The sequence below is a fragment of the Hibiscus syriacus genome, unplaced genomic scaffold (assembly GCF_006381635.1).
Source record: "Hibiscus syriacus cultivar Baekdansim isolate YM2019G1 unplaced genomic scaffold, ASM638163v2 tig00111008_pilon, whole genome shotgun sequence".
In the NCBI taxonomy this organism is placed as follows: domain Eukaryota; kingdom Viridiplantae; phylum Streptophyta; class Magnoliopsida; order Malvales; family Malvaceae; genus Hibiscus; species Hibiscus syriacus.
In genome coordinates this window covers 1951585-2095763 of record NW_024062951.1, presented here as the reverse complement: position 1 = coordinate 2095763, position 144179 = coordinate 1951585, and the positions used below count along the sequence as shown (strand labels likewise).

At 33.6% G+C, this 144179-nt stretch overlaps 15 protein-coding genes and 6 pseudogenes across 20 annotated transcripts in view; 11 read left to right on the top strand and 10 right to left on the bottom strand.

Annotated features, from left to right (window-relative positions):
• LOC120149593 (transcription factor HY5-like) overlaps positions 1–1376 on the top strand; it is a 3208-nt gene extending 1832 nt beyond the window's left edge. Inside the window, exon 4 of the mRNA XM_039162324.1 lies at positions 1282–1376. Coding sequence (XP_039018255.1) covers positions 1282–1353 — 72 coding nt within the window. The 3' untranslated portion in view covers positions 1354–1376. The remainder of the gene's footprint in view (positions 1–1281) is intronic.
• A 2327-nt stretch (positions 1377–3703) lies between these two features.
• On the bottom strand, positions 3704–11343 carry LOC120149803 (AUGMIN subunit 8-like). 3 transcript variants are annotated; one of them, XM_039162510.1, is made up of 8 exons: positions 11000–11343; positions 10046–10171; positions 7897–9384; positions 7472–7591; positions 6002–6118; positions 5834–5923; positions 5234–5341; positions 3704–4065 (listed from the first exon to the last, which is right to left on the bottom strand). In XM_039162510.1, exons 3-8 carry the CDS (start codon positions 9235–9237, stop codon positions 3961–3963), a joined length of 1881 nt encoding a protein of 626 aa, XP_039018441.1. In that variant the 5' UTR covers positions 9238–9384; positions 10046–10171; positions 11000–11343; the 3' UTR covers positions 3704–3960. The 3 variants fall into 3 exon arrangements, with proteins under 3 accessions (XP_039018441.1, XP_039018440.1, XP_039018442.1); XM_039162509.1 differs by lacking the exons at positions 10046–10171; positions 11000–11343 and adding exons at positions 9529–9706; positions 9745–9934 and having other exon boundaries at positions 7897–9373; XM_039162511.1 differs by lacking the exons at positions 10046–10171; positions 11000–11343 and adding exons at positions 9540–9706; positions 9745–9934 and having other exon boundaries at positions 7897–9373.
• On the top strand, positions 8673–24720 carry LOC120149804. Its single transcript, XM_039162512.1, has 3 exons — positions 8673–8683; positions 23036–24468; positions 24629–24720. The coding sequence occupies exons 2-3, from the start codon at positions 23050–23052 to the stop codon at positions 24650–24652; spliced, it is 1443 nt and encodes a 480-aa protein (XP_039018443.1). The 5' UTR covers positions 8673–8683; positions 23036–23049; the 3' UTR covers positions 24653–24720.
• On the bottom strand, positions 16541–19933 carry LOC120149805 (annotated as a pseudogene).
• A 2132-nt stretch (positions 24721–26852) lies between the features above and the next one.
• On the bottom strand, positions 26853–29138 carry LOC120149749 (annotated as a pseudogene).
• Positions 29139–31722: 2584 nt separating this feature from the next.
• Positions 31723–32744, bottom strand: LOC120149601 (tetraspanin-15-like). Its single transcript, XM_039162330.1, has 2 exons — positions 32118–32744; positions 31723–32036 (listed from the first exon to the last, which is right to left on the bottom strand). The coding sequence occupies exons 1-2, from the start codon at positions 32673–32675 to the stop codon at positions 31743–31745; spliced, it is 852 nt and encodes a 283-aa protein (XP_039018261.1). The 5' UTR covers positions 32676–32744; the 3' UTR covers positions 31723–31742.
• A 2791-nt stretch (positions 32745–35535) lies between these two features.
• On the top strand, positions 35536–36660 carry LOC120149646 (transcription factor IBH1-like 1). Of its 2 annotated transcripts, none has more exons than XM_039162378.1 (2): positions 35536–35697; positions 35954–36660. In XM_039162378.1, the coding sequence occupies exon 2, from the start codon at positions 35955–35957 to the stop codon at positions 36504–36506; it is 552 nt and encodes a 183-aa protein (XP_039018309.1). In that variant the 5' UTR covers positions 35536–35697; position 35954; the 3' UTR covers positions 36507–36660. The 2 variants fall into 2 exon arrangements, with proteins under 2 accessions (XP_039018309.1, XP_039018308.1); XM_039162377.1 differs by lacking the exon at positions 35536–35697 and adding an exon at positions 35744–35855.
• Positions 36661–59358: 22698 nt separating this feature from the next.
• On the top strand, positions 59359–59945 carry LOC120149566 (RING-H2 finger protein ATL56-like). The gene has a single exon (XM_039162303.1). It carries the CDS (start codon positions 59398–59400, stop codon positions 59917–59919), a length of 522 nt encoding a protein of 173 aa, XP_039018234.1. The 5' UTR covers positions 59359–59397; the 3' UTR covers positions 59920–59945.
• Positions 59946–64748: 4803 nt separating this feature from the next.
• Positions 64749–69858, top strand: LOC120149675 (diacylglycerol kinase 4-like). 2 transcript variants are annotated; one of them, XM_039162406.1, is made up of 12 exons: positions 64750–65204; positions 65304–65426; positions 65774–65911; positions 66003–66088; positions 66250–66337; positions 66818–66893; positions 67160–67242; positions 68048–68118; positions 68913–68990; positions 69127–69214; positions 69349–69465; positions 69574–69857. In XM_039162406.1, exons 1-12 carry the CDS (start codon positions 64845–64847, stop codon positions 69730–69732), a joined length of 1467 nt encoding a protein of 488 aa, XP_039018337.1. In that variant the 5' UTR covers positions 64750–64844; the 3' UTR covers positions 69733–69857. The 2 variants fall into 2 exon arrangements, with proteins under 2 accessions (XP_039018338.1, XP_039018337.1); XM_039162407.1 differs by lacking the exon at positions 68913–68990 and having other exon boundaries at positions 64749–65204; positions 69574–69858.
• A 1309-nt stretch (positions 69859–71167) lies between these two features.
• On the top strand, positions 71168–72280 carry LOC120149605 (small nuclear ribonucleoprotein E-like). The gene is made up of 6 exons (XM_039162333.1): positions 71168–71306; positions 71403–71429; positions 71533–71595; positions 71926–72004; positions 72087–72132; positions 72216–72280. The coding sequence occupies exons 1-6, from the start codon at positions 71265–71267 to the stop codon at positions 72223–72225; spliced, it is 267 nt and encodes an 88-aa protein (XP_039018264.1). The 5' UTR covers positions 71168–71264; the 3' UTR covers positions 72226–72280.
• A 1843-nt stretch (positions 72281–74123) lies between these two features.
• Positions 74124–74718, bottom strand: LOC120149615 (anther-specific protein LAT52-like). The gene is made up of 2 exons (XM_039162345.1): positions 74556–74718; positions 74124–74482 (listed from the first exon to the last, which is right to left on the bottom strand). Exons 1-2 carry the CDS (start codon positions 74713–74715, stop codon positions 74139–74141), a joined length of 504 nt encoding a protein of 167 aa, XP_039018276.1. The 5' UTR covers positions 74716–74718; the 3' UTR covers positions 74124–74138.
• Positions 74719–75690: 972 nt separating this feature from the next.
• On the bottom strand, positions 75691–81263 carry LOC120149762 (phosphoenolpyruvate carboxylase 2-like). The gene is made up of 11 exons (XM_039162469.1): positions 81184–81263; positions 80668–80899; positions 79793–80184; positions 79562–79646; positions 79227–79449; positions 78988–79091; positions 78819–78906; positions 78280–78434; positions 76907–77905; positions 76429–76815; positions 75691–76180 (listed from the first exon to the last, which is right to left on the bottom strand). The coding sequence occupies exons 2-11, from the start codon at positions 80845–80847 to the stop codon at positions 75896–75898; spliced, it is 2898 nt and encodes a 965-aa protein (XP_039018400.1). The 5' UTR covers positions 80848–80899; positions 81184–81263; the 3' UTR covers positions 75691–75895.
• Positions 77974–101270, bottom strand: LOC120149763 (ribokinase-like). 2 transcript variants are annotated; one of them, XM_039162471.1, is made up of 6 exons: positions 100580–101270; positions 97919–98104; positions 97150–97345; positions 96939–97025; positions 90157–90165; positions 77974–77985 (listed from the first exon to the last, which is right to left on the bottom strand). In XM_039162471.1, the coding sequence occupies exons 1-5, from the start codon at positions 101234–101236 to the stop codon at positions 90161–90163; spliced, it is 1131 nt and encodes a 376-aa protein (XP_039018402.1). In that variant the 5' UTR covers positions 101237–101270; the 3' UTR covers positions 77974–77985; positions 90157–90160. The 2 variants fall into 2 exon arrangements, with proteins under 2 accessions (XP_039018402.1, XP_039018401.1); XM_039162470.1 differs by lacking the exons at positions 77974–77985; positions 90157–90165 and having other exon boundaries at positions 96788–97025.
• Positions 84579–86846, top strand: LOC120149748 (annotated as a pseudogene).
• LOC120149747 (probable pectate lyase P59) lies at positions 86849–87998 on the top strand (the record flags this gene model as incomplete). Its single annotated transcript, XM_039162461.1, is given in 2 exon segments — positions 86849–87424; positions 87426–87998. Coding segments are annotated over 2 exon segments (1134 nt in total), but the record flags the coding sequence as incomplete, so codon positions are not given.
• On the bottom strand, positions 91014–93205 carry LOC120149766 (annotated as a pseudogene).
• On the top strand, positions 94657–95295 carry LOC120149765. The gene is made up of 2 exons (XM_039162473.1): positions 94657–94880; positions 94985–95295. Exons 1-2 carry the CDS (start codon positions 94672–94674, stop codon positions 95187–95189), a joined length of 414 nt encoding a protein of 137 aa, XP_039018404.1. The 5' UTR covers positions 94657–94671; the 3' UTR covers positions 95190–95295.
• A 1346-nt stretch (positions 101271–102616) lies between the features above and the next one.
• On the top strand, positions 102617–104483 carry LOC120149764 (peptide methionine sulfoxide reductase B1, chloroplastic-like). The gene is made up of 5 exons (XM_039162472.1): positions 102617–102791; positions 103634–103769; positions 104017–104082; positions 104161–104358; positions 104454–104483. The coding sequence occupies exons 1-5, from the start codon at positions 102749–102751 to the stop codon at positions 104479–104481; spliced, it is 471 nt and encodes a 156-aa protein (XP_039018403.1). The 5' UTR covers positions 102617–102748; the 3' UTR covers positions 104482–104483.
• Positions 104484–107556: 3073 nt separating this feature from the next.
• On the bottom strand, positions 107557–108627 carry LOC120149600 (annotated as a pseudogene).
• Positions 108628–113239: 4612 nt separating this feature from the next.
• On the bottom strand, positions 113240–114350 carry LOC120149659 (annotated as a pseudogene).
• Positions 114351–144142: 29792 nt separating this feature from the next.
• The window catches only part of LOC120149652 (auxin-responsive protein SAUR71-like), a 695-nt gene continuing 658 nt past the window's right edge, over positions 144143–144179 (top strand). Inside the window, exon 1 of the mRNA XM_039162382.1 lies at positions 144143–144179. This exon is cut by the window's right edge and continues 658 nt beyond it. The gene's annotated coding sequence lies outside the window, so the exon portion shown is untranslated.

Here is a 144179-nt window from a genome sequence, read left to right as displayed (position 1 = left end):
ATTGAAAAGCGGGAGCATACGTCGAAATATTTTTGCAGTGCATGTAATAATATAAAATTATATTATTTAAATTATTTACGTTTATGTGTAAAAAATTTATTGTGTTATATTTTCGTTCATATAATTCGAACGCATTTGAATAAACTTTGCATAAATCTCAATATCGCCGTCTGAATAATTACTTTAAGAATCAACCATCATTTGAACATCATCATTGTTCGATAGTTCGAACGTTGTATAAGTTAATGGCAACAATGATGTTGGAAATCTATACTGCAACGACGACATTCTTCTATTACTTCCAACATGAACATTCCTCGAAATATTCGTTATCAGTTCCTCAAGAGTTATGTTTCTCTTGAATGATATTTTAACACGCTCATTTGATACAAAAACGTCTGTTTCATCTTCTCGAATTTCTTTATAATAATAAACAATAGTTGAAAGTCGCATCATTTTTAGAGTTAGAAAGTGCGATAATATTATATCTGCAAAAAAACAACTGAAACAAACCTAATTAAATAAATAATATATAAACGAAAATATAACACAATAAATTTTTTACACATAAACGTAAATAATTTAAATAATATAATTTTATATTATTACCTGCACTGCAAAAATATTTTCGACGTATGCTCTCGCTTTCCAATCTTACAAACACAGAAATTAATTAAAAACAATTAGTATAATATTTTTTTCAAATAATCAAATATAATTATAAAAAAATATTATAACAAAATTACCTTATAACGAAAGATCAAACTAACTTCTGAATCAAATATATGAGGATTGTCGGGTGTTATTTACTGGTTGAAAGAATTGTTGTATTAATTTCTCGGTTGAGAGGGAGTTGTGAGAGAATTTACGGGGAGAGGGTTATTTATAGACGAGAGAGGATGTTTAAAAACCGAGAAGTTCGAGTAAATTATGCAAGGCGCGGTCCCTGCACCGCGCCTTGTATTATGCATGTCTGATAATTGAAAAGCGCGGCCCTGCACCGCTCTATAGCCTTACGTTGCGTAAGGCGCGTCCCAGGGGTCGCGCTTTAGCCACGTATGTCCAACTCAGCATAAGGCGTGCGTCTTACCCCACGTGGTGACAGATCAGCCTAAAGCGTGCTGTAGGGGGCGCGTCTTTCTGCAAAGGGTGTTAGATCAGGAAATATAGTCTGAACGGTATCTGTCAGAGAATTAAAGATGAAAAATGTGATTTATCGGGAAAATCGTCCTGGTTTAAAGCCGTTTTTTTTCTTTCTCAATATTGTAAATGTGGGTGCAGATAGTGAAGAACACAACGGGCAGCAGGAGAGGAGGAAATGGCAGTTCAAATGCAGCAGATGGAACGCTTTAAGGCGTATAGAATTTATTAGGGGATTGAAAAAAAAAATACTAAAATTTATGCATTAAAAAACCTCTATTAGCATTGCAAGCGTGACAATCAAACTTTGGCTCTAATTGTAATCATAAACTATTATCCAAAAACTCAAGGTATAAAATATCATGAGGTAAAAGGTCATTTGAAAAACTTTCAAGAGTCCACAATATCGTAAAGATTTAAAAATCTTATGAATTTTGCATCAATATGCTTGTTAGTATCATGTTTTTTTATAAGATTCATTACACTTATCCAAATAAATAAAGAAAATTCTTTTTGACATAATCTCATGTATACAATTTATTAATTCGGATCAAATAATGTAGAAGTGATGATGATTCTTATAATTAATTTGTTCTATTTGTAAACGTGAATCCATAACCTCATGCTTAGGGGATATAGTGCAATACGAAGGTAAACCAATTCTCAAACCTACAAATCTATCTCACTGTTTGTCTAGAAAGTACCATACAGTCTCTTGTTCCTTTCTTGCCGTTCTAGATATACATTATAAGTTTATTTTTAGGTATTGTCTCCTTTTTTCCCCCCTTCAGTTGCTCCTTTCTTAGTTTTCTTATATTATTTCTTTTATCGTTAGCAATGACATTAGTTTTGAATTTATCGTTAACGGTTGAGCTTTTTTTTTTCCTTTCTTCATTCACATTTCATTTATATTTTTTCCTCATAATGTCATATCCTTTACCATAATTTTGTTTTACATATATGAATTATATTATTTTATTTGTTGAAACAATGCTCTCCTTCTCGTACGAGAGTGATGGATGGTTTTTTATGTTCATGTAACATGTTCTTTATCTATTCCTGTAACACGTCTTTTATTTGATTAGAGTTGGATTTAACGTCATCTCTCTAGTTGACATTTGTTTGATTATATAGATCAGTCATCTCTCTAGTTGACATTTGTTTGATTATATGGATGATCTATTATAATTTTGGATCCCTTAGATTGGTTCTATTTTATTGATAGGCATTCGTAATCACCAAAGATGCATTGCGGTTGAGTTATAATAAAGTCACTTTGTCAAAATGTTGTTATTATTATATGTACTTTATGGTAGTCTTGATTATGCTTATTTTTTATTATTGACAATGAAGTTTATTTTTATCTATTATTTTTTTGAGTTGTTTAGTTGAATTTTTAATCATTTATGTATATAATTTTATTCTTTAATGTCTAGCTTGTGTATTTTAGTGATTTTAGAAGAAATAATTGGTTAATGTTATTTAATTTATCTAACTTTATAATTTTTTGATATTTTAATATCTAATTTTTCTCTCAACCCTCTTCCAATTGAGAGGGGTTTAAATCGTGGCTATTGTTAGGTTTGGAGTCCGATGCAAGATGCAAGTACACATTTTGAGTGGGTGACATTGAGGTCTGGGATGTTTGGTGTGCCCCTCCTATATGAAGAAGTGGTCTCATTTATATGATTGGGTTGTGTTATTATAGGGGCACTATTTTTTCAATGGTTAGTATATTTCTTTCTTTGGTGTGGATGATACGTGTATTGTTAGGGTTTTTCTGCTACGATAAAGGTTTGGATGGTGCAACTTAGTATGGTCAATGTCATGAATTAGACCGATATCGAACATATTATTTTGGGTTTTAGCTTACTAGGACTGAGATAGGGCCGTCAATGGATCTATGAAGGTGCTGTCATGTTTTATTTAGTGTTGCATGTGAGTTAGATGTTCGTATGATTGGTTTTAGGGTCTATTGGTCGTATTAGTCGATGTCGTCACTGTTGGGATTTTGTGTGTGTGTGTGTGTATGATAGTAATAGTTTTCGTGGGACTGATGGTATATGATGGATTGGGATGGCCCAAATTCTTTGCATAGGAGTTGGGGTGTACTAGATGAAACACGAAGCCCACCTGCTGACATATTATTTGAAATGCAGGGTCGGGCTTACGTTATTACATGCACATTGGTTTTCTGGTTTTTCCTTATGTTTCTTAATTATTTTTATCACGAGCCCAAGTTATTTACATCACGTGTGACAAACTATTATTTAAGCCATAGAGGTTGTGAATATAATATCTCATCTTCATGTTTGATGTATTTATTAGATATTGTATTAAACATAATAAAAATAATAATTTACAAGTAAGTTTATTTATTTTTTATTTTTCTTATAATTTATTTATTTTTATTATTAGTGACCTAATTTCTATATTCGTAACATACCACTAAAATCTCGGACATGCAATTATGGAAATACGAGTCCCAACTAATTATCATCTTTCGAAGGTAAGGGCGTTAATCGACTAGGTTAAATCCAATTAAGTTTGGCCTCTACATTGGATATCAAATATTTCGTTTCCTCTGCATTTTTTTTCTTTTCATATGCGTAATACAAAAATTACACGTAGACAAAAGATCAGAGTCAAAAACCCCAATCTTTGGAAAGGGTAAAAAAATGAAAGAAAAAATAACATTCAAGTTAAAAGGGAAAAGGGGGAAATTTACATTTACTGGGGCTGGCAGAGCAGATTTTGTAATAAATTTATCTCACTTTAAAGGATCATATATTGGCAGAATACTATCAGCTTACCAGCTCGTTATGGCCATGGAAATAGTGTTTTGGTTGCCATTGTTGGCTGCTTATTCCTCTCCAAAACTTGTTTTGTTTGTATGAGATGAGACCTAACACTGTACTCTTCTAACTGTTCAATATCATCACCAAAAACCTTGTCAAATGTGTCTAACACACACACACACACACACACACACACATATGAAAAAAGACAGAAACTATATTCATTAGAGCATAGAAACAAAAGTTTGCAAATTGCAGAAACCTATTCTAGCCAGCTCAGTTGGCACATGCATAGGTTGAGCTGACATTAGCCAGCCGGTTTGATAGTGATGGCATATAAGGGATGGATTGGCCACATTTACAGCGGTAGAGTCAGTTTCGAGTTATTGTTGCTTTGACTCTTCAGTGTTTTTTTTTCCAGTACCCATATCCGATCGGTGTGTGGACATGTTCTAAGAATCCTCCAAATACATAGAAAAGCTTAGAAATAATCAAACCAATGTCACATATACACATTCTAGCACTTGTGTCTAAGTAATATAGGTTTAAGGCAGATTAGCATGCATGTCAGATCATTCCAAACAGGGATGGACTGGGGGTTGGTGGGGGCTGTGCCTCCCCGAAAAATCAAAATTCTCATATAATTCGAATATTTTCTTTGTATTTTCTATTGATAATCTTTTTTCATCCCTCTAAAATTTTATAAGTTAGTCTTCCCTCAAAATTTTATAAGTTAATCCCTAAGCATTAAATTCTGCATTAGTCCCTGACTCCAACTACTACACACATAAGCTTCATACTGAAAGTTCTCACCTGTCTCCATCAACACATGAAAGATATTTCCACTTCAGCGTAATCAACTAAACTGACTTAATACCGAGTTAAAGCCTTAGCCACTCTCCTAGAAAAAGGTTGCCTTTGGCTAAACGAGTGGACTATGTCATGTTCCATGTGGCTAATGATAAGCATCACTTGAAAATCAAATTCAAGTTCAACCCTCCCTAACTTCTCTCTCTAATGAGGAAAATAGCTTTAAATCCTATCCTCATGCTTTGTCTGATTTTTCGTTGCATACACAATATTTACCAGTCATTGCAAAGAGTCTTAGAGGAGTTGGTCGAGTCAAGATAGTCATATTTAATCCAAGAACTTGAAGTTCAGCAAGCATTTAATGTGTCCTTACCTGCATACACAATATTTACCATTGCAAAGAGTCTTAGAGGAGTTGGTCGAGTCAAGTTAGTCATATTTAATCCAAGAACTTGAAGTTCAGCAAGCATTTAATGTGTCCTTACCTGCATAGCCGCTGTTGAAGCCATGAGAGCTTCACATTGATCCAGCATGTTCTTCTCTAGCATAGCTATTGCAGCAAGCTCAGAAACCAAATTATTTATTCCTTCCACCTAAAGGATATATAATATTGAAATACAGTTAAGCTTCCAGAATGAAATCAAGATATATCAGCAAGAAAACTGCAAGCTAATATCAGAATCAACCATCTGTCACACATTGGACCAGCATGGGACAAAATCCAAGTGGTCGATGTGGATTTAGAGTCATTACTCATTAGCAAAGATATAAGCTCTCACCATAGAATTAGGCAAAAAAGGGTAAGAAGAAAATTCCTTTTAAATTTACATACATCATCAAAGCTGAAATTTTGAGAAACACTTGTCTCGACACCTTAATTAAAATAAACAGAGATAAAACTTCTACTTGAACCAAAATTAAAATTTACTTGGAAAATATACTGGCTGTTGGCATCTTAAATTTAAATATCAGATAACTACAACGGTAAGTAAAGACAACAGCATTGACTTTTGTTCTTTCTGCTTATAATGTCAGGCATTTATGTTCAGAAACAAGGGAAATAACTGATTAGGAAGGAAAGACACCTTTGAGAGTAAATAACAAATGGAGGATCCCATAGCCTGCATCACATCAACAGCAGAGGAAATAGCAGCTTTCAATGATTCAATGTCCGCCTGATGAGTACAAAATCCAGCAAAGATGTCAATATTTCTCTTTTCCGATATCAATCCAAAGTATTTTATTGAAATTACCCTTGCCCCTCCAGTTACGCGAAGACGTAGAGTGCTTGCCTCCAGATCTTCTACGGCTTCAGCTAAAGAACTTACATGATCTCTTTCAAGTAATGTCCAATTGTTAAGATATCCCATCTGCATGAACCATATACACATGCATTTAGATAAAGGAAATTCAGTGGAAAGAATTTATACTGATATGCCGACCATTAAAAATGTTCTTGAAATGAGAAACAGAATATTTAATTTTTCCAATTTTCAGACGAGTAGTTTCCACAGGATTAAAGATAACACCTTCAATCAAACTTTTGAAGACAAGCAGTTGATCATAAGCAATTACTCGAATTGTGAGACATGAAATATATCACTCATGTAGATAATAAATTTGTTTCTCTTCAATCTATTTAATATTAATAAACATAGAAAGTACAATCTAAAAATTGCAACAGTGTTGTACTAGTAAAAGGAATAATTAGAGCAACATAATAGTTATCAAGTGAAGGCCACTTCGGAAAAGAGGTATCATGGGTCTGTCCAGACCATGTTGGCAAGGTTAAGTCCTTGCCAAAGGTACTGATATGCATTTGACACCTGGTCTTCTGTTATATATTTCATGTTTATGCAACAAGGAGTCAGTTATGATATTTTATCACATTTAATGGAAACTTGTTCTACCAAGCCTCCATCCAATCTTTTTAGGCATTAATTTTAAAGGTTGCCTTATCCACCGAAATATATTTGAATCTAAAAAGGTTCCTAAAACCAAGATGGAAAAGTTCAAACTTGAAATATTTTGTGTTGATCAACGTAGAGTTACATGTCAGGAGTAAATTACTAGTTCCTGTATATAGCACCAAAATATGGATTTCATCCAGAAGTAGAAAACCTTCTAAATCCTCAAATGCAGAATTTGGGGGAAAACACGCTGCAGAATGAGCCTCCTGTTAAGGCTTGTCCAAGTGTCAATAAGATTTGACTTTTTTTGTCCCATTAGAAGGCTACCACAACTAGAAGTTTGGCATTTAAAATTCCACAAGAACTACTGCCAAATTTAAGAAGCTTGGAGGTCCACAACAATGCCATATATTATTTCTTATAACCATTTAACTATAAAATAAACCTCTTATTCATCTAAAAGATGCTTCAAAATGCCATGCTGATATGACTAAATATTCTATTACTATAAAAATTTAGAGCTATAGAATGGACCAAGGCGTAGTTTAGTGACTTCCACCTTTCCTCCAAAAGGCGGACTCAAGTTTGAATCCTCAATTCCCTAAAACATAAAAATTTGGACCTGAAGGTGTAAGAAGATAAGCAAGTATTCGCTGACTACCTCCGTGTATCTTCACCAGTAGTAGCACAATTGAAAATGCACGTCAACTAATAATATAATCTCAAACTTAAATATAAAAGCACTTCTAACATTGAAGCTGTATGAGGGGAATAAAAATTTTCTATGAAAGGAGAAATAGAGGCAACTGTTACTTGATCATGCAAAACCGAGTTCAACTTGAGCTCTAACTTCAATTGTTGGAGATCGATCTTTTTCTTGATCATGGCATCCCACAGACCCAAAGTAGCATTCCAGACATTGTATAAAGTTTCCTGCAACAACAGATCGAATTTCTTTGATAAAAAATTTAACACACTATAGAAGAGCCAATCCACTATCTATGCCATTTTAAAGCTCTGTGTGCATACATGGATACTAACTGTTGAAAAATTCATCACAGTAGGAAACCAATAATAATGGACAGTGATTCAAAGAATCAAACGATCAATTTTTTTTCAATTATCGCATGAATGCATAGAAAGGTCAATTTTTCTATTATAACCATCAAAGGTCTCCTTATTAAAACGTAGACTAATATTTGTTGATGTAAAGTTTATCATTTTGAGAAGAAATATACCTCCACAGTAATTTTCTGAATATACAGTACAGCTTCTGCCCTGGCATTAGCAAATCGCCACTGCAAATGGCGATTGTAAAGAAGCCGGAGTTGATGAGCATCCTCTATGTAGCTTGCACCTTTTCTCCCCCTCTTAAAGTCTGCAATAAAACTAAGAACTGAAGTTAAGCTATGGGATTGACTAGTTATGGTGGATGTCCTCATACGAGATGGACTGACTCCCCTTGGAGTTGCACTGTCTCCTCTTGGAGGTGGAGTGAAAGGTCTTGCCCGAGAAGGACTGGCACCCCTCGAAACAGAAGTTCTATTTGGTGTCTGAGGTCGTGATCCAGGAGCAGACAAAGACTGAGATTTGTGTGCATAAGTTGTCAGTGTCATTTTGTCCAATGAACTTGCAGAAAGGAGCCTTGCAGGTCCAGATACCCGCAGAGACTTATCATCAATTGGAATTACCTCAGGCCCTACCTGACCGATTTCATCGAGTGATAACAAATTGGCTGAGTCATTAGCAGATTTCTTTAGAGATATACTCAAACTATCGGAAATTGCCATTCTCTTCAGTGAAGATAACCCGATTTCTGGAACTGGTGTAGATAAACTTTTAACAATCTTAATATCACCCAGATCTACACTTCTATTCAATGAATTGGAAGATAGTTTCCCATGATTTCTACTAGGCCATCGAGGCTGATCTCTTATACGGCCAGGCAAACCTTCAACTGGTTTAGCGTTTTCAGATTGATCAGGCGCATTCTTCCCTTTAAGAGGACTTTTCTTTCTCTCTGGAGTAGGCTTACGCGATAACGCAGATTTTTCGGACTGTTGTCTATGAGCCACATTTGAAGAAGGTCTCAAAGTACGATCCAATGAAACATTACTAACCGGTTTTTGTTTTTGCTTTTTGCTAACAGGAATTGAAATTGTATCAGACTGAAATGAAACACTAAGACTTCTCATGGTAGATGGCCATAAACTTTCAGGTGTGCGGCCAGTTGATAGCCTTCTAGGTGATATCTGCACACCTACTGATGAATCTTGAACTGGCGTAGATAGACTTCGAGGTGAAGATGGTGTTGAGGGGCGTTTCCGCTCAGCCGAAACAGCTCTATTTTTCACCAACTGGGAAGGAGTAGAGGTTGTTCTAGTAATTGGAGATGGGCAACGCCTCGAACCAAAAGGTGTTGCAGGACTGGGTGATTTATACCTCGAACTAACTTCCCTGGTTCGAGGTTGACGAGTTGTGAGTGATGCATTGTTTTTTTCAGCAGGAACAAGGGGTGACCTCGCGGTATCAACAGCAGCAAGCTTCTTCAATCTTCGCTCTGATTCACATATATCCATCCAAACTTTCCAAACTAGACCACATTGATGGGATTTTCCATAAAGAACACTAAACTACATTTAACAGCCTATCCATTACATGAACCCCACAGATAATCGGAATAACGCCAGCTGCTCAAAAAGAAGATACATTCCCCTGCAATAAATCTGCCACAAATGCATAAACCAAAAGTTAGATGCTTACAGAATGGCATAAAGCAAAGATATTATTATCAACACCAAAGGAGAAAAAGAAACAAGAAACATCGTTATAGATGCCCAGATCTGATTGATGAAGAATTAGAGATTTACAAGAAATTAACTGAAATGGGCATAGCTTATCAATCAAGAAAGCCCAAATCCAAGCAGATCAAGCCATCAGAATGAGACTGAGAAGTGATAAAACAGCATCAGGAGGGGGGGGGGGACCCGGGGCTGTCCTTTAGAAAGTAGAATTCTATCCAATATAAATTAACGGTCATCACTAAGCCTTTTGGTTAAATTAACCTAAAATTGCAAACGCAATACACTAAGAGGTCCCCTATGTGAGGCTTTGAGAAAACTATACTGTCAATGTCTCCACTGGTTTTTGTTTCCTGGTGGTGGGTTGTAGGATAAAAAAACAGCTAGAAGAAAGGTGCGTAGGAGAGAGAGAGTGAAAGAAGACATACACACCTATATATATACATACATATATGTATGTATAAGTTCTTCAAATGCATAAAAAAACCTTTTTCAAAATGTTTATGTCAAAACTATAATTGTACAACACTAGGGTAATAAGAGAACATTCTCGCTGTAATGGTTCTAATTCTGAAATGGTAATTACCTGAACTTGGTCACAGGAATGCATGGTCAGTTCGGCTGGAAAAACCAAAACCACAATGAGATTCACCGATTTTCACTCACAGAAATAAATAAACAGCCAACTGTGGCCTCTTCCCTTCCTTCTCACCTGCTTTTCCATGAATAGGAATTCAATGGAAATGACCAACAAAAAATTGCATCAGTTTTCATTTTAAAAATATATCATCTTTCCTATCTTCCCATAAAAATACATAAATTGATCACACGGGATTTTTACCTGGGATCACATATGTGAATAATGACAGTAAAATTAGCATAACAATTAAAAAAAATGCAGTTAAACAAATTAGGTAATCATGTAAGATTGTTTGTTTGTATCCGTGTTGGTTTGAGAAATTGAATAATTGGGATGAGAAGAGAACAAGGTTGAAGTTTTTGCAGTGCTAATGTTGGTGAAGATACGGGAAAAGAGATGGAGCACCACGTGCAAGGAAGACCAGTGTCCATCCCCATGAATTCACAGTGAAAACTTTAAATAATAGTTTAAATTATTTTATGTTGCTATCTGCGTACTTTTTCTGTTTTGTATTCCCAGATTGAGGAACTGAAATCGATGGAAATACCAGGAAAGATTAAAGGTTTAAATTTAAGATTACAATAATTTCACTGGTATTTAATTTTTTTAATGAAAAAAAATCCAAAACCATGTAGTCTCTGGCTTTGACAGGGCTATGTCTCTAAAATTGAAGACAAAAATACAGAGATAAAAAAAATGTTTTATGCATATCTCTCAGTTACGGAGTTGCAGAAATTATTCTTTTAAAACAAACTACTAAAAATAACAACAAAAAAGAGAATAAATTAAAACTAAATTTATTTGATTACTGTTCTTTTATGCTAAAACGAGTGACCTACAAAGCAAGAAACAAATCAAAACAGAAAGCTGCAAAAGACTAACGACACGCACAAATCTCACCTTTTTTTTATCGATCTAAAAAAAATCTTCCAAAGCGATTTAATCACAGAAAAATCAACCCTGAGAAATTCGAGAATTCGTTGAAATATCAGATCAAAAGAAACCGAAAGAGTGACCGCCGGAGAGGAGAGGTCCGGTATCCGGGAGATGATTGGAGAAGGAATATTCCGGTGTGAGATGCAAAAGCCTATTGAGATGGTCAGTTTCTTGGTGGAGGGAAGAGAGATTTAACAAGGAAAAATGAAGAAAATAATAGCGATAAATTCGAGGAATTAAAAGAAAAGTTTTGAAAAAAAGATGAGGGAAAGGGGAACTGTATTTCAGTTGAATGAGAAGAAAGAGTAAGGAAGCTGTTTTCGCGCCACCTACTTTATCGAGATTCAGAAATGGGAGTTTTCTTTTGCTACCTTATCGTACGTAAATGTATTAAAAAATATAATATCTTATCTCTTTAGATAAATTAATCATTAGTAAATTAATTTATAATTAAATAGATATATTAAATTTTTAATAACATATGTATTAGAGTAAATAGATATTTTTGATAATATAATGAATTTTCTCAACATAGTATAATTTTGAAGGGTTAAAAGATTCAATCACATAAAATCCTTTCCTATAAACAAATTAAAATATTTTTATATTTTTTAGCTCCTATCAGAATTATTTTCTTTTGTGGATTTGAACTTTGAAGAATATATACGGAGGTAGGATCTAGTTACACAATGTAAAATTTAAAAAATATATTTAATTTAAGATAGTTGGATAAGTAAAAATAAACAGTTGAATTTTACTGTAATAAATTAAAAGATCTTTACTGGAAAAAATCAAGATGATAATTTCAGTCGTCTATTTTTACTCATTCAACTATCCTAAATCAATGTAATACTAAAAAAAAATTACATCGTGTAAGTGAATCCCAATCCCATGTACGAGGTAGGGATCTACTTATATTTAATGTAAAATTTTTAGTTTTATACCTTTTTACAATCTTTGGATGAATGTGAATAGATGATTACAATTATATTCTTGTTTTTTTATAAATATCTTTTTATTTTTTATTGTTAATTTTAATAATTATTTTTTAGAGTGATTTACCGAAATCATTAGGTTATTTAAATATCCAAAATGTATAGGATTTACCCACACATCAAAATCAGTACCAACAAAATTTGAAATCATTGCTAATTAAAAGCATTACTTAAATGAGCAGAGCAGCTAATAGCATTGAAAATTGCATCAATCTCCCACCTATCTATCTTTTGTTTCCACTTGCAACCCCTCTCTCAAACACGGTTGTTTTTATAGATATAATTTAAATATTGAAAAACGATTTCAAAACCCATTAGATTTGGACTTTCAAACAAATATATCAACTAATCCATTATGATTAACTTGGATATTAGTATGTAATTTTGGAGGATGTGACATACGGTTCAAAGGGATGATCCACTCACTCAATGTGTCCTTTTGGTCTCATCATGTGAGGTGGATGTTGAGTTTTTCTCCTTTTTATTTTAATTAATAATATGTAAGAGTAAGAATGAATGTATGCTTTTATGTTATAATTTTGTATATTATTTGAAAGATGCATTGACTTATAAAATTTGATAAGTGAAAAATAAATTATCAATAAAAAATGATATAAACAATAATTAAAATATATAAGAAATTTAAATTTTTAAAAAATGATTTTTCTAATCACTCCCTACTTGATTTATCAATTTGTAGGGTCCACATTAGTAAACCCATGGCATAGACTTTTATAAACTCCTTTCGGTAGATGAGATGGTAGTATTAAAATAAGATACTTCTGTTGTACGATAGTCTAATATATTATTAAAGAAATATATTATTAAAAATATTAATATTTTTTTAATATTTTTTGGTAGAACAATGCTACTTAAAATGTTATTTTTTCTATCGAAAATATTTATATCGAAAATATTTATTTTAGGTAGCGAAATTAATATTTTCGGTAAAAAATAACATTTTAAGTAGCGTTCTATCGAAAATATTAAAAAAATATTAACATTTCCGATAGCGCTTTTTATTAGCCTTATATTAGGTTATCTTTCCTTAAACATCCCCATTGAAATAAGATCCCGAATACTTAGGATTTAAACTTTGAAATTATTTTAAGATGGATATATATGCTTATTTTTAAATTCTAGATTTAGTAAAAAAAATAGATATAAAAGAGTGATTTAGATATTTATATTTTTTTTTAATTTTTTCGTTAAAGTTTTTATCAATTACGGGTGTGAATAAATATATATGGACACAAATTATTTAAATATGTATTATTCGTGCCGTTATGAATTTTATATTAGAATATTATAATATAAAAAATTTAATATTCTAATCTGAAATTCACATTGGCATGAGCGATGGAATTTCTTGAAAATCAAAATAAACAATATATTTGTTTTTAAACGGATTCGAATTAGGTCATTTAAAATTATTTTAACATATTCAAATTTTAATATTTTAATAATAATTTAAAATTTATTTTTTATACATTTAAATATCTTAAGAATAATAACATTTAATTTAAATTCAAATAATAGTATTATACAGATCATGTTACCTCGTTGTTAGATGGATGATTGTTATCTTTAGTGGTATTGGGTTTAAGCACATTGTATGTCAATAATATTTGAGCATTCATTGTCAAATGGATTAAGTGTCTTTAGAACATAACCTTGTAATCACTTTTAGATTAATATTTTTTAAGTAGTAGTAGATAAAATATGAATAATAATATATTCAATTTTTAGATAATTTTATGTATTTAGATTATTCAAAAAAAATATAAATATTTAACTCGGATTTGAATTTGTGGGTTTTTGAATTAATCTGAATTTTATTTTTATTTAATTTATCATGAATTTAAATTTATTTATAATGTAAAAATAAAGTTCTTATATATTCATCTTAAGAAGTTTTCAAGGAGAAAACTATCGAGTAAATCAGGCTAAGAGATGCAGGTGAACCCTTGATGAAATTGAAATTAATGATGGATGAAGTTAGGTGCCAAAGATGTTTCATAATAAGCTAACTACGACGTGGCAAGCCATATTATCATGCTTGACACCAAAGGTTCAATTTACACTGGGACTTTCTTCACTTCCTACTCTTTATAATTGCATCAAAGTGTGTCCTACCAATTCATTCATTTGCTTCAAGTATATCCTTTTCTACCTTTACTATAAAAAATACAAATAAAATACCTAAAATACATATAAAAAATTAAAACTTTTAGGTAAGACGGCTGTGTCCGCTCGCCCACTTTAAGCACATTCCTGCCCATAGTGTCTACTACCAACAAGCAATTAGCAAATATTAATGAGAAAAATCATTTTCCATTGCCAAATGCATAATTTTGCCGTTTCATTTCCCCCCTCATTTAATGTTTTATTTTGCTTTTGGAACTTTTTAATCAATGTAAAGTGATTTCACGATTTATTATAAATACTTGTAGATTAGATTTGGAATAAATTAAGTATATGGTTGGTAAGTATTACTAAAATTGATAATCAAGACTTCTATAATTGTACCTTATTCAATTAAAAAGGAACAAAATATCCTAAATCCAAGTCTCTTGCTAATTATGATTCATAATGACCTGTTATCAACAATCTACACCTATAATATATATTATAGCATTTAAGAGTGAAGGTGTAATTGATAAATCGTAGTCACTTGCTAATTATGATTCATAATTATGATCCAATATGTGTCGATTGTTTTATCTTTATATTTGATCAGTATATCTAATAAAATTGATCTTATTTTATCAATGATATTATTTAATTATTTAAATAATAAACTTATTGATATTTTTCGAAAATTTGGGGATCTATCTGATTGCTACTGTTTTAGGATGATTGGATTGTGTTTATATGCTGATTTTAGTTATTCTTGACCAAAGCAAATTGTTTAAGGACCTTTTGTCAATATCTTCAAGTGATCCTCTTCACATTTAAATTTGACAATAAAGTAGTTGTTTTCTAGATCTATCAGGTTGAAACTCTCTTGTGTATGCCACATATATTGAATTCTCGATTCTAGGGTTTTGAAACTTATTGTCTCGCTGAGCATTCTTTCTGTTATCGATTTCTACAAGTTTTTGTCGATTAAGTTATGAACTCACTCTGAGAATAAGTGTCAAAGCTCTAGAATTGAGAACTCAATCTCTATGACATACACAAGGGAGTTTCAAATTCATAGATTTAGAAAACAACTATTTCATTGTCAAATTTGAATGTGAAAAGGATTGCTTGAAAGTATTGACAGAAAGTCCTTAGACAATTTATGGTAGCTACCTCACGGTACAACTATGGAGTTTTATTCTCTCTTCAAGACCCAACGATTTCGTTAAAGATGTCTTAAGTTCTCTCCTTAGGGTTTTTCATAATCCTTCTCATGCATTTCTTATATACTTAAAAACAGTCTAATTAAGAAATTATTTGTATACTTTACAACTTTTTATTTTAGTTGTTGTCAATGAAAAGCCCGTGTCACGTAGAGGACCCGTGTTTTGTTTATGCAGTGGATCTCGTCAAAATTATTGGTTCCAAATTTAAAAGACATAACATTTTTGGTGAGAAATTTGACCTATTGGCATTACTTATCATTAAAATTAGAGGCACAAGTTATTGGCCAAGTTTTTGTGCATGCGATTCAATGACATCCTGTCTCCATGACATGTAACTTTCAGCTTCTCGTTGTCGGCATTTTCCCCAATTTGTTTTTTTTGTAATAGTATATTCATACATAATCATTAATTTTTTTTCTATACCAATTATTAAATTTACTATATTGGTAAGCAATTTGATATCGTTTAAGTAGATCTCAAATTTGAGGGTACAAAAAAATATCTATTAGGAGATTCACCCACAAAAAACATATATACAAATGCAACGCGTATCGGTCCAGATTAATCAATACAAAACTTTAGAACCGAGAAAACATCCAAAAACTTTTTTTTGCCATAGTCGGTGCATATAATAATTTCTCAATTGATGATATTTTCAATAAATTATTGAGAATAATTTATGATGAGAATATAATTTGTTAAAATCGTGATAATTTGAAGACGAAGGATATGCTATTTTAACTTACCATGGTTAATTACTAGGATAATGATCCGATGAAGTGAATGTTATTATTATAAGCTTGAATTCAACATTTTGAAATGTCAACGCAGAACTCGGACCATTTGTTTTTTTAGAATGTTGAAATTCAAGTGTGATAAATTATAATTGAATTTGGACCACTTGTTCGTTCATCTACTATTCCAAATCTTTATCAGACATTGTTTTTTGAAATATATGAAAATTTTAAATATAATTTATATTGTAGGAGAAAAATAATGACGAAAATTTCATGTAAGAATGACTATGGGAAATGGAAATTTCATGGAGGTTATTTGTTTCATAAGCTCAAATTCTAAAATATTTGAAGGCAATGTAAATTATTCAAGTTTCAATATCTTTTTCTACCACCATTGATTTAAACCTCAAAAAGTAAATAAATATTTCAATTATATATCAGGGATTTCACCAACAAGAGTGCAGCACAACATTATTTACCAGAAAGTTTGCTAGCTTCATTGTCAATTTTAAGAGTTAATACATGAAATTGCTCTGTTAATTTTGTTTCATGGCACAAAGATCATGGAACAATGAAAACATCAAGACTTACGATAGACAATTTCTGTGCATCAGCTTCAAATCCATCAGTGGCTTCACCAATTTCCGTTGTCTTCATCACGGGATGGGTAGAAATCGTTTGGTTTCACTATGTTGACATCCTCAAACTCATTGTCATCTGCATGCAAAAAATACGAACACTTACCAAAATGCCGGTTGGGTTTGGGTGGGATGAAAAAACATATGGTGACTGGATGGTACAGTATAGGATATGCTTCTTATTCCTCATTCTCTTAGCATGATTAACAATACCAGACTTTCTATTCTTGACTAAACAATATTGACAGAGCAACGCGTAAACAACGGCCATGGCCGGTCAATCACTTATTTCAAGTCAAGACTACAATGATAGTGTAAAGCTTCGAAGAGAGAGACTAAGTTAGCCGAGACTTGACACTTGATCATTTGAAATACATTGCGATACGGACACTTAAGATGGATGAAGGAAAGAACACGTTCAACTGCTTCAGCAATGGTCATTGGGAGTTAGCACTTGTCACTTTAAATATAGAGTATAAACATAAGTGTAAGCAATGGACAATATCATAATGCATAACACAATTCTAAGTTTCAGGAAAACAAACACACACAGACCAGGAGGATGCAGACTAAAAGATATGAAAGCACATTACAACGGAGTGAATGATCAGTAATCACCTGGGGGAAACAGTTGATATCTTTTTAACAAGATACTGCCCCGAGCATTCCCATGCATGCATAAATGCGCATTGTTAAAAAGATGTTATTGTTAAAAAGATGTTATTATTGATCATGTTGAATATGACAAAATATATGATGATCCTCCTATTATTAGAGAGGATAAGGTAAACGTTGTTTTTACATTTACTGTTGTTGGAAATTTGGAAAGATTTTGACTTCCGATTCAAGAGCTACATTTTCCTATAAAAAAAAGAGCTACAGTTTGAATGGATTATCGGATACACTGTATGAAGTGTATAGTATCCATAAGATTGCTAAAGAATTTTGAATGACATTTGGTCATATTCTAAATTATCATAGAACATGTGACTAAAGCAATGAGTTTAATCAAGATCAAGTTGATAAACATCAAAAGGAATGTGACTAAAGCCTGTTGCTATGTGAAGGAAAACCCAACCTAGTTGACTGGAGATCCCAAGATCTATATAGACCTTGTGATGTCACTATGGGGATTCTTATCCCAAGTCTATTCCTATGATGAAAACAGTGACTAAAATGTGAAAAAGGTTAAGCAATGCTTTTAATAACCACTGTGTTTCGGTGAGTCAAACAACATAAGTCACATATGTAAGAGTGAAGTGGAGTCGCTTTAAATAGACTATAGGGGCATAGTTCTCTAAACTCTTATTAGAACCAGGAGATGACCACAACTATATAGACATACCCATGAGAACCAAATTCTTATCAGTGAAATATTTGTGTGAGGTATGTTCGCTTACACCAATGGCAGGACGGTTTAAGAACATCGCGTCTATTGGACAGCAATAAGGTAAACATATTTTCACAAGGGAAGGTTCAAAGGGGATGCCTACCTATCCTATGCAAATATCGATCACCATATCGAGTCAGTGTTTGAATCATCAAGTTCATTCATGTGGGGGATTGTTGGAAAAATTATTGAATGAATTGATGCTTTTATAACTAATTAATAATAAGTCATGTCACTTAGTGAATAAACTTAATTTTTGGTTTAGAGTTGCATCCATTCAATTATATCTATTCAACAATTCTCTTCATGAAAAGATTAAATCTTTTCATTAAAAGGTTAAGCCCTTTCATCAAAATGATAAGTCCTTTAGTCGAAAGGTTTCATCGAAAGGTCTTAGCCATTCAATCTATTTTCTCTCCCTATATATAGGCTACTTGAGGTACAATTCTAAGACGTAATTCACAATGCTGAAATTGGAAAACATTTAGAAAGTTCCTTTCAAATTCGTTATTTCCGGTGATAGAGAAAGGCAATATTGTGTTTGACTGATCACTACGGTTTTACTTACTGTTGTGATCGTTTGTTGTTGTGTCCTGGGAGACTGACGTCCAACGTTACTCAAAACACCTAGGAGAAGACGAATTTGTCTTAAGGAAACTGTTCATACAAGGCTTAACAAAAATCCTTCTTCTATTTATCTTACTCTACTCATCCGATTCAGTGTCTACATACGAATAAACAAATCACGTTCCTCTGTTTTAATTCTTTATTTATTTGTTTCGTTCGATTATATAATAATATTTATTATTGGATTAATACTTTTCTAACACAAGCATCTAAGGGAATAAAAGAAGGGACTCGACCAATTTTCAAAAAAGTTAATACAATTCCTAAGGCTAGATAAAATAAATTCCACTTTATTCATGATTTTGACAATTTAAATGGAGGAAAAGACATCACAGCTTAAGGTTTGTACCGTACTAATAGAGACAATACTTCTAAGTTGGCTCCAAGTGATAACAAAAAGGGTCAAATTTACCACTTTATTCAGATAATTGCCTATATTTTTTTTGGTTGAAACGGGGGTATCCACCGCCGGTAGCAGTATCTAATCTCCCTCGCCACGGGTGCTTTCTGGAAAGGTAAATGACTGACCATGAAATGTACTCCATTCCTATGGTGGGTATATACCATAAATGGTATTTCATTATAAAAACACAAATCAATCTATCTTCCAAGACTCGAAGTGAAAAAAGTGTGTGTACATATATACACATATTTTATGGCTTATCCCGAGGCACCAAAATTTGATCTACTTTGATGCAAATCACTTCAGCCAAGAAATGAGAATTATAATACATGGATGACGTGCAACAATAAACTTTTAAAAGAAATGAAAGCTGAAAAAGAAGAAAACTACTAATAAGAAACAACCTTTTCTCAAGGTCAGTGCCACAACATCATTTTCAACCTGAAAGCACAGAGCACGTCAAATGTTGCAAATAATTCAAAGACACGTACAAAAAAATCAAGAGTAAGATATCAATCAAACAGCTGCCAAATAGATTTTCCGGGAAAAGAGACAATGGAACTTATTAGTTATTACCTTCTGGTTCGCCAAAGATTTTGAATCCTCTAATATTTCCCCAGTATTCATTAGGATCAAACGCTGGTCCTTAACAGGTTGATCAATGAGGGTATGCAACTTGTGCTTAATGTCTAGGTAGTCTCAGTAGGATCACATTGGATAATGTATGTGGTCTTGCTATGCTTCACACGGATGTACATAGCATATAAAAGTTGTTGAGATCAATCTAAATTTCGCAGGCTATACATGAATATAGCAGAAACGTGCTTCAAGTAGCCTACTAAATAGAAAAATAAGCTAAATAGAAATAACTAATGACAATATATTCACTTCATTCCTTACAAAAAATCTTTGGCCTGAGAAAACAAATTATACTATACTATTTTGCTTTTCTGTCTTATTTGATTGCATTACATTTACTCCAATGCTTACTTCCTCACTCCTGATTCTTTGATTATAAATGATGGATATATAAAAATGTTGGTATGTAAGTTTTTAAATAAAGCTACTCTACTTCAAAGCAAAACTGTAGATAGAGATATGTTCAACAACATGAACAAAACTCATTATCTAATAATATGCTTATTGTGTCTGCACCGTGATCAAGCTCACAGCACTTATCTGCAGTCACCACCAATCACAAGAAATTTTCTGTCGGACATATTCAGCGTTTGACAAGATGATACAGAAGAATTACTCTTTGAACAAACCGGAATAAACCACCAGGTGGATCCAAGCAAACCAAGGCTCAATTTAGTTAATACGACTCCAATTAGACAACGAACTTTCACATAACAAAACCAGCCAGCTTCGAATGGATCTTTCTTTAGAATGAACACCAGGACAAGTGACAGAACATTGGGATGGGCTCTACATAGTCCAGTAACTGTCCTTGTCCCAACAAGGCGCAATAAAACCAGTTTTACTTTATACTATGTTGTTCCGACTCTTCATTGTTCTTTTAAATTCTAATGTCTGACACTTATGAATATAGGGATATGACCCTCCAAGAGTCCTCCAAATACATTGGAAAAACATTTTAAAATTGAACATACCAGTGTCAGACGCAGTGTCGTATCTGATACCCATGTCTGACATAGATATGGAGAACCCTCTAAGAATCCAATTTAGTAGACTCAAATTACACAAAGAACTTTCACATAACAAAATCAGCCAGCTTGGAACTAGATCTTTCTTTAAAATGAACACCCGAACAAGTGACAAAGCATTGGGATGGGCTCTAAATAGTCCAGAAACTGTCGTTGTCCTAACAAGGAGTAATGAATTAAGCCCATTTGTTTAGTACTTCAATCTTAACTGTCCATTGTATGAGGATTCTACTATAAATAGAGACATCCCCACTTTATTTGTAATCATTTCTGTTTTGAAGAATACACGGAGCATTCACACAATGTTCTTTTCTTATCTTTGCGAGTTCCTTTCTAAGTTCTTTTTGGTTCCGTATTGAATTAAGCCCATTTGCTTAGTATTTTTAGGCTTATTTAGGCACCGAACCGTCTAAGAAATGTTCTTAAGCATCTAAGGTCCCATGTCCTAATAAATCAAAACTTTAGAGACGTGAGAATTGTTACCATTTGCTTTTCTATTTATATTTATTTATTTAATTAAAAGTAATGAATTATTATAAAATTAACAGGAAGCAGATCGAAGCACTTTGTTATGTTAAAATATTGAAGTCAACTCCTGATCCATGTTGTACTATCTTGTTACAGGGCCAATTTGTTGGTGGGTCACGAGTTTTACGACTTTTTATAATGTGGGTCCATCAACATAATTCATCTCAAAATATATACTTACTTAATTAAACGTTGTCTCTTTCAGAATAAAAAAAACAAAAACTTTGTTATGCAATTGTCCAATGACACGAATTACCGCGTGGGACTGTGGCGACGGTAAACAAATGAAATGGTCGGCGGCAAGGCAATACATGTGGGACCCGCTTCTAAATTCTCGTAGCCGTTAATATACACTTAGTTCTTTGTTAAGCTTTTAACCTTTAACGGACCATTTTAGATTAATTATGAGCCAGCGTTTGAACAAGTGTAGTGACTAATCACTACCTTCCAGTGAGTTCTACCACCAAATAAAACCATTCTTTATTTACAAAAATTATAAAACCATAATTTTAACACAACAAAATAAATACTACCAAATAAATTTTATTTATTTATTTTTTGAAAATTTTAACAGTATTTTATGTTTTAAGCGTTTTCATAATTTTATATTTATAATATTTTAAATTTTAAATTCCTAATGGAAACTCCCACTCTTCATTTAAAGAAATAAATAAAATCTTATGGGTTTAATTTCATATGGATTACATGCATGTCTAAATTTACTAAACAAATCTGTTAACTTTAAAACTTAAGGTCCCATATCCATAAAAATAATAACAACATCGTTAGATATTTGGTTGTTGATGTTTCCTAAATTTATACATGCGTTTAACCTCCACCTCCAAAGCAGTTTGCATTTTCTTTTCCTTTTTAAATGCAAACCTTTCTTCTCCGCTTTCTTGTTTATTAAGATTTTGAACGCAAACTGGGTTTTCATGGACAAAAAAGCTGAATGTTTATAGAAATATGGGCGCTGTTTGAACTCGGGAATCAGAGGACCAAATTTGCTTCTTTTTCTGCAAAATACTACCAGGTTTTTCTTAAACTTTACATTCGTTATTTGAATTTTGTTTCGCTTTTGGTTTTCTGAATCTTGTCAGTATGATGCTTTATGGTTGTTTCAAATTATCTTGGTGAAGTTAAGAACTATGATCATCCATTTTCAATACCCAGATCTTTTTCACTTGATTTTCTATATAACTTTTATATAGGGAAATATAACTTATTTCATTTAAAAAGATTCTTAATTCCAACCAAAATTTTACTTAATACAATGATGAAAGCTTTATAAAATAATTAAAATTGATTTATAATAATAAATGTCTGAAAGTGAATTTTCTGGAAATAGCTAAAATTACTTCCAAATGGTAATATCATTAATTCACAACTCTTTCCAATGAAAAAACGTATGAGTATGGTAATTTAGTTTTACTTGGTAATTAAGTATAGGTTTGTTTATGGACAAAAAAAAAATTCATAAGAAAAAACTGCATCTTGGGTTGCATTTTTATCTCTTTCTTGAAAAAGTATTTTCCATGCCTTTCAGATGAATATGCATAAGAGCAATCATAGTTTTCTGAGTGCTTAATATTCGGGAGAACAACAAGAAGTGGTGAATTAATCTTTCAGAATTCTGAAACAACTCTGCTTAACATTGTATCTGAGTTGCATAATCCTCCATGGCTGGGAGCTCTGTAACTTTGCCGATACAAGAAACGGATGTTACAGTTCTTAAAGAAACGCTTCGCTCTCAACAGCAACTTCTTCAGAAGCTATATTCCGAGCTCGAGTTCGAAAGAGAATCCTCTGCCACCGCCACGAATGAATCTCTTTCAATGATACTGCGGCTGCAAAGCGAGAAGGCGGCGGTGAAGATGGAAGCAAGTCAATACAAGAGATTGGCTGAAGAAAAGATTGGTCATGCCGAGGAAGCTCTTGCAATTCTTGAAGAACTTATATATCAGAAAGAAATGGAGATCTCTTCCCTTGAGTTCCAAGTTCAGGCTTATAGGTATAAGCTTCTAAGCTTGGGGTGTCATGATGATTTGAATGATTTTGAAAAGCAGTTTACACCGAACCGGTTTACGGAAAGAAATGATGCATTCGATGGGGAAAAGGGTATTAAATCTACTGTTAGAAGACTCAGTTCTTTGCCCGCAAGTTTACCAATAGATTTCTATTCAAAGAAGAGTACTAATGATGGAGAAAACAATCTGGCACCGGTGCAGGAGAGCAAAGATGCTGGAAATTCCGACACGGTAGTTCGTGATCAAGGCTTGAGTTCAAGGAGAAGTTCGTTAAATTCAGGAGCTGGTGAATTCATTTCTTACTTGGAACAAATCAGATTGTTGGATGAAAAGGTGAAACAGATTGCAGACTGTAAAGAAGTTGATCTAAAGAAAATTTCAAATGGTAAGGTTGAATCAGTGTCCCTAAAGTCTAGCTTATTGAATGAATGTCATGAGATAAGATCTCATGAAGATTCAACAGAATTGCGCATTTCAAGTTCTGCTCTTTCCTCTAGTGTTGTTCATGATATATTTGAAGTTCCAGTTATACATGAAATTCCTGAAACCAGTGCAAAAAGCAAAAGTTGCTTTGATGGGGAAAAATGTAACGGTAAGTCGGTTTTGGGAAGCGATGATCGGCTTAGAAAGCCGGATTTGATACTGGAAGATAACTTGGGATTACCTGCTAAAGATGAAGTTGACTGGATAAAGATGAATAACTTTCTGAGTGCAAAGCCTGAGGGAAAATTATGTAGTGGTAATGACTTGCCTGCTGAATATAGAACTGAATGCGTAAAGGTAAATAAGTTACTTACTACAGATGCTGACTGCAAGTCGACTCTTCGTCACTTAGCGGCTGGCGTTACCGACTATCAATCTGAGTTGAAACAACTTAGCCGGAGAATTGAGAAGCTTGAGAGTGGAAGAAACAATACAAGGCATGAAATTGTAGAAGGAAGGGAGGAAGAACTTAATTTACTGAAGGATCTAAGAGAACAACTGAATTCAATACAAGCTGAGATGCGAAGTCGGAAACCGAAGAAACCACCCTCTCCTTCGGATGAGGTGTCTCTGGTTCCTCTCACAGAGGTATGACTTGTGATTACCTTTTCGCTTTTATCAGTCTCTAGCATCCACAATCATTGTCTTTCTTTGATCTGCTTCGAAACATCAACGGGCTCAGGGTTTCATTATGTTTTGTTATATCTTTTCTTCAAAGCTTGATAATGTGACCATTTTATGTGCACAGGCAATGATGTACTTTTGGTTGTAATTAATCATTTGATGTTGGAATCAAACTCAAACAAGCTCCAGTGACATCAATGTATGATGGGCTGAAATTTGTGCACATGTACCCTACAATGCTATCTTTTTATTTTCTAGCGAGTGTTGTGATAAAACATATATTTTTTTCCTTTTTCTTTTAAATGAGATTGTTTTGCATATAAAGTGAACATGATTTAGAGGTTTGTTTGAGCTTTTCCATGTATGTATTTTCCTTCTTTGTTGTTGTTAATAATATGCTCATATGTACATCTTTCATTACTTCTCATGCCATTGTTGAGTTGATTTTCTCGTTACTTTTAAGAGGTGTTATTTAGGTTCGAATTTGATTTATTTTTTTAGAGTAAATGTGGCTTTTTATTGTACTTAGATACTAGTTGATTTTTTTATTTAACACTGATGTCCAATTTATTGATCCACTAATTTGGATTAGGTAATATAGAGGTTCGTTATGGGGTGATCTTTTCAGTCTAATTGTTTTGTTCATAACATTAGGATTCAAATCACTCGTTTTACTTAATAGATTTACTATCTTACCCTACTAGACCAACTAGTTGTTAGTTGATTTAGTTTTCAACATTATTTATAAAAATTTTAAAAATTCATCTATGTGCCATTAAATATTCATATTTTTATATATTATTCTCTTAGTTCTATTAAAATTATCTTTTATTGGTTTATTAAAAGTGAATTTTTTTAAACTTTGACTATAAATATATATTTAAAATTTAATTGATCAAAGATTTTTAATATATATATATATATATATATATATATTTTTATTAATAATAATTTAAATAATAAAAAGTAAAATTAAAAAATGATGAAAAATTAATAAGGAATAATTTTAGTAGGATAGAAGAATGATATAACATATACCATATTAAAAACAAAACAAGCATATTGTAATATAAATAATTAAAAAGTATTTCAAATTAGTTAAAAAAGTCAAATATATATTTTTAAACTTACTTTAAAAGTTTTAATTTAATATAAAAACTAAAGGGTAAACTACCTATTTGGTCACCGATTTATTATTTAGTTTTTGTTTTGGCCATCCAACTATTATTTCTTTCAAAATCATACATAATGTTACGTTTGAGTTTTGTTTTAGTCGTCTGTCGTTAAAAAAGTAACGATGATGATGATGTAGCATTTTTTTAATTTTTAAATGTTGACGTGATATTATTTCATGGTGATATGTCAACATTATTGTTAATGAATCAAAATATAATGTTAGATATAATTATGAAAAAAAATAGTTGATGACCAAAATAGAAAGTAAGTGATAGATGGGTGACCAAATAAAGTAGTTTACGCAAAACTAAATGAAAAAGAACATTTGTTGAGAAAAAATGAAAGGAAATTATGAGCTAAAACGCCCTAACTATCGGTTGGGCCTATTGGGAAAGAGATTGTTTGGTTATGGATCATAAATATGTATTTAGATTTTAAAATTTTGTTTACTTCTTTTAACTTACTACTTTTGTTCCGACCTAAAATATAAACTTGAAGTAATTGCGCAAAATTACGATGCTATTCTAAACTGCTTAAGTTTTACTATTTTATATCATCTTCTAAACTATGATTTTATTTTAAATTGTCTCTAAACTCTAAAACATTCTATGAGTCCTCAAATTATCAATACCATTTCATTATTTATTTGACAAGCGGATTTTTTTAGACTTCTGTTAATGAGTTAACGGGAGAGACTAAAACCGAACATATTATGCAATGTACAAAATTTCTTTTAAAGCATTTACTTAGTTTTGTTTGTCGGATATATATTGAAATTACACACGGGATAAAATTCTTTGAACATATAAAAATGGTTTATAAAATATAAATAGTGTTTAGGAAATCATTGAATAAGAATCCATCAAGTGACTTGGGGTTAAATGAAGTGTTGTTCTTCTTTAAGTTTTTGGGCTCGAGCAACTGTGTCTACAATGTATGTGTACGTTGTCAATGATTAAGAAAAATTATGAACAAATACTATCTTATAGTCACTTTAATGAAATATTAAGCATAGCATATTAATAAACATGGATAAGGAAAATGTAAGGTTTTAAAGATCAATATATACTCATTGCTTCCCTAAAAAATGTGCAATCCTCATTTCTTTTTTGTTTCCATTGCATTTTATGGGAAAAAAAGAAGCTCCTAAATTACAAAAATATGAAAAGAAATTATTGTACATGTTTTGGGTGATAACCATAGTAAGATAAATATCTATTTTTTCAATCCCGTTTGCAAATCGGTTGTCGGCTTATACCCGAGTTCTCTTCGGGCTAAACTAATGTTGGCATGAGTAAACGGAACGTCGCCGTTTACAGGGATATCTACAATCTTCTTTTTGGCTTCCACCTTCAAATGTTTCTCCAAAATACTCACCAGCGTCGGAACCTTAACCGGCGATGTATTCCCCAAGTTAAAATTTCTATACGGTGCCGGGCCCCGTTTCTTCCCACCCGACCCGGTACTTTCACCGGATGTATCCAACGATCTCAAACAACCTTTCACGATATCATCAACGTAAGTAAAATCTCATGCCAAATCTGCCTTATTCTTTCCTCTATATACTGTGATTGTCTTCCCTTGCAGAATGTTTCTCGTGAACGAGAAATACGCCATATCGGGTCTTCCCCATGGTCCATAAACCGTAAAAAATATTAACAATGTGATGGATTTTGAAAACCGGACCGGACCGGCCGGTTCAACCGGGAACCGTTGTCTAGTCCGGTTGAATCTACACCGGTTGAACCGCTACTAGTGAACCGGCCAGAACCGCTGAACCGTTCGAACCGGACCGATTGAAAACTAGAAAAACCGCCAATTTTGTTTTTTTTTAAATAAAAAAAAACTCAAACGACGTCGTTTGTTAAACGAGCCAAGTCGAACTAGAGTATTGCTGAGCTCGATTCGAACTTGAAAACTTTAAAATAAAGCTCAACTCGACTCAAACTCACGAGTTAAAAATTATCAAGTTCAACTTAAACTCGAAATATAATATTGAAACTTGAACTCAAAAAGGCTTGAACTCAAAAAAAATTAGAAGCTCGATTGAAGCCTAAAATTCGAGCTTGATTGAAGTGAAAGAATAGTTCACTCAATGCTCACCAAAAGGTTCTATGATTTTGAATGTCAAATTACCTCTATTATTTATAGAAGTTAGTTGTGATGTTCTTTTATGTTTCTTAGTCATGTGAGATTGTTTTGTTCTCATATTTTTACTCTTTAGACTTTTGGGACGCTCTTCTATGTTTCTTAACCATGTGGGATTGTTTTTAAAAAAAATTAAACCAAACAATATCATTTTGTTATGATTTTTTTAGCCCTAAATTTATTTTTTAATTATAGTTATATAATTATATTTATTATTTAATATGTTTTACCTTAAATATTATGTTGTAGTTAATTTTAATAATTTTGTTTCACTTGATTTTATGGTTTTTAACTTATATATGTTATGACTTGCTTTGAATATGACTTGTGATATAAAAAATTATTTTTTATTAAATATTTTTGGTATTTTTATTTAATTTTTTAAATAATTATGATGTCGTCCGATTCTTCCGACCGGTCGGACCGATTCGACCGGTTGAACCAGTGAACCGGTAGCATGACCGGTCCGGTCTGAAAACCATGGTCATGTGATTATAACTGTGGATAATTTCTCCGCCTGCCTTTTTCGTTGCGGCGTATAAGCTAGCCGGCCGGTCAGTTCGGTCTGATTCCGAGAAAGGGACATGTTCGTTTAACCCGTAAACTGAACTTGAAGATGCCCATACAACAGCCGGCTGGGGATCAGCCGATTTGCAAATTTCAAGAAGTGTAACGAGGGCACCTATGTTGCTGTGAACGTAAGAGTTAGGGTTTTCCATGGCGTATCTGACTTCGGCTTGAGCCGCCAAATGCAAGACGTGAGTAAAAGCTACCACGTCGAAAAGCTTAGCCAATACACCGACGTCATTCAAATCGCCTTCCACGAAGAAAATGCCTTGTCTGTTGAGCAGCGATTGCCGGGCTTTTTTCAACGAAGGATCGTAATAGTTATTGAAGTTGTCGAGCCCTACGACGCCGTCTCCACGTTTCTTGAGGGCAAGGGAAACGTGGGAGCCGATAAAGCCCGCAGCTCCGGTCAGCAGAACGGACATTCCACCGGGGCGTTGGATCTGAGCGGAGTTACGGATTTGTTTCTCCCATTGGATTCCACCCCAGGAAGCGGTGAAATAATGGTTACCGGAGTCAACTAAACTCTGTAAGCTCGAATACGACGCCGTCAATGCGATCAAGAAAAGCGCCCATAAAAACATGGTGCTGGTGGAAGCGAAGCAGCGTTGGAATTGACGGTTCATATTATGGACTCTCTCGATCTTGAACTTCCCAGGTGTCGATGGGAACAACGCATCTTCCAAGGATGGCATATTTTGCTATAATTCTCTAATTCCCAACTTTATTTTTTTTAAATGATTTTCTCAGAAAATGGATATTCTTTCTGGGAATTACGGGATGTGCAGAGAAGGAGAAAAATGGTTAATCATAATTGGGAAATGAGGGAAAATAAATAAGAAAATCAGAAGAAAATGCGAGGAGCTAGCTTTAATTGTTCCTGGACCTGTCAATAGAGGAGACAAAAGGTTATATATAGAGGGTTATTGGTTACCCTCAAATCAAACATGTAGGTGTCGACGCTTTTGGTTTTGGTTCCCTTCCTTTTAACCATCACCTCCATTAGGTTAAAATTTGCTCACAAATAATATTAATAAAGTATACAAATGGTCCCCAATTATAGGATGATGTTTTATTGAGTCTTGCGACTATTAAAAGTTATAAAATGGTTATTCTACTATAAGATGTTGTTTTGTTTAGTCTCCGATTATTAAAAGTTACAAAATTGTCATTTGACTATTCATATGTTCCAAACCCGTCATTTTCTGTTAAAAAATTGAGGACAATCTAAGTTAGATGTTAACATACTGGCTGAGATACAATAAAAATTATCTCATAATCTCAAACGACTAACATATCTCAGTCAACATGTTAACGTCTAACTCAGATGACCGTTAATCTTTTAACGGAGAATGAGGAGTTTGGAAAATAATGAATAGTCAGATGACCATTGAGTAATTTTTTAATAGTCGAAGGATTCAACAAAGCAACTCCCTGTAGCGGAGGGACCATTTTGTAACTTTTAATAGTCATGGAATTCAACAAAGCAATATGCTGTCGAGAGACCATTTGTGTACTTTACCCTATAATTTATTTGATATAATTAAAATTTTATTATATACGTCAGTAATAATATTACACTTATATTATAAATAAATACTTAAAATATATTATTTTTATTTAAACACCTAAAGTATTTTTTTTATCAAAGTAAGTATTTAAAGTTATCATTTTAATCAAAATATTTACCTAAAGTATTCAATATATTTAGCTAAATTCTAAAAAGTTAACACATGACGTTGATGAAAGAATGCATTTGATACTTAAACTAAAAGGATAGTATACTTTAGGTACCTATTGTAATTGAAAAATACTCTATATATCTATTTTGATTATAATAATTATTTCAGATACTTATTTTAACAAAATAAATACTTTATGTAATTAGATAAAAAAAAAGATTATTTTCTTTTAAGTATTTATTTGTATTATAAACAATAATATTATTTGAATATTATTCGTTGATACTACCTTAATTTAATTCTTGTACGTGTAAATAAGAGAATTTTGCATTATATTTGTAATTGAGATATGGTTCAAGATTTAGGATTAATAAAGAGTTTTACAAAGTTTAAGACGTTTATACTATTAACCCTACAAGTTACTATGACTTATGAGATATCTAATGACCCATTACCTTTATATTTTATTAATTTTAATCTTTACTATATGTCACACACTTACAGTTTTGGCTAGTGCAATGTACGTCCTTAAACACTTCAGAAAGATTCTTGGTCGATTGTACACCTTAGTAAACTTAAAATTACTAAACGAAAGGGTTTAATTTAATGTAGTAGCGAAAAGAACTTTGAAAGGAAATGACTCACAAAGACAAGACAAGACAAGTGAATTGAGTGAATGCTCTGTGTATTCCTCAAAACATAAGTGATTACAAATGATGTGGGGATGTCTTTATTTATAGTTGAATTTACATACAATAGACGGTTAAGATGAAATTACATCAACGACTAAGATGAGCTCAAATCTCTTAATCTAAGGAAAGTCAATCAATCATCGTCTAATTATATCAATTCAGTCAATTATTTCCTTTAATTGAAGATCACCTTGGATATGGAAAGATTCTTCCACAATCCTCTTATATATATAATAATTGGTTTCTGATTTATCAATCATTAATCCAGATCGAGTACTACATTTGCCCTCCCCACCTAATTTGCTCTCTTTGATATGATGTTTCTTGCCTTTTCTACAAAGTTAATGTGAACGGGCTCACTAGAATTTTTCAAGGATCGAGTTAAATCTGATGGTTTGGACAAGTTCAATATAACGTGCAAAACCTCTGATACAGATTTTAGCATATATGTATGAGATCCTAAATTGCAGGTGTGACGTATAAATGACATATCAATATATTCTTCCTTGGAGATATATATTTAAATGAATTAAATTTATTATTTTTCTTATTTTACCTATAATGTAAACTAGATTCTTGTAATCATTTTTATTTTTTTAATTCCTATCATATTCTAGAAGGACGCTAAAACTAATGTAATATGGTTGATTATTAATATTTTAAAGTGAAAAATTTTAAAAATGACTTAAGAAAAATCAGATCATATGTCATTTTTTTGAAAATGTGAAAGAAATTTTGTTGACCAAGAAAATAAATTACAAAGACTAATCTATTTTCCACTAACTAAATATTAGAAAATAAAAAAAATGCAATCGTACCCTAAAAATAAGATATTGAAAAGAAAGCAAGGCGTTGACTACATTGCTCTGGAAACTTAAGAGAAGGCTAGCAATTAAAACAAAATTATTTGACCAAAATAAAACCCTAAGGATCAAAAGAAAATGAATAAATTTTTGGTGCATCTCTCTCTGCTCTAAGATGTACAGTGGAGTTCCCACATTGTTGCAAGGAATAAAGCCATATGACAAGCCATAAGAAACACCGCCATGGAAACTAAAAATATCCCAAGTTTCGACCATTTGCTTTGCAATGCCTTGATGTAACCTTCTTTACAGCTTCGGCAATTGTAGCATAAAACGTCCCTTTCGTTATTCCATGCATCACAATCGCCATTGCCCCATGAATCCGTATCATTGTCATTTTTCTGCCAGAAAGTAGCATTCACATATTGCATGTGGCACTCTTCCGGTGGTATGCAACATCCCGACTTTACAAGAAAAAGAACACGTTAATACATGATAATTAGCGTTAATTATGTTAGCTAAATTAAGTGAAATTGATTATGTACCTCGACAGATGATAATTTCTTCTTATCGAAATCGTATGAATTGACCGGCACCGACGAGGCGGCTAAATCTTGGCAGACATGAACGCCATAAATGCAACCTTTGATGTTGTTCCAAATACTTTCGTCGTCGACTTTCATCTCGAACCACAATGGCGTCGCTGGGATCTTCCGTGATTCCAAGCTGTTAGCTCCGATGAGGGCGAGGCCGACGGTGAACATCAAAGTCAATGGTACGATGACGACGATGATCCCCACCATGGGCAACCGGGTTCTCAAGAAGAGAGCGGCGTTGCAAATCAAGAACACGAAGATCAACCCGATGCTGATCGCGATCTGCAAACGGGGCAACTTGAAAAGCCACTCGCAGTCGTAGCTTTTCATGTACAGCAACCAGGTGACGGAGGCAAGAATCGGAAGAGACAAAATGAAGGACCCCAAAGATAAGATGCTGGTCACGTGTTTCACTCGTAAAAGCTTGAAGATGTTCTTCTTGGAACCCTGAGCAGGTTTGTTGTCTTCAGTATCCGCCATTGGTGTAGGGTTAGCTTCATCCGCCATTGAAGACTAGAAAGGAAAGATAGAGACTGGGGTTAAATATTGTTTCACACACACTAGAGCTAAGCTAGTACAGTAGTGTTTAGTGCATGACAAAGTATCTAGCCCTGATATGTTTTTTATGGGGATAGTCCAGTTTTTACCAAGTCTCCTCCTTTTTTACGCTTAACCAACGGATTTCGTTGGAGAGAAAACAGAAAGGATTTGAGATATTGTAGGGAAAAGTTAAAGAATCTGTTTTCTTTGACATTCATATTCACACACTAATACATGTAATATTTACATTTACTTTTTTATTTACCTAAATAATACTACTACATGTCGAGTTTTGAATAATTTAAAGAGGTTCAATATACACTTTCTTCCACAAATTAAATTTGTATCACTAATGTACGAATATCATATTAATTAAAATTTTAATACAATATATTTTCAAAATCCAATGAGCTAATAGTATCTTCGAGGATGGATCGAGGGACAGGTGGGTAGTCACCTCCTGAAATCTTTAAATTTTTCTAAATTTTATATATACTTTTAATGTATTTTTTTTGTTGATAGTTTAATCTCGTCCTTTTAAAATTTTATAACTTTGCTTCCCAATATCATTTTATAAATCTACCGTGCGTCCGTACCATATAATGTTTAATTGGAGTGTTATTCATTTATTTATATATACGTATAATAGTTAGTAATGAATTAATTTTTTTGAGAATATTTAACTATTTATATGACCTGGATCAAACAAAAAGAATATATAAATATAACTTATTTTAAATAAATATTATTTTTTAATTAAAATTTTATTTATTTTTTTAACTTCTAGTTTTGTACTAACTTTTTTGCAAACTATTTAAAACTCACGTTATAATTAATGTAATAATTAATTTTTTTCGTATATTATTACTATTGTATTAAAATACATGACATGTGTTGAAATGTTAGTGCTTTAAATAATATTAAAGTATAGCGAAGTCTATTGTTAAATTACGAAAGCATATGAAATGAAAGATATGAACCTTATTAAATATAAAATTTCAAATATTTGAAGTCATTTAAAAAAGTTGCAAGTACCCGATTTAAAATTTTCGCCTTTTGTACGTGTTATATCTGTGGAGAAGATCTATCAGAAGCTATCAAGTCTCCATTAACAAAGATTCTTAAAAGGCTTTATCCACTCTATAGAGCTTTCAGAAGTTTATCGAAGACATCACACCACCTCCGGGACTATCTCTGCAGGATCGCTCTATGAATCTCATACTTCTCTGTTATTGGTGTGACATTTGACAGAGCCAAATTTGACATTAATAAACCTAAGACTATGAAGCCCATACTTCGACACTACTGCTTGCATTTACCAATGGCTAGCGAAATTGTTTATAAGGCAAAATCTAAAACTATTAAAGCCTCGGAATTGAAAACAGAGAACAAAATAATAATACTCAAATAGTCTCTTATCATAAGAGAAGAATAGACCAACAAAGAAAATAATGGAACTTTGGTTCGTTCGGGTTAATGACAAAAATTGGAGAGAAATGGGAGGTGGAGGAGGAAGGAAAAGAGAGAAAATGAAGAAAAGAAACATAGTTTTTATTTAGATCAAAACATCGGTTGGTCTAAATTTGATTTTTTTAAAGATCTAAAACTATATTGTTCTGGTATAAGTTGCCACGTAATAACACCATTAATTATTTAATGGTGGAGTGACGAAAAAATTCTAATGTATAAAGTTCAATGATTAAATAAAAATAAATAAAAATATAGTGAGTGAAATCAGAGAAAAAATAAAATTCAGTGAGTAAATTTATAATTTACCCTTTATATTTTTTCTTCTAATAAATCATTTGTATTTCCCAATGTTCAATATTTAATGAAGTCGGAATCTTTTATTCAAAGAAAAATATTATTGAAAACTTAAATGGTGGAGTGTTGCATGGAAAAGGGTAGGGAGAAGGCAGGCATGCATGTAAGCAAGCATGCGCCACTCTTTAATAACCCTCGCATTTTCTCCTGAACTCAACATCCATCTCTTCAAGTAACGATTTATTCAACATGGTACTACAACCCAGATTCCTTGTCTCTATGAAAAAATATTTCTAAGATAATCAATACACCCAAGGTGATAATTTTAATATTATATTTATAGTAATCTTTTTATACGAAAGCAAAAGCTAAATACCCGAAGATCTTAAGAGTGTATATGAAGGGGATATCATGTATGTATGTATAGATGTAATGATTGAAAGGAAAGACTCGCATGTGGAGACCATGTGGGAGGGAGAAGAGATGGGTAGGGGGCTTAAGTGCTTAGTTTCTTTTCTTCATTGCCTTTTCCTTTTAAAACTTTTGTTTGATAATGTGTGTGTATAAATATAGCTAGAAGAGAGGGAGGAGTTCATGAAATGATGAGTCCAATTTTGGTTTTTTCTGTTTTTATTCATAGTGAGTTACAAATGTCTGATCTAGATTACATACAATTAAGATTTAAGGGATCTACCAACGACCGATTAGTTTAGTAGGATGAGACATTAAATTCTTTAAGTAAAATCATGTGTTTGAATTCTAATATTATAACCGTAACAAATTGGATTGAAAGTGTCGCTCTTATAATCGGCATTTGCAGTATTCGATCTAAATTAGTCATCATAGATCGAATATTAGTGGTTAGACGAAAATAATTAAGGGATCTTTTTATAGTTTTCATTATGCAGTAAAATTTCCAATAATAATAACCAAAAAAAGGGTTTAAATAAATATATCCCCTAGGTTTATGGGGTGGGCCATGAATGCCATGTGCTTGCATGTGCTTTGTCTTTCCCTCATAGGCCCACCACTTGTTTTCCTTTGAGCAAATAAATGAAAGTTTATGTACATCCCTCCCTCCATCTCTTGGATTCTGATTCACTTTCTTGGATCTGATTTCACTCTCTGAAACTCAGTTTCTGATGCTTCTCTCAGCTCAAGAGTAATTTTATTTTTAAACTACTTTCTCTTTTTTTTCTATTTCCATAGAAGAAACTCAAGCAAGGTAAGTTCTGGCTTTAGTTTACAACTGGTATTTTAGTAGTTTTAACATTATGTAACACCTAAACTAAAGCTTAAGTAGTACTTTATGCTAACAATCTTGGTCCCTTGCACTTAGTTTTTATGGTGCCTGCAAATGCCACTGTCTTCTTTGAAACCCAAGCTCCACTTTATTTTACCCTTAATGGGATTTGTTTTCCATTTTAGTTCGATATACAAGCACCTAGAGAAACTGGATAATTTCTTTTGTTTCTTTGCAGGATGCGTCCTCATAGCTCACTGAAGCAAGAGTTTCTCAAGAAATGGATAATGGGTCTCCAAAGATGTAGCTTTTCAAAGAAGAACATGAGCATCTTGGAGAGAAAAAAGGCCATAAAGTTTTCAGCTGATATAGCCATGGCGTCTGCTAGGAACGGCACCACTTGTTGGAGTCGTTCCCTCATTTCCAACGCTTCCAAAGAAGGTTCCGACATTCACGTAGTGGAACAAATATTGGGTTCGGAATCTGACAGGCCAGCCGTGGAGAACAAGGTGCCGACGAGACGGGCATCGGTGTGCAAGAAGATCGTGAAAAGGAGTTGCCGAATACGAAGAAGAAGAAGAAGAAGAAAATGTGTAGCGTCAGCCCCAAGCTCCATTGCGAAACATCTGGTGAGGAAAAGAAGAGAGGTTTTGAAAAGTCTAATACCAGGAGGGGAATTTATGAATGAAATCTGTTTGATTGAGGAAACTCTAGACTATATTACATCTCTCAGAGTTCAAGTTGATGTAATGCGAAGTCTTGCCAGTGCTTCAGTAAGAGCTAGTGAGTGAACCATAATTATAAGAGCATCAATGGTGAACTGTCATTTGCTTTTCTTTTTCAGTACATCTTTATTTCCCTTCTTCTTTTGTTTTCTGTTTGGACCCGTTTGTCTAAATCAAAGGAAAATGGAAGCTGGAAAAGCTGAAGCATCCATTTACAGACGATCCATATATGTGTATGTCAATCAAGGGTTTCATTCCAAACTTTGATCAACACTTATTATATTTCTAGGGATTCATTTGCTCTTATTAGTATCATAAGTGTAAATTACAAACAATAACATTTTAGATAGATATTCAATCGATTGATGTTTGGGGAGAGAAGGGGTGCATACTATGATTGAAATTAAGCTTGTCTATTATTACTGAGTGTCATGAATATGGTTTGATGTTTTGGTATTAGTTTATCCTGCTCTACTCAGGGGTAGTGCCAATGCATGCTGGGGCAACAAAAGAATCTTGGCCACAAAAATATACAAGTACAATCTCTTGATGGTAAAATTACATTTTGACCCTTCAAATTTTAATTCAATTTTTGTCACACAGATATATAAAAGTACAGTAGGGCTCGGAAAATCACTCCAAAACATCTCTAAATACTTGTTTTGACGTCGTTTAATTTCATTTTGAACATCTTTTAACATCAAATCGTCACCAAAGTCATTAAAACATGCTTAGCACTCAAAAGGCACTCAAAAGACCAAGCCTGCCATATGCCAACATACAAAGTATCACATTATAACATCCAAGAAACATTTCGGAGTTCAACATGTACTATCTTATTAAAAATCACTAAAGAAATCACATTGCTTATAGCTTCCACCAACTTCCCCCTTTCCTTTGGCAAAGAGAGTTCTCTAAACTCTTTCTTTTCACGCCCAAATTCTAGTGAATTAAATGAGGTTCAATATATTTTTCACCAATTGTTAATTTTCATATTTAGTTCTCTAAGCTTCTTTCTCAACTCAAAACCTCTCTATCCATGCACACTTAGTTAAATTCAAACTCGATTTGATTCAGATTTACACCAACGAAACTAGTCATGCACACTAATTAATCAATCCATAGCTTAAATCAATTTTCGAATTTGACTCAGAAATTTAAATCTTTATAGATTAAGCAAACACATAATAACTTAATGAGAGCGACGAAACCAACTTAAATATTCCATCAACTGACCAATTAAATGATTATCTAAATTTTAAACCCACACTTAATATATAATTTTAAAAGGTTTAATTCAACAACAAATATTTAAAATATACCATTTTCGTTACACTTAATTATTATTTTTAATCAAGAATCTTAACTATTATAATACATATGCTTTAATTCAGCAATAAACTGTGAAAACAGGAATACCTAGGGATGGGCATGAGATCCGAACCCGACGGATTCCGACCCGACATGATTTGATTGGGTCGGGTTTTATAAAAGAAATTTGGGTTCGGCGTCGGGTCGGATCGGATTCGGTTTTAGGGTGAAAAATATCCGATCAGATCCGATTCAAAAAATATATAATTTTACCTTATATATTTAAGAATAATTATAATAATACCCCTCTATATATTATTTTTTTCAATTAAATCACTGTTTTTATTGAATAAAAATAATATTTTTTTTATTATTTCGGGTCGGGTCGGATCATGTTCAAATTTTATCTCAAAAAATCGGATCGAATTTGGATAGGTGGAGGGTATATATTTTTCAGGTCGGGTCAAGTCGAATGAATGATGTAAAATTTTCAGGTTGGGTCGGATTGTCCGAAACCCGTCCCATGGCCATCTCTAGGAATACCATGATTTGATTGATGTCCACCTTAATTTTATCTATGTTTCCAATGGAACCCAACTTATCAACAATGAGAGACCACTTTTTTCACTAATAACTCCAAAATCAAAGTGATCGACAAAAGTTTACCAAAAAGAACGTGCTTTGAGAAGAAAAAATAGGTGTCATGCTTGACTTATAATTGTTTGATGTACTTCGAATTTAATCTAATGTCATGCATGATAATTACATTATTTGCGGGTTTATATTTTAATAATTTAAAATGATTACAACGTAAAATTTGTTAATAATTTTATTTAGTAATTGATAATGTATATCTCCTACAAACGTAACTGTTTAAATCTAATATTTTAAGGGAGACTAACAATATTTTTAACCACCGAGATCACTCAATGAGTTTATTTATAGATATATTTTTATAACCTTAACACTAATTAAATTAGAGATAAATATTTAACTTATATTAATTTTAATTGAATATATAATATGATATATTTTATAAGGAAAAGTTTAAAACGATTGTTATACGTTAAAATTTATCACTAATTTTATAAGGTAAAATTTATAAATAATTATTAAATTACATTAAAATGATTTTTTTGGAAACTAATATTTTAAAAGTTACATAATGATTAGTGACCATGAGATAAAACTGCATAATACTTTTTTTGGACACGTCTTTCAAAAGTTGCATAACGGTTAGTGACATGAGTTAATATTGCATAATATTTTTTTTGACACTAATCTTTCAAAAGTTACATATTGGTTAGCGATCATGAGTTACATAATGATTTTTTTGTTTGTTAATATTGTCATGTCATCAACTTAACGAGGTTTAAGGTGTAGAGAGTCATTTTGTTATAAATCAATAATGTTAGTGATTATTTTATTTTATTATTATTATTATCTTGAAACTTTAATAAAGAAAATGAAAATTTATTTAAATATTTGTGATTATTTATGTAGTTTATCAGTTTTGTTTTTAAATAAGAGATAAAGTTGAATGCAATGAAGTGTAGATGAAATGGTAGGTTGTTCTGTTGCAAGTTGGCCTACTCGGCTCGACTGTCTACGTTCTTTGAACCCGAAGCCCATAACGGAAGCCTTTATGTTCATCTGCTTTGATTTGCCGGTTCCTTGCTGTTTGAAGTGCTATAGCTTAGGCTCTGTAAAAAAGTCTGAAATCCTACATCCATTCTGTCTCTTGCCGGTGGGTGGGTTGGATTTACATTATCCACTTCACCTTTCCTTAGATCCTCAAAATGGGAGAAAAATATATGCAATCAGTGACCACTTTAGTCATTATTATTTTTTTAGAGTATTTTGATTTTTAATATTTTATTTTAAAATAAAAAGACTCATATTTTAGAATATTGTTCGTTTATTGACTAATAAATTTTATCTATGGAATGACTTTTTTATGTTCAAATGAAACGTTGAAGATTAAAATAATATAAAAAAAATAAGAGTCAAAATAATTATTTAATTAAATATTATATATATTTTGTGTTATTATGTCTTCTAAAATATACTCTACAATTCTACATGTTCTGCCCTTTTACAGTTGAAAATGACGTTTTAGATAGGGATGGACTAAAGGACTGATCACAACGCTTGCTCCTTTTGAAAATTTTAATTCTCATATAATTAGATATTTAATATGTGTTTTTTTATTGATGATATGTTTTCGTTGTCTCTAAAATTTTATAAATTTATTGTCATAAAATTTTATAAATTTGCTCTTTCAATATAAAATTCCGCATATATCTTTATTATTGTAACCTTAAATTTGGGATGAGAGTGGATAAGATACATGAAATTTTTATAATATTCAATCTGTATAATTGTTTTAAAATGTGAAGCAGTTTATGATATTAGAATTCACAACAGCGGGAGAATGAGTTGATAGAGATGAATGGGGCAGGTGCAGCAAAGGTTTGATTAGGTGGTTGGTTGGTGAATAATATGTGGCTAAACCCTCACTTTTTGCGGTGGAAAACGAATCCCAAGTATTCCACAACATGAGAAAAGAAGTAAAGGAAACACTGATGCCGACAAGCTACGCATAATGTGGTCCTGCCTGCCCATACACTGGAGCTCTCATGGTGATGATCTTTTTGTTCCTAACCACTTTGAATTCCCTTTATGACCATATTTTTATGGTCGATTTCTTCGTTTCTGATCGTCTTTTTTATGGATTCCCCCCCCCCTCTTTAGCCTGTTTTGTGGGTTTGGATTAGGTGAGGTCTGTCTTTTTTTTTTCTCTTTTTGTATAGTTTGGGTCTTAATAGAGTCGTGTGGTCGAGGATATTAAAAGATTAATCAATTTTGTATTTCTTATGGTTGTCCTTTTCCGGCAATTTTCCCAATAAATCATTGGTGATCGGTATATTTATTGATCTAACACTGATCAGATTATATTTTCTGATCTAACACCCGTAACAGTAAAGCGCGCCTCCTGAACCGCACTATACGCTGATTTGGCGCCACGTGGGTATAGCGCGCCCCTGCCCCGCGATATACGGTGATCTGGCGCCACGTGGGTATAGCGCGCCCCTGATCTGCGCTATACCTGAGTATCTAACACGTGGGGTATAGCACGATGCAGGGGGCGCGCTATACCCCTAAATTCACGTCTCCATCCTCAATCACTTTTATCATACCAAATTCTCTCAAATTCTCTAAATTTCTCTCAAATACTCTATCTTTCTAAGATATATTTTATAATATTTTTACTATTATGTATTTACTTTATTTAATATTTTACTAATATAATTCTTTTGCAGATATATAATGGAAGGCAGTCTACTTTACTCGGATGGAAATCATATATCTCTACACTTTGTTGATACGGTAACATTTTAACGTTTTAATTTAATTTAAATTATTAATAATATTTAGTTGATTTATTTAATGCATGATTATTAGATTAAGAATTAAATATCTCGACACTTTGCTGATACAATAACATTTTAACGTTTTAATTTAATTTAAATTATTAGTAATAATTAGTTGATTTATTTAATGTATGATTATTAGATTATGAATTAAATATCTCGACACTTTGTTGATACGGTAACATTTTAACGTTTTAATTTAATTTAAATTATTAGTAATAATTAGTTGATTTATTTAATGCATGATTATTATATTAAGAATTAATTTTTGTAATTATTTATTTTTAGGAGAAGAACCGTGTATTAGATCCTTTTATTAGGAATCTTAAGTTAGTGATACCCAGTCGTGTCTTGCCGTATTTAGTAGAGGCTGGATTTGGTTACATAGGTAGATATCAGGGTCACTGTAAGATAGAGCCAGACCTGATTTCTGCCTTAGTAGAGCGGTGGAAGCTGGAGACCCACAGATTCCATCTTCCGTGCGGAGAGTGCACGATCACGCTTGAGGATGTTTCTATGCACATGGGGCTTCCGGTGGATGGAGATGTGATATCGGGGATAGCTTCTGGTTCTTGGACTACTTTATGTCGGGATAGTCTAGGACGTGTCCCGGAAAATTTTATCAGAGGTAGGATACCGTTAAATTGGTTAGATGTCAATTTTCAGGAGTTGAGCGCATATGCCTCTGAGGATGAGGTTAAGATGTATGCACGAGCATGCATACTGCAGTTGATAGGAGGGTTGTTGATGCCAGACAAATCGCGCAACCTAGTTCACTGCATGTAGTTGCAACATCTTAGCGACTTTTGTCTCGCCGGATCATTCAGTTGGGGCTCGGCTGTTTTGGCTTTGCTGTACATGGAGATGTGTGGAGCTACTGACTACAGACGTAATGCTATTGGCGGATGTCTCTTGCTGCTGCAGTCTTGGGCATGGTATCGATTGCCCTTTTATGTCCTATTGTGAAGAACCCATTCGTATTTCCACTACTTCTGAGGTAATTATAAAACTGATTTTATATATTAATAATTTTATACAGCGTAAAACAAATTTTTTTCCTTGAATAGGTGGTCTACTGATAGGAAAAATCATCAGGAGCTACCTGATGATTTATAAAAAATTAGGGTGTTAATCGATCAGAAGGCTGGCACACAGGTATGAATTTTAATGTTTAAAAATCGATTTTAGATTATAGTTATATAATTAGATTATTATTTTGATAAAAAATTATATATTATTTGTTTTAGTTTGAATTGGTGTCATATTCTACTGATGATGTGAGGGCGGTGATCCTACCTGAGTTGAGGGGTCCATCAGATGTTTGGATGGCGATGATCCCTCTGATCTGTTATGCGACCGTCGAGTGGCATTCCACTGATCGCGTGCTCCGGCATTTTGGTTGTTTTCAACCAATTCCGGAAGCACCTCGCAATATGGACGAGTTGCATAACTTAGATAGACGTGGCAAGACAGATACATATTGGCTGGTGAGGCATCATGGGTGGGTCGTGTTGTGGGAGGATCGACATCGGCGCCTTCGCCGTAGAGAGCCCATTTTTTATGACCTCTTGATGTATGTTGAGGATTATTATGAGTGGTTCAACGGTAACGGGAAACCTTTTCTACTTTCCGAGGATGCACGATGGCAGACCTTTCCACGACGTCGACAAAGACGTTCACCGACACAGCACCTTCGTCCCCCGACTCGTAGACGGAGAGCATGTGCTTCTGGTTCATCCTCAGTTGCACCAGCAAGACCTTCCCAGTAATCACCGCAACCATATATGATACCGCCATCGCCTTTCCATTACCAGATGACGCTCCTTCACCTGGTTTTATGACCCCGCCACCGTCACAGATGACCCCTCCTGGAGGCTATTATAGGTCTATATTTGCAGATCCGACTTGGGGTTCATATACTGGATATTTAGCGAGTTCAGCCTCATCACCCATGGCCGCAGCACAGACACCTCCTGTACAGTTTTCACACTCAGCGATGTTTGGGTTTTCCCAGTTTTTGCAGGCCGGTGGGATAGTCAGTCATACACCTCTAGGGTCCTTATTTTATGGATGTGCTTCATCGTCATCAGCTCCTCATCAACCTAATGTACCTGCTCAGGATGACGACGATGACGATGACGATGGTGACGACGATGACGACGACGACGATGATAGCGAGGAGTCAGAACCAGTGATACGAAGAAATCCTCCTTGAGACCGATAGCCACCGCCCTGCGAAACACATTCGCGACGCAAGCATCGATAGATTTTTTTATTATATTTGTATTTACTTTATTTTGTTTAATTGTAATTTTTTATTATTTCTCATTTAATACTTACTTTATTTTGTTAAATTTGTTGGACTTTTTTTAATATATTTCAGTTAATTTTGTTTATTACCATTTAACATCAGTTATTGTAATTTGGTTATCATTTACCATTTAATTCTTATTGTAAGTTTGTTATATTTAAATACCAAATTGTTATTAGTTTGATAAAATTTAATGATTGTGTTAGTTTTTTTAATCTTCATCAGCGATTATCGAATGACATTAACTTGAAGTAAATGCAAATTAAAATACAAAAATTATTATTTGATAAACAAATACATCATTTCCTCATCAATTGTTACTTGATGACAACAGAAGTGGACATGTTTTTCTAGTGTGTCCTGGGTTTCTACAATGGCCACATCTTCTGTCTTGTCTAGATCTTTCTCGGATATCCATATCATAATGAATTCGATTGGATTTTGGACGACCATGCTCCCTCAATAAACTCGGATTTGGTACAATCGGAAGCCAATCTTGAACCTCATCAGGGTCTTTGTCATTATCTATGGGGGGAAACTCAAATTCGTATACCTTAAAAACTTCAGATAGTATGTATACGGGATCCACAAAATGGTTATAGTCTTGATGTGTATGCGAGCAAACTGCTATCACATGAGAGCATGGATACTTCAGAGATTGAAAAAACCCGTAGTCGCACGTTCTGTCCCTTAGATTTACTCTTAACGACACAGCTTCAATCCCTTGAAGAGGTTGCGATAACTCTGTGACACGAAACATTTCATGCCTTCTTGAGAAGCTTGTTACAGACATTCAATTTGATGCAACAATTTTTTTCTGTAGATCTGCAACTAATCTAGGGTGATAGTCATGATCGCCTTGCATCAAGGTTTGAGCTTGTCCCCCGAGCTTCGCAAAAAGCTCCCCCAAACGAAAATATGTAGTTTTTACCAAAGCCGCTACAGGTAAGTGACGTGCACCTTTTAAGGTTGAATTGATTGCCTCAGCCAAGTTGGTCGTCATGTGTCCATATCGATATCCACCATCATATGCGTTCGTCCACATTTCTTTATCGATGAGGCTGATGTAATCGTATCCTTCCTCGTTCTTCACCCGCAAATCTTGAAGCATTGATTCAAACGTTCGAGGAAGTAGTTCGTAACCTGATCAAAAAATGTATAACTTACTAACTTGCTTTATTTGCAAAATTAAAATGATCAAAAAATGTATAACTTACTAACTTGCTTTCACTTACCCATGCGCACAATTAATTGACGCTCATCATTCTTCTTGTACCTTCCATGATAGTTCGCAGCAATGTGTCGGAGACAATACTTATGTTGGACAAAGGGTGGTTGCCACATTGGACCCAAAGACTCCATTGTTGCTTTGATCCCAGCTCCGCGATCTGAAATGACACAGATTTTTTCCCTCGTGATAACATGTGCACGTAAATTTCGGAGGAAAAAAGCCCAAGAATATGTATCTTCTCCTTTGACAAGAGCAAAAGCAACTGGTAGAATGTTTCGATTGCCATCTTGGACAACTGCCAATAATAAAACTTTCTTGTATTTTCCATACAAGAAAGTCCCGTCGATCTGGACCACAGGCTTGCATTATTTGACAGTATTAACGCACTGTGGGTAACTCCAAAAAACCCGGTAGAATTGGCATCGATCGCGAAGAACTCGATCATTATGGTATGCATAGGAGGTTTCGAAGTCCACAATTATCCCAAGATTCAACGTCCGCACCAGCCTAAACCAACCTGGAAGTTCGTTGTAAGATGCTTCTCATTCGTCATGAAGTTTGAGAATAGCATTTTGTTTTGCCAACCAAGCTTTTTTATAGGAGACGGTGTACCCATACTGCGATAGCTGAAATCAACACTGCAACAACTATATGAGAACTTTCTTTTACTATGGGCATGATGGCTTGGCATATCACTTCAGAGTCCAAGCTGGGATGATATTGGTTCCCCTCCAGCACAACATGTGTGAGGACCGTTGTATACTTTTAGTTCCCATATGTTGTTTTTCCTCTTCATTTTCGATACGCGAACCATCCAATTGCATCTGTTTTCGCGTCGGGCACAATAGCATACATATTTTTCAGTCGTCGATCGGTTGACTCTGGACTGAACAGAATTACGGATATTGTAATTTTTGATAGCCATTATCGCTTCTTCTTTGCTTGAAAACACCATGTCTAAAGATAACTCATCATTATTTATTGATGAGTAATATTTATAGTCATCGAGATGAGGCATATCCGCAAATTCTGGCCTGTACATTGCACCATAATCAGCTTCATACATGTATGTAGGAGGGTCAGTTTGTGCCACATTTCCCGGAACTTCATCATCATCGGAGTTAAATTGCGGTGATTCTGGGTGAATGAATAGTCCAGTCTCAGCACCATCCGCACCAGACTCACGAAGCGGTTCTTCTGGTGGAGATGATGGTTCCTCCATGCTCTCCACATTTAGGTCGAAGAACCTACTACTACTTGCACGCATTCCCCTTGAACTGGAAGGCATATCAACATTGAGATCGAAAAAGCTCGCAGTCGAATGCCTCCCCCTGGAGCTTAAAGTTATCGTGTCAAATGGAAACTGCACAGATGGTTGCGTCGATGGCATCTCCATATGATCAAAGAAATTTGCAGATGAATGCCTTCCCCTTGAACTGGACGCGGTGTTGCCATACGGATTGTTCGTGGACCCACCTCGGTACATATCGTAAAGAGTTGCGGATGAATGTCTCCCCATTATGGCATTAAAATCATTACACATTACTGTAGTCGGGCTGTCAACTTGATCAACTTGTTCAGCCAGCCCATAGTGTGAGCTTAAAGATTAACCCCGAATAACACGCACTTGAACAAAATGTGCATACATCTCAATAGCGGCATCTGAATAATTACTTTGAGCTTCAACCATCATTTGAACATCATCATTGTTCGAAAGTTCGAATGCTGTATAAGTTAATGGCAACAATGATGTTGGAAATATGTACTGCAACGACGATATTCTTCTGTTACTTCCAACATGAATCTTCATCGAAATCTTCGTTATCAGCTCCTCAAAAGTTATGTTTCTCTTGAATGATATTTTAACATGCTCATTTGATACAAAAACAACGTCGGTTTCATCTTCTCGAATTTCACCATCATAATAAACAATAGCTGAAAGTCGCGCCATTCTTTGAATTTAAAAGTACGGCAATATTATATCTGCAAAAAAATGACTTAAACAAACCTGATTAAATAAATTATATATGAACGAAAATATAACACAAAATTTTTTTTACACATCAACATAAATAATTTAAATAATATAATTTTATATTATTACCTGCACCGCAAAACTATTTCGACGTATGCTCCCGCTTTTCAATTTTACAAACATAAAAATTAATTAAAAATAATTAGTATAATATTTTTTTCAAATAATGATAATAAACAATAAGTATAATTAAAAATTATAACAAAATTACCTTATAACGAAAAATCGCACGAACTTCTAAATCAAATATAAGAAGATTGCCAGAGTTATTACTCATTGACGGAATTGTTGTATTAATTTATAAGAGAGGAGAGATGCGAGGAGATGTGAGGAGAGATGAGAGAACGAGAGGTATTTATAAACATATAAGGCGCGGTACTTGCACCGCGTTATATGTAATTATTATATAGCGCGGATCAGGGACCGCATTAAATATAATTTTAGTACGGCTTATAGCGCGGCTACTGATCCGTGCTATACCCTTACGTGGCGTATAGCGCGGAGCAGGGGGCGCAATATACCCTACGTGTAACCCAGTCATCGTATAGCGCGGTACAGGGGGTGCGTTATACTCCACGTGACGCCAAATCAGCATATAGCGCGGTTCAGGGGACGCGCTTTACTGCTACGAGTGTTAGATCAAAAAATATAATATGACCGATATTAAATCGATATATATACCGATCACCGGTGATTTTTTAGAAAAAATCGCCTCCTTTTCCTGCTAAATCAAAGCCATACGTAAAGATTCTATTGTCCAAACACATGTTCTACGTACTAAAAAATTATTTATTATCATCATCTACATATATTATCTATGTTTTGATATTGTATTACTACGAGTTTATAGGTTTTATTTGTGTGTAAAATATTATATATTTATATATATGCATTTTCATAAGTTAATACTATATTTAATCAAATGTATTTGTTCTATATGTTCATTTTATTTGATTTGATCATTTTATCCTAATGCTCACATGTCCAATATTATTAATATATCATTAGAGAAGGTTATACTTGCAAGCAACTAAATCAAAAATAGTTTTTTTTATGGTACAAGGGATTAAAATATACTTATGAGATGCTAATTAAGTTTGAATGTCCAATAATTATGACATGTAAAAGATTTTTTTCATGATTATAGTTTTAATTTTTTATATATTTTAAAAACTTATTTTTTATTTTTATAAAATTATTAGTAAAAAGTATTAAAATAAAATTTAGTTATAATTAAAAAATAAACTAAAATATTAATAATTGATTTAGTTAGATTATCTTCTTAACAAAGTTTATAGACAACTAATTACATTATACCTATTTTATAATAAAATTAAAATTTTAATATTTATTTTATAATAAAATTAAAATTTTAATATTTATTTTATAATTTTAAAAATTCAATGTCCAAACAATTTATTTTAAAATAATCTATCTATAGACGTCACTTTCCAAAGAGTGGGAAACTTTTTTATTCCAACGAAGAGGAGAAATGAGAGAGGGAAAACGATGGAATCTTTAAGTATGATGAGAGAAGAATATGCTCTGCAACTACGAGGGTGAAAACTGAGAAAAGACTCGTCGGTCCACTTTCCTTTTCTTTTATATTTGATTGTTAGAAGACTGCGGGTCTATAGTTATATTACATAGTAATTAAATAATAAGATAAATAAATGATTCACGAATATATGATATTATTTTATTGGTTATCTCGACTATTGTCATTTAATTATAAGATGTTATGTTGTTGAATTTATATATTATTAAAAATTATAAAATAACCACTAAACTATTATTATATTTCAAACTCATCATTTTTTGTTAAAAATTGATAGTCATCTAAGTTAGACATTAACATGTTGATTAAGATATGATAGTCGTTTAAGATTCTAAGATCAGATTTTACTATATCTCAGTCAACAATTAAACGTCCAGCTCAGACTGCTTTCACTTTTTTAATAGAAAAGAACGAATTTAGAACATATAAATAGTTGACTGACCATTATATAACATTTGATAATCGAAGAACTTAACAAAACAATATTATATAACCGAAAGACTATTTTATAAATTTTAATAATTGAGATATCTAATACAACAATATCTTATAATTAGAAAATCATTCATGTATTTTACCCTTAATTCTTCATCTCTATCCTAGAAAAGGCACACTCTTCTACACTCATCACGTAAATGCCCACAGAAAAACAATATCGCTACTCTCTTTTAAAATAATATCATTGCTCATTGAATTTTAAAGTTATTTCGTTTTAATCAATAAATTATAAAAAAATAATTTATCGTTAAACTTTTTAAATTAATTTTGAATCATCAACCATCCAATGATACGGCCATTATCTTTTGTTTCTTTCTTTCATTTGTTTTTTTTTTATAGAAAACCCTTACTAATCCGATTATACTCGTTAATTCACCACCATCCATTATCATATGTGATTCTCTCTTTTTTTTTCATCAATTTTATTTTTTCTTAAAATTTATTCAAAATAAAAAAAGAATTCATATAAAATTTTAATATTTTAACATCTTGATTTTTTTATGATAGTCCCACGAATTATCTTCGAGATATCTTTTTTTTTAAATAATCTTTTATTAATAGAGTTTTTTTTATGTACACACTAAATTTTTTAAATATTACAAATCCCTCCATCTTTAAAAAAGTAGATTTTATATACTTCATTTCATGAAATAAAAAAAACAAAAAATAAATCAAGAATAATAGAAGATGATAAAATAATTAAAAATATGTTGAGTTAATCGATTGACGGAAACGGCCAAGAGGGGGTGAATTGGCAATAAAAATTTTGGTGGAAGCTTTTGCAGAAAATTGAAAGAAATTGCACAGCGATTTAGAGTTGTTCGACTTTCTCAACCAAAGTCTACGTCCACTACCTTAGCTATCCACACTAAGGATTTTCCACAAATTCACTAATTTGTCTTTCTTTTGAGGACAAAGTGTAACATTACAAACCCTCAAGAATTATACCCAAAATTCTTAAGAACACTCTCTCCCAAAGAGAACAATACAAATTTGCAAACTTACAAGGAAATCCTCACAAGGTAGATTGTTTGCACAATTCTAGAACAAAGAAAAGAACATTCAAGAATTAATACAATTGAGCACAATAAGTGTTCTTGAAAGCAAAATGAATATTTGAATGAAAAATAGGCTTGAAATGCTCAAACTTGAGGTTTGATGCTTTCTCTTTGATTCTTTCTTGATTCTAGTTGCTTGATGTTTCTTGTTATTGATCAATGGCTTCTAAGCTTGCTTAAATATACATTGAATCACTTCTGAATGTTGGGGATCATTAATGAAGATAATATAGCCGTTTTAGTGTGAAATCAATTAATAAAACAGTTTGGAGCGTGGGGGGAATCGGTACCCCTTAAGGGGAATCGGTTCCCTAAGTGTAAAATTCAAATATTTCGACCGTTAAACAGGGGGAATCGGTACCCCCTGGGGGGAATCGGTTCCCTCCGAGCATACTGAAATTCTCGGAGCCAAACCATTCAGGGGGAATAGGTACCCCCTTGGGGGGAATCGATTCCCTCTGAGCAATATGGAATTTTTGGCTTTGAGATGGTTCGAAATATTTTGTAAAATCGTTTTGAAATTATTTTAATATTAAAACTTAATTTTACACTTGAGTAAGGATTAAAAATGACATTTGAAAGATTTGGAGTATTATTTTGATATTCGAATAATTATATCGAATATACTTTAGAAAATCTTTTTGGAAAATCTTAAAATTCATTTAACTTAATTTGTTATATCGAAATATCAAAATGTTTTCAACAACCTCCCCTTTTTTGATATAACAAAATATTTTAGTAATTTTAAGATTTTGAAATCAAGTTTTGAAATTACTCTCCCTTACTTTAACACTTCTCCCATTCAAAACACTTAACACTTCTCCCCCCTTTTTGTTAAATCAAAAAGATATTATAAAAGAATTTAAACAAGGTTTTCAAATCATTTAGCCAATTATATATAGTTTAAGCTGCTAAGATCACAAGCAAGAGAAACGTTAGCCATTAGTTTCATAATCAATATTCATAATTAATGTGACATGTCAAAATTGATCATATATCTAACATGATGTAAATGATGCAATAATGAATAAATTTAACCACACAATATATAAGTTCAAACATCCAAACAAATCCAAAGTCTAACAATCCACAAAATCAAACAATCCAAAATATTCAAAATGTTGAAACAATAATCTTTTAGTTCAAAGTTCTAAAGCTAAACACAGAATCAAACATCCGGACCGGGAGGAGGAAAACGAGCTCGCATAGCAGCCATCTCATGTGAGAGTGCATCAATACGTTCATTCATCGAAGCGTTGTTTGTGCGCATCTCTCGGAGAATTTCTAATTGTTGAGCTCCCATTGTGGATAAATGAGACTCTATAGAAGTAAAGCGCGAATCCATGGTAGCATATCAGAAATCAAATGTCTCCGTAAAAGATTAAAAATATGGAGGCATTTGATGCGTTTGTTGTGCTTGCTCCTTGGGCTGTTCAGGCTCATCTTCGGCTTCATCGATGTCTCGCAATAATTGTTGAAGCTCGGGATCATCGTCACCTTCTGGTGGAGCTCGTGAAGAACTAGCTCCCAGAGTATTTTCAGACGATCGAACCCATTCACCGATTTCCTTATCCTTTATCTATCCCCTCTCGTTAAGGAAAGAAGATTATTTTGTTTCTTTAGAGGAAATGAGGCATCTAGACCAACTCTAATCCCGGCTTTAGAAAATAGATTACTCAAAATGCAACCGTAAACTAGAGATGAACAGAGTTTCTTGTTAGGAACAAGATTTACGGTTTCAACAATTTCAACAAAAATGATCTGAGGTAGGTTTATTTTAATAATGTTTTCAAAACAATGTAACCACCAAATATCCAAGGCTCTAAGAGTAGAATAACGATCTCCGGATGGTCGAAACCACCAAGAAATCATTAGATGAAGAAAACGTTCATGAAGGTCTAAGACACTCGCACTATCTCTTCTTTTATAACGAGAACCTAAAATTTGTTTTTCATTTGTAATACCATAATTATCTAATCCGAATGCATTGTCTATGTAAGCCGAGTCAATATATAAGAATTGTCCTAGGAGGTAGGAACAAACTCCTATGGTTTCGGTTTCAGTTCGGTTTTTAACACAAACGACATTAGAATAGAAGATACGAACAAGTTGATGGTAGACAATGGGTTCAAGTTCAAAGAGTTTGTCAAATTTCCACTCTTGTAAAAGAGGAAGATATTTAAAATTAATATCTAACATAGCTTGACGAGAAGGGATACGTTCTTCTCTAATTTTGTAAGAGTCGAAATATTGATAATACCAAAAATGATGATTTCTGGGACCAGGATGATTGAAGCATGAATTTTGGATAGTTAAATTGGGATCAACCGGATTAGGAATTGAAATTTCAGGAATAGGAGGAGGATTTGGAGGTGGATTTGGTTGACGGTGTGAGCGACTAGATGATGACCTAGCACGTTTAAGATTGGACATGGTTTAGGAAATCGGAATAGAATGGATAACCTGCAATTTAGAAAACACATGTATGCAATTCAATCAATCCCAAAACTCAATTGAGTCCTCAATATTTCAAGGTTCTCTAAATCAATCCTAATGGGCAAAGTTTTTGAAAACTTTTGAAAAATACGGTTTTGAGAAACAATATATGTATAGTTTTCATAACAACAACATAATTCAATTAAAACACAGTAATTTGAAAAATATTTTTTTTATTTCGAAAATTTCTAAATTTTTGGAAAATTCTTGTGTTTTTTTATGAAATTAGTTGTAATATCTAGTTTCTAATCACTAAACAATCAATGTCTGATCACTATTTCTATCTAGAACTAATTAAAACTAGTCCTATGTTCAAAATCAATGAAATAAAGAGTTTTAAAAAAAATTTACCTTGAAAGATGAGATTGAGTGGATTTTGATGTTGTTTGCACGATTTTAATGATGCTAGCAAGTTTAGAAGATGATATTTGAAGTGAATTCCGATTAAAATCATTGATTTGAGGCAAAAATGGAGATTTGAGAGAGTAGAGGGGAAGAACGGCGGCAATGAGAGAAAGAAGAGGTTTTAGAATATTTGGGTGTTCTGCCCGTGTTAAATTCCAGAACCCCAGGGGGGTATCGATTCCCCTGTGGGGGGGAATCGGTTCCCCTTCAAAGGGGGAATCGGTTCCCTCATGGGGGTATCGATTCCCTCTGCACCAAAATGCTAAAATCCGATTTTAAACACACAAAATGTTAAATTAATTTTCTCTAGTGGTATTGGTAACTCATATATTGAAAATTAATCATGTTCAAACAATCAAATTAATCTTTAAACAATATTTGAACATAAAATTAATTTTTCATCAAGAATCATAAACTCCCCCTAACTAATAGCAATGAATGCAATCAAATATTAGCATTTTTCATTTAGTCTTAAAAGTGCTAAAATTATTTTAAACACTAAGTGAAGATAGGTTAGTCAAACCTAATTCTCTCCTAAGTGTCCAAAATCTTTCCTTTTCTAAAGGTTTTGTAAAGATATCCGCTAATTGGTGCAAAGTATCAACAAATTCTAGAACTACATCTTCCTTAGTGACATGGTCTCTAATGAAGTGATGTCTTATTTCAATGTGCTTAGTTCTAGAGTGTTGGATGGGATTTTTAGTGAGACAAATAGCACTAGTATTGTCACACTTGATAGGAATGGTACCAACTTCAATTCCATAATCAAAAAGTTGTTGTTTCATCCATAAAACTTGTGCACAACAACTACCAGCTGAAATTTATTCGGCTTCAGTGGTAGATAATGCAACACAATTTTGTTTCTTTGAAAACCAAGAAATAAACATAGTTCCAAGGAATTGGCAAGTACCGGAGGTGCTTTTCCTATCTAATTTGCATCCTCCATAATCCGCATCAGAAAAAGCATGCAAGCTAAAGCTAGAGTCTCTAGGATACCAAAGTCCTAAACTAGGAGTGTCCTTAAGGTATCTAAAGATTCTCTTAACAGCTAGTAAATATGATTCCTTAGGGCATGATTAAAATCTAGCACATAAGCAAACACTAAACATAATATTCGGTCTACTTGCAGTTAGATAAAGTAGAGATCCAATCATTGACCTATATAATTTAACATCTATACATTTACCTCCTTCATCTAAGTCAAGATTTGTTGAAGAGCTCATTGGAGTGTCATGAGGTTTGCCATTTTCCAGTCCAAACTTCTTAAGCATGTCTTTGACTTATTTAGCTTGATTGATGAAGATGCCATATTTTCTTTACTTGATTTGGAGTCCCAAGAAAAATGAGAGCTCCCCCATCATGCTCATCTCAAACTCACTTTGCATTAGCTTAGAAAATTCTTGGCAAAGAACATCATTAGTAGAACCAAATATTATATCATCAACATAAATTTGAACTACTAATAAATCTTTACCTTTGTGATTTAAAAACAATGTAGTGTCAACCTTCCCTTTTGAAAAACCTTTTTCAATTAAAAAATTTGACAATCTTTCATACCAAGCTCTAGGAGTTTGTTTTAAACCATAAAGCGCTTTTGTCAATTTAAGAACATGATCCGGAAATTTTGAATCTTCAAAACCTGGAGGTTGTTCCACATACACTTCTTCCTTTATAAAACCATTTAAAAATGCACTTTTAACATCTATTTGATATAATTTAAATTCATGAAAACATGCAAATGCTAATAACATTCTAATTGCTTCCATCCTATCTACGGGAGCGTATGTTTCATCATAGTTTATGCCCTCTTCTTGAGTATACCCTTGAGCAATAAGTCTAGCATTATTTCTCACTATATTACCACTCTCATCAAGCTTATTCCTAAATACTCATCTAGTACCTACAGTAGATTTATTACTAGGCCTTTCAACTAATGTCCATACTTTACTTCTCTCAAATTGATTTAATTCTTATTGCATAACCATAATCCAATGTTCATCTTTTAATGCTTCTTTAATATTCTTAGGCTCTACGCATGAAATAAATGCAACATAATTACAAATATTTCTAAGAGAAGATCGAGTTGTTACCCCTTTGGATGGACCACCTATAATCTCACCATCCTTGACATAGTTGTACTCTCTTAGATAAGATACTTCCCTTTCTTCAATGGTTGGATTCTCAAGAGGATCATGAGTTACCTCATCTTTTGTTTCTTCCTTTGATGATGATTCTTCAACGTCATGTCTAACTTCATTTGTATTTATAATACCTACATCATCATTCACACAAGAATCCTTCCTCGGAAGGGGATTATCATCGAAAACAACATGTATAGACTCTTCTACAACTAAAGTTCTTTTATTAAATACTCGATAAGCTTTAGAATTTAAGGAATAACCCAGAAAAATTCCTTCATCACTTTTAGCATCAAATTTGCCAAGGTTTTCTTTACCGTTGTTTAAAACAAACATTTACATCCAAAAGGATGAAAATAGCTAATGTTAAGCTTTTTATTTTTGAAAATTTCATATGGAGTTTTCTTTAAAATAGGCCTAATCATTACTCGATTTAAAACATAACAATCGGTATTTGTGGCTTCCGCCCAAAAATATTTTGGCAAATTATTTTCACAAAGCATGGTTCTAGACATTTATTCTAAAGTTCGATTTTTCCTCTCAACAACTCCATTTTGTTGAGGGGTTATAGGTGCTGAAAAATTGTGACTAATACCATTAGAATTACAAAACTCAGTAAATCCAATATTTTCAAATTCAGTGCCATGATCACTCCTAACACTAGTTATAGAGTAACCTTTATCGTTTTGGATTACTTTTGAAAACGTGATGAATTTTTCTAATGCTTCATCTTTAGTACTTAAGAATAAAACCCAAGTATATCTAGAATAGTCATCTACCAAGACAAATGCATATTGTTTTCCACCCAAGCTAGTAGTCCAAGTTGGCCCAAAAAGATCTATATGGATCAATTGTAATACTCTACTAGTTGATACGTCATTAATGGATTTAAAAGAAACTCGCTTTTGTTTTCCTTTAGCACAAGCATCACATATTTTATCATTATCAAATTTAAGCTTAGGCAACCCTCGAACTAAATCACCTTGAGTTAACCGTTGCAAAACACTCATACTAGCATGTCCTAGTCTCCTATGCCATAACCAACTATCATGTTCATCCTTAGCAACTAGGCACAAATTAGTCATATCAATAGAATCTAAATGCACCATGTATATGTTTCCTATTCTATGACCAACAAGCATAATCCGATTAGATGCAATGTCAATGACTTTACAACCATTAATATCAAACATGACATTGAATCCCTTATCACAAAATTGACTAATACTCAATAGATTATGCTTTAATCCATTCACATATAAAACATTCTTAATTTGTATGGAAGAGGTATTATCAATAGTACCAATACCTTCAATGTGACATTTTGAATCATCACCAAAAGTCACTTCTCCTCCATTTTTGGCGTTAAGCTCAATGAACCGGTTTTTGTCTTCGGTCATGTGTCTTGAGCATCCACTATCAAGGTACCATGAATTTGGATTTGTTTCACGTGCCTTGTAGCAATGCTCCTTTTCCTACAAACATAGATTAATTTCTAATTTTTTGAACCCAAAATCTTTTGGGTCCATATTTATTAGTTTCCAAAATCCTAGTCCCCTTTGGGGACCTCTATGATTGTAGTTTTTAAAACTTTTTCTAACAAAGTTGGATTTTGAATTTTCTCCATTTTCAAAACGTTTTGTTCCAACTTTATCAAAAAATGTTTTAAGATCATCAATTTTCTTTTGATGATCATCATTGATCTTTGAAAGTAAATTTTGCAAATCCAAAATTTTCTTTTCAAACTCTTCTAGTTTGATTTGCAAATCTTTGATATTACTTTCAAGATCGTTGTTGGTTTTGGATATGAGTTTATTTTCATTTTTCAATTTTGAAACATCATTTTTATATTTTAAAAACAATTTCTCATAATCCGTAGCCAACCCATTATATTCCTCTAATAACTCATCATAGGATAAATCATCAAAATCAGATGAGTTAGAGGTTACCTTAGAATCTTCCCCGAATGCCATCAAGCACAAGTTTGCTACTTCTTGTTCCTCTTCATCGGAACCTTCTTCATCGCTCCATGTAGCCATATGAGCCTTGTGCTTATTTTTTGATTGACCTTTTCTCTTCAGTTGTAGGCAATCATATTTGACATACCCCGACTTTTTGCATTCATAGCAAATGATCGGGTCTTTCTCTTTTGGTTCATTTTTGAGGCCTTTATTTCGTTTGAATTTTCTTCCTCGGTAAGGTCTCATCATTTTTCTGAACCGTTTGGCAAACAATGCCATTTCCTCGTCATTGTCATTGTCATCTTCATCCGAATCACTCTCATTTTTTTTGGATTTGAGAGCAACTCTAATGTTTTTCTTCTTCTCCTTCTCCTTTGGTGTCTCTTCAATCTTATCAAGGTCCACCTCATCTTCAAGCATCATTTCATGAGTGAGGAGTGAACCGATTAGCTCTTCAAGAGTTAAGGATGTTAGATCCTTAGACTCGATGATTGCTGTCTTCTTTGATTGCCACGACTTTGGGAGGGAGTAGACTAACTTCCTCACAAGCTTTTCATTTGAAATGATCTCTCCATATGATTTGAGACCATTGACAATCGTTGAGAATCTATCCGTCATAGCTTTGATATCTTCATTTGGTTTCATCCTGAAATTTTCATAGCTATGCGTTAGAATACTAATTTTAGATTTCTTTACCTCATCGATACCTTCATGAGTGACTTGAAGTTTGTCCCATATTTCTTTGGTGGTTGTACAAGATGAAACTCTTCCGTATTCATCTGGTCCAAGAGCACAAAATATGATATGGATGGCTTTGGAGTTGAGCTGGAACATTTTTGTCTCTCATTCACTCCATAATCTTGAATGAGTGAGAGGCTTGAAGTATCCTTCTTCTACGACATTCCATGCTCCCATGTCACTTGCTTGAATGAAGTACATCATCCTATTTTTCCAATAGGCATAATTATCCCTATTGAAGAAAGGAGGCTTGTTGACGGGCATCGAATCGAGACCGGAGTCGAAGTTTGAAGTAGAGGCCATTGATGACTTTGATTATCGATGTAACTCTTCCCGAATCGACTCAAGAGGCGATTAAACCTTCAAATAAGTTAGGCTCTGATGCCAATTGTTGAGTTAATCGATTGACGGAATCGGCCAAGAGGGGGTGAATTGGCAATAAAAATTTTGGTGGAAGCTTTTGCAGAAAATTGAAAGAAATTGCACATCTATTTAGAGTGGTTCGACTTTCTCAACCAAAGTCTACGTCCACTACCTTAGCTATCCACACTAAGGATTTTCTACAAATTCACTAATTTGTCTTTCTTTTGAGGACAAAGAGTAACCTTACAAACCCTCAAGAATTATACCCCAAATTCTTGAGAACACTCTCTCCCAAAGAGAACAATACAAATTTGCAAACTTACAAGGAAATCCTCACAAGGTAGATTGTTTGCACAATTCTAGAACAAAGAAAAGAACACTCAAGAATGAATACAATTGAGCACAATAAGTGTTCTTGAAAGCAAAACGAATATTTGAATGAAAAATAGGCTTGAAATGCTCAAACTTGAGGTTTGATGCTTTCTCTTTGATTCTCTCTTGATTCTAGTTGCTTGATGTTTCTTGTTATTGATCAATGGCTTCTAAGCTTGCTTAAATACACCTTGAATCACTTCTGAACGTTGGGGATCATTAATGAAAATAATATAGCCGTTTTAGTGTGAAATCAATTAATAAAACAGTTTGGAGCGTGGGGGGAATCGGTACCCCTTAAGGGGAATCGGTTCCCTAAGTGTAAAATTCAAATATTTCGACCGTTAAACAGGGGGAATCGGTACCCCCTGGGGGGAATCGGTTCCCTCCGAGCATATTGGAATTCTCGGAGCCAAACCATTCAGGGGGGAATCGGTATCCCCTTGGGGGGAATCAATTCCCTTTGAGCAATCTGGAATTTTTGGCTTTGAGATGATTCGAAATATTTTGTAAAATCGTTTTGAAATTATTTTAAGATTAAAACTTAATTTTACACTTGAGTAAGGATTAAAAATGACATTTGAAAGATTTGGAGTATTATTTTGATATTCGAATAATTATATCGAATATACTTTAGAAAATCTTTTTGGAAAATCTTAAAACTCATTTAACTTAATTTGTTATATCGAAATATCAAAATATTTTCAACAAAATAAAATATCTAAATTTAATAATAATGAGAGTGAAAAAGATACCACATCAGATAAAACTAATATACCATATTTTTGGTTTCCATATAAAAAATGCAAAAGGCTAATGTTTCAATGGTAAAATTGAAATATTTTATAATTAAATGAAGAAAACGAGATATATTATAAAGTTAGATGACTAATAATATAATTTATCTAATAGATAAATTATAAAGGTATGACCGTGTCTTTTGGCCCTTATAAATGTATTTAAAACCTGGGTCTTTTTTCTAAAATTTTATTCCTTTTGTTTTCACATATAATATTTCTACCGCAAATCTAAAAAAAGTTACTCCACCATGCCGCCGCCGCCGCCACCTCAATCCTCATCTAGCGGTGGTTCACCACCCCCGCTGAAGTCGAAGGAAAAGTTCTTATCTCTGATACTGAAAGCCGTGATTATGATGCTTCTCATGTGTTTCTTCTTCCTCATCCTCCCTCTAGCCTCTTTTTTCCTCATCCTCCCTCTTGTCCTCCGTCACCGGCATCACCGCCAACGCCAACATTCTCATCCCTCATCTGGGTTTTCATCAAAACAGCTTAAAAAACTTCCCCAATTCAGATTCTCCCAGGAAACGAAATCTGCCCATTCGAAATCCGATTCGTGTGCTATTTGCTTGGATGGGTTCAGACAAGGGCAATGGTGCAGGAACCTGGTTGGGTGTGGCCACTTGTTTCATCGGAAGTGTTTGGATTCTTGGCTAATCAAAGTTACATCCTGTCCGATTTGTAGAACACGGGTTTTACTGGAAAAAGAAGATAGATGCACTCTGGATTCGGGTTCAAGAAGAACAGACTTTCAGGGTTTGTTAGATTTGTAAGTGTTATATTTGCTTTAAGATTTTGATAGTCTATGAAAATTTTCATCTTTTTTTTGTATCATAAATTGTATAGCTACTTTTTCTGAATAATCTTTATGAAAATTCCTGCAATTTTGATTCACTTTTTTACTGGCTCGATAATTGGTCCTTAATAATTTAATTGTCTTTTATTCAAAGTGGATTCATAGAAGTATAATTATTTTTGGGCATATTTTTTTGAGGCTTCATCCATTGCGTTTGGAACTGATTGTTCTTCTGACATTAAATGTGTAGTTTTGGGATGGGATTTCTATAACAAGTCCTCTGTTTTACTAAGTTCATCAATTTTGGGATAGAATCTGATTTCACCTTTGTGATCATTAGTATTTACTTCTCCATCTGGTTGGGATATGTGATCCATATATATCATGAACATTGGTATAATTCTACAAACATACACGGACAAAAATGAGAAGGGACACAACTAGGTAGGCTATTAATATTTTTTTTGAATAATCTGGTGGTTACAAGATAATACTTCAATATCTTTTGTTGTCAATGGATTGAAACGTACAATCTATATATATGTAGATGTTTGAATTTGAGATTTCGAGATAGAACAACATTCTCTCTTTCTACCACCACTAGGTAAGAGATTCTTAAAACACTAGGTTAATGGCCATGTCTATCAACCTTTCAATATTGTACGATGACGGTGGATGTCATATTTAATGCCAGTACTACGTGTCCATCACAACAAGGAAATGGAAAGCTAAATTGCCAAACTCTATGGTATGAAGAGCAGCTTGAAATGAGCCTTTCTTTGCCTTGTCAATTTCTAGTTTGAAAGAGTGTGTTTGCCTTGTAAAATTGCCATAATCTTATTAATGACATTGTAGGGGATGGGAATATTTCTTTGTCCAAGTCCTTGTAGCAACTGGAAATCATCTGTTGAACCACGTGTTTTGTTGTGACTAATACTTCCTCACACTTTATCAAGTATTAAACATCGCATTTGAATGGTATGTTTTGGCAACAAGCCGCCTTCTACACTTTTTCTAGGGTCGAACGGTGAATACAGAGTAAAAAAGTTGATTTAGATACGTGTATGCTTGTTAATGTTGATTTAGATTCGTGTATGCGTGTTATGTATAGTGTATTTTCATATTTGTGCTAATTTTGGGAGTTATATTTGTTCAAGGGTCGGCTTATTCCTTCAAGTTCCAAGGTTCACCTTAAATTTGACAAGTTTTGGGGAAGAATATTAGATTAGATTAAAAAAATAAATCTATTTAATATATTGGTGAAAAGTTTTAAATTTTATTATATATTACATATCTTTTAAAATATAGTATGATTTTAGATAAAATTAAATTTAAAATATGTTAATCTTAGTTAAAAATTCGACCCGACTTTACAGATTGGCCCTAAATGTAAGTACAATACGAACATAGCTAGGGGTGTAAATAAGACAATAATACTTGCTCATGACAAATAATTTAACTTCAATTGGGTATTTTAGTTGAATCCAATCTAATCGAATTCAATCATTTTAATATTTAATTTGAATAATTCAAACGAGCTTTTCATTTATAATATATTTACATTACTAATTCACCTTTAATATATAAACTTAAAAAGCTAAATCCCAACCTCGATTTTTATTCTTTTTAACTATGATAAAATAAACCCTCCGATTTGAGTAATTTTTAAATTTTATTTTTGTTGAATTGATAAATACTCGCCCTAATAAATATAGGAAAATATTTTAAGAAATTTAAAGACAAATGTGATAGGATAAGGTAACAAAATATCTATTTTATGTACGGACGGGAAACAAAGAGTATCCAACACATAATTTTGAAAGGAATTTAATATATTTTTAGTTTGGAGTCACGGATGATAGAGCCCCTTGTTGGATATGAATGCTTTTTATCTATTTTTTTTATTTTTTACATCATTATAGTTAATAAAATATTTAAATATAATTTTTTTATGAAATTGACATACTGTAAGAGCGTGAATAAATATATGAATAAAAAATAATAATACCCACACCAGTGTGGGAACACCAGTATGGTGGGAATGGATATGCCATATCAACTGGGTCAGGTTGGGGATCGCGAGGATAATGACAATTGTGATGTAGTAATTAGGGCTTTACAGTTATTTATGTAGATAAGATTGAATATATGAATTTATGTTACAAGTTAAAAGTGTATTATTTTCAGAACATATATCGATACAATGTCATTTGTTAGGGTTTTTCTCTTAATATTTTTGTGTAATTTTTTTCATTTCTTTTGATTTTTATTTAATTTGTATTAGAGTCAATTTTAATATTAATTATCGATCACCGATTATTATTATTATTATTATTCGTTTTTCATATTATGTTTTTTTGTTTTTTTCTTGAGTTTTTTTAATTTTAAATAAAAATATTTGTCATTATGACATGTTTTTCTATGTTTTTATGGAACACTTTTTTATCTATTTTCGTACCGCGTTTCTTATGATTTTTTTTATACATTTTTCATATACTTCTATGGTCATGTTGGTGTTTGTACAAAAATTTTAATGACATTTATTTTTCGATTAGTTTATCGATGGTCACATATTGACAAATCCCCTCTTTAATAAAAAAATTATTTGTTGATATATTCAGAATTGTGTAGCGAAACAACTGCTAAATTATTTGATTCTCTAACTATTCATTTAATATTTTGTAAAGTATATTGTTCGACAGAAATCAAAATATTTGAAGCATGTTAAATCGTGTTTTTATAATTATTAATTACCTTAAACACAAAAATCTTTAAAAGCAGAAGCTGGCGTTTTTAGGCACACCGGAGAAATTGTCATATTCTAATTTGTGAAAAAAGCCATCAAACATAATTCCATTAAATGAATTGACCTCGCATGCCCAAAGAAAAGAACACACGAAATTCCACCTTTATTTCTAGAAAGATGTTTACACGAAATTCCACTTTTATTTCTAGAAAGATGTTTAACATGTTTCAATCGATTTTAATAATTAAAAAATTTGTTATTATATGTTAAAATTTTAAATCCAAATACTGCATATATACAAATATAAATATTTATTTTTAAATAATTAATAGTATTTAAACATATGCTATATTTTTATTATGGATTTATTAAGAAAAAAAATTCTAGAAACACATTTCTCATATGCTTTCAGAAATATTGGGGGAGGGGGGCTTTGAACTTTTTCGTGGGCTTGCAATGGAATCAACGACCATTAAGCGCGTGTCCCCTACCTTCCCTTCAAAGCCCGCCAGTGGGTTTCCGTAATTACTAAAACAGTCCAATTCAAACCCATGCTGGTAAGGGGTAAACCTTTTTTAATATAATTTTGTTTTATAATTAAATATTTATATTGTGATGACATTAGAGATGGTCATGGTTTGGGTGTCTTACCCAATCCAAATTTTGACCTAATTTTTAGGTTAAAACTCTCATCTGACTTAACCTCGTATAAATGTATATAAATTTTTTTATTAAATAAAATAAGAATATAATTAACTAAAATAAAATATAAAGTAGTATTATTGTAATTATCCTTAAATATATAAGAGATAATTATAATATTATGTCGAGTCAGATTGAGTTGAATTTTTTGCTTTAAATATAAATCCGACTCTACTCTTGAAAAATCTAAACCAACTCAAATTCAAAATTTTGAAATAAGAAATCGACCCAATCAAATAAAATCGAATAAAAATCCATCGAATCATGTTTTGATTTTCAGCTGAATCTCATTGAAGCATGTATATGATTTATAAGTAAATATAGATATTAATAAACAATGATTTGGATCAGCAATTGAAGTTACAAGAAGCTCTTTATACTATATTTATCCCTCTAACCATTCAACAAAATCCTTGTTAGATCCACGGGTTTATCTGATGTTGTGCATGATTGTTCTCTTGAGCGACTGGACGTCGCCACCTGTTCTAGCTCATTCCTCATTTCATCTCTCCTAATGATCCCTCTCCCATCTCTCTCAGAGATATACCGTTGGTTGAAGAACTGATCCGCAAAGGGACATCTTTGCTCAAACCTTCAATCGTCGAATGGAAGGATGTGAAACAACCTTCTGGCCGATTCTGCTCTCGAAAACCCTCTGGGTCTGCCTGTGAGTTCCAGCTCTTGAAATTGGGCGGTGTCAAATGCAGCGTACATGACTCATTTTGCTGGCTGTTGCTTCAGCCATTTCAGGTAACTTGAATCTCAACCATCTGCTTTTAAGTTTTCATTTTCAGACCACATGTGAATGTTGTAGGCAAGCATAAGTTTATATATTTTTATAGGGATCCAAAGTTATTATTCAAATAATTAAAAACTTAACCAGGTGATCTTCAACATCACATGTTTATCATATTCTAGTAATAAAATAATGACATGTTATTGACGTGATTCCAAAGTGCGCAGATTCTAAGCTTTGGGAGTAGGAGAAAGAATCTTATGTGGCGCACATGCAATTCCCAACACTATCTTTGATCTCATCCTCATGTGTTGTACGTTTTGCTAATTGCTTTGCTTTCCACTGATCTCGGTTTTTTAATTATTATTCTTTTAAGTCAAATGTTGTCGAAAATGAACTGTCTGCCAGGAACCCATCAACAATTGTAGCCGGCAGTTTCGTAATTTACTACTCCCACTAGGTTATTTTCGTTTTAACAAATGAAACAAATCTTCTAATCAACTTTATTAGTATTAAATTAATATTAATTCTAATTTCCTTTTAATATTATAGCCATCTTAACAACTGCAACTCTTTTCAATTTCAAAAAAACTAACCTGAAAAAAAAATTAAAAACTCTTCCTTTCTTTCCTTCTTCTCTGGCACTCAAATCTTTAAATATTTTCATATTTTCACTCTTATATATTGCTTACGTTTTATAAACTAAGGGTCGAAATTTATGGAAAAAGATATGGATAAGCCAACGTCGGCCGGGGATTCTTCGACATCACGGACCGGTACGCGTTTCATCTCGAGGGACACGGCGACCATGGGTTGCGGCTTTTCCAATTTCACGACTTTTAGGGGCGAGAAGCAAGATTTCGCAAGGCTTGTGATGCCTCAATATCTACGCTTAGCTATACTTGATTCCATTAGAAAACAAGACGTCGACGGCGGTGATCAGCATTTCCAAATGCCTCGCTCCGACGATGATCCCTGTTGTGAAACCCCTATCGTCGTTTTTATTAATCCCAATAGCGGCGGCCGCCATGGCCCCGTCCTTAAAGAGCGTCTCCAGAACTTAATCAGCGAAGAACAGGTAATACTTTTTTCCTCCCCTGTTTTATGTATATTTTTTTGAATTTGGGTTGCCTTAGTTTTTAATATTTATCCAACAACTTCTAATTTGGAAATTCAGGTGTTTGACCTCCATGATGTGAAACCGCATGAATTTGTACGGTATGGACTCGCGTGCCTGGAGAAGTGGGCCGAAAGTGGAGACGCTTGTGCCAAAGAGACAAGGATGAAAATCAGAGTTGTGGTATGTTTTTACCAGCCTTTTATTCTACCAAACTTATCTTCAATATTCTCTTATTAGTAATTTTAATGTTTCAAGTTTAGTTTTTGTCTTTGTTTTTTTAATCTTCTGAAAGAGTTAAAAAGGTGACTATTTTAGATCTACAAGTAAATAATTTTTTTAAGATAAAATTTCATAAGTACTGTATAAATTTTCTTGTAAGAAAAAATATACAGGATTTTCTTTTATACAGAATTAATAGTATTGGGTTTGATATTTGATCAACTATGATTTGGCTTTAATAGATTCTCTACAAAGTGTAAAACCCCACATTCCAAGCTGATGGTTTAAGACTCTGGATGAATGGGCAGGTTGCTGGTGGTGATGGTACAGTTGGTTGGGTGCTTGGATGTCTTGGAGAGCTTCATCAAGAGGGTCGGTTGCCGGTTCCTCCTGTAGCTATCATTCCACTTGGTACTGGCAATGACTTGTCAAGAAGTTTCGGTTGGGTAAGATACCCTTTTTAAATTTTAAATTTGATGTTGTCTACTGTTTTTCTTCTTTTATTTTGTTGCCTCATTCTCTGAATGTTAACTGCAGGGAGGCTCATTTCCTTTTTCCTGGAAATCAGCTATTAAAAGAACTCTGCAGAGAGCTACTACCGGTCCAATTTGCCATTTAGATAGGTAACTAGACATTTGGTTTTATAAGTTCGGTAATCCTTTATTGAGGACTCTGTATGTTTTAGTTTCTTAACTTCAAAAATGAGTTTGGATAAGACATCATCGCTGTTTAAATTCCACTTTGTGGTTATGTTATATCTGTAATTGTTTCTTTGATGGTGCAGTTGGCATGTTGTGGTGCAAATGCCTGGCGGAGAAGTTGTCGATCCTCCCCATTCTTTGAAGGCCACTGAAGAGTGTGATGTTGATCAGGTAGTGAAATTCTCAGCTCTAAATCCTCCATTTTACTCAATTAACTTCTATTGTGTGGCTAGTTTTGGACATGTGAACATTGATGCTTTATTGAGTCTTTTATGTTAATAAAGTTTTATCTCTTCTAGTTTATGACCTATGGCCATTAAAATTTGGCATTGAATGCAAATCACCAAGTAGATGAGATCATGAGAAGAACTTGTAGTAAGGTAATTGTGTAAAAAAACTGTGTTCCGCTCTCTCTTCACTGGAGATTACATTGTAGAGAAGTTTACGAAAAGAGTTTACTTTTTAGGTAATAGGTCAAAATGTGCTTTAATAGTTTAATCCAATATAGTACATTCTCAAATGAACTGTGGCATTATATACCTATTTGTTTCTTAGCATTCATTGTGGTCTACTATCTGATTACTTAGAATTGTTATTTTTATAATTTGGAATTTCAAATTCAAGTGGGGAAATTCTTGTTTGTAACTGCAGACTTTGAAGATTGAAGGGCACGTTCCAGACAAAGTGAACTGTTATCAAGGAGTATTCTATAATTACTTTAGCATAGGTATAGTATACCGGTTTAACTTTAAGATCTTGGTTCTTTTAATTTCATGCATGTGGAAATACACTTAGTGGGTAGCTGCATTTTCATCTTAGAAGCTTCATAATCACCAGCATGCCAGCTATTTTATTTCAAGAGAAACAAAATAGAGTGGTAGCATTCTGATCCAAATCCCTAATAGAGTGCATGGATGATCAAAGTTTTATAACGATTCCTTTGCATTTATTAAAATAAATTTTAACTTCTAAATCATTCAAGTTTACATTCAGGAATGGATGCACAAGTGGCTTACGGATTCCATAATTTACGGAATGACAAACCTTACCTTGCACAAGGTCCTATTTCAAATAAGGTACATGGATCTCGTTTTTTCAAATTCGATTGCAAGTTCAATAACATTTTGTCTTGAATCTCGACATTATATTGTAATGTAGCTTTTTTAGTTTGAAGTGCAAAATGGTTATATTACTATCTATCAAACTATATGGATCACCACAGATTATAGGTATCTCATGATATTTGTGACTATGTATGGTATAGCCAAAAGGAAGGTAAGAAGTTGTGGTCTTGCCTGTATAAATTAAATCTCTCTCTCTCTTTCTCACCATATATATATATATAGGAAGAGATTTGTCTTGCTAGTATAAATTAGATCTTTTCTGAATATATATTGTATATTTTGTGACCACACATTTTGTTCTTCTCTTGATGCATTTCTTTTAAAGAGGTTGCTCCATAGTTCTTTTGTGTTTTGTATAAACATACATATATTGCCAATTTCAAGTCCAGGACAAAATCATTTGACAATTGATTTTTTATATAACTATTGCTGTAGAAGACATTGATAGCACAGGTAATCTGAGAAACAGTAGTCAAGCTCGAGGCTCAGCTCCCCCTCTTTCGTCACTTAAATCTGTTCATAGTAACTCCCACACAAACATCGCCACCAATAATGTTATGAACTAATATGTGCAATATTTGCTTGATTGTCTTATTATTTCCATTAGGATTTGCAAAATGTATTACTAATATCACTAAAGGTAAAACTTCCATGTGTGCGATAGCATTTGAAATTCAAATTAGTTTCTCTGCTCTCGTCCATGGTTTGTTTTGCTAAAACTAATATTAGATTGTAATTGGTCCATCTTTTGTGGCAGATTATCTACTCTGGTTACAGTTGCAGTCAGGGTTGGTTTCTCACACCTTGCATGAGTGATCCATCTTTAAGGTTAGATATTTTGATAGTTGTTTGGCCTGTACCTTATCCAATAAAGAACATATTCCAATTTCTAAATTAAAATGCTACGTATATTTGTATGTATGATGGGTATGTGTGTGTCTGTATGTGTAACTAGCATTTGTTTAAGGTGTGATTGTTCCTCAGACAGTGTAGCCAAGGCCTTGGCGATGGTGCTGAGGCACAAGATATGAAGCGCCTTAAATGTAATAGCACTTGGCTAAGGTTTGAATCATCTAGAGAAGATGTAGCTAAGGCATCCTTGGTCCTTAGGATAATGCAGAAGAGTGCATTTACCTAAGATAAGCCCTTGATGCTTAGGCACATTGTTTTGAAAGATGAGTGCCTCTGTGAAGTGTTCCTTTATTTTTATGTTTCATAAAATTCTACTCAGAATTGATAATATATGTATGTTTATACAAAACCTAAAAGGGTTCCACTTATATTTGTATGTATTATAACAGCACATTGCTTTGCTCATGCAAATGTATTTTCGTGCTTGTTAATATAAAAGTCTATGTGCCTTGGCAGTCTCTTCTGCCTTTAACACATTGTTTGCGTCTTAAATGTTTCTCAAACTAGTAAAACATAATCGCTGTTGTAAAGCATATGGTCTTAAAATGCTTGTTTACATTTACACCAAGAAGTTCTTTTCATAGAATTTGTTTTTTGAGAGAAAGTAAACTATGAATTCTATGAAGAAACTCTCTTTCTTGTTAACGGTGTTTTGCAGTGAGCAATTGTTCCTTTTCTAGTAAATATACTTAAGATGCTTTCAAATGCAGGGGACTCTGTAACATTTTAAGTATCCACGTTAAAAGGGCCAACTGCTCAGAGTGGGAGCCAATTACAGTACCTGGAAGGTACATTTCAAGTATTTTTATCATGTATATTCATAAATATTCCTTTTATTGAAGTTTTATACATAGAAAACTGTATTGGAAATTGTTGCCAGGCTTATGATTTTTCACTCTCTAATAGTACACTATTTTCTTTTAGTGTGAGGGCAATTGTTGCTTTAAATCTTCATAGTTATGGAAGTGGACGAAACCCATGGGGCAATCTAAAACCAGAGTATTTGGAAAAAGTATGCTACATTTCTTCAGATTACTTGATAATACTCTTTGTATGGATCAATGTCCGACTTACGACAATGGAGGAGCTTGATTGAGTTCCAAATCTAAAACAATTGGCCTCAATTTTCATTGTTTATTTTTTCAGAGAGGCTTCGTTGAGGCCCATGTTGATGATGGTCTTCTAGAAATTTTTGGCTTAAAGCAAGGATGGCATGCATCATTTGTAATGGTTGAACTCATATCTGCAAAACACATCGCACAGGTACCGTAACCAGGAAGTTTTCATGGTAACGAGTTGAAGTTAGTTAAAAATAATGTTGTAGGAGTACAAGATTAGGATGGACTGAGCTTTCTTCCTTTGGTGTTTCAGGCAGCATCGATTCGACTGGAGTTAAGGGGAGGGGAATGGAGAGATGCATTTTTGCAGATGGATGGGGAGCCATGGAAACAGCCGATGAGCAGCGAGTATTCCACCATAGTGGAAATTAAGAGAGTGCCATTTCAGTCAGTAATGATAAGTGGAGATTGACAGTGGCTAACTGGCTATTGGCTAACCATTATCATCATCTTCTGTAAAGCGTCATCCATCATGGTTCTCACCTTGGGCTTGTAAGTTGTAAATTGTAAATTGTATTCGTTTCCCCAAACAATGGCTTAGGAACCGGATTTATAAATGTTCCATTTTTATTAACATTTTATATTCATCGATTATGAATCCGAGTGAATTTAGGTTGACCTTTTAACTTGAATAAGAACAAATTCAGGTTGATCCTTAACTTTCTATGATACTCATTCATCACGATGCTCTTTCAAATAATAAGTTTCGTTCGTGATCTCTTTGAACTCATATATGTAAACATTTAACATCATGTGTTGAATAAAGCATTCATTAACATAGGTGTACATTCCTAATCCTATTTAGAGGGGAGGGGAAAAAAGAACTCTAAAGAAAGGAAGGGAAGTGCTCTTAGTGGGTTTAAAATCTATGAATTAAGAGAATATAAAGGAATAAAGATGAACAACTTGACCAATCGACCAATTTGCCTACTCTTCAAAATGTGTAGTTAAAAAAAACAAAAACAAAAATACAAATGGATACAGATGTAATTGAATGTTATAAACAAAAACTTAATCATGTTTAAAATTTGATTACAATTCTCTTTATTATAAAATCGTTGTATACTATTTATTGCAATATGACAGATAGAGAATACAAGATATGCATGTGGAGACATCCAACATATCATTTTTGTTGCAGATGAAATGTCTCTCGATCTATTATATATCAAGCAAACTTCATTTTATTGGACGATATATTTATGTAAATTACTTAGAAAGAAGTTCCAACCTTTGTTGTCTCGACCTCAGTAATGGTAAAAACAATTTAGAAGATATTTCAGTCATCATCTTATGCAACTAACAACAATGGCTGATATACTGACAACAATATTTGTTTATATTTTTCATACATTTATTTATCGTCTTGAATCATACGTTTATAGAATGAAAATCATTCGATGCATGATTTAAATACCAAAACGTAACAGTGTCAGTTTCAAACACATTATTTTACAAAATTTTGGTGAAACTTGTTTATCTAAAATTCTTTAAAAGTTAAAAAAAAATTATAAACTACACATTCAGTACTTACATAATGCAATTTACCCATAAAAATAAGAGTAAAAAGATAGTTAAGTGATAAATAATATAATTTACCCATAAAAATGCCACGTGGGACAATTTCGTTAAATTTTTAACGATAGGATACTAAAATGAAATAAAAAGTGAACGTTAGATATGGATTTGAAACAAATGAAAATTTAGGTAATAAAATAAAATAAAACTGATAGTTTAGGTATTAAATATGCCATTTATCCTAAAAAAGACAAATATTAATAATAATAATAAAGGAAAAAGAAAAAAATGGGAAATCAAATGCTGGGGTGAGTTTTATTCCCCCTTTAAAATGAGTTGAATCTAGGGTTTAAAAACTCATTGCATCAACTCAAAAACTTTCGACAGAGATCAAAAAGGCGTTGGAGTCTCTCTTTTTTTACAGCCATGGCGAGTACCAAAGTCCAGAGAATTATGACTCAACCCATTGTGCGTACATCTTTCATTATTTCCTTTATTTTTCACAATCTCTCTTTTTTTTTTAACTCATTTCTTGCTTTTCTTTTTTCTTTTCTACGCCAACAGAACTTGATCTTCAGGTTTCTCCAAAGTGTAAGTTTCTCCTTTCACGCTTTATTTTCTTCCTTCTCTTTTCTGCTTTTTTCCACTAATTGTTGGACTTTTCATCTATCTTATTCGATTTGGAAATATTCAGAAAGCTCGCATTCAGATTTGGCTTTTTGAGCAGAAAGATTTGAGGATTGAGGGCAGAATCATTGTAAGTTTTATGCTAAAGATTTTACTTTTGATTGAATTTTGTTAGGATTTTTAATTTCCCAAAATCAGGTTTGTGAAAATGGGTGACTTGGAATCCCCCTTTAATTCTTGATCTGAGTGTATCAAGCCCCATGTTTATGCCTCAAGCTAAACAAAAGTCTTAAACTTCATGTATACATATATAATGGCTTATATTGGTATGATCCTCAAATTTGGTAGACAATTTTTTTTTTTGACAGACAAAAGAACTAAAACTCTTACATGTTTTGTGATATAACTTATTGATGATCTTATATTCACCTTCTTATTTACCCCATTTTGCATTTTATAGGGTTTTGATGAGTACATGAATTTGGTGCTCGATGATGCTGAAGAAGTTAACATCAAGAAAAAGAGCCGAAAGACATTAGGTGAATTGTTTTACTCTTATAGAGTCAGTCTTATTTTTCCTCGTTGATGCATATTTTCTTATTTGTTTGTTTATATTTTCAGGAAGAATTCTTCTTAAAGGAGACAACATTACTCTCATGATGAATAGGTAAGTGAATTGAAGTTAACTTGCTTGATCTATTTCTTTGACTCTTAAGATTTTGATTATTTTGTTTTTTTTTTTTTGTACAGTGGGAAGTGATTGTTATCCCAGCAGTTATTTGGATTGTCAATGCAAATCTTCTCAGTATCATATAGGTCTAGCCGCTATGACTCTATTATGCTATCTTTAAAGCATATTTTCACTTTTCATCTATGACAAACCACCTTATAGAAGGTGATTCTTGTATCGCAGATGGGCATTAATTCTTGTGTAGTTTATCTAATGATTCACATGCATGATTCTGCCCTTTGATCTGCATTGACTATTTGTAGCCTGTGTTATTTAGATGAGCCAAGCAGGGGTGCTGTCCGGTTTTGATTTTCATTTATTTTCCTGCTCTATATTTTTTTTCAAACATAAAATAATATAACTTGGCCTAACGATTTTATTAGCAATGGATCTTATTAGTATGTATGTATAGTTTGGGATGAAATTAGAACGTTAAAAAAGTTTAGGAACAAATTTAGAATGAAGGTCATAGTTTGAGGATGAAATTGAAATGTTTAAAATTTTAAGGACTAATTTATTCATAGTTTGGTTGAAACTGGCGCATTTAAAAGTTTAGAGATCAATTTGTAATGATGGTCATGCTTTTTTGACATGTGATGCAATTAACTCTAAAAATAATTCAATTGAAAAAAAATTTAATTCAATCTAATTTAATAAGATTTATATTGTATTTTAAAATTAGATTTGAGATAATATGAGTAGGGGTGTTTATCGAGCAAGCCGATCATGAGTTAGGCAATGTTAAGTTTGTGCTCGTTAAAAAAATTTGTTGCTCGACTCGTTATTTGCTAAGTTCGTTTCTAGTTGCTTAACTTGTTAAGCTCATTGGAATTTTTACCTTTTTTTTTAACTATAAGTAATATCTATTAATATTATATAGAGTTTAATATAAATATAAAATAAATTTAACAAAAAAATTATTAAAAGGGTGTATGAAGTAATTTCAAAGTTTAAACTTTAAAGTAACAATCCATAAATATATTAAATTAACATATTAAAATCAAGTAACAATTCATAAATAAATCAAACTAACATATTAAAAACATTATTAAACAAAAAAGTTTAGCAACACGTAATCGATCTTAAAAATAAAGAAATCAACATCTTTTTATTCCATTCATTGTTTCTTGCAATCACGAAATTATAAAGCTAAAAAAATTAACGAGTTGTTCACGAATTTATTGAGTCGAGTTAGATTTTGCTCGACTCAATTTGTTAAAGTCTCGAGTTGAGATCAAGTCGAGTCAATCCAAGTCGAATTTTACCGAGTATTTAGTCGAGTAGGGTTCGAACTGTTCACGAGCTATTCAACTCATTAAGTATCCTAACTATGTGTTTGGTATAAAAAAAACTTAAGGTCAGACTAAAATCGAATTTGAAAATAATATTTACTAACTCAAAATATTATAATATTTATAAAAATGTGATCATATATAATGTTTAGTTTAATATAACTTATTTTGTCGTCTACTTTTTCTTATTAAGTGATTAAGGTTTAAACCCAGACAAATAAAATAATAAAATTGTTATGTTCTATTGTTCATGTAAGTCACAAAGGTTTATTTTTTATTTATATATATTTAAAATAATAAAATTTAGAATTTGTTTCTTTAATTAGATTATTTGGATTTACCGATAAAAAATAATTGAAAGAATATAAAATTATATTAAGTGGTCAACCTAGTTCTTGTATTACTAGTTTCACTGGGGGAATAAGAAGTGAGAAATGTATAGAAATTTATTAAAGAAGTAATAAGTTGCATTTTAAAGATGTGATGAAAGGATTTGCAGGCAGGGTGTTATTGGATAATATGCGTTTGTAGATAATAATATTAAATTACGACCGCAAGGTAAAATAATAACAGTATCGTAACTTATTTTAAGATCATCGTGATACCGTAAATTACATCCACAACCGTAATTTGATACCGACTTCATGTAGGTTATGGTACTGCCTCAACTTTTCCTTTAGGAAAGCCCATGTCTTTAAGAACTTGAGCACATCCAGGAAGAGCTTCCTTCTTCTTGAAGCCAAGATTGTTGGCAGTTCTAGTAGGCTCAGCTAAGCCATCTTGGCCGGTTAGCTCCACCTGAGATTTTTCCCATGCTTCCATCCTTTCATTGCAGTCTGCCCGAGGACTCTTGTCCACCCTAACCGAGCAAATCTCTTCGTCGTGGTCGCCCTCCACCGGGATGCTGTATCCACCCGTCGCATTAGTAACCGCCTCTCGACTGAAGGTCACCACATGGTCCTCTTCCTTCTTGCATTCCAACTTCACCGTTGCACCTGCAAACAAAATAACACATAATATTAGACTTGGATCGGTGAGATTGAATGGAAGATATGAAGTTGGGGAAACCTGAAATGGGTTCACTGAGTTTAGTTTCGAACTCAACGCGGCAAGTGTCACAGTAGACTTTGCCGACTACGTTTAATTTTTCAGCGGCAAGGGCGAAGCTGATGAGACACGAAATGCAGATTGCCTTTAAAAGCAGAGCCATCAGCGATGCTTTTGCCATTTTCTTTTAATTTCTCTGATACTAAGCTGCCTAAAAATGAAGGATTTATAAAGACACAATTTTTAGTAACTATCTAAAATTAGCAATTTCTTGAGTGATTGTAGGGAAATGATGAACAAACATAGATTCATTTGGTTCATCCGAAAATAACCTTTTCGAATTTTCAGTTATCGGTATAGAAAAAGTGTACAAAATTTAAATAAAATAAATTAATTCAATAGTTTATTCTTAAAAAACCTTCAATTAAATAATTTTAAAATATAAATTTTAATTATTTAAAATAGTTATAACAAAAATTTTAGTAGAATAGAAGAAACAATACGAATCATATATTTTATTATTTTAAACCATATGAATAATTAAATATGTCGAGTTCGGTTTGAGCCAAGCTCAGACCTAAAATATTTTTAAACCTAATCTCAACTTGATTTATAAACACTTTTAATATTTAACTATATATTAATATAAAAATTATATTTTATTTTTTCTTATAATTCTAAATAATGAAATAAATAATTATGTGAATCAAATATGGGCCTAGTGTTTTCTTTTAGAATCGAACTCTAATCAAACTAGACAAGTACTCCCAGTTACTATCACCCCAAACATCCTCTCAAATTTTTATATCAAACAAAAATAAAATTCATAAAATATTTTTTATTTAATAACTGAATACCATAAACATACTGCCTAAATCTCTCTTCCCATAAATTGAAAATTATTAAATATTTAAACTTATTCCATTTTATATTTTCTTATATATATTATATCAAAATAATGTCAAATCATAAAATACTTTTAAGAAAATCGGCCAAATAAAAAAATATTTTACATATAAATATCTGAACATAAAAAATATTAATTATTTTCATAATATTATTCTATTTACAAAAATCATTTTCCGAACAATTAATGCAAACAAAACAAACAGAATCATTCATAAAGCTAAAATTAGACCCAAGCCTAGAATTTATAAAACCAAAAGCTTAATCCCCAATGGCATTACCTATACCGTATTTAAACATACAAGTAAATAAGTTTCCATGCATTCCCATCCGTTTGGGGGCATTAATAAACACTGCATCACAATCCTACATGCGAATTTAAATAGCTTTTTATTATATGTTCTCCATGTATAATTCTTATTCTCTGGACTAAATCTATAAGCTTAGGGGGGAGTTTAACCGGTGTTCTGCATGCCAGCAGCAATACCCTTCATGGTCAAGATGATGGTATCCTCCAAACCAGGAGCATACTCACTTTTCGGGTTTAGTTTCACGAGTTCATCTGCGGCTTTGTTTGATTCCATAATCTCTTTGGAGAACTTCATGTTGTAATCCGGGTCACGGATCTGTTTGAGTGTGTAGGCCTGGCAAACATTTAGTGTTGTTATGTATGATTCACGCAGCAGCAGTCTTTGCCTCAGGTATGGATTCCCTTCAAGAAGATCCTTGTGTGCAGCAATCTGGAAACAAAAGAGAAAGTAAGTTACTGGCCCATTGTCAGTAATTGTCAAAGAGTTGCAACTAGTCTGAACTTGGGAACCATTGCATGTTACATATATATATATATATATATGTTGTATATGTATACAAATATCTTAATGGTTTTTTTCTTTTTTTGAAGAATGTGGATTTGTCCTTAAGAACTGTAAGTTTTTTTTTTTTTTTAAAGAAAAGAATCAAATGGGGGAATCTGTTCTAGTGAATTTACCTGAAGGAGAAGGCCTTTTGTTTCTTCATAGTTGGCCCTCAGTCGCTCTCCAAACGACCACAGTTCTTCAGAAACAAGGAGCTTATCATATAGGGCTGCGATCCCGGGATCTCCTTTTGCGAAGACCATTTCAACCAAATCAATTGTCACCCTGAAGAAAGGCCATTCATTGTACATCTCCCGTAGCATGTGGAGATTCTTAAAGTCCTTCTGAATGACATGTTTAAATGCAGCTCCGAAGCCTAGCCAAACTGGTAGATGAAATCTTGTCTGTGTCCAGGCAAAGATCCATGGGATTGCTCGGAGAGATTCAATGCCCCCACTTGGCTTCCGCTTTGATGGTCTGCTACCAATGTTCATCCTACCATACTCCAACTCTGGTGTAGCCTACAAACAAAAGAAACAGTATTATTCAATCAAAACCTGCTTGTAATAAGTTCAGATGGTGTAAAGAATGTGATCATGCAAGTTCACTAACAAGACGGAAGTATTCAACAAATCGAGGTTCTTTGAAGACAATGGAACGGTACTCCTCAGTAGCAATAACTGCCATTTCATCCATCAGAGCACGCCATTCTGGTTTCGGTGAAACTGGTGGATGCATACCATGCTCAAGTGTGGCAGCTGTAAAACGCTGGAGTGTTCTAAAGCACAAGTGCTCCTCTCCAAATGATTGCTCAATAACTTCACCTTGAACTGTAACACGAAGTGAACCATGAATAGTTTCCGGTGGTTGAGATAAGATAGCAAGATGGGTCGGACCACCTCCTCTTCCAACAGTTCCACCACGACCATGGAACATCGTGAGCTTCACACCAAATTGCTTAGCAACATTAATAAGCTCCTCCTGAGCTTTGTATAACTGCCAGGCAGCTGAGAAACGCCCTGCATCTTTACCTGAATCTGAATACCCGATCATAACTTCTTGTTTGCCATTGATCCGATTTCTGTACCAATCAATAGAAAAGAGCCGAGCCAAAGCAGCAGGGGCAGCCTCCAGATCTGCAAGCTTCTCAAAAAGTGGAACAACTCTCAACGGTTTCTTCACATGGCACTCACGCTGAAGGAGCTCAACAGCAAGAACATCAGAAGGTGCGGTAGCCATTGAAATGATGTATGCTCCAAAGCTGTCTGCTGGGAGCTCTGCTAATACAAGGAACGTGTCCAAAACATCGGCAATTTCTTCTGTTTTTGGAAGATCAGGACCAAACAATGGGCGCTTGCCACTTAGTTCAGATAATAGCCATTCCTGCTTTTTTTCTTCCGACCACTCTCGATAGGAACCAATTTCCAAGTAATTGGTAATGGCATCTATGACATCTGTGTGGCGGTCAGACTCTTGCCTAATGTCAAGCCTAACCAGTGACAAGCCAAAAGTCGAAACTTGCCTCAAGAAATCAAGAAGGGTTCCGTCAGCAATTGGCTGGTCACCACAGGAGCAAAGTGATCTATAACAGAGTTCAAGAGGCTCCAGAAACTGCATAAAATTAAAGACTTCATTAGTGTTGAGGCCAGTTATAAAGAGGTTATTAATAAAAAGAAAAGACATAAGAAATGCTATAGACCAAAATAGTTACTTGAGAGTGACCTAGTCTTCAAACCAAATCTAAAAATGACCATTTTTATTTGGAAAGAGGATTTTCCCATGACAGATAAAGTGAAAAGGAAGTTAGACCTAACGTTCAAGACATTTCTGTCCCAGCACACTAAGCTATGAAATCAGGTTTTGCTAGCTGTTGCTCATCTTTTAGCAAGCAAGGGAGCAATGTAATATTAAATCTCTATTTCTCTCGAGGAAAATATGTTTGAGTCCAAACTAATGACAAGATCATGAAATATGCAGAAAGAGACCTGCTCAATGTTGGTGAAAGTTGCTTCCTCTGGAATTTCAGAGATACCATGAGATAACATTTGACGAGACCTTTCTCGTGTCTGATACAGCTTGTCCCTAACATCACCAAGAATAACACGGTAGGGTTCATTGGGAGGAACTTGTTTCCAGAACTCTGCAGTACGAGTAACATCAATGAGAATCAAACCAAGGATAAGAGATCAGTTGAACAAAATAACATATGGATCTCCATCTCTGAGTCACATAAATCATTACATGGCATTATTGTGTGAGATGCAGGTCAAGTTTTTGTTCCCAAAAGTCGAAATGAATTCTTAGAGCATGCAACAAAACATACACTCTAGAAGAATTCTGTCCCTTCAAAGGGAATTGGAGAGAGAGAGAGGAAAAAGATTGTCTAACTACTTCAAAGCATTTTAAGAATGCACTCACAATATCATAATGAAATAGAAAAGCTATTTACTCAAGCTAAAAGAGCATCATTTAGAATTAGAATAAAATGCAAGTGAAATAAAAACAAGTGAATTTCGATGTATACCTATGTAATGTTTAGCATCTCTCCTTGAGGATCTATGAAGTTCTTCTGCACGAACACGAAGCTCATCGCTGCAACGCCACATGGACAACTGAACAGAAACATCGATAAGAATCGGCCTAAAATGGATCCTTTCAATTATAGAATGTGTCAGATGATACAAGCTAAATACCTCAAACATCAGATCCTCAATTTGGGAATAGTACAAATTGGCAGCCATCAGTCTAGCCAACAAACAGACATCCCTTGTGACCTCAGGAGTTACCCTTGGATTGCCTGCATTATATATCAAGGAAGCCTTGAAAACTCCTAGAAGATATTCGAGCAACCCCAATTTTAAATACTAAAAAGAAGTTGTACTAGAAGCTACTTTGTTTTATTATTTATTTATTCATTCAAGTAGGACTGTACCATCACGATCACCACCCATCCATGAAGAAAATTGAATAAGTGGCGCATTGTAGGGAACACGTTCATTAATCCCAATGTTCTTCAAAGCTGTGTCAATCCGCCGCAAAAATTTCGGGACACCTTTCCATATTGTTTCATGGAAATAGCTCATTCCCGCCCTCATCTCATCTTGAGGCGTTGGAGGGGTCCTTTTAATCTCATCTGTATGGAACGCAGCTTGAATCTGCATGTAAAAGAAAGCAAACAATCAAAGATAGCAAGATATCTTTCCCTTTACGGGGTAGGAATTGCAAGTTTATTTACAGAAAAACAGATATCATGACAAGTTGAAATACCTCACGCTGTAGAGCCTCGTCAAGTTCCTGTTTATCATCTGGAGTAATGTCTTTAGCATACAATTGCGCTAAACAATTCCTTATCCTGGAAAAAGTTGAATCGCGCAGAAGATTTTATAAAATCAGAAACACAATAATGAATGTAAGTAGATTTTGAATTAAAATTTCTTCATCATAATACTTCCAAAGTTGTAATGCTAAAGCGTTAAGGAAAAAATTGAAGAAAAAAACCTTCCATGCTTCTGCAATAAAGATCTACGAACTGATTGCGTAGGATGAGCAGTGAAGACTAGATCCACAGTTTGGTTCTTAAGAGCGTCAAAAACTTCCTCAGGAGACTTCCTCAGATCAACCACAAGTCTCTTGAGAGTTTCTTCAATGTTTGATTCAGTTGTTGCAGAATTCTCATCGCCAAAATCACCTTTCTTCAACTTGATTCTTCGACGGTAAGCAATCTGAACTTCCTCAGCAAGGTTAGCCAAGTTAAGCATGTGGGAGAAAGCTTTAGCTACAACAATGGAGTCGCCTGGATCCAAACTAGTAAAAACATTTCCCAGTTCCTCAAGTTTCTTGGGGTCACCCTTCCCTTCATACTCAGCAGAAAGTTCATAACATTCTTGAACCTAACAAATCAAAAGGTTTATCACTGAAAATCACTGCACAAATTTTAAGAACAAATTCTAGTTCTATAATCTTCCACGCAAAGAGTGAAATGAAAACCTGAAAGTAATACATAAATCTCCTCAATGATGAGTTCAGCTATGCAGAAACCATAAACATTACAAATCGAAACTTCCACAAGTCAATGAACAATTAATTGATGATGAAGTAGAATATTATCTTTTACAAAGAAAAAAATACCGCCATGAGCTTTCAACACCAAAATATGTCCAAAGCAAACACTCGAACCATTAAAAAACAGTACAAATTCAAACTTACAGAAGTTTTAGGCAATGAAAATAACACAGAAGGTTTCGGAAGGCAAATCAGAACCCTTTCTCATTACAAATTGAAGTGTTTTGGGGAAAAAAGACATCGATCAAAGTTCAAACGATCAAAACCAAATTTCAGAAAGAACAAAGAAGTGAAAATGAAGAATAACATACAGTTTCCTTAAGATCCTCGCCATGCAAGTCTTGAAGAATATCAAGAAACCGATCCAAAAGCAAAGCATCATACTCCACCAACTTATCATCTTCGCTCACTTTAGCAGGAACCAAAAGCCGTAGCTGTGCATCAATGGAAGCCAACTTCTCTAGCTTGCTGGAATTACTATGACCCGCCATATCCCACTTGAAAGTAGAAAAAACTTGAAGCTTTTTCTTTTCTTTTTTTCCCCTTCCGTGATTAAAAAAACAAAAACCAAATCATCAAAGAGGAAAAAAAATCAAAGATTCGATATATAGCAATAGCACAGAATCTGATTAAGAACCGGAAAAATAAAATCTATAAAATCAAAGATATGATATATAAAAACCATGTTTTAATCAAAAAAGCAATGCTAATTTCAGGAGAAATTCGGATCTTCGTAATTATAGGGAAAAAAGAGTAAAAGGTTTAAAAGCTCTGAGCAAGACCCAGATTTAGGTTATTCAAGTAAAAAGACATGGAAAATGAATTACCCGACAATCTGGTTACTGAGAAAACCAAAACTATGGATGGAAGAGAGTAGGAGAATTATAAGATCAACTGAAGGAGAGAGAGAATGATTTATAAGAGCAACTGAAGAAAAGAAGGAAATTTCTTTAGAACAAAAGAGTTTGGGTTCGATTGGTTTACGGAATGTTAGATTACAAGTAGAAATAAAAGATTATCAGGAATAGGATTTGTGGGAATGTTATATTACTGTGTTTGGTTGGTTTGGCATGAATGTAAGATTACAGTATTTAGTTAAAAGAATAAAAGATTACTGGAATGTATATTTTATCAAATTGTCCTTGTTCTATATTTATTTTTTTAACAAGTGAAATTTTAAATATTTAAATAAAAATTATTTATATAAAAATTCTATTTGTTGATAATATATTACTTTAGTATTTAAATATATCTTGCATTATTTTAATTTTAATTAATATTAAATTTTATATAATTTATTTAAAAATATATTAAAATTTTACATCAACATTTAACTAAATGTTTATATTGTAGAAATTCTTCATAGATATTTATTATAATAAAAATATACAAATTATTTTTATTATCTACGATATAATATTTATTATATCTTCTATATACAATAATTTATTTATTTTTCTTTTATATTTATATTTAATTCTGCATACTTTATCATTATTATTTATATCATTAATTTATATTACAAAAACATAATTCAAATAAGTAAGAAAATATAACACTAAAAATCATATTATTTATAATTTTATATTTCACCGTCATTCATCATTTTATTTGTTAATATTTTAATAAAATTATTAATACTCAGTCCTATTCTGATTTGTACTCAACTCTTGATTATAAAAAGCAAGCAACCCAATAATTCATGTTTCCCAACCTGTAATTTCTCTCCGAACATACAAAAACCGACAGAGGGCAAACTTTGAACATACTATATCGTTAATTTCTTTCATCAATATATGATGATCTACATCCACATTTAAACTATAATCAATCACATAAATAAAGGTTCATCAAGAAATATAATCTCAATATTGTAAACATAAAACTAATACAAATCACTTGTCGAGAAATCAAGACTCTCGCAAAAGCGTTCCACTGCTTCAGCATTGAATCAGTTCTTTTTCATCAGCAATGTAAAATGGGCAATTAATACTTATAATCCGCATTTGAAAAATATGCTTCATAAATGAAACGAGATTGAGGTATGATGAAGACTTCCTCTTCGAGCAGACAAAGCCACGAAATGATATCGGTCAAAATAATATTGAATCCTTGGACATCATAATGAGTTCCATGATTAACCTGGTATGAGAATGCTTTTGCAGTTTGATTATGTTGTGCATGTTTTAAATATACTTAGTTGTTATGAACACAAGTTCTTTAAAAAAAATGCATTCTCTAATGCAGGAGCAGTATAACGAGATCATGTTGATGGATGGGAAATGTAGATTTGATGCATTCCCGCTAGGGCAATGTATATGACAGTTATTGTGATCGAAGAACTCATCGTGTTTGTATGGATGTTGAAAACATTTATAAACATAATTTCAGTACATATAACACTTGATTACATGTGAAATATAAATATATATATATATATACCCACACAATAGTATAGCATGACAGTTAAAACAGTTGAAAATGCAAAAGGGAGGGAGAGATTCTGGGGGCTTTTGCCCTAACAAGATTTAACCAAGTGTTGCCTGTTTACAAGAATCTTTCTAGCCTAGGATAATTGAATGGACCACACGCAGTGTTTATTCCCCTCCCCAACCCATTTGACGATCGTTGCTCCCACAATGTCGTAACTTTCCTCTCCCTGATTAGCGAGACCTCGGCTCGCTCTCTTTCTTCCTCACACGTTTCGGTGGCTGCGATGCATTTCTCCACCTCCTTTTGGTACTGGGAAGCCACCATTTTCGCTTCACCAAAGGTGATATTCATATGGTGGGAATGCTCTTCGGCAACAGCCTCCTGCAACTTCAACTCCTCCGTCAGGAGATACATAGTGATAACCTATGTTTCGAGTAGCAAGCACATGAACACTTGACAAACTTTTTACAGTTGCCGCTGAGACAAGAGGAAACACGAAACAAGGAAAACCAACAGCATAAATGCATAAGTAGCAAACACATGAACACTAGACACTTTTTACAATTTCCGCTGAGACAAGCGGAAACACGAAACAAGGAAAACCAACAGCATAAATGCATAAGAAGCTTCAGATTTGACACGATAATATAGTCCAAACACGATAAGTTGTAAATTAGATGTGAAAGAAATGAAGTTAGTTTACAAATATAACAATCCAACCAGCTTATTTAACAAGCTGTGCTATGATGTACATCAAGTCATTTCAGAAACGTAAAGACCTTTTCACCGTCCTTGACGTAAAACCTGGAGAAGGATCAAAATCACTAGACAAAGGGAACTAATATTCTTTCCTATGATATGTTATTGCATGGTTAGTAAGCCCAAGAATCCAGAAAGGTCATTACCTAACTCAACATACTTCCTGGCATACAAATCGGATATTCATATAGAAATGGCAATCTTCATTCAAGTATCAACTGAGTTATAGTGCACATAGAAATGGACATAGTGCTCGGGTGCGAAGGCTCGTATCCGACATGCGAGGTATCATCTGATTCGAGCTGAAATTATTTACAATTTTGTCACACAAGAGCTACCTCTTGTGAGATTGGGTGTTCCATAATACAACAACAGCTCAACTCAATATCTGATTAAGCAAGTATAAATCTGAATTCAAATTTGGGTTTACTTGCTTATCAACAACCAAGCAGAGACATCAACGACAACAATAGATCAAAACCCCAAATTGTAGAAACAAGAACTTCACAAAGAATAACAAACAAATCTAAACCCAAATCAAGAACCACTGTAACATAACATTCCCAAAGCTCAGAAATGAAAAATTAGCAAACAAAAAGCAAATCAAGACTTTAAATTTCCCAAAATGGGTAATCCTTAACTACAAACCAAAATTCGACAGCAACCCAGAATCAGAAAAAGGAGGTAAACATAAAACTAACGTAAATCACTTGCCGAGGAATCAAGCCTCTCGCAAAAGCATTTTTCTTATTTTTTATATGCAAAAGATTTGATTTTGAGTCTACGTCTAGAAGGTGAATATTATAAGAGATTAGGAAAAAGAAGAAGAAGGTGGTGATGAATCATAACGTGTTTGCTGAAGTCATAGAATCATATAACACAAATGAAAACAGAAAATAGAACAAATCCAGATTTCATATAAAACGATGAATTTCACTGCTGAGAAAATAAAACAAAGGGAGTGAGAATAAATCTTACAAGGAGAATGGGAAAATGAAATTTTCGAAGAGGCAAGCTCGGAGAAGAAGATATGCAGAGACAAACGGGAAATGAAGGGTATTTTAGCCCTTAACACGGGAATGAAAAAATACCTAAGATACATGTGAGAATAACATTCCCAGGAATAAACACCCCAACATATACTGTTGGTATTGAAAGATTACCCTCACTTGGGAATCTTACCCAACCAAATATGGGCATCTATAATCAGGAAAAAAAATGACGGCCAAGAATGATAGAATTCTTGATCCAAACACACTCTTAGAGATCCATTGAAAAACTTCGAACTCTTTTCGGCATTTTTATTGGCCAAAATTAGTGTTGAAATTGAAGTCAAAGCAAAGTATGGTTGGACTTCTAGTTGATATGGGTTTTTAATTTAATTCGAAAAATGGAGATTATTTTACCAAAAAATCACTATAAAATAATTCAATACTAAAATATTTTATTAAATTTTATTTGATAAATATTTAATTATTATTTAAATTTTGTTATATTTTATTTAATATTTCAAATTTTTACCAATTATATTAATGATTATATTTTAGAAGCATTTATTCATAATATTAAGATACACACATCTTTTGATTGCTTCGATTTTCGGGTGCAAGGATGTGGTGAATTACATCGTCAAAATTTGTAGTATCGACATTAACAGGGCTTGTGGTTCTGATGGGGCCACGGCTCTCTACTGTGCTGCTACTGGTGGCTTCTCTCATTCACCCGAGGTCGTTAAAATTTTGCTTGATGCTTTTGCCGATACAAATTCTGTTGATGCTAATGGAAATCGACCTGGTGATTTGATTGCTCCCTCTTGGTGCAACTCTGATTTAAACTCAGGAAGAAGATATTACAGACTTTGCTGAAAGGAGGTGGTTGTGTTGGTAAAAGAGAGGGTCTGGCAACTCAAGTAGGGAATTAGATGGAAGGGTCAGAGCAACAAGTGGATTCAGTTCCTCGAGCTTGGAAAGATGGAAATGAGAAGAAAGATTATCCCTATAATCTCTCTCTTCCCGACATTAACAGTAAGCTGTATGGGACAGACGAGTTTAGGATGTATACTTTCAAGGTCCAGCCTTGCTTAAAAGCTTACTCTCATGATTGGATCGAGTGCCCAATTGTTCACCCGGGGGAGAATGCAAGAAGGCGTGATCCTAGGAAATATATTTATATTTGTGTTCCTTGTCCCGAATTTGGTAAAGGATCGTGTAAGCAGGGTGATAACTGTGAATATGCACATGGTATTTTCGAGTCTTCGCTTCATCCTGCCCAGTATCGAACTCCTCTATGCAAGGATGAGACTAATTGTACTAGAAGGGTCTGCTTCTTTGCTCACAAGCAAGAGGAGCTTCTTCCCTTGTATTCTTGGACATGTTCAGCTTTGCCTTCGCCTGGATCATATGAAGCTAGTGTTGAATATGGTTCGATGAGCCCACTTGCTCCTGAGCCCTGCCTCTCCATCTGTTATAAAACCTTCTACATCAACAACACCCTTGACTCCTGGGACCTCTTCTATTGGCAGAAGGATGTGGTCAAACCAGTCTAGCATCATACCTCCTACCTTGCAGCTTCCTACTAGTAGGTTAAAAGCTGCTCGAAGTGCTTGGCGTAAGGATTTAAACATAGAAATGTCCGGGGAATTAAACAGGTTTGGAGGAGTGAAGTCGACTAATCATGAGGATAGTTTTGGATCTCTTTATACTACCAAGCCTCCCTTACAAAGAATTTCACTACTGCTTCTCAATTGCAATCACTGACTGGAGTTCAAATGCCCTTGAATATTAACCCGCAGCTCCGCGCTAGCTACCCAACGAACCTAACATCCTCTCCTGTATTGACATCTCCAACCTTTGGGGCTGAACCATCTGGAACAACTGCAACACCTATTTTAAGTTCGAAGTTGACCAAAGGTGTTATCGAGCGCCCTTCTGCAAACCGTCGTTCAGGGTATTCTACACCAACACCTCCAGTTGGTGCAGTGCCTCCTAACCTTTCAGATTGGAGTTCCCCTGATGGCAAACTAGACTGGGGTATACAAGGAGAAGAGCTAAAACAACTAAGAAAATCAGCTTCTCTCGCGTTCATAAACAGTGGCAGCAATTTGGTTCTCAATGCCATTAACCGATGATGAATCAGAAGTGTCTCAGGTCAAGTCTCACATCAACGTCATCCCTTCTACCAGGCAGTTTAGACTTGAGGACCAGTCTCGGCAGCAATGTCATGACAATGGGGATCCAGATATGCTGATTGGCTGGATGGAACAATTGTACAAGGACCAGGATAAATTGATTACCTAAAAGCAAACTTGGTTCAACTGAGTTCTATACAAGTATCACGAGGCGATCTTTGTTTAGAAGGGATAAAAGGGCTCCTTGTATGGCAACCAACCCCATCGATCAATGCTGGCGTTGTGATCCAAACTGGATAAGAAATAGGAAGAAGTTGGCTGATTGCGCTCTCGGATTCGGGAAAGGTACCATTGGTGGAAGGGACGGAGATATTTACGTGGTCAGTAGTCCTTCGGATGAGCCGCTTGACCCTAAACCTGGTACCCTACGTTATGGTGTGATCCAAAACGTGCCACTTTGGATCATCTTTGCAAGAAGCATGATCATCACGCTGAAAGAGGAGCTGCTCATCACATGCGACAAGACCATCGACGCTAGAGGAACCAACGTGCATATCGCTTATGGGGCTGGTCTTACCGTTCAGTTTGTGAAGAACGTCATCGTCCATAACCTCCATATCCATCACATTCTTCACAAGAGTGGTGGCATAATCAAGGACGGTTCAAACCACTTTGGGTTGAGGACAAGGAGCGATGGTAATGGGATTTCCCTCTTTGGAAGCACCAACGTTTGGCTTGACCATCTTTCCAATGTACAAATGCTCCGATGGTCTCATTGATGTTGTTCAAGGTTGTACCGCCATCACCATTTCCAACTGTCATTTCACTGATCACAACGACGTGATGTTGTTTAGAGCAAGTGACAGCTACAGTGAGGATGAGAAGATGCAGGTCACTGTTGCTTTCAACCATTTCGGAAAAAACTTGGTACAGAGGATGCCTAGGGCCCGATTTGGTTTCTTCCATATCGTCAACAACGAGTACACTTATTGGAACATGTATGCCATCGGAGGCAGCAGCCACCCTACGATTATCAGCCAGGGCAACCGATTTAGAGCTCCGGTTAACAAAGCAGCCAAAGAGGTCTGCAAGAGGGAATATGTAGGACCGGAAGTGTGGAAGCACTGGAACTGGAGATCAGAAGGTGACTTGATGTTGAATGGTGCCATTTTCATTCAGTCCGGAGATCCGAACGCCAGCAAGAAATACGGAGGTGACAAATTGATGGCTGTTATGCCGGCTCATAGGGTGCCTTTTATGGTCAAGTGGTCTGGAACACTTATCTGCGTCCCTGGCAGGGCTTGCTAAACCACTGGCTTGTGGGTTTGTTTTCTCATAATGGACAACAATCTCTTAAAATCTCATCACTGTAACACAAGAAGGGACCATTGGGATGTATGTTCCTTTCTTATATTCCTAGTAATGTCTTCATATATTATGGATACAACATTTCCATCTTACTTTAAACTTAGATTTCTCCTCCCAAGCTGCAAAACTTTAATTCACAGACAAAAATATCCTCAAGGGTGAAATTAATTAAAAATAAGACAAACATTAACTACTAATTTGTTCTTAATACTAATGTTGGAATCAACAAGTCATATTCATGATTTGTGGACATAATTTGGAACACTAACACCGATTCCAATGAAAATGGTTCTTAATGCTAATGTTGGATGAGTCATAATTCGGTGTACGTCTATTTCATCAATCAAGATAGCTCCCTTGCATCATGGATTCAAATAGCGATCTTCTATCATAATAGCGACCATTATATAGTGATATTGGTGCCATCCGAAACTGTTATTAGATGATTGCGATACTCGCAATGACCGCAATGACCATAAATACAACACAATTGAAAATGCAACTGCAACCATAATTTAACCTTATCAATAAGTTTTATAAAATTGAAGCTTAAAAGGGTTCCTTTATTCCTTTGTTTTCTGGGTTCATTATGAAGTAGCAGATTTCTTTACATTATAAATATTTTTTCTTTATGTTCTTGTAATGTATGGCAGTAGTAACTAAGATTTGAAGTATTTAGTCAGTTTTTTTTTCTTTGGCAGGTTTGCTTGAACATTTTTCATGTGTATACTATTTCATATTTTATCCTATTTTTATGTTCATAAATACGGAGGAGCAGCTCTGTTTTCTTAACATCATTTTCCGTTTCCTCGTTCTTTAATCTTTCCTAGGGACTTTGGACTTTGTTATTTTAAGGAAAAGAGGAAACAAGAGAGAGATGGTTCAAATGTGGAGTAAGATGAAAATTCACGATGGTGGTGGATCGATAGTCATCACTACGGTTGATAGAGATTCCAAATAGATGATCGAGATTAATAGTGAAAAATCAAAGATTTTTATGTAAAATGTAAGTGAATCATATATATATTCTCCTACTAAAGATCATTGAATAAGTATAAATGATACGTGAGATTATTCACTATTTTTGTAAAAATCTCCTCGATTTTGAATTTTAATCTTATCGATCAATTTATACCCATATAATAATTCTAGATCAATATGAAATAAAAAAAACACTATATAACTGGATGCTACCTCTCTCTATATAAACACAATTTCCCATTTTTTATTATGATTGTGTCAACTCAAAATTTAATTTTGTTTGATAATTTTTATCCCCTCATGATTTAATTTAAATAAAGAATATGAAAATATTTACTTATTTTGAAGAGGTCTCGTGACATCTTAAACTTGTTATATTGGATCATTGAAGCAACTATTATTAAATTTTTTTTTGTCTTTTAATATAATTAGAAATTATCGTAAATCAAATTCTTCAAGTTTATAAACCAATGTTCCGTTTACAAGTTTAATAAAACAATATTAAATCATAAATAGGGCTTACAATTCAACACAAGTAAGAGACCTATGGATACATATGCCCACTAATGTCCTAAAACGTTGTACCCTAAAAAAAATGTTGGAATCATGCTATGACAATCACTCAAATCTATTATTATACAAACAAAAATATCAGAACGTTGAGATTTACAAACTCAATAGGATATCTTTAATCAAATGTACACATCATGAATGTCATAAATATAAGTACGCTAACATAATATATAACGAACATTGAGTATTTGCATGTTACACAATTCAAAGAATGATATAGTTGAATGACTATTTATATACTTTATCTTTTTAAATATTGACGGTAAAATATTTTAATCTACTGGAGGATTTAAGATATTTTATGACATGGTGCATGTTTTAATTAATGTTTTCATGCTACTTATTAAAAAAATGAAAACAATTAATTATTATTGAGTTTTAAAATAGTTTTATCATATTGTTAAAAAATAATTTTATCGTAACATAAAGATTAATTAGTCTAAATCGTAATTTGAAATAACATAAAGAGTAATTAGTCTAAATCTTAATTTGATGAAAGCGACAAATGAGGTGTTGATATAGATGCCAATTTTTGTTAATGTGATGGTGTGGTTAAAACAATATTATTTTGGTGGGGATATATTAATGCATAAAATGTTTTTATTAAGATTATATATAAATATTGATTTTGTCATTAAATTTTAAAATATTTTAATTTTACGTATAATTTTTCGGTCATCATTGATAGTTAATTGTTACCCATCGTCAATTATCATGTATGGTAAAATAGATATAAAAATGTTCTTATTTTATTTTTCTTTCTGTTTGGATTGGTTTGTTTACGGAATTCATTAAAATATGGTCTAAAGATTTGATGTGTTAGTGTTTCTATTTTCTTGGATGACCGTTCAATTAGGTTAATTTTAATATATGTAAAAAAGTGGTAGAAGATGATAAGACATTCTCATTAATGTTTAGAGTGATTTTAAAAAACATAGGAAAGTAATAATTTCAACTATAACTAAAAATAAGTGAAAAAAAATCTTCTTTGATGAAGAAGATGGTGACCTAGAATAATTTTTTTTTTACTTTCATGCCAATACCATGTTAACATCAAGTTGAAATATCAATTTATTGCTTATAAATTAATAGTTCAGTGATATAATTACATTCAATATTAAAATTCATTATTATAATCATATTAATTTATAGTTCAAAAATATTTTTAATACAAAGAAAAACTTAATGATATTTGATGAAATTGATTATATATATATAGGTTTGTGTGAGATACTAAATATGGGTTTTGCCAATTTTTTTCCTATGAAATCTATTTTCGTTGATAGACTCCTTTAGTTTGACAGTATGGGAAAAATGATTAAATTAATAAAAAATTTAAGTATAAAAAGTTAATTAAATTATTTTAAATTAAAAATAAATTGATAGAATGTATAAGTTTTGGGTCTAATTAATAGACTAAGTAGTCTTGTTAGGTTGGAAGACATACTTAATGAGTGATTCTTTGATAGGTAACAAGTCAGGAAACTCTTTCTACAACTTGGATGCATCCATTACATTGTTGCTTCGGGGGGCAACTATCACCTAAGCTTGTTCTTCCAATGTGAAGTTCACCCACTGAAACTTGGGGTCGACCCAAGTTTTGTACATTTCCAGGATCTCGTTGTGGCTCACAACCCCAGGGTTGGTAAAGTTCCATGTGCCTCTCAAGTTCCTCTTTTCCATCTCCATAGAAATGGGCAGAAGTTCGTCCAAGATTGTCATGCTGTTGGGGATATTGACCACCTTTCTGTAGCGCGTAATCTTGGTGATGAAGTTTCGTGGGTTGTTTAGGTCGGATGAGATGGGCATTCGAACTCTGAGGGTGCACACACTGTCATATTCTTTCAACAGATCTTCAGCCTGAATAAGATGGGAGGAAAATATAAGACATGCGTGCTACTTTAGATCCAGGTTTGAGCCGCTGACATCAGCAAGATGTGTGTTGTCAATGGTTCAAAAAGATTCTGGACATATACTTCCTTGTAATCACCTTATACTATTAAAAAAGATAGATGTATATCTCTGAGTAGTTACCATAGCCTTGGTTTTTGGATAGAAGGAACCAGTGAAATTGGGTTTGTCCTCCTCTTTAAAGCCTATCCCTGAGCCTAGAGGATGTGCAGCATCGTACTCGAATATACAGCCGGTAACGAAGTTCATCATCAAAAGCCCATGTTGTCTGCAAACATCTGCCAAGTTCAAGGTCCCAGACACATTGGCGCGAATTGTCTCAGTTTTGTGAGATTCACACCAATCAACATTGGGTCTACCAGTCACTCCAGCAGCATTGAAAACATGGGTTGGCCTTATATTTTGAATATCTGACACAATTGATGATCGATCGTCCAAGCGTTCTCTTCCATATTCATAGGGAATACCTTGTTTCTCACATAATTTACCAAGTAAACCTCCAATCTAGCCAGTCCTACCATATATCAAGAACTTGAAGGCCGGTTGTAGGGCAGAGTCACTGCTTTTGGAGGTTGGAACTATCATTCGAGGCGTCATAGGATCACTCGACCACCAGGCATCATCAGCATTCTTGGATGTGCAAGCAGTGCGCCGGACACATTGCCCCACCGATGGGGAATTTTGGTGTACCTTCGATCGTCCTCTTCAAGCCCTCCTCCCATACAGTTCGCTCGGACCATCCCAAGACCTTCAGTTTCTGATCATCAAGAAAATACCTCTGGTCATTGAATGGTCTGTTATCAACGAACTTGATGCATGTCTCGGGATCCATCGAGAAAAGTTTGCATATATCTTTGGCTACATCAATTACTCTCCTTTCCTTCTTCGTTCCAATGTTATAAACATGGCCAACTTCACCCTGTGAAGAATGACTTCAAATGACTCAGCCACATCCTCACAATATAAATAACTCCCCACATTAGAACCATCTCCATGAATCGGAAGAGTCTCCCCCCTCATTGCTAAGAGGATGAACTTTGGAATTAATTTTTCAGGGAACTGTTTGGGACCATAAACATTGTTTCCACGGGTTGTAATCACCGGTAACCCATATGACCTACCATATGCAATTACAAGCATTTCAGCACCGGCTTTCGTTGCGGAGTACGGGTTTATCGAGAGAAGTTGGGACGCCTCATGGTTCCCTACAACCTCATCCTCATCCGTCTCCCCATAAACTTCTTCCGTACTCACATGGATGAACCTCCTGATCTGACCAGTGACTTTGCAGTCTTCAAGTAAGACATGAGTACCATAGATATTGTTCTTGGTGAACTCGAAGCTGTTGCCGAACGAGTTATCGACATGAGTTTGGGCCGCAAAATGCATTATTTTTTCTATAGAGTCGGCGACGAGGAGCTAGTTAACAAGGTCAGCACTGTTGATGTCCCCCTTCACAAACTTGAAGTTCGGGGACGACTGGTAGGGAAGGAGGTTTTTCAGGTTCGAGCAGTAATCAAGCTTGTCAAGCACAGCAATCTTGTAACCGGGGTAATTACAAATGAGCCGATTAACCACATGGGATGCTATAAAACCATCAGCCCCGGTTATGAGGATGTTCTTGGGGGTATAAGTAGTCATTCTCAAACCAATTCTACCAAAAAAAAAAAGCAAGAAAACTAATCTCAGTAGGCAAAGCATAAAAATCATTACCATCAACAAGCACCAACTTGCATAAACAAATATGTGGAAAGTATAGATAGAATCTATGTTCAAACCCAAAAAAGCATGAAAGAAAAGCCAAAAATCATATCAAGTTGGTCATGCCATCAAATGCAATAAAATCATATCACCTCATCAAATTAACTACCCTGTCAATGTGTGCACTCAGAGTTCAACCAACAGAGAAAACATTATCCATAAGTTTATGATTTATATCAACAAGATCAGCCTTAATTACCAGATCCGAGTTAAGTATAAAAAATTAAAACTTTGAATATGTAAAAGAAAAGAACGGAATGATCCTTTCCCATTCATCATAAAATAGAAAAGAGAGAGATATAGATCCAGTTCATAAGCAGATGAACCCAAGCTATGAAGTTTACAGACTCCTAACTCCATTTCTCCGTGCATAACCGACTCCGTTGTTGGAAAGCTATCACTGGAAAGACGATTAAACTTTATATCTTTGAGTTCTTATCTCAAACCTTCAACGCATTTGAACCTGATGTTGGTGTACATTTTGATGAGCATTTGTCTGCCCCTTATTCGATGATTGATCGATCAAGAGCTGTTTACACGCAAGGCTTGATTATGATGGTGTATTTGGAATGCATTGAATCGGTCCTGTTGTTGGTCACCCTCTTACAGTTTACGGAAAAGGTTTTTGCTTAATCATTTCTTTCAACGGTTTATATCCGTGCCCTTTTTATGTTTTATGGTAGGCTTGAACTAAGCTTGGTAGGCATGAATCTTTGGTGTATTTCATAAAATCAGAAACTAAACATGTTTCTATCTTCTTTCTTGCAGGTACCCTCACATTATCAAGCAGATCAGGATATTTACTTTCACAGGTTGAACAGTGATCAAGTTGCCTTCATGACCAAAGAGTGCCACATTTACTTGATATCTGATGGGTAAACAGATCTATTTCTTTTTTGTTTGAACATTGTTTCTAGGATGGATAATCATTTCTTAAGGTTTCTCCTCCCATTGCTATTGCACGATTCATGATAAGATCATACGACGTCAGTGACCAAATGCGATGAATGTTCAAATATTACATGGTTTTGCATTGCTAAGAAACTCAGTTATCGTCGTACCTCCCGAAAACGAGTTCAAGTATACATGCTAGTTACACTTCGTTCTACTCTCCACCTCTGCTGCTCTAACTCTTACCGATTTGTTACAAATTAATAATGTTAGTGATCAATTTATTAATTTTAAAATTTCAGTAAGAAAAATAAAAACTTACTCAAAGATTAAAAAACATTTGTATAGTTGATCCTAAAATAAATGGGAAAATGCCAGATGGCAAAAAGGAATCGGCTTGGAAAAGATGAGGCAGTAGCGGCCCATATTATCCCCACACATGCATAAGCAGTAATGAAAGTGCAGTTTGGGCCTCACCTGCTCAGTCCCGAGTTGCTGTTAAGTAATAGAAATGACATCCGCTTTTGCTTTTGCTGCTGGAACCTCATCTTCTTTCTTACTCCCAACCACCCACAAACCTAAACATTCAAACCTCCGTTACCCTTTGACGGCGCCTACGATAAGATCCGAAAGCATGGCCACTGAGAAACTCGGTATCAAAGTGGAAACCAACCCTTCTGAATCCAAACTTTCCCAGCTTGGCGTGCACCAGTGGCCCAAGTATGTCACTCAAACCCCTTCATTCAGTATCAATTTTTATGGGTTTTTATTTTTCATTACTTATTCATGGATTTTTAATTGGTTTTGGTAATTTTTTTGAACAGGTGGGGTTGTCCTCCTAGTAAATTTCCATGGACATATAGCTCAAAAGAGACATGTTATCTGTTGGAAGGGAAAGTAAAGGTGTACCCAGACGGTAGCAACGACTTTGTGGAGATTGGTGCTGGCGATTTGGTTGAGTTTCCCAAAGGGATGAGTTGCACTTGGGAAGTTTCAGCTGCTGTTGACAAACACTATAAATTTGAATGAGTGCTTTCTCTTTTCTCCATTGTCATTATGAAATAATATCAATGCTTGGCTGATGTAAGAGCTACCCATACTGTCTAAGTTTGAATATGATATCTGCTTCTCAGTACTTTGGACCAAGTTTATTTAGCTTGTCAAATATGAACCTATTCTATATGCCTCTCTGTTCCTATCTGGTGTGTCTGCAGGAAGGAACTCATCAAGTTTTAGTACTGGTCTGTGTCTGAATTTGTACAAATGCTGTGAAATTGTAGCTGTTTACTCGGTCAGGTGAGAGTATCGGATATAAATATGTCGCTTGTCGGTATGTTTAATGTTATTTTCTTTTATATATATTTGGAGTACTGTACCTCCATATACATGTATCAATTTGGGTGTCGGAGACAAATTTATCAAGAAAAATAATAGTAAGGTATTTCTGAAAATATAAAAATGAATTGTTGGCAATGCATCGAAAGAGAATACATGCATTAATTCACTAACTACAACAGTTTCCTATCAATGCTAATTTGCATGGTTTTCAGAACCGGACCGATTAGAGAACCGGTCATGTTATCGGTTTACTGGTTCAACCGGTTGAACCAGTCCGACCGGTCGGAAAAACCGGACGATATCATAATTATTTAAAAAATTAAATAAAAATACCAAAAATATTTAATAAAAAATAAATTTTATATATCACAAGTCATATTCAAAGCAAGTCATAACATATATGAGTTAAAAATCATAAAATAAAGTGAAATAAAATGATTCAAATTAACTACAACATAATATTTAATATAAAACATATTAAATAATAAATATAATTATATAACTATAATTAAAAAATAAATTTGGAGTTAAAAAAATCATAACAAAATGATATTGTTTGATTTATTTTTTTTTTTAAAACAATCTCACATGGCTAAGAAACATAGAAGAACATCCCAAAAGTCTAAAGAATAAAAATATGAGAACAAAACAATCCACATGGCTAAGAAACATAGAAGAGCATCCCAACTAACTTCTATAAATAATAGAGGTAATTTGACATTCAAAATCATGGAGCCTTTTGGTGAGCATAGAGTGAACTATTCTTTCACTTTAATCAAGCTCGAATTTTAGGCTTCAATCGAACTTCTAAATTTTTTTTGAGTTTAAACCTTTTCGAGTTCAAGTTTCAATATTATATTTCGAATTCGAGTTGAACTTGATAATTCTTAGTTCGTGAGTTTGAATATAGTTGAACTTACTTTTAAAGTTTGAGTCGAGTTCAGCAATACTCGAGTTCGACTTGGCTCGTTTAACAAACGACGTCATTTAGTTTAATTTTTTTTATAAAAAAAAAAAACAAAATTGGCGGTTTTTTTCGGTTTTCAGCCGGTCCGGTTCGAACGGTTCAATGATTCCGGCCGGTTCACTAATAACGGTTCAATTGGTTTAATTTGAACCGGACTAGGCAACGGTTCCCGGTTGAACCGGCCGATCAGGTCCGATTTTCAAAACAATGCTAATTTGCATACAAAAGTGATGTTCTAAAAACCAACAGAAGTGTCATTTTTATTTTTATTATTTAACTGCCCTCATTGGGATCAATATATGCATTAAAATTGGTAAACATTTCTCAGGCCCAAGGCATAGTCAATGCTGCAATGGGAAATACTAACAAAAATATGTGCAGCAATGTTTTTTTCCCTTATTTTCACCGTCGAACTCTGGAACTCCAATCCAACATTAGCTCCCAATGATACAGCAAAACAGAACAAATTCATACAGACTGAAGAAGATTCAAAACTGATTTCCGGTTGGGCATGCTAGGCATGGCTCCTTTCATTTGAACACAAAGAGAGGCTGCTGCAGCTGAGTAATTGGTTAAACAAAATATATGTGAGGATCAAATCCTTGGTGAAGTTATATATAAGCAAAGAAAGGTCATGATCTATATGAATATACTAAAGTAAGTGAGAGAGAGAACAAGGAATACCGGCAAATCTCAAGCATTCTTTCTTGGACTTTCCCTCTAATAAAGCCACAGCAAAGGATGCAGTAAAAGTATCACCAGCTCCTGTTGTATCTACAACTTGTGCAGCAGGAATGATTGACTGTCTAATTGGTTCCTCACCTTCTACGAATAAAGCAGATCCCTTGGCCCCAAGTTTCACAAGAACTTGCTTAACACCCTGAAATGTATTCACATTTAACTTGTAGTAAAATCTTGGTATCTGCCTAGAGACTCGAATAATTTCCATAACAAGCTTGCTCACTACTGAGGGCCATTTATTTGAGTAAATAGAAATGATCAGTCAGTCCCTATAACTCCTGTTGCATGAAAAGACTTTACAACTGATGGAGAGTTTCATACGTAAAATCAGTCAATGAGACAATTGAAGGTTCCAATGAAAAGAACCTAATTCAGTGTCTTTCTGCAAAATGTGTGTGGATGTTCAGCATGGTAGACCACATTTTGAATTAGTAATATGAGCAAGTTCTCTATTGATCATTACACAAGAAAACAGAATTAACCATGAAACAGCAGAGAAATAAGGAAACACGTCTAAAAAATACCATAAAAATTTGTGCTAATCACCACAGTTGTTGCCAATGCTGAATGGTTGTGACAATTTATTTTATTTTTTTAAAAAAAAAACATATATTTTTAAATGTTCTATTGCCTAAGAACTTCATGTCGCATCATATATTCCGGTTTAAGAAAATGCCAAACTAAGGCCCTCTTTATGTGTGGAAAAACTCACCATTTTGTGACATTTTCCAGCCGCTTGACTAATCTGCTCAAAATTTTTAGTAGGCATTCCCGTCAATCGACCAAGTTCAGATTCATTTGGGCTAAAGATATCAACAAAGTTCAAAAGTTGTTGTGGCATTGGTGCATCCATTCCACCAGCATCCATAATTACAGAAACACCGGCACTCTTTGCAGCCTGAAAAGTTAAAGTGTCAAATTACGAAAATTTGATGCAAAAGAAAGCTTGCAAGTGCAAGAGAGTGAACTAGTAAACTTTACCATGTAAAGTCCATTTCAGTGAACCCAAAAAAAATACTAGAGGACTCATTGGATAAAATTGAACTGAGAAATCATTAAACTAATCACCGACCAAATACCAAGTTCATCTTTCAATTAGATCAAAAGGACTTTACTGTCAATGGAGAACAAAAGACCTTAGCTTTTGCCTTCTAAAGAGGATAATGTTTATCTCACCTCACCAGCCAACCAATGCAGCAGTAACAGTATTAACAATAATCTCTTCAACTTTGAATTGAGATAATCAACACAATTAGATCAAGGAAGACTTCTCTTTGCAACCAAATCACTTTCCTTTCAAAGCAAAGAACCCTAAACAAGTACTCAATCATCTCCAAATAACTACAAATGTCCCCAATATCCTTTCTCTAAAATGAAGCCTACTTTTGAGGTTGTTTTCCCAAAATTCCAGCAATTAGATCTTAGTTGTCCCAACCCGCCCTAGGAACAAACAAGAAGGAAGAACTGGAATGAGAACTTTCTCTGAGTTCTCTGTTTGTGGCACCTCTTACGAGTCTTTAAGCATGAAAGGAAAGTCTGTCATCTTTGTATACGCAATTAAGTCTTTCGCTTTGTGTTTTTTGTACCAAAACCCCATTTCCATCCGCCGGGGAATCGAATCCATTCATATAGATCTTGTTGGTTTCCGATTATTCCCCCTCCGTCCTTAAAAGAAACCGTTTAGTCTGCGCCCTTGTTCTCAGTGCATCTGAATCCACTCTCATCCAAGCAGTTGAAGACATTTCATCTCAATCAAAGGCGTCTCCCAAAGCCCGGTAGAAGTATAGAAGTAAAGGCAACTTAAAATATAGGACCCTAGCATCCCTTATTTTTCAAAGGCATCTCAACCCAATCTTATATCATTCTCATAAACTATTGTTGCCTTCTTAGTTCAGTAATTATTGAAGTTAAATTTCGTGTTCCACATTTCATGTGATATTTGAACTTGATTATACAGGCAAGTTACACATATCGTTCTCATGACCCTTCCCATATTTTTGGTTGTTCAATCTGCATGATTTTCTTATGGTCCCATGTCTATTATTGAATATTCAATTATCAAGACATAGAGAGTTTGATACTATCTATTTTCTTATTAGCAAAAGCAGATCTAATGAAAAAAGTTAAAAATATAAGAAACTAAAGATAACTTAAATTAGAAGGGCACCCTTTTCTTTTGTCTAACACCTTAAAAAAGGAACACTTAAATGCACCATGCATGCACCTTATCAAATGCGATTCGCCTGAAAGGATCTAAGGCACTTTCTTTGTCTAAGTATAGACACACTAGAATAGACATGTCAAGTTTAGATATCATTATGCAGATCAAACATTTTAAGTGTGAGTTTGATATTTAAAACTATCCGGAGTTCCTTCTATTTTATTTTTACATTGCAAGGAAACACTTAGAGAGGCATTTTAAAATTGTATTATACCTAAAAATCATTTCAAATATGAAAGAGATGTTCAAGACTCAAAGCTTAGCCAGAGCACTCTCTAAGGCACAGAGAAACACAACAATTCCAAGCTCAGCGTGAACCATGTAGTTGATCCTCGTTGCACAAGTTCATAATAAAGGTTTTAAGAGAATGGTTTTGAGCAGGAAAGAAATAAACAATGATGTTTTAATAAGCTTTGTTAATAGAAAGCCTCTAGGGATTTCTAAGCACTTGTGATACTGCTTGAAAGTGGATACAGATCACTTAATACAGAGTAGTCAATTATCAATTCGCAACCTGAAGTTAAGAATCATTATATGACATATTCCTTCTTCAAAGCATTTCAATTGACCTAAACAAAAGCGCTAAAAGATAAAGGGCTCAAAGGTTACTTATAATTAGTGTGACTAGCATCATCTTAGTATAGGATTTCCTCAATTTGAATTTTACTTTTCACGAGACAAAAACTTATCTTTAGCGCCAGAAAACCACAATCGCAGGCAAAATATTCGAAGAATATAATGAACACGCTAAGCTATACTAATTTAGGAAGGCAAGTGACAAAAAAAACATACATATTGTAATGTACTACATATGTAAGACTAACATCAAGAGGCTAACAAGATGAACCTTTGCATAGCTTCTATAATTGCAGAAACTTCCTATAGTTCCTTAGAAATCATAAAAGGCCAAATGATAATCAATGTGGCGGTGTGTAACACTTTCAAGCTTAAAAGCATCTTTCATTTAACCAAATTCTCAAATCATCCATAGTAGTTCTAGTTTAGCTAACAAAGTTGACACTCTATACAAGTATAAAAGAAACTACTCGCTATTAAATTATGGATTCAATAATTATGCCAAAATAATTCTATTAGCAACAGAAAAGACACATAAGCATAAATTTCAGATAACAAAAGATCCCAAGTCCAAACCTTGGCGACTTGAATGTTAACATAATCAGGAATTTCCCTCTGAAGCAAAACAATGCCAGCCTTCGTAACAACATCCAAGTCCTGATCAGACAACTTGTCAGGCCAGGAACTCATATTAGCGCCACCAACAATGATAATCGAATTCTGCCCATCAGACTGCAACATCACCACTGCATGACCAGTAGGCACACTGCCAGTCAAACTCTTCAAATACTCCAAACGGACCCCACCACTTCCCAAAGCCTGAGTAATCAATTTCCCATGCGCATCATCACCTACTTGTCCTACAAAATATGTTGGGTAGGAAAGCTTGGCACCACAGGTGGCCTGGTTGGCTCCTTTGCCTCCTGCAAGAGTTTGGCCATTTTTGGCTGAAATGGTCTCTCCTTCGGCGGGTAATCTGTCGATTTCCACATAGATATCTGCATTTGCTGAGCCAACTACGACCAGAGGTGGGGGGTGGGTTATTGGGGTCTGGGTGGATTCAGTTGAGTTAATGGAGAACGAAAGAAGTGGTTTGTTCTGATGGTTGAAGAATCGAAATGGGATTTGGGTTAGGGTTTGGATGGGATGGAGAGTTTGGTTACCATGGATTTTGGAGTAGCGATTGGCATTGAAATTGAAATTTTTTGATGGGGAAAAGGCGATTCCTTCCATCTTTCTTCCTTCTTCCTTCTTTCAACTTTTTTCTTTTTCCTTTCGCCTGTAAGCTAAAGTGTCATTGAATTTAATTTATTTTGTGATAATAGGATTTTAAATATCATACGTCTTCGACGCCGTGATCCAACGTAATCGGTTTAGAAATAAAGTCGTTTGTTTATTTCAGAATGATTAAGTGTTGATTAAAATGTTGAATGATTTAGAGTCTGAATGTGACATATTGTTTGATAATAACTATGAATCATTCAGAATGTATTTCTGTGCTCAGCATTTTTTTGTTGAATCAGTCAACACTGAATCATTTAGAGGTACGAAATAAATACGCTGAAACGAATGATTCTATTAAAAGATAAACAAACATCCCCTAAGTATTCCATCAAATCGAATTAAAATTTTTGAATTATTTGAATTTATGAGTTTTTTTAATAATTCAAATTTGACATGAAAATTTAATTGAGTTAAGTTAAGTTTATAAAATTCGAGTCAAATTTTTAATTTTTTATTTAAATTTAATTATAAATATTTATAATATTATAATACTATTTAATTACAATTTAAATGATTTTTTATAACTATATATATATATATATATATATATATATTTCATATATGATATACATATATCATACAGAGCTAAGAAACTCGACTCAAACTTTAAAATTAATCCATTAATTACTAAAAATTTTGAGTCATTCGAATAACTATATGATTTATTAGAGTTGTATTTTATAATTATGTAATTACTAATTTGATGGAAGAAGAAGAGGGGAATAGAAAATGAAAGAAATGAGCATCCAAAGTGTGATGTTGATCTATATCAATGTTCGAAACAACATTTGGATTGTTGTGATCATGTCAACACTATTGATTCAAAGCTCCTTTCAATTATATTTTAGGTTTTTTATTATATAAAGTTATCACGTGATTTTAATAGTAAATATGAATATTAATCTTTTTAGAAATTTTGAGTTTAAGTAATTATACCTATAAAATATATATGTTTTATCAATTAATTAAAAAAAATTAAATAAATATTATCTTATAATTATCTTAAACTATTTTAAATAAAAATTGACCATAAAAACTCCTTATAATGCTTAAATATTAGGTACTTGTGTAAAATAGGAAGTACCAACTAATGTTTGTGATTTTCAATAATAAATTTCAGAATCTAATAATGTATGATATATCAAGCGATGAACGTGGAGAGTTCATGTCCTCTTGTTGCACCTCTTTCATGTCAATCGGCCACGTACTCGGTTTACTTGTTTCCACCGTTGGATATATATTTCCATTTCCCAAAATCAGACCACCAAAAACATTCGAACGAATACCAACGATTTGACTCTTTCGAGAATCTGCCTTATATGTTTGTTAAGCAACAATGGCCGTTGGCAGCCTAAGCATAGGAATCTATATTCCTTTGAGAACCCAAATCCTTTTCAGTCCAAAATTAAAGGCTTTTAGTGTTGTTAGCAAACCCGGAAAGTTTCCTTCTTGGTTCGATCAATGGGTTCTTCTGCTTCTTCCCACACGCCCGACAACGTTCAAGGTATTTACTTTTATTTGGTTATTATCAGAATTGAAACTTCAATATTTTACCTTCTTCTTTGCGCTTTCTTTGGATATTGTGATGTATAAGCAACTGTTAGAGGAACTGTAAGTCCTAGAAGGCTTAATTCTTGATTTGGGTTGAGTCTGTCTTCCATTAAAGGTGTTTAAGAACTTGTCATTGATTATGTTGAGGCTTAATTCAGAGTTCAGAATTAACCATGGCTGATAGTGAAGGATTCCTGTCAGCAGTGACGGACGAATAATGTGATATTTGGGGACGAAGTTTTAAAATTTTAGAGTGAGGCGAATTTATTAAGTTCTAAAATAAATTATTAATTAAAAATATTTAAAATATATACTAATTTAAAATTTTTAAGATTTACTATTTCTACTCGCCTCCTTCTGTTCATCCTTGTCTGTCAGTATCTCTGCTTGGTGTGGATGTTTGATAAAATTTTGACAAGCATCATCTTTTGCTTGGCTTAGGTTGAAATATCCATATGATCTTTACACAACGTTCCATGGATATAAATTTTATGTTATGAGCTAATTTTTAAAATTTTAAGAGGAGGTTGAATTTATAAAATTTTAAGAAACGAAAATATATTATCAATAAAAAATATCTAAAATATGTAATAATTTGAAATTTTCAGGACGGCCCCTAGATCCATCCCTGGTTCCTTTCTCCTTTTATATATCTTCAACTCTGAAACAGCTAAAATAATGTTAAATCACCTTCCAGGGGGTTATTAGGATGAATGAGTTTTCTAATTCTTTTCTGTCAAAACCCAGCATTTTTTCTTTTCTTGCAAAAAATCTGAATTGAGCTTGGTCCTTCAGATATTGATGGTCCATCCCGTACAGAGGCCGCTGCAGTTAACTATGCTTCTTTAAGTAACGAAGAATGGAAGAAGAGGCTAACACCTGAGCAATTCTATGTTACTCGACAAAAAGGGACCGAAAGAGCTTTCACTGGGTATGCTCTGTGTCTGTTCATAGAATATGTGCTGCTTTTCAGGTTCAACTTCTGATCTGCTTTTTTGGTTGCAAAAACAACAGTGTCGAAATGGACCTGGATAAATCATTTTGATTGGAGGTGCTAAAATACTTGGTTGTTGCTCTTGATTGTTTTCGATCCTTGTCTGCATTGAACTGGCTGTTGTCAATGTGCTCTTCATTCTTCTTCTACTAGTTTATTATGTTTGCACCTTTTTTATGTGCAGGGAATACTGGAACACAAAAACACCAGGAACTTATCACTGCATATGTTGTGACACGCCTCTTTTCGAGTAAGTCATAATTGCAGACAAATATCAATTCAACCTATGACATCCAAACACTTGGTGATCGTGATCCTCTATGCGCAGATCATCGACTAAGTTTGAGAGTGGAACTGGCTGGCCATCATATTATCAACCTGTAGGAAAGAATGTGCAGCTAAAGTCAGATTGGTCGATAGTCTTTATGCCTCGCACAGAAGTTCTTTGCGCTACTTGCGGTGCTCATCTTGGCCATGTCTTCGATGACGGTCCTCCACCAACGGGGAAGCGATACTGCATCAACAGGTAAAACCATTTTCTTTAAATGTCGGGTTCCATCCAAGAGTTCAATGCTGCTCAAATCATTTTGTGGGTTTGAGGTTTGACTTTGCACTTTGCAGTGCTTCCTTGAGACTGAAACCGGAGTAAAAGAAACAGAAGCAATGTTGGAGTAGTAGGAGATGAGACACTGTGATTGACAAAACTCAAATACTTGGTTTGATTGGCTTTGGTGTATCATTTTGAAGTAATAAATAGCGTTGAGGACGGTGTAGGATTGAGTTTTAAACCTATGATTTGTATTTATAGCAACAATAGCTAGCTTATAATGTTATATTTTTCTTAGATAATCTGGATTCAAATGGTTGCGTGTTTGCTGGTGCGCCTGTATTGTTAAATTGTCACCTGACATCATTAAATTATGGCAGTCATACCGATAATAATAATGATAAGAGTTGATTTAACCTGACGTCATTAAATTATAACAAAACTATTAATTTATGTAAATTAGGTCCTTTCGTAATTAAAATCGTTAATTAGCTATAAACCTATCATATCTATGGTTGTAGTTGATCTTAGTTTAAACCAAATTAAAACAATGGTTAATTTTAGATTAAAACTAAAAAAAGCGAATCAAACAGACTGGAAAAAAAGAACAAAGCAAAGAACTTTCTTGATTATTTCATTTTTATAAATGTTTTTTCTTCTTAGTTATAAAATCTTGTTGCTCATACTCATTATGCATCATATGAAAGTTGCTACGCATTTTGAAGATGAAACTGCATAACTTTAATAACGAGATCAACAGGTTATTGAGCAATCCAGAAAGCATTATTATTTTTATGTGGTTCCAATTTCTAATGTAAATCCAAAATTAACCATTGGCTTCGGTGGCTCAAGCCTTTGAAATTCTGGGTTCTAGTAAGTGTATTTATAGGGTGTGTACATTTTCAATGGTTAAAAAAACTATGAACATGTCCTACCTCAGGTAGAAAGATATTACATGAGATAACATGAATATCTTTGACCATCATTGTTGATGTATCAAATAATATATTTTTATTTATTCTACTTTGATTCTTTCGTTTAATCAAACTAGCTTTCAAGATTCCAATGGTCAAATATTAAGTTTGACTGAAAATGTAGGTTTTTGGTCAACAAAAAACAGGAATAATCAATATTACCATATTTGACTACAAGTAATTGTTTGGACTAAAAGAATTAGTCAAAGAGAGCTGCTTGACCTTTATCTAAAAGCAGCCAACACGAAAGTTTTACGGTGCTGCAACCTTAATATACGGCTAAATAAAAAAGATATCGGTTTTATTTTTTTTAAATATTTCCGGTAAAAATGTACCTAAAACATTATTTTTTTACTGGTTTTGTTATTATTGGGCGCTTTACCGGTTTTGTTAACATATCCGGTAAAACGTTACCTAAAACATTATTTTTTCTACCGGTTTTGTTATTATTGGACACTTTACCGGAAATGTTAAAAAAATAATGTTTTAAGTAGAAATAATAATGTTTTATGTAATTTTTTACCAGAAATGTTAAAAAAATAATAACAAAATCGTTAGTGTCTTTCCTTATCTGTATATAAAGACTGTCGCACGGTATAACTTCCCCAGCAAACACATAATCTAATCTTCATGTTTACTTTCGTTGTCTACCTTCTACAACAAAAGTATTCCTATATTTTTAATATATATATATAGGAATATTGTTTCTTTATACTTAACTTATTCTTCCTTGTTTCGAGTTCTAACACCCTAGACTAATTGAAACAAATACTCCTCTCTTATATTAAAAAAGTTTAAATCAATCCTTAAACTATCAATATTACTTCATTTTGATCCTTTTGTTAATATATTGTTAAAAATATTGATAAAAAATTAATATGTTTTTAAAGGTATTGAGAATTGAAACCGTGACCTAAATATTTCTCAGGACCTTTATAAACACATTATTTTTGAAAAGGTTATGAGTTCAAGTCTCAAGGCCTTCAAAAACATGTTAATCTTTTTAAGAAGATTAAGACTTAATTCCCAAGATTAAAAGGATCAAAACGGAATGCCACTGATAGTTTAACGACTAATATATAATATTTTAAAGTTTAAGAACCAATTTAAAATGGATTCTTAATTTGGAGTCTAATATAGAATATTTTAGAGTTTAGAGATCCATTTAGAATAGATTCATAGTTTAAGGATCTCTTGTGTAAATAATTCTTTAACTTTGGGTGTATAAGTTTTGTGTAAAAAGATTGGAATTTGACTAAAAATGGATTGGAAAACTTTACATTTTCTAATTACACGAGAAAAATTCGACAACCATACACTTTATTAGAAAAACATTAAAATGTTATTAACGGATTGGTTAAAGTGGTAAGTAACTTAATATCAATTAATTAAGTTTCGAATTTAAGTTTTTGTGTATGTAAAAAAATTCACATAGACAAATTCATCTACCAAAAAATAAATGCATGATACGAATCAATCCGAAGTAATCTGATTAAAATCATGAAACCGAGAATGAAAGAAAAAAACATTGAAATGCTTGTTAACAACTTTAATGGTCTGCTATGCTTTGCAGTAAGCAGTAACTAGAGTGTCAGTTACGCTTAATTCTATGTAATTAGAACATTTTTGAATTTTTTGTATTGAAATTATCAAGTTGTTTTAGTGATAGAAACGAACGTTGCTATTTTTAAAGGTTTTGAGTTTGAATAGTTATGTTTATAAGATTTGTATATATTATTAATTAATTAAGATAATTATGAATAAATACTACATTATAATCATTTCCAACTATTCAAAAGAAACTCTATATTCTTTTAAAATATATATAATTTTTATTTAATATTTAGCATATGCGAATTTATGTTATTATCATTATATATTTTCCCATTAAAAAAATTAAGTATAATCAATTTCACATATCTTTTCACATTTACATTATATTTTATATTTAAATTTAATATAATATATAAATTACCTAATATGTAGAATAAAAGAATAAAAAACTTTTATAAATTTTTCCGAACCAAGCGATCTCTGTGGTAAAGTAATTGTTATTATTTCTTGAGGTATCGGATTCGAGTACCCTGAATACCGTTCAATGTCAAATGATTGAAAGTTATATTTGAATAGATATTGAAATTTGAATATTAATATTAGTGCATAAATAGAAGTTATATTAGAATGAAATTCAAGAGGGGGAAGAAGTACAGAGTAATGTTGGTGAACACAAATATTTACATAAGAAAGGGATCGAGAGCCAATTCTACAACTGATTTGAGCTGTTCCCAGTCGGCATTTGTGAAGAAATCATTTTCCGGATAGTTAGAGAAGCATGAAGATGGTAAGGATGCCATAGATTGCTCTCCATGCCAGCTTCCATTATTCATCACGGCTGCCTTGTCAACTTCATGGTTTTGAACAATTAGAGAGCCGAAAGTAATGTAATTTTCACGACTGCTGGATTCCACACTGCAACTTTGGGAGCTGTGTATGCCATTGCCATTGCCAGTCGAAGAACGTTTAGCAGCGACTCGTCCCCAGTTGGGTGTGTTCTTTCTGCAATCTACGTACCGCTTGAAGATTCGACATATTGTCCATACTTCCTGCGATTCCATGACATAATTGGAAACCCTTTAACACTAGTTTATGATATATTTGTTTCAAGGGCCAAGGCTTTACTTACAGCATCTTGTGCACTAGATTTGGGATTGGGAATGCGAAACTCGTGCATCATCCACTATGTTTTGGTTCCCTTTCCTGCACTTCCTCGGTAGTAAACTAACGTTTTCTTTAGCCCGATGCACTTGGCTTCACCTCCAACAGAATAAACAGCCTTGTCGATGCCCGTTGCTTTCCAGAACCCAGACCCCGTCACTCGGTTCGGTCTTACGCTGTTCCGATACTTTTTTCCTCGTCTGCAGAAGAAATACGATTCGTTTTCGTCACCCACCGTGTTGGCCTCTGCATATAAAACGAACTATTAACATGTCGAAATTCATATAAATACGAACGATCGAGATCAATAGACAGAAGGAAACGTACTTGGAAGATCCCAAGGATCATATTTGTAGATATCGATATGTTTGATGAGGTGCTCTATGGGGAGGGATTTGTTGTCGACTTTTCGTCGAAGATAAAACCCTACGAGCTCTTCATCTGTTGGGTGGAATCGGAAACCTGGAAGTTGAACATCTTCGTCGTTGATAATACTAGTGCCTTGGACCATGTTCATCTCTTAATTCTGTTTTTTTTTTCTCTCTTCCTTCTATGATTATTATCACTTTAATTTCTCTCTGTACCTTTGAACACAAGCGAACCTTAAATAAGGAAAATGTTAATTTGGAGTCAATTGAATGCTGGTAGTTGAGGTCAAGTCAAAGTATGGACTCTTTCGCATCAAACCCCAAATCAGCTTTGAAACTGTCTTTATTTTATAGAATTTGTTAAATAATAGTTTTGGTGAATTTATTTATATTTTAATTTATCTAACGCGGTTGGTTTAACTGATAACCAACTTGATATCAATTAAACACTTCTCGAGTTCAAGGCTTTATGTATACATAAAATTCTTGTTGGGAGACTCGTACACCAAAATTATATGTACGACACAAATAGATTCATATTAATCTAAGTAAAATCTTAAAAAAAATGTGGGTAATAAAAGAATATTTATATTATAATTTGATAAATTAATTCAAAAGGTTGGATTCCTTTCAATTGAATGATGTGGACTCTTTTTACGGATATCTTTTCCAACTTATCTTGCTTATATGGTGTTAATTATTTTGACAAATGACATTATAGAAGTAGAAACATGGGTGGAGATGATTGGCCCTAATTTTTCTTCGTAAAGAGCAGGAGCACATGTAAGTGTTACAACTTGATGACAAGATGAGCTATTTTCAGTAATAAAAAGTCAAACGTAACTTTTGTTTCCGAAGTTTGAACGTCATCTAAGTTGGATGTCTCCTTATCCAAAATAAACCAAAAAAGAATATTATCTCACATATATATATTCTTAATTACAATATATTATATATTCATAATTTTAAATTATATCTTTTTTTTTTTACTTTTCAAAGTCACTCAAGAAGATATATATATATATTAAATAATTTATGATAATTACAAGATAATAAATAGGTTCAGAACTTTCTAAAATAATAAATATACATGAGAGAGATATAAAATAGGACCTATTTATGTTCAACATTAATGGCTTGAGACCATTTTAAAGGTTCTTGCAGTTCAATTCTAGTTATAGTCCCTATTAAGCATAAGAATTTAATTTAATCCTTTTTTTATCCTAAATAGAAAATTATAATTTAGCCCATTATAAATAAATAATTAAATTTAACACATCTTTTGCTTTAATCCAAATTTAATTTTTTTTATCTGACCTCCCAACAGAACACTCTTGATTTCATCCCTAATTGCAACAACCTAGAAATTATGGGTTTTGTATATTAAATTCTCACACTGATATTGTAAAAGTAAAATTTAATTTTTATCTTCCGAAGAGATGGATGCAAACTATGAGTAAAATGTCAAAGAAGTGAAATAAAAGATGGACCATTGCTCAGTCAAATATAAAGTTATTAAACAAATCAAAATCTTAAATGCAAAACAAAAAGGATTAATATCTAAATAAGTGTTCAAATTATACATTTTTTCTTAAATATGTGTCTATAGTATTTTTTAGACCATCCAGGTGTCTAACGTTACAAATGTTACCACTTTAGGTGTCCGGGCCGTCAACAGCGTTAATTTCCTCCGTTAAGTGACACATGTCACAATATGATAATTTTAAAATTTTTGTATAGAATTAAAAAAATAAAATTATATATATTTTAAAAAGAAACACATTTCGAAAATAACTCCAAACCTTTGGAAACCTTCATTTCAACTCCTAAACCCACGCCGACCGCCGCCCTTTGCCATCGACGAAGCTTCAATCGACCTCACCTCCCCCCGATGATCAAAACCCCTATGAAATTGTGATTGATCGATGACGAATCGACGTCTTATATCCCATGAACCCTAGGATGAAAATCACAATCCCACACGATTTTGATGGCCAATCGGCGACAACTACGGTGGCGTATAACTAGGGTGATGGTAGGGACTACTTCGAAGACGGTGGTCGTGGTCGAAAAGGGTGTAGATGACGGGTTAGTGTTAGGATTTTGGAATTTTAGGGAATTTGAGAATTTTTTGTAATTTAAAAGAAATCCATATTTTTTTATAAATATAATAATATTTTTAATATTTTAAAAAAAAATAAATTTTAAATTTACTAGATGGTGACATGTGTCACTGAACGAATAAAACTAAAGATTGTTACATCCCAGGAGCCTAAAGTGGTAATGTTTGTAACGTTGGGCACTTGGATGTTCCAAAAAATATTGTAGGCGCCTATTCGAGAAAAAATGTATAGTTTAAGCGCCTATTTCAGTATTAAGCCAAACAAAAATAATCAAACATCCTATTCTAGGTATATATAATCTTGTTTAAGAGGAAGAGGCACCATATTTGATATTTTATTAGGGGGGAATGGATTAAAATAGAAACACAATGATAAAAAAAGTCGTTGACATTTAATTAAATATTTATTTTAGTTTATATATATATATATATATATAAATATTTTGGTTCCCAATGTTTAATTTTGAGAAAAAAAATTATAACCCTAAAAACTTATGCTGTTGTCACGGACCACGAGCCCTTCCAAGGGCGTGACATTGTCAACTTGTTTATAAAAGAGAGAGAATAATGGTTGAAGAGATTAAATGAGATTAATAAGCATAATAATAAAGTGTGAACGGTCATAAGAATTAATTAAAAAATTAAAATGTAATAAACGTTACTTTTGTTTCTGGAACACCAAGAGACGAACTGTACATTTCGTGTCGTTTATGTTGTGCGAGTGCTCACCAAACCCCAAATATGATTGATTTTCACCCCTGCACCTACACACAAGAGGGTTGCACATTCATTAACTGTAAAAATTGGTTCTAGCTTATAAACACCTTTCAAACCTCTATACTCTTTCCATGTGTGATGAAAGTGTTTTAAGCACCAAATACTTTTCAACAATATTTGCGTATTGCTTGTTTTGACTATTAATTTTTCATTCATCACTTAATAATTTTGGGCATATTATACACTGTTTCAAAGGTCTCTTGAAATAGAATATAAAATTATTGTTTTATTATTTAAACCTTCAATTTTACCCATAGATAATAAGCCTCAAAGTTCTAAAATATCAGTTATTTTTCAACAATCCTCACGTGATTAAAATTGATAGATCAACAAAATTCAATGACTTAATGTGGTGATAAAATCTACGTTTGATGTTACATAGGATACATAGACATCAACCCTTAAATCTTGTACTATAAAAGTTGTATTGTTAAATATTTTATGCAATAATACTATCGTATAATCTACATATACATTCAAACATAATTTAGACACATAAAAATTTTATACAATTATTTCTAAAATTATTTTAAACATAATTAATTTTAAAAGTTTTGTTTAATAAAATCCAATGATTTAAAAATCAAGTTTGCAATGAAAATTTTCTCAAATTTTAAAATTATGACATTTTTGTTGTTGTTGATAAACATACAAACTTTTATAAACAGGAAGGTAGAGATTTAATCATGTTCATGATACCAAATGTGAAAATAAATGAGCATAAACGCAATAAAAAATATCAATTATAAATATTTCCGGTAATTGCCTACACCGTATGTTGAAATCTTAGATGTGATTGCACCACTGTTAAATACGTTGAACCACCATTAAATACATCAGACCATCGTCGAACCACCATCAAGAACTTTAGCTTTAACTTGCATGAAGAACTTTAAACATCAAGGATTTTCTAAGTACTCAAAACTTCACTAAATTATGTATTATAATTTCAAATTTCCTTGAATGAAGTTGCTTTGAATCAATTGATCCTTAGGGACCTTGGCTAGATAGTTGTTTATACGAGTGATTCTCCATAAAAACCACCTGCTATATCTTACCATTTATGTACGTCCATGCATAACTCCAAATGAAATGGGAACATGGCTGGACGTTGGGCATGAACCAGCCTTAAGGATTGTTTCAATTAACTGCTTACAACAGTTTCAATTAAAATACTTCCAATCTTCACCTATTTATTTCACCGTTTCATTTAACACGGTCTCATCATCTTCGTCACTGCCAAAATCACTTCGTGTTTCTTTCCACGTTTCACGATCATCGCACGCCCCGACCGACAAGACGCTCGCCTTCTCGATTAGGATTGGAGGCGCTTCAGGTTCCATAAGATTTTGTTGTAGAGGAGCCATGGCAGAGAGAGATAAAGGAAAGGTGGTCTTTTATTTCGAGGAGGATCTCTTGCTAAATATACTGTCAATCTAGTTGATAAGTTCTCCAAAAAGGAAGGCAATTTTACAATGGTTTTGTCTGATGGCTCTCTCATCAAGTCTCTCAAGAAACTGGAAGAACCTCCATATGTACTGGGACTAAAATAGAAGTGATTAGAAAATTTAACTATTGAATTTGTAATTTACCCAAAACAAGGCCTACTGAAATAGATAGTTTGGATAGGCTCAACATGAAATTCAGTCAAAGTCAAAATCCGAAAAATCCTACCAAAAAAGTTGAAAGACCGAAAAAAAAGAATTTACGAACGCGCATTTTTAGCGCGTGTTTCGCAAAAACTTCATCCTCGAAAACCAAAAGATTCATTCAACCCCCAGATTTTGAAAACACTTAAATCATTCATTAAAATGGAGAAAAAAATGCAGATATATCTAAATTCTACAATTCTTTGTACATAAAATCTGAAAAAGAAGCTTTAAAATGTTCCTATTATGCTTAGAACTAAGTTAGATCTCTCATCTGCTACTTTTCATTGATTTCGATCTGTTGTCTTGCTCCTGCTGTTGCCCTTTGCTGCTTCCTCGATTTACACTTTTGTGGGGAAGAAGATGAAAAGAATCCAAACACGGAGGCCGATTTCGAGGATCCTCTCAAGGGGACGACGTTAAGAACTGGGCTCACTCTAACATTAGCTGAATTCGACCTTTCCATACCCCTTCCCTGTTTAAACCTTGGACCGCCATTGAAGCTACTTGGACTGCTTGAGCTTCTTTCCAGGCTTTGGAACATGATTTTCCCCGATGAGTTCATTCTTGGACTATCATTCGTTTGAGTCCCACCATCACCTGCTATTTGACTGTCGGTATCGGACCCTGCTCCTGGTTTTGGCTTAACTATCCTCATTCGACAAGGAGCAAAAGGGTTGGGGCTTGGGTTGTTGTTGAAACTTGCCTTCTCGGTATCAAGTGATAGTCTTGGAACATCTTCATGTTCATGGCTTGAAGATGAAGAAGAAAGAGACAACCTTGACGATGAAGATACAGGGACTGGCTCATAGTTATCTGAGTTTTTCAACAAGGGAAGATTCAATGAGGAATCAGCCGATGACGATTTGGAGCTTCTGTTAAGAAAATGCTTGAGAGATTTCGGGTTATTATCAGATTTGGGAGGTTGATTATTAATGTTTTGGGAAGATTTTTTAAGGCCCAGAAATCCCCTCCACCTACTTGAACTCCTCGGAGCTTTGACGGAAATCCCCGTTTCTACTTGACGGCTGCAAGATTTGGGTGTTTCTTGGGACGAAACAGTCACCGGAGGATGTTGCTTCAGAGACGATAAATGTAAAGGAACGAGCTTACCATCGGAAAATAGCTCATCAGCTGGAAGCATGGTGAGGGGTTCTTCTTCAAGTCTGAACTCAAAGTCACCGGCCGCCGTCTCTTGAATCTCCGGCGGATTAGAAGCAGGAAGAGGAGCCTTGGATGGAAGATCAGTTAACCAACAGGTTGAAGAGTAAGTTGGTGTAGGATGGAAATTATTCTCCGGCGGCGAGAGGCTGATGTTGTTAACACAAGCAGAAGCCATCAGAAAGTTCAACAAAAAAAATATAGGAAAGTAGTCGAAAGAGAAAAATATCAGTTGTTTTGGATTTATTGACTTAAGGGTTTGTGAGAAGAGGTAGGATCTGTCGGTGGAAAACTTCCAACAGAGTGAACTCAAAACTCCATTTATTTAATATTTATCAACCACAATGACTAAGGTTATGTTTGTTTGGTGAAAACAATTTATAGAAAATGTTTTCTGTGTTTGGTTCAAGAAAAATTCTTTAGTCAAAGGAAAATGTTTTACGGTTAAAGGAAAATCACTCTCTTTCTCGCGTAAAACAACTTACCGTTTAGAAAATGGTATGTCATTTTACAGCTTCACCTTTAAAGCTCTTAACACTAAAAATTATCTGATCGTCACCTACTTCTCACCGACGACGATCCTTCAGGCTGGTGTTTATCTTTTCAGGCAACCAAAATATTGTTACCCATTTTATAATTTCAGAGCTATGCTTCTTTGTGAGTCATTTTCGTTTTGAAGTAAGCGTTTTCTACCTCTCTTCTTGTGTATTTACTATTATTTTTATGCTTCTTCATCATCTATTTTCTGGGTTTGGTTAATGAATACATCTGGGGTAACAAAGCATAAAAAAAGCTAAGCTTTATTCACTACTTGCAAAATTTAACTACTATATATATACTTCTTGGTATTGTTTGTGTCTATTATTGTTTCAATCCTCCCTGCATCTTTTTTATCCTATTTTCTAGTAATGTTTGTGGGGTTTTTTTTTTTGATTCTTCAATTTTATTGGATTTTTTAGTTTAACCTAGAGGTTGGGAAGGTTTGATTTTTCATTACCCACAATGAGAAAAGCTTTATAGGATATGTTGATAAAAAAATTCATTGACAAGTGTAAAAACTTCTGAAAGGGTGTTTAGTGATAGAAAATGGATCTCATTTTTTGCAATCCTACTTGTATCGATTACTTTATCTTTCTCTGTTTTTTATTTTGTTGTTGTTGTTGTTGTACAATGCTCCTTACAGTGGAGATCAGTTGTTTTTCAACGCAATTTCCTTTGCTAGAGCAGAGGACTTTAATGGGTATTTTGTATAATCGGATTTAAAGAAACCGTTTAACACTAGTGGATATGCAAACATGGAAGCACCTAGACTTGCATATATTATCTCGGGGATGAAGGAAGATAGTCATAGGATGATGAGGACCTTGCAGCCTTGCAGGTAGTGTATCATCACATGAATCAATATGTTGTGCATTTGGATCTCAAAGCTACTTCTTGTGAAAGGTTGGAATAGAGTAATATGCTATGGATTGATCCAACTTTTTGTGAAGTCGAGAATGTACCTATGATGATGCAGTCGAAGTTGGTACCATGCAAATGTCCCATGATGGTTCTGTATCCTTCAAGCAATTGCAGTACTCTTGAATGAGAGCTTGGAGTGGGATTGGTTTCTAAACCAGAATGCCTTTGATTATTTCATTGTGACTCATGATGGTTTGTGCCAAGACTGTCTCTTTTGCCTCTTCATTATCAAGGTTGTTCCTTGTTATTATTGTATAAAGGATTTAGAGAACAATGTCATGCTTGTAGTATTAATTTTAGCTTTGAATTGACTGTGAACTTTGCTTGTTACCACCTAATGTTATTGGCCTTACTCTAATTCTTTACAGTATTGGAACAAAATTACATGCTTGCTACTCTCTTGAGCTTCTTTCGTTCTTCTGTTAGATCTTTTGAACTAAGTGTCGAAACGATTTTTTTCTTAGAGGTGAAAAGGTGAGATTTCAAAAACCACATTAATTTTTAATTTATCTCTTTCAATTGATTTTTAATTTAAAAACAAATGCGATTTAAAAACCTCTCGTTTCGAAAATTTTGAAATTCTATTTTCATTAAAAACATATTGTTCAAAGAATCGCCACCAATCTTTGATTAGGGTGTGATTGGGCACCCAAAAATGTTTTGTTGTTTTAAATAAAATAAATAATAAATAAAAAAAAATGAATTTTAATTAAAACAACAAATTAAGGTCTGCGTGACCAAAATCTGAGTTCGGGAGTCGGTTACGTGCGGGGAAGGATTAGCACCCCCACAACGCCCTAAATCGGTACCTAGTCGATTAATTAACGTCTTTGTAATGAACTTTACAAATTCGAATTTAATTTAATTTTTGATCCCATAAAATAAAAGTGTAAATTTAAAACATTCAAAAGCACTTAAACAAATTAAATTAAAATTACCAAGTCGTTTAGAAAGATAAAGAATGTTCGATTATTTACAAATATCGAGACCAGATCTTAAAAGTTATAACAACCTTTTCTCGACAAATTTAAATAAACGAACATTTCCTTTTCTTTCGTTCCCAAATTTTAGAGTGATGGATCAATTTTTAGGCGTCACTAATGTGATACACTTTTATTTTAAAATCATTAAAAGCGGACCTCAAATCAGTTATGACTGCCCACTTAAAATAATTTTAAATTAAAAGGGTATTACCCTTAGTCCGATTATGTAATAGGTCGAGTTATGCACATGAGGCTATCATACAAATTGTACAAAAAAAATATGTCATGCCAAAAATTAATTAAACAAAATTAAAAACATCATACAATGTGACATACAAGAAATTACATATATTTTAATTAAATATCATAAACCATGTACACTAACATATAATGTAAGCATGTGACCTAAATATAAAAATAAAACATAACATACCAAACTATAAATTTAAAAAGTATATATATATATATATATGAAAGTAATAACTAAATTTGAATAAATATAAAATTAAATATACATATCAAAAATTAAACCATGGACGTAAATAAAACGAACGTAAATGTAAGGGATTTATACCTAAATAATTCAAAAAAATTATAACTAATACTAAAATTGAGAAATGATGAAATCGGGTCAAACAAAAAGTTCAAATTCAAAAATTAACTCCCCGAGTGGCTAATTTATGGAAAGACACCTAAATATGGGGGACTAGAACCTAATTTACCCTATAATTATAAAATATAACCTAATTTAAACTAAACCTAAACTACATCTTTCTAAAATAACAATCTGCCACGCCCCATTTCCTTCCTCCCTTCTCAATCAGCCGTGCATAGCGTCGCTCACCAAAGATGTCCTCACCGCCGCACAATAGGCCGCCGTTTCATGGTGACCACTCTTACCTAAACTATACTCAACCATCACCGAAAGCATTCAAAACCAGACCCCAATCGAACCAAAGCATTCTTTTCTACACTCAATCCCTTCCCTCTCTCTCAACTACCCCGATGGTCAACCTACACCACCATGGTCACCAGCCTTCAACCGCCTATCTTCTCTACCAAAGAGACTCCAACAATCAAGAAACCTAAACCTAGCTAAGTGATCATGTCTACACCAACAGTTTCGACTCCAACTAAAACGCGACAAAGGTAACTCGAGACCCCCTCATTCCTCTAACTTATTTATTTACTAAGAACATGCATAAAAAAAAATCTCCTTCCTCACTGTACAGATTTTCTCAGTCCTCGGTGACGGAGGTTTCGTCTGAGCATTGTGGTTATTTTACAAGAAATTCAATTGCCTTAGGTAAGTACTAAATCTCTTCCAATTTTTAATTCCAAATGGGATAAAATATAGCTAAAAAAGATTAAAGATTGAAAATGAAATACCTTCTTCTTTGCTTATTGCTTCTCGTAAAATTAAGGGCCAAGTCCTCTTTCCCAATCTGATTTTATGGTGTTGGGATCTCTTTACCACTATAGAAAATTCTACTAATTCTCAGGTAATAAATCACTCACCTCTCTCTTTTAATTTCTATTTCCTTTACAACCAAAAGCGCAAATGATTTCCGAATGATATTCAATGCTTCTGAAATTTTTGTTTTTGTATTTGCTGAAAAATGGATGTAATATGAAGCAGGAATTCTCTTTTTTTTTACTCTCTGATTACAAGATGGTCTTCTCCTTTTCTCCCCTGTAATTTGTGATGGTTATATCTAAAAAAACTGACCATCCCCCATTTACAATTTTTTTGATAACTCACAATACCCCCACTCTCTACAAACCGTTCCCTCTAATTTTTTCTGGTTTCTTAACTACCCAGACAAATTAAGCATCTACAGATGCCCCTCTTTGTTCATTGTCGTGTAACGAGAATAGAGCAAAGATCAAAAGATGACCGAATTTGTCTGGTCTTGAGAATGTTACGTCAGGATAAATACTTGAAAAATCTTCAAATGACGAGCCTGCTCCCTATTCCTTCAGGAAGTATAAGACTCGAACAATCTTCATAAAACGTGTCTGCTCTCTATTCATTCAGAGAGTATAAGATTTGAACAATCTTTAATAAAACGGGTCCGCTCTCTCTTCCTTCAGAGAGTATAGAACTCGAAAAATCTTCAATAAACAGGTCCGCTCCCTATTCTTTCAGGGAGTATAGGACTCAATCTTCAACGAACTAGTCCGCTCCCTATTCTTTCAGAGAGTATAGGACTCAATCTTCAACGAACTTGTCCGCTCCCTATTAATTCAGAGAGTATAGGACTCAATCTTCAACGAACTTGTCCGCTCCCTATTCATTCAGAGAGTATAGGACTCAATCTTCAACGAACTTGTCCGCTCCCTATTCATTCAGAGAGTATAGGACTCAATCTTCAACGAACTTGTCCGCTCCCTATTCATTCAGAGAGTATAGGACTCAATCTTCAACGAACTTGTCCGCTCCCTATTCATTCAGAGAGTATATGACTCAATCTTCAACGAACTTGTCTGCTCCCTATTCATTCAGAGAGTATAGGACTCAATCTTCAACGAACGAATTTGCTTCATTACTCTTTCGTGAAGGCTTATAGATGATTTGCTTCAAAGGTCAAACCTGAAAATCAAACATTATTCATCATGAATGTATATTTGAAAAATATTATACTAAAAAATTTAGAAGTTGAGAAATTTTTTGAAAATCCATCTCTATCGTGAAAATTTGTCTGGAGCCATTGGATATTTAAATCTGCTTTGACTCAATTTTCGTATAAACATCATTCTTGTCAAAATCTCAAGACCAGTTATCTTCATCTCGATGCTTTCATATCTTCAATCCTCAACTATCCCTGGGAAACCTGTAGATATTTAAGCCATCATGCGATTATGAATGCCATGATCCTACTCATGCCTAAAATGTATGCAATTATGCAATTCAATGTGTTTTCTTCTTTGTAGGAACTCTATCTCCTTTTGATCTCGATGGAACTCGGCTTCATCTTGGGCACAGAACGTTTGATCAGTTTACCCCAGTTGACAATCTCAATTCCACATCTCTCGCCTTAACAGTACCTTGACTTATTTCTTTCTTGAAACCCGTCAGTATCCCTGACCAACTTCTCGACCAATGATAACCTCCTTGAGTCATCTTTTAATGACTGAGATTTTCTTTGAATTTGAGGATTTTAGTTTCCCATGGCCACACAAGCTTACATATTTAAACCATTGTCAACTTCAGAATACCTGCATTTTCCAAAATCTTTTGCACAATAATACAAAATGATCTCATGTACTTCAAGTTAAGCTATATGTTTTAACCTTTCAAAATAAGATGTTTGCAAAAGGGAAATTATCAAGAAAAGACATCTCTTTATTTATATAAATACAGAGAATTTTAGGCAACTAAATGGCGAACTTTTAACTGGAAACAGTAAAAGAACAAAAGAGTAGGCGTCTTCAAATATCAATAATGCCAATGCTTTTGAACTGGCACGCCGTTAGAATGTCTCAAGTGTAGCTTCTGTCAAAAAGATCTTCAAAATTGTGATGCTTAAGAGTATAAAGCTACTTCTAAACTCCCAGATCTCTATCATTGGATGCCCTAAACCAGTATTGAATCTCATGTGCATTCAATATCTCTCCTGGTTATTTCAATCGAGACTCATTAATCTTTAGTCTCATCCCTGATCACCAACTGTCATTGTTACTATCCATATTAGGAGCTCTTTCCACTTCCAAAATTGATTCAGAACATCCACCATGCGCGAATTCTGAATTTCAAATTCAACTCAAGTCGCCCTTTGCGGGTTTTCAACTTGAGACCTCCTTTGGTTCCAAGACGCCCTTTTCGGGTTTTCATCTTGAACCCTCCTTTTATTTCTCTTTTTTTCATTTTTCTCTTTTTTCATTTTTCATTTTTTCTTCCCTTTTCCATTTTTTTCTTCTTTTTTTTCCTTTTCGTTTTTTCCATCATTTTTCTTTTTTCTCATTTTCTCATTTTTTCTCTTTTATTTCTTCTTCAAGCAAAATATCTCTTAACAGCGTCGGAATTCACTGGATATGGTAATTCTGATCCGTCCATTTTCCTCTGAAATCCTTCTGAATAGGCAAAATCCTTTTAAGCACCAAATCTCCCTCATGGAATTCTCGAAGGCGAACTTTCTTACCATGTGCACGTATCATACGTTTTTGGTACATCTGACCATGACAAATAGCTTTCAATCTCTTTTCTTCAATCAAATTCAACTGGTCATACCTAGCTTGGACCCATTCTGCCTCATCAAGCTTTACCTCTGACAAAATCCGAAGTGAGGGAATTTCTACCTCAATAGGTAAGACAGCTTCCATCCCATAAACCAAAGAAAACGGAGTTGCCCCAGTTGACGTTCGTACTAAAGTTCGATAAGCAAACAGAGCAAATGGCAACTTCTCATACCAATCCTTATAGGTCTCAGTCATTTTCTCTATGAGCCTTTTGATGTTCTTATTAGCCGCCTCTACTGCCCCATTCATCTTTGGGCGATAAGTAGTGGAATTATGATACTTTATTTTGAACTGTTTACAGACCGAGTCCATCATCTTATTATTTAAATTCAACGCATTATCGGAGATAATCCTCTCGGGCAAACCATATCTACAAATGATCTCCTTCTTCAAAAATTTGCATATTGTAGACTGGGTAACATTTGCGTAAGAAGCCGCTTCTACCCACTTGGTGAAATAATCTATGGCTACCAGAATGAAGCGATGACCATTTGAAGCTTTGGGCGAAATTTGTCTAATAACATTCATGCCCCACATTGAGAATGGCCACGGAGCTGTCATTACGTGCAACGGATGAGGAGGAGTATGTATCCTATCTCCATAAATCTGACACTTGTGACATTTTCGGGCATAATTGATACAGTCTGTTTCCATAGTTGACCAATAATACCCAAATCTCATAATCTGCCTAGCCATAACATGCCCATTAGCATGGGTACCACATATTCCCTCATGCACTTCTTCAAGAATCAATTTGGCTTCTTTCGCGTCCACACATCTTAACAAGACCTGATCCAGACTTTTCTTGTATAGAGTCTCACCATCAAGCACATACCCTGATGCCATTCTTCTAATGGTTCTCTTATCATTCTCAGTGGCCTATTCTGGATAACTCTGATACCTTATATATTGCAAGATATCATAATACCAAGGGTTTCTATCTTCTTCTTCTTCAATATTAAAACAATGGGCTGGATACTCATAAGACTTCATTTCAATGGGCATCATATTTGAATGCTCGCTCATCTTAAATGTCGCTGCCAGTGTGGCTAAGGCATCTGCCATTTGATTCTCTTCTCTGGGGAGGTAATTGAAAGTTACTTCTTCAAATTCTTCAATAAGCTCCATAACCAACTTACGATATTCTACAAGCTTGGGATCTTTTGTCTCCCATTCTCCTCTGAGCTGGTATATTACCAAAGCTGAATCCCCATACACTTTAAGCATTTTTACTTTGCGTTCAACAGCAGCTCTAAGACCCAGAACACAAGCTTCATACTCGGCCATATTGTTTGTACAATCAAAATTAAGCCGACTGGTGAAAGGATAATGCTCTCCCTCTGGTGAGACCAAAATTGCCCCGATTCCATGTCCCAAGGCATTTGAAGCACCATCGAAGTTCAACTTCCAATATTTGCTAGTGGATGCCACTGCTTCTTCTACCGAAATAGCCATTAAATCTTCATCTGGGAAATCAAAGCTCAACGACTCATATTCTTCCGAAGCCCTGCTTGCAATGAATTCCGCTATAGCACTTCCTTTAATTGCCGTCTGGTTTACATACTGGATGTCAAACTCGGACAATAAGATCTGCCAACGAGCTAATCTTCCAGATAATGCAGGCACACCCATTAGATATTTCAAGGGATCAAGCTTGGATATAAGCCAAGTAGTATGATACAACATATATTGTCTAAGCCTTCGGGTAGCCCATACTAAAGCGCAACACAACTTTTCAACGGGTGAATATCTTGTCTCACATTCAGTGAACTTCTTGCTGAGATAATAGATAGCCCTTTCTTTCTTCTCAGTTTGGTCACGTTGCCCCATCACACATCCCATTGAATTTTCATAAACTGACAAATAAAGAATCAAGGGTTTGCCTGAGATGGGTGGCGCTAAAATTGGAGTGCTCGACAAATATCTTTTCACTGTTTCAAAAGCTCTTTGACAGTCTTCACTCCATTCTCCTGAGTTATTCTTACGAAGAAGGCGGAATATGGGATCACACTTTTCCGTCAGCTGTGAAATAAACCGAGCTATATAATTCAATCTCCCCAAAAATCCTCTGACTTCTTTTTGTGTTCGTGGGGCTGGCAAGTCTTGAATAGCTTTTACTTTATCTGGGTCTATTTCAATTCCTTTTTGGCTTACTACAAATCCCAACAGCTTCCCAGATGTCACCCCAAAAGTACATTTATTTGGGTTGAGTTTTAGTTGGCATCTTCTTAGTCTTTTAAAAAGCTTTCTCAAATTCACAATATGTTCTTCCTCTGTCTTGGCTTTGACTATCATATCATCGACATAAACTTCTATCTCTTTATGCATCATGTCGTGAAATAACGTCACCATGGCTCTTTGATATGTTGCCCCTGCATTCTTCAGTCCAAACGGCATTACTTTATAGCAAAACGTTCCCCACATGGTAACAAATGTCGTTTTTTCCATATCTTCAGGGTTCATCTTAATTTGATTATAGCCAGAGAAACCATCCATAAAAGAGAACAAAGAATTTCCAGCAGTATTATCCACTAGAGTGTCTATATGTGGCAAAGGAAAATTATCTTTTGGACTAGCTCGGTTGAGATCCATGTAGTCAACACACATTCGAACTTTCCCATCCTTCTTCGGTACTGGGACAATATTAGCTACCCATTCAGGATATTTGGCCACTTTAAGAAACCCGGCATCAAATTGTTTTTTCACTTCCTCTTTAATCTTGAGCAACATCTCAGGTCTCATTCTTCTCAGTTTTTGTTGTACCGGTTTACACTCAGGTTTTATTGGTAGTTTGTGAACAACCAACTCTGTATCTAAACCCGACATATCTTCGTATGACCAAGCAAACACATTCTTGTATTCTTGAAGCAATTCTATCAAATCTTGTCGACCTCCAACTGACAGAGTGGTACCAATCTTTACTTCCCTCTTATCCTCATCTGTCCCCAAATTCAAAATCTCAGTAGACTCTTTATGAGGCAGAATCTACTTATCTTCATTCTCCACCATTTTCAGCAATTCAGAAGGTAGTTCACATCCCTCATCATCATCACAATCCTCGATTTCTCCTTGACATATAGACTTCTCGAAATCAATCTCCGGGTCAGAGTCATTGGCATTCATATTATTGATATTTGAGCTCCTGAAAAAATAATGAAAGAGAAGATATATATACATATATAAATATGGGAGAATCTTTTCCCATATAAATAAATAGAAAGAAATAAATACATACATATATACAACAAAGAATGAATGAATGAAATGAATGAGAAAATGTTTGCCATTTGGAACTAACATAATGCATCTTTTATTGAAAGCAAGAAAAAACAAACAGCTTAACCCTTTACATAAAATCACCTATTGCCCCAGGGTATGAACAACAGGGAGAAAGTTCCAGTGCATTACTCTGTAAAAGATTTGTAAACTACAGGCAGTTCTTCTGTGGTCCAATTGTTCAACACGAAGCCCGGTGGTGCAGGATAAATGCCCATAGCTCTCATTTCCTCGGATTCATCATCAGTTATAACATTAATGCCTAAATCTCCCAAGGCATTCTCAACCATCGTCTCAGTGTTCCTTGAATTCCCTTGAAACATATGCCCCCCAGACATGAAAATGCTACTCAACGGCGGGAAGGTCATGGGTTCCCAGCTAAGGTCTTCACCAGCCAATCTGGCCTTTCTGATTTCTTGGCCCTTCTTAATTCCCCTCATCTTATCCCTCGAAGTTGGCTGATATCCCAAACCAAATCGATCTTTTTTAGTAATAGGGCATATGGGATTCACCGGTCCTTGCAACTGTCGGCCTAAACCCTTTCCAACTTTTGCTCCTCTTCCAAGAGTCAATTTAAGCCCCATCTTAGTACAGTTTGACAATCGAGGCTTTGGTATCTTCTTACCTTCGGCCACAAACGTAGCATTGACAAATTCCAACGATCTGAAAGAACACTCGACGGCTTACTCATCAACTTCAATATACGGAGCAGTAGTAGAAACAGAAGCAATAATGTCCTCTTCAGCATGAATACATACCAACCTTCCATCAATCACAAATTTCAGTCTCTGGTGCAATGTGGACGGAACTGCACCGGCCTGATGAATCCAAGGCCTTCCCAACAAACAATTGTACGTAGGCATAATGTCCATTACAAGAAATTCCACTTCATAAGTTGCTGGACCAATATTCAGAGGAACATCAATCTTGCCCAACACTTCTCTTTTAGTCCCATCGAAAGCTCGAACCACACTTTGACAGGTTCTCATAAGTGTACTATCTAATGGAAGCTTCTTCAGAGTCACTAAGGGCATCACATTCAAAGCTGAACCATTATCAACCAAGACCCGGGACAACACATACCCTTTACATTTAACTGTAATGTGCAAAGCCTTCTGACTACCCATCATCCCCGAAGGGATTTTATCCTCAGAAAAAGATAAAAAATTATCAGCTTGTACATTGGAAACTAATCGATCCAACTTTTCAATGGGCAACTCTTTCGGAACAAAAGTCTGGTTCAAAACCTTTAACAGAGCATTCCTATGGGCCTCTGAACTCAAAAGTAATGATAAAACAGAAATACGGGCAGGCAACTTGTGTAACTGTTCCATAACACTATATTCACTGTGTTTCAGAAACTTCAAAAATTCTACCGCTTCACTCTCGGTTACTGGTTCATTAATAACATGCTTATCCTCTTCTATCTGCACATCCACTTTTTTCCCTTTATCGACTGCAACCTTCTTCTCAGACTCTTTAGGTGGATTAAGAGAATAACACCTACCGCTTCTAGTAAAGCGTCCCACCTCATCTACTTCCTCATTCTCCTTTGTTACATCTCCCCTCTGGCAATCATATCTCCAAGGCACTTGTTTATTATCCCGATATGGGAATGGAGATGGAGGTGTAATAACCACTTTCGGGGCTACCTTCTCAACAACTCGATTTTTGGGAGTAATAATTAGGGGACAACTAGCATTGTATACCCCTTTAGACGATCCTTCTGAAGCGCAAACTTCCGCTTCCTCTTTTTCAGCAATCTCTCTAAAGAACTCAATTTCTTTACTGTCCATCATGTCTTGTACCAAAGATAGGAAATCAGGACATTGCTGAATACTGTGTCCTTCACTGTTATGATACTGACATACCTCTCCACTGTTAAACTGTTCACCCATCAAACTGGGCTTCAACAATCCTACCTTGACCATCTGGCACCACACCCAACTCATGGGTGATACCACCTCACTAACATTTTTTGCAATTCTCTTTCCTTTCTCTTCAGTAATCGCATTAACTCCTGCCCCTGCATGGCTTGGCAACGGATTCTGAGCTATATTTGGCTGCTCACTGTCACCAAAGTTGATGACATTCCTCGTTCTCAAAGCTTGGACAACCTTCTTAAAAGCAGTACAATTCTCAATGGAATGCCCAGGGTTCCCTGCATGGTACTCACACTGAGCACTAGCATCATACCATTTGGGAAAAGGAGGTTGCATTGGTGTCACGTGATACGGCGAAACCACATGCCGATCATACAAAATCTGAAATAATTCCTTATAAGTCATCGGGATGGGGTCAAATTGAGGCCTCTCTCTCCTCTGGTCCCTTGCCCCTTGTCTATTGTCATTTTGTGTCGATGACCATGCTCCTTGAGGACGGGAAACAGTGATGTTATTAGAATCGTACTGCCTCACATTACTGACTTCGTTTTCCTTTTTCCTCGTTGGTGGCCTCTTACTAGACTCTCCTCCCTCGAGCTTCCCACTCTTAACAGCCATTTCAATCATTTCTCCCGCCGTAACTACATCAGCAAAACTTCGATAAGGATTACCGATAAGATGCGAGAAAAAAGGAGCCTTTAAAGTGTTGACAAAAAGCATATTTGTTTCCTCCTCTTCCAATGGCGGGTGGACTTGCACTGCTACATCTCTCCATCTTTGAGCATATTGTCTAAAACTCTCGTTAGACTTCTTTTCCATTCCTTGCAACATCATTCTGTTTGGCCTAACATCTTTTACATGTTTGTATTGCTCAAGAAAGGACTTAGCCAAGTCTTTCCACGATTTAATATTAGCTTTACTCAGCTGGTTATACCACCGAATTGCCGAGCCAGTTAAGCTTTCCTGAAAGCAGTGTATCAACAATTGATCGTCCCCTATGTATCCGGTCATCTTCCTACAAAACATTGTGATATGTGTAGAGGGGCACCTGGTACCATCAAACTTTTCAAAGTCAGGAACTTTAAACTTTGGAGGCAAGACCAGATCAGGAACTAGACTTAACTCCTTTGCGTCAAATCCATAGACACTGGTATCTTCCTTCATGGCTCTGACCTCTCTTTCTAACTGCTTCCATTTCTCTTCCAACAGATTGTTTTGATCCTTCTTGGCTTCTTCATCAAGGTCCGGAACTTGATGATATTGATGTTCTTCCTAATATGAACTTGATCCAGGCTGTACGTTAACAGAAGCACCGACTGGATTAATGTGCACCTTCCCGACATGAACATGGGTCACTTGAACATTCTGAGATTGTTCTGGGGTTAACCCTGGATGATGAAGTGGGTCTTCAGTTACACCTTCTGCATAGGGTTTTTCCCATGTTCTGGATTTCTTCCATCCAACATACTCGCAAACTTGGCAAACATCTCCTTTTGGGCATTCATCATATCTTCTTGCATTTTCTTGATATTATCTTGTAATTCCGACTGAGCCTTCTCAATTTGGGCAAGTTTGTCTTCCATAACTTTCTTCCTGGTTCTGTAGATATACTTGGGATTTTCCAGTATTACTCTGTCACAGAGTCATTTTGTTATCGCTGATATTTATTAATGAATATGAAATATATGATTATGAATGAATAAAATGCGATGCAAAAATTAAATGCATTAAAAATGCATATGCAAAATGCAGGGTGTTGATCCTGGAACGACTCCTTAGAACAACTCTTTATAGTAGAACGACGTTCAATTACAAAGTTGAAACATATCACAAATAAATCTGCAACATCTCTCCTATTTCTTGTACGTGTGCTAGTAACTCTATAATCTTCTGGTTTTCTTCAGCCTCAAGATCTAGTTCTTCAGTCACATCAGCAGCTTCCTCAGATAAAATGACCAAATATTGAGCTATTCTCCGCGCGTGTTCTAGGTAACAAGCAATAAAGTCCTCTCTTTGCTTGACTCTCGCCTGAGCTCGCTCCCATCGAAAACGCCACTGTATATCCCCCTCATAGGGAACTATCGATAGCTCACTTGCATGCCTCTGAAACTCTTGAACCATGGCTTCAAGCTCGCTCACTTGTCTCTTCAAACTTTCAACCTCCCCATGGCTCGAGCTACCTTCCCCGCTTCGGTATCGTCGTAATGCAGTCTCTAAACTTGAAATTTTCCCCTTCAACTTCTCATTCTGGGCTTGACTCTCTTGTAACCGCTGCTCTAAAGAATCATTTTCCTTCGATAAAATCTTAACTTGGTGCCTGCTTTGCTTGAGCTCTTCTTGACTCTCTCCGGCTACTCTTTTGAGGCTCGCCACCTCTTGCCTCAATTCGACAGACTTACTCGAGCTAGAACCTACTTGAGCTTTTACCATTCGCTGATAAGTTGACCGAAGATCGTCAAAGTCTAGCCGAAGTTGCTTATCCACTTTTTCAATTCGATCTGCTCTACTCTTCTGAATGTCGATCTCCAATCCCTTTTGATACACTTCATCTTCCAGTTTCTGCAAAGTCATTCTCCATTGTCTCCGTTCTGCTTCCAAATCGCGCTTGGCTAATTCTAATGGAGATGGCACCACTCTCAACTGTTCCTCCACTGGCTGAATATTTTCAGGATTCACTATCGGGATGTTATCGTTTACTCGACCGCTTCTCCACTGCTCGTACTCTTGAGATAACTCGAGATCATAGGTGAACAAATTCACGCGACGAGTTTGCTTCCAGGCCTCAGCAACCCCTTTAACTTTACCCTTATACTGATCTCCTTTGAATGCAAAATCTGACCCTACCAAGTCCCACGTGGCTGGAATGAACTGCCTCGATCCATACTGTCTGGAAACTAGTAGCGGAGCATACCCAACAGAACCCCATATACCTGGCAAAGGAACCCAATCTCGCTCTCCACATCGGTAAAGTATATCCGAAGAGGTATTCCACGAAGCTCGCCACAAAATATCTCCATCCCTGATATCCTTGAAGATGACCATCCATTTTTCTTCGGTAAAACCCCCAGGCCACTCTTTAGAAAGAAAATCCTTCAAAGGTGAGAAACCGTCTAGAAATACTCGTCCTGGTGCTCTTTCAACATGTTTGAAATTACTCAGAATCCACACTAGCAGCAAAGGCGCACATCCTATAAAGCGTCTTTCTCCCTCGCGCCTACAAGAACTCAAAGACCGGAACGTCTCAGCTAGAATAGCTGGAACAGGATCCACGCGCTTGTCTAATCTTTCAAACAGGTCAACAACTGATACGTCTACATATCCTAGCACTTTTAGAAAAATAACAAGCCCATAAATCCCTAAAGCAAACAAGTCAAGCTTCTTTCTTTTATCAGGATGATGAGCAATTACTTCTTTCAGAGCAGCCCAAGAGATGCACTCACTGTCTCCCTTCTTCTTAATGTTTCTGATTACCCAATCTTCACTAATTCCGGTCATCAATAGTAATTTCTTCTTAAATGAAGGAGTGACTGGCAGCTTGGTATATACTCTATCCATCTGTGACCTCGAACAACGGACCAAAGCTTGATACTCCTCTATTGTTGGTGTTAGATCCACTCTACCAAATGTGAAACAGCTATAAGCCGGGTTCCAGAACTGTGCCAATGCTCTAAACAGATTTCGGTCAATAGAAACATCCAGAAGATAAGGAATATCGCCGTACAACTGATAAAACATCTCCTTATCGGCTACTGTCCATCTTCCCCATATCTCCTTTAGCTCACTTAGATCATTCTGACGCACGTTGATGTGAGTGTAACCAAATAACTCTGACACATATCCAGGCATCACGCTATCTCCATTGGTCAATTGGGACTGTTCCGACCACCTCAGAACATCTGCATTGTCTTCAACCTCTTTCTGAACCGTTCGTTCCATATTACTGGCCTTCTATATGGACATCGACCCCAAATCAACACCATGTAATGGATCGTGCAATGCAAAACATAAAAAAAAGGCAAAGATAACAAAAGATCGGTTAGTAAACATAAAACAATTAAGTTGGGATAATAATTTATTCAAAAATCCTACCCACACATGATGGTTACCCAATCATGCTTTATCAAATCATACCCAACATGATATCTACCCCATGCCTCGTTATTCACAAAAAGAAAACCTAACCGCATGATATCTAATTCACATACTTGTTCGAAAAATAAATCTAACCGCATGATATCTAATTCGCATGCATTTATTCGAAAAAACGAAAATAAATGACTCAAAAAAGCTTTTCCTTGTGTACCCTCCTCACGGGATTCTTAAGGCTCGGGTTTGGCTCAACCTAAGTTCGGGCTTTATATTCACTATATGCTGGGTTCGGTTCTAAAGTAATAGGTTCTCGAATTGTCCTTGTCGGTGCCCCCTTAGGCTGCCAAACCCTCAATCCTGGCCCATCATAGGCTTTAGGGGATCGAGTTCAATTTCGAGGGAACACACCTCCTTATGTCCATGCGGAGGTGATTATCATCACGATGACCATAAGGCGTGAGCTCCAGGAGCGATCCACTATCCCATACGGAGGTGAAAACCACACGAGGGCATAGTCTCTCACTCCTACTTAAATAGGACAGAGCGGGATTTTAGCTCATGTTATGATAATGCAACTGTGCAGTGTGTGAGGAAAAGCGAAAAACACAATAAAAACACTCAAAATTTCCTAAATTCACACAATTAATCTGAAACCATTAGCAAACAGATTAGTACAACTATTTAATTGTCAATCGAATTAAATTAAAAAAAATCAAAATATAAACAAAACTTATTAAAAACCAAACAAGGGATCAAAAATCAAATTAAAACGAATTTGTAATTTTCAATTGCAAAGACAATTAATTAATCGACTATCGGCTTGACTCTCTAAAAAAAAATTCCCCAGAAGAGTCGCCAAGCTGTCGAAACGATTTTTTTCTTAGAGGTGAAAATGTGAGATTTCAAAAACCACATTAATTTTTAATTTATCTCTTTCAATTGATTTTTAATTTAAACACAAATGCGATTTAAAAACCTCTCGTTTCGAAAATTTTGAAATTCTATTTTCATTAAAAACATATTGTTCAAAGAGTCGCCACCAATCTTTGATTAGGGTGTGATTGGGCACCCAAAAATGTTTTGTTGTTTTAAATAAAATAAATAATAAATAAAAAAATGAATTTTAATTAAAACAACAAATTAAGGTCTGCGTGACCAAAATCTGAGTTCGGGAGTCGGTTACGTGCGGGGAAGGATTAGCACCCCCACAACGCCCTAAATCGGTACCTAGTCGATTAATTAACGTCTTTGTAATGAACTTTACAAATTCGAATTTAATTTAATTTTTGATCCCATAAAATAAAAGTGTAAATTTAAAACATTCAAAAGCACTCAAACAAATTAAATTAAAATTACCAAGTCGTTTAGAAAGATAAAGAATGTTCGATTATTTACAAATATCGAGACCAGATCTTAAAAGTTATAACAACCTTTTCTCGACAAATTTAAATAAACGAACATTTCCTTTTCTTTCGTTCCCAAATTTTAGAGTGATGGATCAATTTTTTAGGCGTCACTAATGGGATACACTTTTATTTTAAAATCATTAAAAGCGGACCTCAAATCAGTTATGACTGCCCACTTAAAATAATTTTAAATTAAAAGGGTATTACCCTTAGTCCGATTATGTAATAGGTCGAGTTATGCACATGAGGCTATCATACAAATTGTACAAAAAAAATATGTCATGCCAAAAATTAATTAAACAAAATTAAAAACATCATACAATGTGACATACAAGAAATTACATATATTTTAATTAAATATCATAAACCATGTACACTAACATATAATGTAAGCATGTGACCTAAATATAAAAATAAAACATAACATACCAAACTATAAATTTAAAAAGTATATATATATATATATGAAAGTAATAACTAAATTTGAATAAATATAAAATTAAATATACATATCAAAAATTAAACCATGGACGTAAATAAAACGAACGTAAATGTAAGGGATTTATACCTAAATAATTCAACAAAATTATAACTAATACTAAAATTGAGAAATGATGAAATCGGGTTAAACAAAAAGTTCAAATTAAAAAATTAACTCCCCGAGTGGCTAATTTATGGAAAGACACCTAAATATGGGGGACTAGAACCTAATTTACCCTATAATTATAAAATATAACCTAATTTAAACTAAACCTAAACTACATCTTTCTAAAATAACAATCTGCCACACCCCATTTCCTTCCTCCCTTCTCAATCAGCCGTGCATAGCGTCGCTCACCAAAGATGTCCTCACCGCCGCACAATAGGCCGCCGTTTCATGGTGACCACTCTTACCTAAACTATACTCAACCATCACCGAAAGCATTCAAAACCAGACCCCAATCGAACCAAAGCATTCTTTTCTACACTCAATCCCTTCCCTCTCTCTCAACTACCCGATGGTCAACCTACACCACCATGGTCACCAGCCTTCAACCGCCTATCTTCTCTACCAAGAGACTCCAACAATCAAGAAACCTAAACCTAGCTAAGTGATCATGTCTACACCAACAGTTTCGACTCCAACTAAAACGCGACAAAGGTAACTCGAGACCCCCTCATTCCTCTAACTTATTTATTTACTAAGAACATGCATAAAAAAAATCTCCTTCCTCACTGTACAGATTTTCTCAGTCCTCGGTGACGGAGGTTTCGTCTGAGCATTGTGGTTATTTTACAAGAAATTCAATTGCCTTAGGTAAGTACTAAATCTCTTCCAATTTTTAATTCCAAATGGGATAAAATATAGCTAAAAAAGATTAAAGATTGAAAATGAAATACCTTCTTCTTTGCTTATTGCTTCTCGTAAAATTAAGGGCCAAGTCCTCTTTTCCAATCTGATTTTATGGTGTTGGGATCTCTTTACCACTATAGAAAATTCTACTAATTCTCAGGTAATAAATCACTCACCTCTCTCTTTTAATTTCTATTTCCTTTACAACCAAAAGCGCAAATGATTTCCGAATGATATTCAATGCTTCTGAAATTTTTGTTTTTGTATTTGCTGAAAAATGGATGTAATATGAAGCATGAATTCTCTTTTTTTTTTTACTCTCTGATTACAAGATGGTCTTCTCCTTTTCTCCCCTGTAATTTGTGATGGTTATATCTAAAAAAACTGACCATCCCCCATTTACAGTTTTTTTGATAACTCACAATACCCCCACTCTCTACAAACCGTTCCCTCTAATTTTTTCTGGTTTCTTAACTACCCAGACAAATTAAGCATCTACACTAAGGTCTACACTGTGAAAAGGATTTTAAAGAGAGTGGATGGTTATAAGTTTATAACTAACATTTGTTGGTGTAGAGTTTTTTCTGAAATAGTGAGCTAAATTGTTTGTGCTCTTTCTAGCTTACTTACCAAAGATTATAATTTTTTAACAATAAAATTAATTTAATAAAATAAAAAAATTCATGAAATGGATATGAAATATGCACGATTGTTTAATGAAAATAGATTTCGGAAATTATTTTCAGAAAAAGTAACCAAACACTGGAAAACATTTTACACTGTATCATCCAAACAACAGAAAATGTTTCCTGGAAAATATTTTCAGTGAAACGAGCAGACCCTAAGTAACGTAATCAATTATTAAATCTAAAAGGCAAATCGGGTTTTTTACCTATATATATCATATCTTTTATCAAAATAATATTTCTTTCAATTTGTTTTATAGTTCTGCAACTTTCCTTTGAATTTTAATTCGGATTTGTATACCAATTTGCATACCAAATTGTAGAAGTATAAAATTTTATATTGTTGAGAGCTACAGAACTAACGCTTTCCTTTCAACCTATAGTCGGGAGCTGTTTCTGCCCAGTTCTATAATTCAAATTCATATGAGTTTGTATTTGTGAAGGCATTCACCGTTGCCTTTGAACTACCATTCAATTTACTAATTTAATTTCCTTGCTTTGATTGAACACATTTACCCTGAAACCTAAAATATTGTTTCAGTTATGCATAGTTGGCATTGATGAATAAGCTGGTAGACCACTCATGCTTTAATCTGAACTTGTTGGAAATCTTTTTTTCTCGTAAACGAGACAATGTATGATTTAAATTTCTTTCACCATCATGTATTTTTTTTTAGTTAGATAAAGTTTAGGTCATAAGTGACTCCCCCAGTCCAGGGCATATCTAAAATTCAATTGAGATTTTAATAGGAATGTACAGAATGTCCACCAAGAGTGATGATGGTATGATTCAAACTTGGCCTTACAAGCTCAAATTCCTAAATCTCAACCACATGTACCAACACTCGTGGACCATATCTTTACAATTTCATCTATTTCTCCGTAATATTTTCCCTTGATAATTAATCATTCTAAAATAGCCGAATTTGTCTTGAAAGTTTATTATAATTGTGTAACAGTCGAGTTATCAGCTACTCTGTCTAGGATATATATTTTGTCCTATTTTCTTTTGGACAAATCATTGTCTTTTATTTAATGGTTTCCTAGATTCTAAATCACGATCCATGTTTACATAATATATATTTACACATGCTTTTGAGTTCCGTTTTCAAAACATTCATTGCTAATGGTGCACGTGGAGATGGAAGAAAATATAATTGATGTAGTTTGAAACCCATAAATATCTTTGGGGTTTGGGTAATAATGGATGAGAGTAGTTTGATAAATTTATTATTCAACCACCTACATTTATTTGTTAGAGTGACACAAACAATAATAAATTTTGGTTAGAGTGAGGCTCAATTTGTCTCTCTTTATCTCTAGTGGGAGATTAGAATTTTTGCAGACTGATTCTAGGGGTTGTTTATCTGAGAATTATAACTCTTTGATTGAGGCAGTAAGATTCAGTCCCTTGGTTTTAAAAATGTTTCCACCTTAGCACATTCTTATATGGATTCTATGAACCTATTTTCCATTATACAAATCCTAATATTATTTATCTTCTTCGATAATATTTTAGTTTTAATGTGTAATAATATTAATTATGGACTTAGAATATTATTGGTTTGATGTGTTGTAACACTAATTAGGAAGAAAGGAAAAAAAATTAAAAATTAATAAAAAAGGAAAGTAAAACGTCATCAAAGGAAAACTCGACTCTACTTAAAAAATTTATTTTTTACTGGGTTCAACTCGAATAACTTAAAATGTATGAGTCGTTTAACTCGACTCTGTATAATATATGTATATCACATATGAAAAAATATGAAGAAATATATGTGTATTGTATATGGTTATAAAAAATATTTAAATATGAATAAAATAATATCATAATATTATAAGTATTTACAATTAAATTTAAACAAAAAAAATTAAAAAATTTGGATCGACTCAAAAAAAATACAAGTTAAATTCAAATTCAAATAACTTAAAATTTTTTTATTCAACTCAATTAAACTTTCACTAGGTGGTGCATTCATCAATGCATTTAGTGCACTCTTCATTTTCAACCCTCGATGCATCAATCAACGCCTTGCATGTCATTGTGTACCATCGACGCCAACAAGACCTATGTCACCACAGTTAAATCATAATAAATATGAATTATAAACATGTCAAATCATTAAAATTAGAAAACTAGTTTTACGGAAACATATTTGAATCCATTAATAAAAATCACCTAAAAGGTGATTATGATATTTCAAGATGATATATATTTTTTTTGTCGTAAAAACTCATTGATCGAGATAAAGTTAATACAAATTAACATATTTCTTGAAATTATCCTTCAAATAAATATTATTAAACTAAAATAATTGAAATTTCATATATAAAAATATACATTTTTAAATTATAAACTCTAACAAAAATATCCTTGAATGATATTACACTTATACGAGTGAGTAATGTGCTCACGAAAAACTTAGAATAATAGTCCCTTGACAAGATGCAACATAAATAAATAAAATTAAAATCCCTTGAACATAAAACTAGCTCATTTTCCGAATCTAATGGCTCAAGGTTTAGGAGAAAAAAGATGAAAGAAATGGAATAGAAAGATGGAAAAGGGGCAAATAAGCTTTAGGCTCTGTCATGTCCCTGGTGTGTAAATTTGGATATTAGATCTAATCGAAATTTTAGATAACAAAAATAATGATTTAGATCTGATTTGAAACAATCAAATACTCTAATTTTAAGATATTAAAATTTTTTAATAGAATATTCGAATATCTGATATGAATATCACTTATTTTACATACAGAAATTATTTTAACTGACCAAAAGATCTGGAGAGCCCTTTGCTTTTTCAATCCTCTATTGTAGTATAGTTCTAGTTTTACCTGCAGAAATTGAATGAACTGACCAAAAATTCTCGAATGTGAAATCTTTCCTTTCCTTTGTAAATTTTACAAAATTATTCAACTAAACTAAACTGTATTTTAAATCAATAAAAATGTATCTAAACATAATAATTAAAACCTGCATTCTTCAGGGAATCGATCATCATCAAGATCATCTTTGAGATCTTCAAGTTCTTCTTCAGTCTTTCGATGGATCCAAGACTTGTCCTTGTAGGCAGAATCCAGATCCGATGCGGGTGGTTTTGGAGGTAAATTGCCAAGCTTTTTGACGAATATCGTCCCATCGAGTGGAAGCTCCTTCTACATCTTTGTAAACGAAATGGTAATTCGCCGTAACTTACAACTTTATTTTCCTTTCATCATTCTCCCTCTGGCTCTCTGCTTCCAATTCTAAACAAAATGTGATGAATATAAAATATTGATTCTGATAATCAATACAGGCCTAAATAGAAAGGTGTAGTATTTAGTGTTGACATTTCTGTTTCTCTCATTTCAGCCCAAATCTCAACGGAGGCAAAGTCTAATATATCGGACTAAATGCGACTTAAGTAGAGATTGTTGGATAGGGTTATTGGGCCTAGGGCAAAAGCCTTATTTATCTTGTAATTGTTAACTATAACTGTTAAAGTGATGTAAATATTATATTTTACGAGTTAATTAATCAAACTGTTAAGATTAAATAGTTTCAGTTAATTGAACAGTCAAAAATTATGAAACTTTCAAGTTGTATTGTCTTTGAAAAATAAATTTATAATAATTTATAGGTTAATTTTTAATCGAACTATTAATAATAATTAATCGTTAATGGATATCCACTTCTTAACGATTAGGTTTATTTAATAAAATTTAATAATTTTTATAACAGTTAATCTATCATTTAAGTTAAATAATACGATTAATCGATCGTGAAAGCTCTTACTAATAAGTTTTCCAAAAGAAAAGTTTACCCGCTTCGTTATCATCCTTAATTTTTTTTGCAGCATCCCTAAATCTCATAGCCATCCATAGTTGAAGTATTAAATATGAGATTTTAAGTTGATTTTTTAATTAATCATTAGTATTTGATTTATTAATCAACTAATATACAACGAGTTTTGTAAAGACTTATTACAGGGGTGACCCTTCCAATCCAATTTGTTCTATTTAAAAACGTCATGATTCGAATCCCTGACCTTACTTAAGGAATATGTCTCGTCTCACTAAACAAACTAGTTGTTGGTAAATTTTAAGTTTAATTTAAAAATTATTATAGCTTTAAACTATAATTATATATCCATTCCAATTTTTTATTAGTCAGAGAGATTATAAGATAGTATTTATTCGAAAGACACTCAACCATTTGATAATGAACGCTCAAACACCCCTACAAATGTTGTGTTCGACCTTGAGCCCTTTAGAATAACAATCATTTCTTTAAGCACTAAAGTCACTTAATTTATATTTAATTCCTAACTTTAGAGAAAAAAATCCAATTATATAATTAGGCATTGTTAGTTAATTCCAAATGAAAAGGGGCCTTAATGGAGTTAATGTCATATGATTGCAACTAAGCAACCAACAGATTCATTTAGTTAATAAAGATCCACCAACTAAGCAAGCATGTGAGGCTGCTCTACCTATGTACAGTATGAATGTGCAGAATCAATGATTGATTAATGAACTTTCACGAGAATATTAATTGCAGTACGCATAATTAAAACATTTAATCTAATATTATTTTAATTTACAACTAATATTTTAAAATCCAAATAAATACAAGTTGTACAGTTGATTAGCATGTTTGTTTTCTTCAAGGCGACGTAATATGGTGTGAATGCATTTTCTTAATCAAGGTTTGAACTATAACATGTTAGTGATGAGATCTTCTCTCCGAGTAAGATCATAAAATAAGAATCAAGCATCCATAAATTCTTCATTAAAATGCACTTTAATCATATATATATATATATATATATATATATATATATATATATATATATATATATACTGTAGCATTTGTTAAAAAATAGGGTAAAGTACACAAATGGTCCACCGACTATAAGACGTTACTTTATTAAGTCTCATGACTATTAAAAGTTTTGAAATTGTCTTTTGACTATAAGGTGTTACTTTGTTGAGTCCCTCAACTATTAAAAATTACAAAATAGTCACTCGATTATCCATATGTTCCAAGCTCGTCTATTTTCGTTAAAAAATGACATCATTGTGAGCTGAACGTTAACCTTTTAACTGGGATATGATAGTCGTTTGAGATTTTAGGATTAGATTTTATCATACCACACTCAGCATGTTAACATTCAGCTCATACTACCATCAATTTTTTAATAGAAAATGATGAGTTTGGAACATATGGATAGTCGGGTGACCATTTTGTAACTTTTAATAGTCGAGGGACTCAACAAAACAATGCCTTATAAGCAGGTACCGTTAGTGTACTTGACACTTAAATAAAATAAGAGGTAAAATTTTGATAATTTTTTATATTAAGCATAAAACATATCACTTGTTATGTTTAGATAAATAAAATTAAAACCGTAAATATCAAATTTAGGTTAATGTATGACAAACATAATCATGGATAGAACTAAATGGACCTTGGGAGGGGCTTTGGCCTTTGATCTGTTTTGGTGAAATACTATAAGTTTATATATAAATATTAATTAAATTAATATCGAACTAATTAGTGGCATCAGATTAAATTAAAAATTGGTTTAATTAATTAATTGGTCACCTAATGTTTAGGATATTTTCATTTTAATAATTAAAAAAGTAATTCTATAACAATCATTAAATAATTTTATCATTTTAATAACTCAATCATTAAATTCTTCAATGATATTGATGTGATTTTTTATGAAATAAAATAATTTTTTATTCATTAAAATAGAGCTTATTTTGACATGAATTTTGTTGAATTCATCTGAATTTAATAAATTTCGATCTAATCATATAAAATAGTCAAAATTAACATGGGGGAAGGATTTTAAAAGTTGGATAACAATTAGACATTTTATTTTGATAATTTAATATATATTTTATTTTGTCAAAGTCCATATTGAATTCAACGATTGAATGATTGAAATGATAATTTTCTATAATAATAGTAACGAAATTGGAACGATTCTCTTTGATAACTAATATGAGAGCATCTTAAAAGTTGAGTGACCATTAGGGAAATTTACCCTAGAAATTTGTAATGGTAAGATAGAGATAATGTAAATATAAATAAACTGCAGCCCGATCCCATAAAATACATGAGCGTGCATTACATATGCATAAAAGGATGGAACGTGATTGGACAGTGTTTCTCACGTCAATAAAAATGGAGTGAAAGAGAAGACAGTGACACGTAGGTAAAATGCAAAATGGCGTGAAAGGGACAAAGGCACAAAGCCAGTCGCGGAACCGTACTGCATACACCGCACAGAAACTACGGTTAAACTGATCGAATCCGGTGATTGCGCTGCCCGTACTCATCGTTTTCTTCACTTTCCCATTTTTTTTACATTTTCTTAAATTTAATAATGACAAATTTTACTTGAATAAATAAATTAACATTGTAGTTGTTTGAATTCCAAGAAAAATTATATAATTATTTTATTTTTTAGTTGTACTCTCAATTCTTTAAGATTTTATATTAATTAATTCAAATCTTATTCTTAATTTTAATAAATTAGTCTCTTAACAAAAATTTTATGTATACACAATGCCACCAAACTGATTACTACTTGAATTAATCTCGTTAGCACTAAAATTATTTTATTTTTAATACACTTACAACTTACATTGAATTTGATTTAATTTAAATTTTATTTATTAAATAAATTACAAATTTACTTATTAAACTTTACTTCATTTATTATTTCACTCATTGTACTTTTAATCTTTTCAATTTAATAACTAAACTTTATATCTTATATTTTTTATCACTTCGCCATTAATTATCTAATTGTGCGTTATGTCGTGGATAACTTAAACAATTTTTAATCATTAATTTCCAGATAAAAAAAGGTTTAATTAAATTATTTTCAACTCTTTTCTCTTCTACTTCAAACCTTATTTTCATATCTGCATTCAACCACCACAATTAGCAGAGCTTCCTTCCCATTATGCCCTTCCCGGCCAACACCTCTCCCTCCGTGGAAACCCGCGACCTCCTTGCTTGTGGAACCAACGTTGGTGTAGGGATCTTCGCCAACATATTCCACGGTATATTTGCCACCACGTGTCTCACTACAGACGAAACTCAAAACAACCGCTCCACCAATAACCACAACGTTTTAGCACTCTACGGCATGTCAAAACCCATCGGCATCGCAAAAGAATTCGTCGGGGCTCAACACCCCTTTCAAATCGTCCACTGATTCCTACTTCCATTTGATGAATTCCCAGTAGCATAATAAAACAAAATATTCCTTTAGCTTTCAAATCCATAACAAAATTGGAATTTGTCAGCAAAAACGCAAGGTTTGGAGCAGAATTCACATTACAAATTAAAGGTTCCTTCATGTGATTCAATGCCTTAGATCATATGTCACTTTAGACAATATGGGAACCACAACGACATGCATAGCAGCATTATTAGGAGGATGCAAATGAAGGGGATAAAGGTTATGATTAGATTTAATAATGGGGTAGAATTGAGTTTTTATTGGATGTTAATGGGACGATGGGGGTAGAATTAGGGGTGGAGAGGCATAACGCCGGTGGTCGGAAGGTGGCCTGAAAAGAAGGATAGATCGAAGACGCCTGTAACGGTTGAAGTGTGATGAGGAAGGAAAAGGGGGAAAAAAAGAGTGAACAATAAATGGGGATAATAAAAAAAATATAAATAGTATTAATAAAAAAATAAATTGGTTAAAAAATAAGAAACTAAACATATCATCACATATTTAAAGAGAAAACGGAGGAGAGATAAGAAAATCAAGGTTTAAAGTTCAGTGATTAAATTGAAAAGATTAAAAGTATAATGGATGAATTAAGAGAGTTCGATGAATAAATTTATAATTTATCCTTATTTATTTTATTAATAAATTAAATATGATAATATATGGTTTACCCATGTATGATAATAAAATTGTCATTTTGATCTTTATATTATATTTCCAGTCATTTTGATCTTGTTTCTTTCATTCAATTCATCACTTTAGTATATTGTATTTAGTTGTTTAATAAAAGATGATGTGAACTAATGAGATGATATCATATGTGAAAATGATTAAAATTATTTTAAATTTTAAAACAAATCCTAAGAAATCCCACAAATTTTAGAATATGTGTTTGCAAATTCTATATATTTTTTCATAAGTAATATTTAATATCATTTTGAAAAATACATAGTTATAAATTCATTAAAACATAATTTTTTTAATAATTCATAAAAGGGAATTTTCTGTGAAAATTATATTTTCAAGTTTCAAACATTTTTAAAGAAATTTCAAGTTTTCTTAACAACTTTATGAATTTCTATTTTTTTCCAAAATAATTAAGCATGATTAAAATTTTCAAAAAATATAATTTGCAAAAAAATACAATTCTGAATTTTTTAGATTTTTAAATATTTTTATTTTATTTTTCTTCATTTGTTTAGATTTTCTATACTTTTTTAATTATTTTGACACATGGTAGTATTTCATTGGACCAATTTTAATAAAAAAAAATAGAGGCCAAAATAAGCACTAAACCAACAAATATGTATATTATGGGATAAAATTCACTTAGCGTAAATTTTATTAGTTTCACACAGATTTAGGATAATTGAATGAGTGAAAACAATCGAGATTAATTCATTGGTTTTTTTCCCTAGTGAATATCTTTATATTTACTATTGTTAATCTCAATCGTCTATTTCTACTCATCAAAATATCCTAAATCTATATAAACTAAAATAAATTTATACTATATAATTGGATCATATTCCTTGTATTATTGTCAATAAATATCTAAAAGAGAGCAAACTGAAGGAGACATGCCTGAGTAATATATGGAGGTTCAAATTTGATTGTCAATCAAATACTTCATTTAAAATGAAAGCATTTTCCCTTCAAAATTGCTTAATTAGATTTGCTATGTCGCTAATATTTCTAGTTAACATTCCCACAAGCAATACCAAGTGCATGTCATGTGTGTATAATACTATATATATATATATTTGGTTGTTTATTCGATTTCCAGAGTTTTGTCGTGATTAATGTTATACATTAAGTTTTTGTGGATGAATTTCCTAGTAAAATATTTTTTATACATAAGGTCTCGAACTCATGACCTACTTAACCAATATCATGTTAATTACTACTTAAACTAACCCCGCTAGTTGTTATAGTATAATTTTAGTCACACTAAAACGTCGAACCAATTAATATAGCGAACATTATACTAAAGTTTTATTAATTAATTACCCAATTACTACTTAAACTAATCCCGCTAGTTGTTATAGTATAATTTTAGTCACACTAAAACGTCGAACCAATTAATATAGCGAACATTGTGCTACAGTTTTATTAATTAATTACCCCATAATAATAATTATTTTTCGTGCTATGTAGAAACTCTTTCACTTACAAGTTTTCTAGTTTCAATTAATTGAATTGAACTTATCCAACCTATATTTTAAAATAATCTAAATCTGAATGATTTTAATAAAATAATTCGAAATTACTTGAATTTTCAATTATGCATAATTGTGTATAATTTGTTTTAATTTAATATAAATCATACATATAACATGAATCAATTGGACCTTGGGATGAATGGTTGAACCCAAATAATATGATTGTCATTATATTATATTATGACAGTCATTAATAAATAACTTTAAAATCACTTAAATAAATATATTTTTAATGAATGAAATCATAATTTTTATTATCAATGTTTTAATATATACAGCGATACATCAAACAGTTATCGCATTAAAGTAAACATTTCCATTAATATTTTTGGGGAAAAAGGATTCATGGAATTGATGTTTAAGCTTTATCTAAGCTTAATCGGTTACATCATTCCTTCTTCACCTTTCCGTCCAAACAGCCTGGGGTAAGCCAAACATCCACTAATTTGATTTCCTAACAATTCATTAATAGCTTCTATTTAAGCTTTGAATAAAATTAAGGGTAAAGTATAAAAATGGTCTCCCAACTATAGTGTATTATTTGGTTGTGTCTCTCGACTATTAAAAATTTTAAAATGATCCATCAATTATAAGATGTTGTTTTGTTGAGTCCCCTGACTATTAAAAATTATAAAATGGTCACTCAACTATTCATATATTCCAAACTCGTCATTTTTCGGTAAAAAAAATAACGGTCATCTGACTTAGACGATTGGTTGAAATATGATAATTGTTTGAGATTCTGAAACGAGATTTTAAAGTATCTCAATTAGCAGATTAATATCTAACTCAGATCGTCATTAATATTTTAACGGAAAATGACGATTTTGGAACATGTGAATAATCAAATTATTATTTTATAATTTTTAATAATCAAACGACTCAAAAAAAAAGAACCATATTATAAGAGTAATAAAATAAAACAACACTTTAAAAATATTTGATTTTTAAGATGTCATAGAAATGGACAAAATTTTATTGAATAAATGTCTAGAACAACAGTTGGGATTCATTGGTCACTGTTCTGTAATTTTTTTTATATATAAAAAAGATTAAACAGTACCTGCCAAGTACGTCCTACCTGTACCCCCCCCCCTCCCACTCTCTCATCATCATCGCCTTTTTATGGGTATCTTTTCTTTCGTTCTTTATTCATTTTCTCTCTCTTTCCTTTCCTCTCTATCTATATATTCCCTTTCTCCCTCAT

Bases quoted from the DNA above. Each gene is read 5' to 3' on its own strand.
- LOC120149803 (XM_039162510.1), bottom strand. From the start codon at position 9,237: ATGGATATATGTGAATCAGAGCGAAGATTGAAGAAGCTTGCTGCTGTT. The intron at 5,924-6,001 runs GTAATTTCAATA...TGTACTCATCAG, and splicing joins GCGTAACTGGAGGGGCAAGG to GCGGACATTGAATCATTGAA. The intron at 4,066-5,233 runs GTAAGGACACAT...GATATTGAACAG, and splicing joins CTTCAACAGCGGCTATGCAG to TTAGAAGAGTACAGTGTTAG.
- LOC120149804 (XM_039162512.1), top strand. From the start codon at position 23,050: ATGGCTGGGAGCTCTGTAACTTTGCCGATACAAGAAACGGATGTTACA. The intron at 24,469-24,628 runs GTATGACTTGTG...TTATGTGCACAG, and splicing joins CTCTGGTTCCTCTCACAGAG to GCAATGATGTACTTTTGGTT.
- LOC120149601 (XM_039162330.1), bottom strand. From the start codon at position 32,675: ATGGCGGATGAAGCTAACCCTACACCAATGGCGGATACTGAAGACAAC. The intron at 32,037-32,117 runs GTACATAATCAA...TTTCTTGTAAAG, and splicing joins AGAAATTATCATCTGTCGAG to TCGGGATGTTGCATACCACC.
- LOC120149646 (XM_039162377.1), top strand. From the start codon at position 35,830: ATGCCACTGTCTTCTTTGAAACCCAA. The intron at 35,856-35,953 runs GCTCCACTTTAT...GTTTCTTTGCAG, and splicing joins CTGTCTTCTTTGAAACCCAA to GATGCGTCCTCATAGCTCAC.
- LOC120149566 (XM_039162303.1), top strand. From the start codon at position 59,398: ATGCCGCCGCCGCCGCCACCTCAATCCTCATCTAGCGGTGGTTCACCA.
- LOC120149675 (XM_039162406.1), top strand. From the start codon at position 64,845: ATGGAAAAAGATATGGATAAGCCAACGTCGGCCGGGGATTCTTCGACA. The intron at 65,912-66,002 runs GTAAGATACCCT...TGTTAACTGCAG, and splicing joins TGTCAAGAAGTTTCGGTTGG to GGAGGCTCATTTCCTTTTTC. The intron at 69,215-69,348 runs GTATGCTACATT...TTATTTTTTCAG, and splicing joins AACCAGAGTATTTGGAAAAA to AGAGGCTTCGTTGAGGCCCA.
- LOC120149605 (XM_039162333.1), top strand. From the start codon at position 71,265: ATGGCGAGTACCAAAGTCCAGAGAATTATGACTCAACCCATT. The intron at 71,596-71,925 runs GTAAGTTTTATG...TGCATTTTATAG, and splicing joins GGATTGAGGGCAGAATCATT to GGTTTTGATGAGTACATGAA. The intron at 72,005-72,086 runs GTGAATTGTTTT...TTATATTTTCAG, and splicing joins AAAGAGCCGAAAGACATTAG to GAAGAATTCTTCTTAAAGGA.
- LOC120149615 (XM_039162345.1), bottom strand. From the start codon at position 74,715: ATGGCAAAAGCATCGCTGATGGCTCTGCTTTTAAAGGCAATCTGCATT. The intron at 74,483-74,555 runs GTTTCCCCAACT...TTTTGTTTGCAG, and splicing joins ACTCAGTGAACCCATTTCAG to GTGCAACGGTGAAGTTGGAA.
- LOC120149762 (XM_039162469.1), bottom strand. From the start codon at position 80,847: ATGGCGGGTCATAGTAATTCCAGCAAGCTAGAGAAGTTGGCTTCCATT. The intron at 78,435-78,818 runs GTATACATCGAA...CTCGTACTGCAG, and splicing joins AGATGCTAAACATTACATAG to AGTTCTGGAAACAAGTTCCT. The intron at 76,181-76,428 runs GTAAATTCACTA...TTTTGTTTCCAG, and splicing joins CAAAAGGCCTTCTCCTTCAG to ATTGCTGCACACAAGGATCT.
- LOC120149765 (XM_039162473.1), top strand. From the start codon at position 94,672: ATGACATCCGCTTTTGCTTTTGCTGCTGGAACCTCATCTTCTTTCTTA. The intron at 94,881-94,984 runs GTATGTCACTCA...TTTTTTGAACAG, and splicing joins GGCGTGCACCAGTGGCCCAA to GTGGGGTTGTCCTCCTAGTA.
- LOC120149763 (XM_039162471.1), bottom strand. From the start codon at position 101,236: ATGGAAGGAATCGCCTTTTCCCCATCAAAAAATTTCAATTTCAATGCC. The intron at 98,105-100,579 runs GTTTGGACTTGG...TTAACTTTTCAG, and splicing joins TTAACATTCAAGTCGCCAAG to GCTGCAAAGAGTGCCGGTGT. The intron at 97,026-97,149 runs GTATTCCTTGTT...CCAATTACTCAG, and splicing joins AGAATGCTTGAGATTTGCCG to CTGCAGCAGCCTCTCTTTGT.
- LOC120149764 (XM_039162472.1), top strand. From the start codon at position 102,749: ATGGGTTCTTCTGCTTCTTCCCACACGCCCGACAACGTTCAAG. The intron at 104,083-104,160 runs GTAAGTCATAAT...CTCTATGCGCAG, and splicing joins TGTGACACGCCTCTTTTCGA to ATCATCGACTAAGTTTGAGA. The intron at 104,359-104,453 runs GTAAAACCATTT...TGCACTTTGCAG, and splicing joins AAGCGATACTGCATCAACAG to TGCTTCCTTGAGACTGAAAC.